The 113,675-nt window shown below is 41.7% G+C and overlaps 1 protein-coding gene and 1 long non-coding RNA gene across 3 annotated transcripts; one reads left to right on the forward strand and one right to left on the reverse strand.

Annotated features, from left to right (window-relative positions):
- Positions 1 to 347: 347 nt before the first annotated feature.
- On the reverse strand, positions 348 to 1,199 carry LOC129736160 (uncharacterized). Its single transcript, XR_008732398.1, has 2 exons — positions 991 to 1,199; positions 348 to 689 (listed from the first exon to the last, which is right to left on the reverse strand). It is a non-coding gene; the product is annotated as an uncharacterized LOC129736160 (long non-coding RNA).
- Positions 1,200 to 1,294: 95 nt separating this feature from the next.
- Positions 1,295 to 108,231, forward strand: PPP6R2 (protein phosphatase 6 regulatory subunit 2). 2 transcript variants are annotated; one of them, XM_055711561.1, is made up of 25 exons: positions 1,295 to 1,497; positions 7,446 to 7,523; positions 31,262 to 31,394; positions 49,110 to 49,355; positions 56,759 to 56,945; positions 57,704 to 57,841; positions 68,385 to 68,450; positions 69,803 to 69,915; positions 74,402 to 74,515; positions 75,745 to 75,871; positions 76,399 to 76,551; positions 77,230 to 77,433; positions 78,097 to 78,161; positions 82,050 to 82,165; positions 83,764 to 83,849; positions 84,174 to 84,254; positions 86,200 to 86,297; positions 88,857 to 88,914; positions 90,067 to 90,194; positions 91,128 to 91,303; positions 93,330 to 93,492; positions 93,907 to 93,995; positions 95,163 to 95,370; positions 106,085 to 106,240; positions 108,063 to 108,231. In XM_055711561.1, exons 4-25 carry the CDS (start codon positions 49,129 to 49,131, stop codon positions 108,112 to 108,114), a joined length of 2,805 nt encoding a protein of 934 aa, XP_055567536.1. In that variant the 5' UTR covers positions 1,295 to 1,497; positions 7,446 to 7,523; positions 31,262 to 31,394; positions 49,110 to 49,128; the 3' UTR covers positions 108,115 to 108,231. The 2 variants fall into 2 exon arrangements, with proteins under 2 accessions (XP_055567536.1, XP_055567534.1); XM_055711559.1 differs by lacking the exon at positions 7,446 to 7,523.
- The last annotated feature ends 5,444 nt before the right edge of the window (positions 108,232 to 113,675 follow it).

A 113,675-nucleotide genomic window follows, 5' to 3' on the forward strand; every position in this document is an offset into this window, starting at 1 on the left:
AACTTGTGAGGCAGTGCTAATTTTTTTCCTTATAAATGGCCAACAAAGTATAAATTACCATACTGGTAATTTATTAAAAATTATGTTTTTTAATAAATTATAATAAAATATTATAATTTTAAATAAAAATATAATAAAATTTTATACATTTATAAATTAAAAATTTTATAAATTACCGTACTGGTAGTTCATATAAAAAAATACCATGCTGTACAAGCTCTTGGAGCCCTTGCCTTCAAGCCCTTACGGTGAAAATACAGGCATAAATTAGAAATGTTGCCCATTGAGTCATGGGTGAATTTTTTGGTGGTGTTTCTGTGGCAAAAACCCCAAACCCCATAAACAGGTCAGTATAAAAAGAGTTTATTTTTTCGCATGCCTTGCAGGCAAGCCCCACTCTTTCCCTGTTATCATTTCCATCCACAGGGCACGTTTGCCACAGTGGCTGTGCCAGCAGGTAGATCCATCTGTAGGGCCTGAAGCGGGGGGGCACCCGTTAAATTTTAACCCCATGTATGAATATTTGCAGGGTCAGAGCCTAAGTAAGACCAGCGAAGGTGAGGAGATGAAGCTGGAAGTCTCATGGCTGGAATTCAGTTCACATGAAGGGGAGAGCTGGATGGGTTCCCGTCGGGTTCCTGTACGGCGCTGGCACTTGGGCGGCAGTTTATCCACGTAGGAAGACAAATCTGGGCAAGGCAACAATGAAATGTACTTCACGCAGCAGGCCAGCATGACTAAGAGGTGTCTTTCTCCCCGGTTCTGTTTTATTCCATCCTTTGGCTCGTCCCTTTTTCCTCCTTCTCTTTTTCCCCGACAGGCTCCCTCCTCCTTCTCCTCACCCATCGCCTTCTCCCCGGCGGTGCCGCACCGAGTAACCCCGATGTGGGACCCCCCGGGCCGGTGGCAGTGCCCCCCTTCGCCCGCCCTCCCCCCTCCCTTCTCCCCCCGGGGCCCCGCCGGTGCTGGCTGGGCAACACGGGGCCTTACCCCGCCCGCCGCTCCTGCCTCCCTTTCCTTGCGGGCCGCGGCCACGGAAAGGCTCCCGCTGTCCCCGCCGGCCCCGGAGTCCTGCCCTCTCCCGGTCTGGCCCTATGCCGCCCCCGCCCCCCCGCCATGCCGTGAGCCGCCTGCCCGCCCCACACCGACACCCGTCCCTCCGCCCGCAAGGCTCTGTCCCGGGCCATGACCCGGCCCGGGGACCGGCCCCGCCCCGCCCCCGGTGCGCGACCCCGCCCCCTCGCCCCCACACGGCCCCGCCCCCCGCTCTCCACCCCCCCCCCTCCCGCAGCTCTGGGCAGCAGCGGGGCCGCCGCCATTTTGGAGGCAGCCGGAGTGCCTGCAGCTTGCAGCCTCGCCGCCCGCTGTCAGCGCAGCCCCGGCCGCCGCGCCCCGCCTCGGCCGCGGCCCATGCCCGCCGGGCCGCCGGCCCTCGCAGCCAGGCAGCGAGCCAACGGCCTCGCCGCGGGGCGGAGGGCAGGCCCGGACCCCCAGCAGGTGAGACCCGCGGCTGGGCCCGCCGCCCGCGTCGCCGCCCGAGCTGTCACCGCCGCCCGCCCTCCCGCCGCCACCTGCCGCCGCGCCGGGGCCGGGGCCGGCCGTGCCGAGGGCTGCGCCCCGCCGCGGGCCGCTTCCGCCTTCCAGCACCGGGGCCGGGGCGCTGGGCCCGGCGGGCCGCGGAGGCGGTGTGCGGCCTGCCGCCCTGCCAGCCCCGCTGTCCCCGCCGCCTTCGTCCCCCGCCGCCGCCTCGGCCCCCTCGGCCGCAGCGACACCCCCTCCCACCCCTCAGAGCGCCGGGCGGAATCGGTCACCGGTCCCGTAGCGCTGCCTGGGCTGCGGGGCCGCCCCCCACTGTCCCCGGTTTGTTTTCCCCTGTTGGCGGGGGCTGGTTTTAAATAGCTCGTAGCCCCGCCGGTGCCGGCTGTGCCGCCCCCCCAGCAGCTCCGGTCACAGAGGTCTGTTTTCCAGTCCTTGCGCTCGGCTGTGCCCGGGTCCCACCGTGTCGTTTCTTGCGGTATCTGGGTTAAATCGGACTTTCTGTGTGTGTCAAGAGTTTGCTTTGGGTATCTTTTTTTTTGGGGGGGGGGGGGGGGGTCACGGGGACGTCGACCTGGTGGGAACAGGTAATGGGAACGTGGGGATTCGGGTGTTCGTGACTCATGCCTGGCCAGGGGGTAATTGCTGAAGCTGTTGGGAGAGGTGGTGGTGGCAAGGTCAGAGGTGGGGGTCAGGTGCCTGGGGGGACCTGCTGGCTTCGGGGCTGCAGGGCCTGGAGCCTGGGCGAGGGACCCTGTCAGCTTGGCTTGTGCAATATGTAAAAATAAATGTCCCTGTCCTGACAGAAACTGGGGTAGGAGTTGTAGCAGCAAACAGAATCACTACAACACATAATTTTACAGAAAGATGCTTTCTTGAAGAGGCTGACAAGGGCTCCCTTCTTAATTCGAAGGCCTTGTTTTGCACAAGTTAAAAAACCCAACAAACTAGGAAGTGAAAAAGAGAAACTGAGAGAACTTGGAGAGGCCTCATATATTTCTTGTATCTTGGTCTCTCCCACTTAGTATTTTGAAAACTAAAGCTTGTTTTTATGATACACTTATTTTCTCTCTCAAGAAACAAAGGAGAAGGTTGTCATTCCAGTCCTGTCCAGAGCTACACTTTTGAAGCCAAGCACGTAATCAATTACTAGCAGATTTTTTGTTACAAAGCACTGTTTTAAGAATGATGGGAGAATGAACATTTATGATTTCTCTTATTACTCTGATACTTAAAAGCAAACAGTCTGCAAAAATGCTTCAGTGGTAAAAAAAAATCTGGTGGATGGTAGTATAGCAATTTCCATAGCAACCAATAGTGATATCATGGTAAGCAAAGTTAAATTTTGGAATGTGCAATAGGAACACACAATGATCTGTACTGGTTTGAGTGATAGCAATAAACGCTTGCTCAGGAGAAGACGACTGACTATCGGATAAGAACAGAATGGTTTGAAAGTGAAGGCCTACTTTGTTTTTCATGTGTTCAGTATGCAGACATTTCTTGTGACTTTTGTACTTCGTATTATGTTGCAAATCCAGGGACCTAGGACAACGTCCTGTCTAGAAATAGTGAAAAATTTGTAACGCTGCAGCAGCTTTCTGGGAAGAGCTTGGTCTGGAGCAGAACGGTATCAGACAGGTGGTGCAGAAAACTGCATTGAGGTTTTGGGAGGTACCTGCAAACCTCCAGACTTGTGAGAGAGTGGCTGATGTCAAGCATCTGTTCTGGGGCTGGCAGGGAGCACTGAAGCGTTCTTCTGAATCTGGAATTCAGTAAAGGCTTGGTTGTGTTGCAGGAGGAACAGGTTGAATTTCTAAGTTGGTAGTTAAGAAATTGGAGGCTGTCAGAAAAGAAAACTATTGTTAAGAGCTTATGTTTTGGGTTTTTAGATTTTTTTTCTTAGTAAGTGAGTATCCTTGGTCCATGGGCTTAAAATTATTTTAGAAAACTCCAGGCTGCTGTCACAAGTGGTGTAGCCTGTTTTGCAGTGCTTCCCAATGAGGGATGGCTACAGCCCTTGTGGACCCCTTCTGCAGATGGGCCAACAGTGCTTCTGTGTGGGGCTCCTGCCCCCCCCCCCCCGCCTCACAGTTTGCTGGTTGGACTGGGAGTCAGCTGGAGTGAATTAAATTCGCACTGTTCCCAAATAGCGAGATCCTGAGTTAGAAGGAGGAATTGTTTAGTTACGCTTCCCCTCCTCTTTGGTAGGGAGATATCCCCAGGTGTAGCTGATCATGTTTTTCCATGCTCTGTGGAAGGAACACTTCATTTGTGTTCTCCCCTGAGTTTTATTGGCTATCAGCTAAGGTGTCAAAGGGAAACCAAAACTGTTCTTCCCTGAGATACAGTAGGATGTCAGTGGTATGGAAGAATTTCAGGAAGGAAAGGTGTTATGTTTAAGGAGAGTTCAGGGCTGGGGAACAGAAATGAGCTTTCTTAACTCTGTGTTCCTGCTAATAAGGTGTGTAGAAGTGTAAGTGTAAGAGCTGTAGATTATATGTTAGGGAAAATGACTTCATGTACATAATCAAGTAGTATGTTTTCTTAACACAGTGGCTTGGAGTCTAAAGTGTTAGTGCCTGAAGGGCAGTAGCTAGAACAGTGTAATAAGCTCAGCCATAAAAATGGGCGAACTGGAATGCCAAGAAATAGAAGAGTATCTTGTTATAGTAAATATTTCTGAAACAATAGTAGAGTGACAAGAATAACTGGGAAACTTGGGTGTAAATGACACAGGAGAAACAGATGAGGTCAGCGAGTTGAGAGCTAAGTAGGAACTGAGTGGGTGACAGAACTTTTGAGAACTTTATAGGGAGGAGTACTTGTGGGAGGTCTTGTTTTGCTGGATGCAAAATCACTGAAAAACTAGTTGAGGAGAGCAGAGTTAATAGACTGTATTAATGAATGATGTCAGCTCTCCATCTGAGCAGTCAAATATGGAGCCACAGTTGAGAGCAGCAGTCTTTCACTCTTAGCCCTATTTATAGGGTAACACAGTTCTGTTCTTAATTACGTTTTATGGGCTGGGGAATCGGTTTGACTGTTTGTTACCTCCTTTTCACGGAAAATCTACAGATGTCAGTGGGTTTATGTAAGGATCAGGGAAAGAATGTGGCCTCTGTGTGACCAATAGTAGCAACAAAGGAACTGAAGTGTCTTCTTTGATTCAATATTATTAGAAGCAAAAGTATGTTGTCTTTTCTGTCCGCTGCTATGTTTTTAGGGTGCTTGTTTCTTTAATTGCACTTCTCTCTTTCCCTCTGGGCATCTGTATTCCTCCCACCATCCTCCCCTCCCCCTGTGATGGACTTCTCTGCTCCTGGTTTTAATCTACTAAACAGTCAGCAGTGCAATAACCAATATTGACATTATTATTACATGCCTTGGCTATTTTTACCTGCCTGTTAACTCTGGTATGGGGGGAAGCTCGGGCAAATAAATATTAGTTATCTTGGGAAATGAAGCTTTCATAGCTAAGGTTTAAAATCTCAGATTAAAAAAGCTCAGGTTTTGGTGGAATTTGAATGCAACACACGTGGCATACATGGCGTTTGGATCAGGTCTGCAAATGGGAAGTTTGACATTACTGGCTAAATTAACAGTGACGTTCTATCTTTTTGCTTATTAATGCCATTTAGTCCTAGATAAAGCTGAGACAGTGCAAGTAGTTACAATAATAAATGGCTACATAGCAATGCCTAAAGCCTAACTAAAATTGTCATCTTTGGCAGGGTTTGCTTCAAACCAAGCTCCATGTGGCACTGAGCTTCAGAAAGAGGGTTGTCAGCAAAATTAGGATGAGCCAGCTTAGGAGAACATAATGTCAAAAGAAGGAAGTTAAAATCATTAGCCTGAGCATGGAAGCTCTGCAGCTGTTGAGCTGTAACTGCTGACTGTTACTAATTTTCCCCTCTCAATTTCTCTTTATGTCTACCTGGTTTCTTGTTCTGGGCCTGAGCTGTAAGCTCTCTGGGGAATGGCCGTGCCTCAGGCGTGTGTGGTGCTTTAAGGACACAATCTTATCTGGACAGAAGGGGAAACCGGAAGGCATAGGAAAATAACATTATGGTTAAATGGCAAAGTTCAAGAAGTTATTTGAGCCAAATGGGCAGAGTAAGTTTCCTTGCCTAGGCAAAATAAGAAAGTTCCACCACCTTTTGTTTTGGTAGGTGGCACAGTAGGCAATCTGCATGGTTTGCAAAGAAAACTTTCCAAACATATTGATTGTGTGAATTCAAGGTTTGTGTTCAGTTGGCAATGTCTGCTGTTCTTTCCGGTATGCCTATGCTAGTTGTCTCTATTTATTTTATTTTATTTTATTTTATTTTATTTCAGTTCTGCAGTTTGCTGATATTCAGAGCATTGTGGCCTGCAGTGACACTGGTATCTCTTAAGTCACTTTGATTCTGATTTTGCTGGGTAGAATTAGGAGCAATAGCAGGAAAAAAAAAAAAGAAGCAATAGCAAAAAACTGGCATTGCTTACTGGGAGAAGGACAAAAAAGTGTGAAGACTACAGTAGTGGAGATGGGCTTTCTTGCTGCAGCCTACAGGAAGGAAGAAGGAAATAGAACACAGGATACTTCAGTTTCAGTTTTGTCTTTGATTTCTCTACAGTAGACTTAATTATGTTAGCTGAGAAAATGCATGATGGGTATTCCTTGACATTTTGTGATAAGCGACTTAGATTCTCTTCTGCATAGCAATTTCTTCCTTTCTTTTCATTCCTTATAGTCATGCAAAACCTATAGATTGTTTTCAGCTTCTCACTTTCATGTGCGGTGGGGTGGGATGAGAAAGGTTGTGTTTCTTTAGATGTTTACTTTTCATTTTCTTTGTTCAAAAGATCCTCTGGTATACCATTTAATGTAATTCTTTTATGTTAAGACAGATTAATTTTTTTTTTAGAAGGATAATTGAGACTATAAGCTAACAGGTTGCAAATTGTATTCTGTCTGCCTGAGCCAGAGGACTAAGGGCGCAGTTCCACAGCGACATCAATGGGCCCGAGTCCAGGTTGCCATGTGTTGGCATTAATATTTGTGTGGTATGGCACCTCAGAAAGCTGAGTGGGCTGAGTGCTGACCCTTCTTGGAGGGAGCAGTTTTCAGCTGGATCAGCTTCCTCAACCAGCTTGATGTGTAGTTGCATAAACAACACTGACACAAGGGAGGATTGAGGAATGCATGACCCAGGAAGGATAAGAGTAGAAAGAGCAGGTCTCTTGCTGTCTGGATTTAAATAGGGTGTGGTTCAGTTTAACTAATCTTAAATTTGTTGTGCAACATTTTCCTGGTTTGTCCCTTTGTGTTAGTGCTGGTTCTGTACTTGCAGGGAGGCAGTCTGGCAGAAGACTACCTTCCCTTCCCCTGTTTGTTTTTTGCTGGTTTATTTTTCTGAACAGATGAGCACTGCTGTTGGAACATCTGCTGGGCAGTTTAAATATGAAGGGGTTGGGAGTAGTGGGACTGCAGCAGTGTTAACAACAACAAAAAAAAAGTGTTAACAAAAGCTGTGATTCCATGTTGGAATAAATCAAGCTAAGCTTAGTAAATAGAATATCCAGGTCATCCTCAGTCACAGAACCTCAGTTCCTGAGCCAGAGTACCCGATTAACAGTCAACAGATGCTCAATCAGCACTCTATTTAACAAATTAGAAAATACTTAATGATGGATTACAACTTAGTTCTGTTGCATGTTATCCTTATTTTTTTTAATTTGATATGGGAGATTGTTTTTCTTAGTGCTCAGTGGTTTTCTACTACTTTTGCATTCTCCCAGTCCTTTACTATATCACTTTTTAGCATTACATTGCTCGTGGTATATCCAACATTTTATTTGATCTTATCTTTTTAAATGTCTTCCATGACTTTCTAAGCCTACCCCCCCCCAACGTTGTGTTTCAGACTCTGCCTTCACTTTCAAGGGGCTGGAGACCTCTCACCGAAGTTTGCACATCTATGATGTAAATGCCTGCTTCTGAGGTAACCATTTAGGATTCCTTTTTTTAGTCAATGGAGAGAAACATGCTTACTTGCTTTTGATGCAGAAGTCCAAAATAGAGCTGAGTTTTGCTGTAGAAGTGCTCGTTTCTCTTCTACTGCAAAGGGAGTCTGGGTGACTAATTCAGGTTAGTCATCCATAGTATAAATATCTACATGTTAGGTGAGACAGATCCTGCTGCAGAATACTCAACTTGATAGGCAAAGATTCTGATGGGGACCTTAGTGAGGTTGCCTTCACACCCTCGATGGATTGTGAGGTGAATGAGACATTAGATACGTTTTGCGGTGTGCAGTGCCCATAGCTCTGCTTGATGAATCTCCTTCCTCTTTCATAGCTGACTGATAAGTTTGAGGTTGAAAGCAGTGTCTATAAATGATCCAGAATCATATGGTTATCTATTTAAAATCAATAGAATAAAACAAACTTAAGTTTTTGTCATGTATGTGACCAGCACAGTTGATTTTCCAGATTCTCTTTGAGATGTACGGATGCTACCCAGTGGAGTAGCTGGCTATGTAGTGTTTTCTGCCTAGCTGGGGTCATGAATAAGCAGAAAGTTCCATGGTGCAGAAGACAGGATTTCTCCATATCTCTTCAGTACTTAGTATGAAGAGGACTCTAAGCTGAAAAGAAGTTTTTCACTGTTTTAGTAAATGTAAAATACTGAGTTTTCCCCTTGTACTCTCTCTAAAGACTATTTAATTATGACCAGTCTTAGAGACTGCTATATGTCCTGAGTTTTGTGAAGACTCAAGGATGAAGTAGCAGAGTAGTTTACAAAAATATGAAGGGGCTTGAGGATGCCAAATTTTGCAGACAGGCATGTAATGTTTTAGGGATGGGATGCCAGGAACAAATGCATGTTTGATTTCATTGATGTTACACTGTACCCACTGTTTCCTCTTACAAAATAGGCAGCTAATTTCATTACTTCTGTTTTTCCTGTTACTTCTGTCATCTTTGTTCTTACTAACTGTAGTCCCTATAAAATAACTGTTACAAGTAATTAGTGTTCATATCTGTGGTGCTTTCAGTGTGGCAGCCTTCATCCAGTGTATCCGTGGCCTTTCCAGTCCTGTCTTTCCCCTCCATTTTAAATAACAGCACTGCTAAGGAATGTTGTGTCTTGCAGAAAAAAACCTCACAGCTTCATCTTCACTTTTCACGAGTGAAATTTTTTGCTCAATTGAAGTGAGCTTGTAAGTGCTGTTTTATAAAATACCTGGAAGAAAATGTTGGAATGAAGTGGTGCAGTTCCCAAGAACAAAACTTTTATTTTTAGTCCTAGAAGAGAACAGCAAGTAGAAATATTAGTGTATACTTGTGGTTTGGATATATGCTTGAGTTTTTACAAGGAACTGTGAAGTGAAACAGGATCACCTAGTAGACATTTGCCATGTGAGGAAAATACTGTTGCGTAATTGTGGTTTGTTGGTAGAGGTGGTTGCCTGTGCCCTGGTCATGAATATATTATTTCGGGAAAAGCAGAAACTTTACCAAATCACTGACAACCAAACAACAGACCTAGTGTTTGGAGAAGCAGGAAGATCTCAAAGGCAGTTGATAAAAAGAAACAATCTTCCACTGACCTATGCCTTTAAGCTTTAATATGAAAGGCAGTTCTTGCTGGAAGGGAGTCACTACAATTTGTTGGCCGGTTTAGACTCTGGCTGCCTAATGGGGAAGAGATGGGGGAAGACCGGACAGTGTTGATGAAAGGTCTGTGAAAATTCATCTCAGTGTGTGAAGTAATAAGCCAAAATAGCATTGGAAGTGTAATTATTGGAATGGATGCTATGCCTGAAAATGCAAAATATTATGTGTGTTACTGTTAAAGACAATTTTGAGGTATGTGATTAAAGAAAATAGCAGGGCAGAGAAGATAAAAACCATACTGGGTAATGTGCTATATTTTAATAAAGCAAGGGGAAGTCTGATATTATGTGTGGAGTTCTAAATGTATTTCTTGTTCACAGTTTTTGGTGTGTATGTAACTTGTCAAGCTTGATGTCAGGGATATTGATTAGGCCAAGGGTTACTGTGTTTTATGTGTTAAATAAGAGGGGAGAACATTTGTTTATGTGTAATGATGAACACTACTTTGATACACTGTGAAGTATACTCATGGGATTGAGAGAAGACCCTCCTCATGCTCCTGTAGCCCCACGTTGTCTTTCCTGTACCTCATTCCGAGGCAGCAGATGCTGCCTGCTGTCGGGGACTGAATGCCACAAACTGTTTCTCTACAGTGGTATTTCATAATTGAAGCCCTAGGAAGCTTCCCTTTCCCTTACCACTTCTTTGCTCTTACTTGGACTGATGCAGAAGTGGAGGGAAATTTAGCTTAGGCTCCTGACGTTATGCCTGCACCATGTGGCTGAATGCGATGCAGAGAGATCTATGGACGAGTTGTAGAGGTGGGAGTCCTGTTGCCTCGCCTCTGGCTCAGTGCAGCACCGATGTGCCTTCCCTGTTTTTGAAACTTGAGCTGGTATCTCTGTACAGCATTGTATGGCACATGTAAATGTACTGGCTTGCTAAATTGGGAGGGACATCTCTTAGTATGGTGCTTTATCTTGCTCTTCAGATATAGAAACAACAAGAGCATTATTTAAAATGTCACTATGGCATTTTCCAGCTGAGGAAAAAACCTCAACATATCACACCTCCAGAATTTGTAGAAAGCAAAAGGAACTCTTGTCTTTAGAAAGGACCAGTAGTCTTCTGTATTCTTCATAGTGGTCAGGTTGTAAATTAACTGGAAGATATTTCACTTGAGCAGGGTTGCTGGTGAGACCCACTGAGATGCTGGGTGCTCTGTGAATATTACAATGGCAAGTGCTTTCGGCACTGGAGAGGATGCTTGGCTTTGCAACAACGGGGCAGACATTTCTGCTGCTTATAGTGTGATTTGCTTAAAACTCAATTTCCAACTTGGGAATTATTATTCAAATAGATTTGGAGTGTTATATGCAAATTAATATTTTGCCATGACTCCTTGTAACAATATTTAGTTGCAACACCAAGCAAGCTTGAACAAAAAGTTTTATGGTAGTCAGAGATGATCACTAAGATGATACTTTATTCCTGTAGCGATCATAATTTGCATTCTCTGAGGTATTTATAGAGATGAGGAGTACCTACTGATGATCTTTTGTGCAAGATTGATGGTAATTTATTTTCCCAAAGTTTATAACGATCCCTAGAAGTCTTTATTAATCTTGGAAAAATAAATGTCATTCTTTTCAGTCACGTGAAATCTTCACCTTTTTCTTTTACAGATTTAGTGCTTTTTATTAGTGTTTTGGATTATGATTAAGGCCATTTAGTTACAGTGTGAATGACTTCTTAGAATGTGTGATTAAAGCCATAATTTGACATGCATTTAAGCTGGCACTACTGCTGAAAATCTATCCGCTTCTTGCTGCTGCTCATACCCATTCATCCCTTTTCTGCCCTCCCTCCTGGCTGGCACAAGCATTTGTGCAGCAATGTTGTGAAGCATTTTGCGGGAGTGATCCAGTTGAAATTTTCCATCCAGTATTAACAGAAAAAAGGAAAACTTTTTTTTTTTTTTAGCAGTGCAGGTTTAAATATATGGCAAACTGTGGCCTAAAATCATGATCACGTGATTCTGGTTTGTGATTTGAAGAGCAACCTGAGCTTTAATATTTATTTGTCCGGGTAAAGCCCATTGAACTCTGAAGGGTGAGTCTGAGACTTCCAAATGATTGTTTTCCTTTTAAGATGTTTTATGACGAGTGAAGCTTAGCCTATAAATACAATTCAGGTGGTGCTGTGCAGGGGAAACAGGTTGGTGGTCCGTTGTCATACATAAGATTATTTTTTTTTCTTTTCTTCTGAAGTGTCTTAGTATTCATTTTAACTGTAGAACTACTTAAACTTTGTGTGGACTGTGTCTATATGATGTCCTGGAAGATGAAGGAAATTGAAAATATATGTTGTTTAATATCCTGTTGTAAGGCTCTGGTTTGTTACGGTTTTGGCAAAGCGATACTATGCCTTGTTTGCATGTAGCTTGCTTGGTAGCACAGGGCAATGTCAGAATATTCTGGTAAAAACTGCAGCATGCAAAAGGCTGAACTGTTTTTACGTAGATAAAGGCACATGCGTTTTTGAAGCTTTGAATTTGTATAAAGGACCATTAAAGGAATGTAAGCAGTTGTTTTTCTTGCTCATTTGAGGACATCGTGATACCGATAAAATAGATGTATCTGAAATGTACAGCTCTTGATCTCCTTGTAAAGCACAACAGGAAATGTTAGTTTGCAAATGCTTCTGCTTTGCTATCTAATAGTCTGAGCGGAATGATGTTTCTTTTGTAGTAATGCCTTATTCTGTGTGTGCGGCAACAAATAAAATACCTAGGGTCTGTAGATCAATGTGGTAAATGACTTCAACAAACTGGGTTTTCTGAAAAAAGGTGCTGTGTGCCCCAGTAAACGCCAGCATCTTACTTCTGAGATGCTAATCTAATTAATAATAATTATTTCTGAAGGTTTTAACTGTGGTGATCCAGGAAAAAATATAATATGTTGCTTAAACAACATGTAGTAAACAGTCTCAGTGGCATCAAAGTCTTGTTTACTAATGTAAGCAGTGCAAGGGAATGAGGAGTGGAGTGTCTGAGGAGTCCTGCAAGAGATGTAAATCAACACTTAAAAAAACCCCATGATTTTGTTTTGCTTGTTTAATAATGATTGCGTGTTAGCTTTTTAATATTCAAATCAAGTTGCAAATCTTACACTTAAAGGTTGATCTTTAAAGTGAAGCACAGAAATCCCCCTGGGGTTCCTTGAAGATGCTGCTGCCCTGCTTTCATGGGGGAGACAATGTAAATGGAGAGTAGTAGCTGAAAATATTTGACTAGTCATCTTGTTAAATTATTAGTGATTGAGTGAAGTGCAGGGTAAAAATCGGGATACCTATGCCCTTATAGATAATGTGAAGCTGCTAGGCTGTGGAGTTTATTTCTTTGGTGTGTGCTTAGTTCCATACGCTTTTGATTTACCTAGAAAAAACCCCACCTTTTGTGTGCACTTATGTTCACAGTGCATTTGGTATATTTTTCTGTCTAGCTTTTTCCTGCATTTTTTGAAGCACTGCAGTTCCTTCCTTGGCTGGGTGTGTTGAATTTAATTAAAAATGTAACATTTAAATAAAGAAGTCGTGCAACTTTTGTCCTTAGCATGGGGTAGGGCATCAATTAGAAGGCTGTTTAACTAGATACTAGATGAGGATAAAGTTGATCATCAAAACAAAGTACTTCTTGATATCATCTCTTTATTAGGAAACTTCAGAAGCATAGAATAATTAGAAGTAGCTCTTAATTTTGTGTGCATATTTGTACAACAGACAGGCCTTCATAATTTTTTGCCTACAGCAGTTTTTTATTAAAAGAAAAAACCCAACACAACCCTTACTGTGCTGGTAGACCAGACTTTGCAGTACTTGTGATTTACTGTTTTGTCCAAGGAATGTAAACGTAGATGTCTCTTTCATTTGTCAGTTAGATGTTAAGAAAAAAAAAGAAGAAATTCATATTGCTAGTTCAGAAGAGAAAAACAAAAGGAGGCTCTTGGCTAACTGGTGAAATACTATTTTGGTTAAGAATAAATTTAACTGAGAATTATATCTAAGTGTTTTCCAGTCACCAGCTTGGACTAAGCAATCTCTCAGGAAGCTGAAACGCATCTTTATTATATGGTAACATTTGAAGTTTAACAGAATCCTTTGTTTAGTGTTTCCATCTTCTTCCCAATGTGTTTGCTGTGACTGTGCACCAATGGGAGTGCCCCTTGTAGTACACGTGCCCTCCAAGGTCATATACAGTTTCTGAAGCGTGGTTTGGGGCAGAGATTTTCCCCTGCTGTTTTCTGATGCTGCGGCTGGGCAAGAGAGTCACAAGGCAAACCCTGAACAACGTGGCAGGAGAGTGCAGTGCCAGAATGCTGCAAAGACAACTGTTAAGGGAAAAGAAGCTGCAGGTACCATGGCAATAGGAGTGTGTTAAGAGCTGGCTGGACTGCCCGCAGGGTGGGTGTATGCAGCAGGTATGGCACAGGTGTCCATGTTGGGAAGTGTAACTGTTGCTGAGTATACAGTGCTGGATTCAGTAGTACTGAAACACTAAAATCCAGATACTGAATCTTTCCTGAAAATGCCATTAATAAAGTGTATTTTGGCCTTTGCTTAATTGGTACCACAGGGTTGGGATACCAGGTTGCTGTAGTGTGAAAAATTTTAGTTGGGAGATTTGACTCTTCTCATTGTTCAGGAGGCATTTGCTTGTGTTTGGCAGGATGATTGCCTGTTTTTTCCTTTTTGAAGTAGCTGAAGCTTGGAAGGCAGAAGCAGATGCCTGCGCTGGAGCTCAGGGGTGCACTGCACTCACTAGAGGAAGCTATTTCCACTCCAGAATACCTTGACAGGCCATTCTGCCATTCAGACAAAGCTTTGCTGGCCTTCTGCTCTGAAAGTGGCCTACAGGCAAAATACTATTTTGTTTTTTGTTTTTGTTTTTTTAAAATATATTTTTCCCCTCCCAGAGATGCTTCCTTCACCTGTACAAAACAGAAGCTTCTGACTGACTGTTCACCTCTGAAGGTTATGAGACTTTGAGGGGGTAGAAGGAAGATGAAGTATTGAAATACTGATAAACTAAGTCCATGTTTTTTTTCACTAAGACTGAAACATGCTATAAGATACTTAAAACCTGTGAAAACTAGTATTTAGGTTACCCCAATATGAAGATAAAAGCTAACTACAAAGCTAACTGAGTACAATAGAGACAATTTATAATTTTGTATGCTTAGTTGTAGGAGGGAATAAAGGCTGTAATTCATTTCTGTGTTTTATGTTCTTGAGACTTTGATGTGTACATGTGCAGTCAGAGCTTGGCAGAAGTTGCCAAGATCATAAGAGTTTTATGTCCAGTGGGATGTGCGTGCTAACTGGTGTGTGTGTGGACAGTTGCTGGAGCCATCATTGACTCTGAGGACTCTAGTCTGTCCTGCTTTGCCTTTTATTCAGAGTTTATAAAAAAGGTTTGGGCAAATGACCGAGGGAAGGGAACAAAGGGAATAGTGATGAATCAGAATATATTTATATAAAATTGTGATGTTAAAATAGTTGTTTTGTTCATGCCCTGCAACTTTTAAAGGTGTCCTGAAACTGCAGCGATGCCTCTTGCAGAGTTCTGTAGAGAGCCCTTTATAGACAGTGTCCCTTGGCTTTATTTTCACTAAGCCTATAGCTGGTTGTTTCCAGTGAAGATGAGCACATTGCATGGTCTTCGTTTGGGAACAGAGAAGGTTGGTTTGGACTCATTCAGGCTGCTGTGTTAAGGACAGCCGGTCAGCTCACCTTAGTTGCTCATCTTACTGCAGCTACTGCTTGTAAAATTGCATTCTTACACCTAAAAGGCCTACTTCAGTTTGCTATGTGAACTGTTATTTATTTCACAGGCTGTGACCCAAACCTTGGATTCTGTTTTTTTCATGGCTTTGTGCTTTGTCTTTTGTTGTAGAAGCTACAGTTTGTGTGGCACAGTTTCTGTTGGAGCAGGTTTGCCTAAATGTTTGATCTTGGGAGATTAAGGCTCTTTATACCTATAGAAGACAGATTTGTGTCTTTTACTCTTATGCTTTGGACTTCATTGCTTGCAACAGATCGTACTTAAAATAATGCCTATCCATGTTAGCATTACTCATGAAAGCATGTGGAGCATGTCAGATAACGCTCCATAACATCTATTTTTGTTGTTGGGTTGATGTGACACTTTCATGCTTGATGAGGGACTGACGTAAAGCCTGCCAAGACTTGGCTTTCAAAGGGTGTCTGCAAGTAGGTTTCTAGAGAGAAGAACATTCTTTCAGGTGAGAGGCTCCTCTGTAATAAGTTTGAATTTTCTGTTACCATCAAAGATAGCATGACTACCAAGGGCAGGCATGATACCAATTTGAATTTAGAGCAGTGCATAGTGATGGAGTCTTAAGTCTTTCCAAATTATAGATTAGGTGGGCTAGAAAGAAGTATGTTGGTGAAGAGGCGTTCTGTATTTCCTGCCTTTAACTTTCTATTTTTTCTTTTGCCTTCTTGTGGCTCTGTGGATGGCTACTTCACAAGAGAAGTGTAGCTGGTAGGAAGGGGATATGTGACTGCCTGAAAGGGATTTATTTGTTCTCCGTGTAGTGGTGGGCTTCAGCAGCTCCAGTGCTTATTAGATACGGCAGGAAATCCCCAGTCCTGCTTTAGTTGTCTGGAGAACCTCAGACCGCTCAGGTATAATTTCATAATAATCTAGAAAAATCACTTCTTGAGCTGTAGTATTTATTTATGTAGCAAGCTTTTTTTTTTTCCTCCGTTGGGGTTTTTCACCGTTATTCATGCCTTGTGTGAATGTGAGAGGAATTGATAGAGGTCTTTGATTTAATCTTGGCTGTGTTATAAGATGAACAAGGAAATTTTTTATCAACATTGTTTCATCTTGGGAACAAGCACTGAGAGTGTATTCCTAAAGAGTCTGAATTAGGATTCTAAAGAGGTTGAGAGCAAGCTCTAGAAAAAAAATGAGTAGCTTGTGGTTCTCTTCCCCTGACAGACTGCAATGTAGATTCTGAGCATTTTGAACCCAAAGAAGAGTAGATGGCTGTAAGTCATCTATTACCTGTATTGTGGGTGTAATTCAGCAGCATGGTGCCGCATCCAGGCTCTGCTGGAATGGGGCTTGTCATCCTGTACCATCTCCACCTATGTTAGGTTGCTGATAGTGATGGGTTCATGGAGCTGGAAGGTGAGGCCAGGATGGTGATGGGACAGGAGGTATGGGTCATGGTGAACTGCAGCGGTAGGTAGAGGCAACAGGTGACAGCCAAGAACCTCATACTGGGGACAGGCAATTGCAGTAGGGTGTGAAGGGATGGCAGCCTGGGGTGCGGCTGTGCAAAGCAGCTGTATAGCATCGATGCTTCAGTACCAAAAAGTTGGAAGTAGTGTGATGCAGAATACTGTAACACAGGTAGTCTGTGTAGTGGAAGCAGCTGCAGGTCTTTTGACAGGTCACAGCAGTGAAATCCTCAAGAAACCGAAGTGGTGTGTGCAACAGCAGAAGAAAAGGAACTGCTGAGTGCTGTTAGTGCACAGGGCCTTAGCAGGTGGAGAGAACTTGAGGTATTGAAATACATTCAGAAGATGCTAACATCAGATGCATGCTCTCTGCAGTGTAGGTTAAAACATCATCAAGACTTCTATGAGTTTGTCCAGGCTAAAATCCCTTCAAACACAACAGCTGGTGATAGATAGGAACTGGAGAAAGAGTTATTTCAAAGATACTGTTTGTGCCTGGAGTACATTCTTCAGTTGTCCTGAATGGATTCAGTAACAACTTGTTCCTTGTTTCTGCTCTTAAATGCATAATACTGTTCTGGTCACCTCCAATGCAGAGCTGCAGTTGTGAAGTGCCTGCATCCTCAAAAGCTTGATTCTTCCCTCTTTGAATGATGCATGCTTACTTCTCCCTTGATAAAAAACAGCACATCTTCTGGAAGGATGAAAGGAAATGCATCTGGGATGTGCTGTGTGACGCACAGCTGTGAGGAGTGCTTAACAGACCTGCAGTGCCAACAGAGGGACCTCAACAGATGGGAGAAATGGGCCAGCAGCAGTCTCATGAAGTTCAGCCAAGGGAAATAATGCAAGCCCTGCCCCTGGGGAGGGATAATCCCATGTGCTGCCAGTACATCCTGGGGTGAGCAGCTGCAAAGCAGCTCTGCACTGAATGGCCTTCGGATCTTGGTGGCCCCAAGGCTGGCCAGGAGCCCGCAACATTCCCTTGCTGTAAAAGTGACCAGCAGCCCTCTGGGGTGCATTGTGGAGAGTGTTGCCAGTGTGTCAGTATAGGTGATCCTTCCCATCTGTTCAGCGCTGGTGGGGTCACATCTGGAGTTCTGGGACCTGTGCTGGGTTCCCCAGGACAAGACACATGGACATAGTGGAGAATGTCCAGCAGAGAGCCACAACGTTGATTAAGTAATTGGAGCATTCTCCACTTGAGGAGAGGCTGGGAGAGCTGGGGTTGTTCATCCTGGGGAAGAGATGGCTCAGGGGGGATCTCATCAGTGTGTGTAGATCCCTTGTGGGGGGAGTGAAGATGATGCAGCCAGGCTGTCCTCAGTTGTACCCAGAGAGGACAAGAGGCAGCAGGCACAAATTGAAATAATGGCAGAATGCCTGAACATAAGAAAACATGTTTTTACTGCGACAGTGGCTGAATCCAGGCTGCCCAGAGATGTGGTGGGGTCTCCGTCTTTAGAGATGTTGAAAACCTGCCTGGATGCTGTCCTGGGCAGCCAGTACCATCTGACCCCACTTTGAAAAGCAGCAGGTTGGACTGGATGATCTCTGGAAGTACACTTCTATCTCCTCTGTTCTGTGGCTGTCACTGTTACAGGAAACTGCTGGCTTGTGTCCTCATCAAGGTAAAAGCTGCCAAGCTGTAAAGGGTGCTGTGCATAACTGCTCTTAATTTGCGTGAAGCTGCCATGCCTTTGTGTTGTGGAGTCTCTTGAGCTTTACTGTACAGAGCAGCAATCGCTTCAGGATTATTGCATGCCCTGAGACCGCTGTTGGGTTGTAGCCCTCAACAGGGACAAGCCGTTGCCTTTGTTTGCATTGTGTTTTGGCATAAGAGTCCACGATGCTTCTGGACGCACGTGTGTTGTCTCCTATCGCAGTGCGAGCCCTGGCACCTGCTGAGGATGGTCTGTGAACTTGTCGGTGCAGCTGTCGCAAGCCCAGGGTTACGCAAGTGTCAGCATCCAGTTCTGTGGGATGTACCACAGTGCATAAAACAATACAGTTGCTCTTTACATACATCTGTTTGTTCAAAAACAGTCTGAATCGTTCTTGCGGTATGTCCCCAGTGAGTACATGCCAGATCAGAGTCAGTACTGCAGAGAGTGGTTGATGGTATTTTTTTCTTTGTATTTCCTGGCTTTTGCAGAGTTAGCATTAGCTGTGCTGTCATTTGCCAATTAACTCTGTATCAATTTCAGGTTTGGATGAGGCTTAATGGACTGGTTCCATGGTAGTCCATATGCTTGCTGATTTTCTTTTAAGCTACCTCGGGTGGGAAATACTCTTCACAGAAAAAAGGAATTGAGTTTTCTATCTGAATGTGCCCCAACTGTCAGAGGGAAAGTGAAGAAAATGAGGATGTAGAAAATGGGAATAAGGAGGACAGGCCCTTCACCCAGAAGCATCTTCTAATCAGTGTGCCATTTGGTTTGGTGGTGGATGCTTTTGCATCTACAAATAGCAGTAGTGGTGCCTGGCCTCTCTGGGTCAGCCCAGTCCTATGAGGTGGTGGAGGATGTTTTGCAATGTTGGGCAAGGTCTGAGTTTGGCACTTTTCTCAGCCTTCCTGAGGCTGTGCAGAGTGTGGGGTAGCCCTGGCTCTCCAGGGGCTCAGGTGTGGAAACGTGCTCAGTGGCTGCTGCAGGCTGGCATAGAGGCTTTGAAATTATTTTCTGAGATCTCAATAAAATTTCTAAATAGAACTTGCTTCCAGCAGGAGAACATGGTTTAAGATACTGCTGGAAGCAAGTGGAAAAAAGCCTTGAAGAAGGCTGTGAATGCTTAAGGAAACATGTCAGATTTCTGCACAAACTCAGTGTGCAGAACTGGGGGAACACAGTGAAACTTCACCTTCCACTTGCCAGCCGTAGTTCAGTTTCAGTTGCAAGCAAATTGGGAACAACCTCGCTATCCCTGTTCCTGCCTGTCCTTTTCCTCCTTAACCTGAAATACCTATTTGGATAATATGAAGACTTTCTTTAGGAAGGGAGACTTCTGGTCACCAGACAGCTTTTCTTCTGCAGAGGTGTTATGTGGTATGTGGGTGACGTTTGTGAAGTGATCTTTTTAAATTGAGAAATGTGTTTTGTTTTGTTTGTTAAAATGGTAATAAAAGAATGGCAGAAGTGAGACCAAGCATCTTTATAGTTGGTAAATTTACTTATTGCTGATTCCTTCTGGCACGTTAGGCTTATGTGAAAGACTGCCCAGGAGATCTGTAGCCTTTTCATTGGTGCAAAACATGCTACTTTTGGAGCTCGCCAGACACATTTCTTCTGGCTGGTTAGCCAGTAACTCTTAGTAGGTACCAAACAACTTAGTAGTGCTCCTTTACACTTTTTTGTTTTTGTCTACGCACACCCACCCACCCACCCCAGCTTCCCAAAAACCTGAGGCCTAGGAGTGTGCTCCTTAGCAGCAGGCTGCCAAAGCCTTCTTGGAGAATTTGGAACCAGACACTTTTTTCCGTTTAGTCTGAAAAGTTGTTTCTCTGGTAGTACAAAAAGAAATGTTCTCAGAGCTCTTGTTATGCAAGTTGAATTTCAGAGAAAATGGCATGCAAATAGTCATCAGTATAATTGGGAAGCTCCTTTCTAAAAAATCATTAAGTTGGTGTTAAGTGGTAGTACACATCAGGAGCCTTGCTTGCAATATGACTAATTCCAGAAAGAGCATTGCTTTTGCCACATGCACAGCTGACATACCTTAGAAGTAAGATTTCTGGAAAGAGCATGTTTCTCTTTTCCCCTGTTTGCAACATTATTTCTGTGCATATTCTTTATGGATTTTTGTTATTTTGGTACCTTGCATGTATCTTACACAGGATCATCTGTTCAGGTGGCATCCTAAAATGCTTATATAGAAGTAAGAAAGACATTCTTCCATTTTTCTGTTCAGTTCTTAGCAATAAAAGCAAGCAAGAACAGGGATGATATTCTAGAGGTGTAAACAGTGTGGCATGTTTTTTTACTCTGAGTTTTTGACTTTCTTTTGCAGGAATGCCATTCACCACAGTTCATTAGAGTAGTAACTTGAAGCACTTTTCAAGACAGTGCTCGTCGTTTCATGAGGTGTCCAGTGAGGCTTATCTCCTTTCATTTGCAGGTTTGGTCACTAAATTACTATGCGCTGGACCCTGTAAATGCACTTCTGGGAAAGAGTGAAGAATCTTGAAAACTGGTGATATGCTTGGGGTTCCCGGGTGTAGCTGTATTGCTAGCATGTTGAACGGATGTCAGATCTGGTGTAAGGAGGTGGAGGTTGTGTGTTTTTGTAAGCCCAGCCGTGAGTCTTTTAAGACTGGGGAAGTTAAGTTGAGCAGTCTTCATAGTTCAGTTGTTTGGTGGTTGTTTATGAATTCAGTGCTGAGTTATGATGTTCAGATTGCATTGTCTGTGGGTATGTATAGAAAAATGACGTGACTGTAGTTTGTTGTCCATGCATTTGATTAGGCTTGGTGTCCTGTTAGACTTCTGTAGGAGTTTGTGCCTTTTTGGCACAGTCTTTTGAGAATGCTTGGTGATGTCCTGGGCACTAAATTCATAAGAGCAGCTCCCAGCCTGAGGTGTTTACTGCCTTGCTGGATTTTTCCTGCCTCCTTGGCACCTTAAGCTGGCACGCCAAGGGCTTAGGTGAGCAGTGGTGCTCACAAGGGAAGAGATGGTGTAGTGTGAATTCAGAGATTGGCTTCAGCTGTTGTAGAGCTGTAATTCAGAAAGCTTGTTTTAGTTGGGGCAAGTACTGGATACAGGATTAAATTATTTCTCATGTGCCTTTTTCCTCTCACTGTGACAAATGTAAGGCGTTGCATGTGCTATTGAACGAATAAATGGGAACCACTGACAGCCCTGTTTTTATTTTTGCAAATGATGGGATGGGTGAAAATAGAGGACAAGAGACCCTGACCTCTCCTGGCAGCAAGGCCTGAAGTGTGGGAGAAGCATGAGAAATTATGACAAAAAGAAAATGGTGGAATGTACAGAAGCTTCAGTATTTCCAGGTTCTGACGGAGTTATTATAGACTGCCTCGTGTGCCATGTTTTCACTGAAGTTGACTCTTTTTGTGCCTTGAGTAAGGAGAATGGTAAGTTTTAGGTAGTGTTTTTATACATTTATGTGTCTTCTAGAAATACATGTCAGCCTTGGGCTCCATGTGATACTTCTATTTTTTTTCTAGCGAGGGATTTTGTAGTTGCTGACAGTTTTCATTCTGTCCCCACATCCCCTACACATAGCCTGTGCATGGGTTGTTTTGTCACAATGTACCTGAAAAGTTTAACGAGGTTGTTTTTTAGCATTGCAGAATTTGAGCAAATGTTAGTATTCTAATTCACTGAGGATTTTGTATATTAAAAATAAAAAATACAATTCTGACTAGAATGAGTTTAATCTGCTTACTTTTCTTTACCACCTATAATGCTGGCACAGTGGTAGTGACTGTACTTAACTGTGGATGGAGGTTTGTTGTAATTTTACCTGAACTTTCTTTGGTCTCTCCGAGCAGCAGCAATGCTGAGTGCAAGGGGGAGGAGGCTGGTGGTTTAGCAGGAGCAGCAGTGAATGGGCTATGGTTTTCTAGAACAAGAACTTGGATAAACAAGGATGATTCTCAAGAGTGTCTTGTGCCTATTTTGATATAAACTGGGTCCAGGGTGATGGCTTTCTGTCTCCCTTCTCCAGTAGTCACAGGAGGAAGACTTTCAGGTGTGTCTGCAGACTTTGTGATGTATGACTTGAGACATTTATAGTGTGCTCTGCATTTTGGAGGGTGTTTAGCTAACTCTTCTGGAACGTTGGGCCCTTTTTAGGCAATTTAAGTTGTGCAGTCAAAAAATCTTAATAACCCGAATTATCAAATTTCTGTGGAAGATCTTGGTGATAAAAATAGTGAAAATGTAAATTCTTGTGAGGTAACAGCATGGTGTTATGTATTAAACTGGCAACTTTCCTCAGCTTGTTTAGTTACTGAGTGGCTTGACAGATTCTTAAAATGGATTATAGCTGATTTAAAGTATCAGCTTGGGAGTGTGAAAGAGCAGTATGCTGCATTGGCAGGGGAAGAAAAATTGGTTGAAATGACACTGTCCCCTGCCTTGTGAATCACTGGGCTTCAGTGTGACACTTCTGTTATTAATGCTAGGTAAGAAACGGTAGGATGCTTTTTGGGAGCCTTCCATACCTCTGCAAGTGATTTATTGTAGACTTCAGCTTCTTTCCAGCCAGCACATTTGACAATAAAACACTGTCCTTGATTTCTTCCTCTGCCACAGCTCTGGTGTCTTCTGGCAGTTTGGCATTTTATTGCCATAAATAACTGCACTAGATAATCTTCAGTTTACTTTTAGTTATCTGGTTATGCCTGACCTTGTGAATGGGGCCTTCTGCAGTCTTTATTGTTTAACTCAAAAAACCATAATGACTTCATGTTCATCCTGAGTTGTACTTAACAGTTTTGAAGAGATTTTGTGCAGGTTCTGTCACGGTAACATGCTGGTTTTGTGGGTGGGTCAGCTTCTGTGAAAGACATCTGCAGTGCTTGGCCAAAGGTTTAAAATAGTAACTGATCTCGGTTACTTCTATAATTACCAGTATCATTTTGTGTATCTCATGATTTGCATATCATTTTGCAAATGTCCAGATGGAGAAGGAAATAAATATGCAGGCACTCTGAACTTGAATTTATAATGGCTGTTTTTTAAACTGATATTTGCTGTTAAGTGTGTGTGTAAAGTCTGATAAATGAATTGCAGAGGCTGGGAGCAGTTATCGGTAGAGGGGAGCAGGCTGTCTGCTCCTGCAGTTAGGACAGAAAATTAATTCCAGGGAGAGTGGAAAAAGGCAAATATTCTGTAGTCTCTTTGAATGAGAGGGTATATACCCACACTAATTATTTAAAGGAGTTCTTCTGTTCTTATATGAAAAATACAATATTAAAATGTAATCTGAGATTGAACTCGTTACTGACCCTTTAAATGGTATTTCGTACCCTTTATGTGACTGAATGACTGTGATAAAGTAGCTGAGATTGGACTCTAGACAGTACTGTTTCTGCAGAAATACTGTTGATACTGAAAATTATCTTAAAGCTTAAGGGGCTGATCAAACCTAAGATTACTATTCTGCTCTCTGTGGGAAGTATTAAAACCAAACCAGATCTTTGCATGAGAGACCAAGTAGTAACTCAAACAGTAACGAAGAGTTTGAGAGACATGTGGAAATACAGGCCCCTTGGATCTTACGCTGTAAGTTTGTAGCCTGTGAAAATGCAGGAAGATGCAACTGGCCTTGTTTCATCTTGTTCCAAAACAGCCATCATTTACTTCAAATTCAGCAAGGACAGCATTTAGTCTTTAGTGAGAGGTGAAGCTTTGTTGCAGAATGTACATCACTTAAAAAGGATGGTAGCTCAGTTTGGTTTTGTCCATGAATAAAATTTTGTTTCTTTGGTGTTGGCTTTTTTAAAATTTCAGCAATTTATATAAAACTTTTAAGTGCTCTGAAAATGTGCAGGGAGCCAAACTCTCTTCTGAAAATGATGTAAAGTGACAATGGAAGTTGGAAGAAGATTTTTAGTAGGGCCTGTAGGGATAGAATGAGAGGGAATGGCTGTAAACTAAAAGAGGGCTGATTTAGATTAGATATTAGGAAGAAATTCTTTACTGTGGGGGTGTGGTGAGGCACTGGAAGAGGTTGCCCAGAGAAGCTGTGGCTGCTCCGTCCCTGGAAGTGTTCCAGGCCAGGTTGGATGGGGCTTGGAGCAACCTGGTCTAGTGGAAGGTGTCCCTGTCCCTGGCAGGGGGTTGGAACTAGATGGTCTTTAAATGTGCCTTCCAATCCAACCCATTTCATGATTCTGTGATTCCCTGTAACTTTGTTTACAGCATAGTTTCTGAAAAAATACCTGTTTGTAATGTTGAGTGTATACTAATAAATGTCAGAAGCATCCATGAACTGCGCAGTGGTCCCTCTAAGCTGTTGTATTTATTTGCTGTTATAACTAGTGACTATGGGAATATTTAACTTCCCATATTATGGTTGAGTTTCAGAAGAGTTGATGAATGGATTTTTATTTATTTTATTTTTTTTGTGGGAAATGAAGACGTGGAAAAGACCAAACATCATCTAAGTGATCTTGGGGCTGCATGTAGGTTAGCAGCAGAATGCAGGATTTTGTGCATTACAATTGGTCAAGAATATCTGGAGTAACAGTCTCGGTCATTTGATGTTTGGCTTAACTTTGCAGTTTTAGCTGAGGATTAGTGTGGCACCCGTGCTCAGCAGCACACTTTCTGGGAGTCTTTTCCTTAGTGCCTATGAATTAATTTCCAAATAAGATATCAATACTAGGTGCGAGGCCGCAGCTTTGTCAAGCTGTCTTGATGCCCAAGTGCCTGTGGAGCAATGCAGATGCTAAAGCTGACAGCAACTTGTTGAAGACCCAAGGATAAATTATTGTGTTTTGTGGAGGGTGAACTCTTGACTGCTTTCTAGAAGACATACGAAGTATTCTGATTTTTCAACCATCTTTTGGAATAATAAATAAGCTTTTTTATTATTCTCTTTGGTAGTTTTACAGCTGTTACACCTTTTTATACCTGAATTCCTGGCAGTGTTGTCTTGAGAGCAGTAGGGTTAGGAAAAAGTTGGTGATCTCAAAAAAGCCCAACTTCAGAAATTTGATGCAAGTGTTGATTGTATAAAACCCCATGAATGGGCATAGGACTGTCTTAAATAGTTCTTACATTTGTCACTTGTTGCACCAGAGGGGAAAAGATGGAAGGGATGACTGCTTCATGCTGGGCTTTTACTTTTCCTTTGCATTATGATAATTTTTTGTGTGACAGCTCTTAAAGTAGGTAGGAAGTGGCTGAATGAATTCCAAAATATAATGCAAGCGGTGATAAAATTGGCTGGAGAATTGTTGGTGGCTGATACTGTTTTTAAGTAAGCTATGTGTTCCTTTGTTGAACTCTCTAATTGCCATGGAGATACCCTGTAGACATGTTTTTTTCACTCTGTTTGGATAACTAAAACACTAACTTTACTAATAAAGTCTTAAGGGACATTATAGCTTATATAAAAGGTTGAATTTAGTTTATCTATCTTGGTATTTCTGATCAATCATATGAAAGTAACTAAAGCAGTGGGAAGACTTTAAACTTCTTCAAAAATAGCTACTTTTTATATAGTATTAACAAAACCATGCATCCTTTTTTTCATATGCTTATATTGTGCTGCTGGCTACTGTGAGGTGCTGCTGGTACATAAGGGGAAGGCAGGAGTCTTGCTTCTCTCTTGCTGTGCCCAAGCCATCAGAAGAGCTAGCCATAGATGCTCTTTTGTAAGAGTTAAATATACCTTTTGATTATTTTTATCTAGGAATTCTCATTCTCCTCAGTATTTTCCTCTCCAGATATATTTTCCAGATAAACAACCCTCCTCTGCTAGTATTTAATAGAAATGTTTATGTGGATTCATTGCAGGGAAGCCTCTGGAAGAGGTATTCCAGCCTCTGGGTGCCTTGGTGTGGTTTGGTCACCTCTTCCTGTGTCCCCCCAAAGAGGACTAGCCTAAGGAGAGCTCTCTGCTTACCGACAGCTTCCTTACGTGTGCTCTGTTTTTAATGTCTTGATTTTTTTAAGCAGAGGAGCACTGCAAGAAGCATCCAAGCTCTCCTGGTGCCCATGGTGCTGTCTTGCTTGGATTCAGGCTGACTTCTGGAGGCTCGCAGGGTTGAGTCTGAATCGACCTTCTCCAGCAGAGATGTCAGGAGGCAGTCCTTTCTGTGTAGTGCCTATTCTGTCTTTTGGTTTTCCATTGTTATATGTGTTACCTTGGCACATGCTACCCAAAGTAATAGAAGGGTACATATAATAGATTGTGCAGATCCTTCAGCAAGTATTTTTTTTAGGTGGAAATTTCCTGAAGAGGGCTCAGGAGGTAGTTGAGAAGCTGAGAAATTTTTAACAGTTTTTCATGACTTGCTAAAATGTAAATGCTGTTTCAAAGGTATCGGAGAGGTTTATATAGTGGATTTTAGGCTGCTTGTTAATGAGCTTTTCTTAGTTATCTGAGTGGATTCCATAAAAAGGCTGTGGAATATCTCTTGAAACCCCGCTGTCTTAAGGACCACAAGGAGAAGCAGTGATAGGGAAGATAGGCTCTACTCACAGGATGTTTGAAGAAAAACGTATGGAAAAGCTGCAGTACACTTCAGTTTCATAGTGGCTTGGAACTAAACTGTATATGAACTGATCTTTCACTCTTGATTGATACTTTAATTTGTTAATATGTTTGGAAGCGTGTCTTTCTATATGAAAGACACAGCTATTTTTAGTTATTTTGGATATTTGGAAACAAATGCTGTCTAATGAAAGGAGCTGTAAATCAGCAGTCTCTTGAATTCCTTTAGATTTTGCTCATACTAGACTTTGGGCAAGTTACGTGGGCATTTTGCCAGTGTTCTTTCATAAAGTGAAAGTGGTTCAATTTTTTTCTGCCTTGTTGGTTCCAACAACTGTTCGAAAGGTTTGGCTGGCGTGTGACTGCTTTGAAGCTGGAAATCATTAAGAAATGCTAAACAGTAGATTTATCAGCCTCTCATTCTTTGTATAACAACTTCACCGGTTGCTTGCATACCTAAGAGTAATCTGTTTTTTCAGGGATATGTGATTACAAGACAGGTAATGATGACAAAGTAATGACACCATGTGGTGCCATGAAATGCTGGGCTCATCAGGGTGATGGTACTGTGCAGGTAAGTATTAGTCAGTGGTGCTGAGCCCTTGGAGGCTCTTCACACAGTGCCGTGCCTTTTCAGTGCCACAATGTGAAAGTAGGCTCTGTGCTGTGCCTGGGGATGAGGATGCAGGGGAGCCCAGGGGTTACTAGCACATGTCAGGCTGGATCTGTTTATGTCCGGTCTTGGGTAGTGATGTGTAGCACATATGAAAAACTTCTCTTGGTGGAATTGAAAGCTAAATTAAAAGAACAAGACAACTTCTTCCAACCCCAAACCCCACCATGAATTGAAATATTCCCCACTTGACCCTCTCCCCCTAAGCAGCTACTCAACAGCAGCAACTGAGCAGCTGGCTTGTTCTGTACATTATGAGGACTTCAGTTTGTTCTTTCACAGGGTTTCCATCTGCATCTTTGAGCAGATGAGTCCAAAACTTCATTACCCGTTTAAAGCAGAGATCTATAGAACTTTACAAAACTCTTTAGCTTTTATGGCATGGCAGTGAATTCTTTTGATTAGATTGTCATTCACAATAATCAGTTTCCTATTGATTGTTTTTAGGCATGTTGCCTTACCAGTGAGAAGTTTGCAGTGAAAGTAATTTGGAATGTGTGTGCTGGAGGCCTGGAGAACAGGAGCAGGTCTAGCACAGTGGCATCTACAACCATTTGATTTCCAAAGAATCAAAAATGTGCTGTTGGAGTAAGGAAGGTAGTCAGCTTGAATTTAGCCTGATTCAGAGCTGTATCTCCCCAAATGGAAAAGCTGTGTCCTACTGTTGGATTACAGTGGCATTAACCCATGTTTGAGTGTTTCTGTGAAGTGATGTGGTTTTCCCAAATATGAGAGCTCCTGTGACACCAGTAAGACTTGGGCTGGTTCTGCTTTTCTGAGGCCACACGTGCTCAGTTGTTTTATTGTGGAGCCTAAGAATGCTTCTGTCTCCATACAGAAGCATTTTTAAAAGAATGTGCTACTAGCTGTCCATTCACCTCGCTAAGGCAGTATCTGTACTGTAGGGAGTCGTGGCATACTCTGTTTTGAGTATATTCTAGAATTCATAGCCTAAGTTAGGTTACATTTCCACTGAAGTATGTGAGTATAGGGAGTGTGTTTGATCTACTGGATTTATTTCTCTGCCCTATTTTTGGAACTCACTGGACATACCAGTAGTTGTTTTGAAGTGGATAATTTCTTCTATAAGAATTGAGACACTTTGTGTTTGACACCATAGAAACCTGTGTGTGGTTTGACCTAAACTTATATGGGTATACTATTTTTGAACAAATTTTTGAACATGTATGTGTATGTAGCTGGCTGACGTGCGATGAGTTGAGCAAAAAATTTAAAATCGGTAGGAGAGAAGGTAAAAAATATAAACCAACTATTGTGCTTTCTTTCAAATTGGTTGTCGGATAAAATAAAGTACATGTCTTGGAAGAGAATAAGGCTGGAATCTCAGCAGTGTGTGTTCAGAATGTAAGAAAGTAATTAAGCACATTATCCAAATCTTTCAGCTGTGTTGAAATGTAGTAGACCCCCTTGTCCTACTGCTTTTACCTGGAAATCTATTAATTATTTCAATTCAAAAAAATAATTGAAGAAATTGAAGAAAAGTAGAGGTAAATGTAGCATAAAAACTAAAGATGACAGATCTGTGAGGTTGATGTCAGTCACTTGAAATGTTAGAGATTAAATCCTTCCTCTTGTTTCAAGTTAGTAAGGCAGTGTCACGTGGGCTTGCTCCTACTGTTCTGTAGTCTGGGAAGGGCATTTCAGTAAGGTTGACTTGATTGTGTCCTTAAGAAACACCGCTGTGAAGTGCACTTTTGGTAAGAACGAGATGGGTACTTGCTCCTGTTCTGTGTGGGTCTTGTGTGTGGACTTTGTGTTAAAGCGTGGAGGGAGCAAAGGATGCTGTATGTGGATTGGCTTGCTGTTCTGCTGACCACCTACACATAGATTATGTAAACTTGTGAACACGTGCCTGACTTTTGGGCTCAGTAAATCCAACAGGACTGCTTGTGTTGGGATTTAAGCACAAGTAACAGATTTGGGGCTGAAGTAACACTGTGTACCTTGTGGAGCTGTGCAGTGAAGTATGGTTTAGCGTGACCACAAGTGCAACAAACAAAAAAGTGTCAGAATGGTGCAGATGTTCTGAATTTCCATAATAAAGTAGTTTCTAAATAGTGATTGCACTCTACCAGACTTAAATTAATTACTCAGAACTTGTCTTCTCACCCTTTGCTTTTAAGGAGAAATATAGCAGATATTCACAACTACAAATTAATCCCTCAAATAGTTTGACTTTTTTTGTAGAATCAAAAAGCGTAGCTTTTTCTCAAGCTCTATTAAGAGTGTTCTTGCTGTGTTCTAAATACATCTGAGTTGTACAGTCACTTTTTTGGAAAACAATTCAGTCTGTTTTCAGAGCAGTACTTTAGTTGTTGAGCCTCAGGTTAGGATTTTAAATCTATGCTTTATGTTTAATAATGTTTAAAAGACTTTGTAGGAGAAGTGCTGGGGAAAAAAGAAAGCATCAAATTTACATACCTTAAATATGCACAATAAAATAGTGAACACTGTTCATTCAAATTGATTACTTTGGTTTTGGGTGAATATTGTACATGCGGTTAAAGAATTACTGTTAAGAAGATGAGAAAATACATTGCTCTTTCTGCTAGTGCTTGTCTATGTTATGCTGTCATGCCTTCTCTGGGTTCTGATGTTGAGGTTTGCAAGACTGTTTGGACATGTAGGGTATTTGCCCTAATAATTCACCCTGATAATAGTGATTTAATATGAACTATTCACTCTAGTAATAGGGTGATTTTCCCCCTCTACTCCACTCTGGTGAGACCCCACCTGCAGTGCTGAATCCAACTCTGGGGCCTCCAGCATAAGGACGTGGACCTGTTGGAGTGAGTCCACAGGAGGCCAGAGATTGATCAGGGGGCTGGAGCACCTCTCCTAGGCAGACAGGCTGGTAGAGCTGGGGCTGTTCAGCCTGGAGGAGAGAAGGCTCCGGGGAGACCTTGCAGCGGCCTTCCAGTACCTAAAGGGGCTGACAGGAAAGCTGCAGAGGGACTTTTTACAGGGGCCTGTAGTGATAGGACAAGGGGGAATGGCTTTAAGCTGAAAGAGGGCAGGTTTAGATTAGATCTAAGGAAGAAATTCTTTACTGTGAGGGTGGTGAGGCACTGGCACAGGCGGCCCAGAGAAGCTGTGGCTGCCCCATCCCTGGAAGTGTTCCAGGCCAGGCTGGACTGGGCTGTGAGCAACCTGGTCTAGTGGAAGGTGTCCCTGCCCCTGGCAGGGGGTTGGAACTACATGGTCCTTTCCAACCCACTCCATTATACAATTCTGTAATGTGAGTGTACTCTTTTTATTGTGATAGTGTGGGAATGTTATAATTCGATGTAGGGACTGACTGCTGTCATTTTCTATTTGGTGACAACACCCCCCACCCCACCCCCCCCAGTACAAAAGGAATACTTGGGTTTGGAGAGAGGCTTGGTCAGTTGTGGGGAGGAGCTCGGCAGGCTAAGCCAAGATTAGTTCTCTTGCCTGCTTCCTTTCTGTGAATCACCTTCTGAAACCACTATGAACTCTCTTCTGGAGGCGAGTGCCTGGCTGTCTCTGTAGAGGTGATGGGGGCCCCAGACTGAATGTGAAATACTTGTATTGTTGCTGCAATTATTCTTGGAACAAGTGAAAATGACCGTTAGGTTTCCTTGACAACCTATAAGTTTCTTTTGAAGTGATGTCAAGAAAACAAGCATGTTCTTGAATGAGGTACAAGTCTCACAGCTGAGTGGAGGGCTCTGAAGCAAAGGGGCTGTTAACCCCTGCTAGTCACAGCTTGGAATGAAGGTTTGTGTTTGCCCCATGCTGCAGAAGCTGGGGGTAACTGAAAAGAGTATGTCTGACATGGTTGTGGTGATGGCTTCTCAAAGAGCGTTAGTCACCTGCGGTCTTCTGCAAATTTTTCTTCTGGCTGAAAGGTTGTGTGGAAGTTCCCTTAGGGGGGAAAAAAAAGTATCTTTGGCCCTCAGTTACCTTTGGTTAATAGTAACTTTAAAAAATATTTTTCAGGATAGGAAGCTTGAGAAGGAATTCACACTGGATGAAAATAATTTTCTGAAGCTGGGTATATTCCAGGAACTGTAACCCAAATGTTTCTCTGTCCGTGGGGAAGATTTCACATTTGAAATAACTTCTACTGAAGGTAGGTGCATCTGCCTTTCCTTATTAAGCTCAGTAATGGCACCATGCTTTATAATGCTGTATTATGTATTCTGGTGTTTGCTGGTGAGTTTGTTCTTGATATTTAATATCTGGAGTTGTTTGAGAGGGAACTGTAGTGTCACTGGAATGGTACTGCTGATGAGATCGAGGTTATGTACAGTCAGGAATCTCAGTTCTTCTGCTGGTATTGAGTCTGCAGTCTAGTCATGGTATGTTGGTCAAATTACTCCCTAAACCAGGTTTAACTGGTAAGTGCTTCTCAAAACTTGAGCTCTAATTTCATGTGCATAATTGATGGAAAGAAGATGGGAATATTTTTTTTTCCTAGTGGCTATCTATACTTTCGGGAACTGCTTGTTGCTGTTCCCCAGAATTAACAATATGGAAATGACATGTATTATGTTTTGTCATTGGAGTAGTGAAAGTGAACAGGCCATGATTACTCACAGGTTTTTGTGAGGTGAGAAATTGGAAGCATCCAAGAAAATCATCAAGCAGGCAGTTTAAAGCACACAAGAGGAATTGCCCTTTCATGCAGCAGGTAATTACATTGGGGATTCACTGCCTTAGGATTTTTTGGAGATGGACTGCTTGCCTGGGGAAGCACTGCAATCCTTTGTGGTGCCAGCAGTGGAGCTGGCTGACATGGTCATTTTCCTGTTGGTAATTCAGTTAGGAAAAGCTTTCTTAATGCTATAAAGGCAAGAGGTTTTACATAAAGAAAGGCTTCCTGGGGAAATAGGTTATGAATTAAAGGCATTCTGAAAACTCCTAAAAGAAAGAGGAGACCCTAAGTTTTGTTGCAGGAAAGTGTAGGATTTAGGTGAGCTGTAAATAAAGATGCTACTGCTGATGGAATTGGTTATATTTATGTTGCATGTCTGACTTGATGGCTTGAAACTGGTGAAAATTGAGGGTCAATTCAGACTAGACATAAGGAAGAAATATTTTACTCTGAGGGTGGTGAAACACTGGCACAGTTTGTCCGGAGAGGGTGGTGGATGTCCCATCCCTGGAAACATTCAAGGTCAGGCTGGACAGGGCTTTGAGCAACCTGGTCTAGTTGAAGATGCCCCTGTTCACTGCAGGGGGGTTGGACTAGGTGGCCTTTAAAGTCTCTTCCAACCCAAACCATTTTATGGCTATGAAAATAGATGAAAGCTATCTAGGAACTAGAGCATGTGGATGGTACCCAGACATTCAGTCATCTATGCCAGGGAAGTATATAGAAACAAAAAACCAAGCAGCTGGAATTAAGTGTAGCCCAGTGTGGCAAATTACAGTCATGCTTGAGGTCTGGCTGGCTCAGGAGCCTCCAATACCTGCTGCTGCTAACGATGTACTTGGGAGAAGTTTAGAACAGTATAAATGTAGGATTGACTCTGCCACTTTCTGACAGTCACCCAAGTTAATGACTCTTGAGAAACAGCAGTAGCTGTAAAACATTTGAGGGTCTTTTATTAACCTGGTTTTTATGAACTGGCGTAGGCAGCTGAGTTTTGGAGCTCAGTTGAGCTTTTGGACTCCATAACCATCCACAGGGTTTCTTTTTCCCATGCAGAACGTACTTAGTGTCTCATTCTGCCCGCTGGCTACTCAGTAACTTTGTGAGGTCCTGGTTCTTGGGTTTATAGGAGGCTGTAAACAACAGTCTATTCACCTTCTTAATACCATTCATACCTTTCTCTGTATCTATTGTTTTTTTGAGCTGTAGTCATGTATCAAGTAAAATTTTATGCATCTTTCATTAGAAGCTGCACTGTTTCATGTTCTGCTCGATCTTTAAGAGAAGCTAATCAAACCAGCTGTACTTGTTTGAGTTCTTCTGTCTCCTCTTGAGAGAAGCAAACCAGACCAGCACTCCAGGTGCAAACACACAATAGGCAGATGATGTCATGCCTTCTGTTTACTTGCTTATTCTTTCTTGTAATAACTTTTGATGTTAATTTTACCTCTTTGACTGCTGCTCTCTATTGAGGTCCTTGAAACAGTGGTTCCAAGATAATTTCCAAATGGTTGTAACAAACAGGAGCCGTCTTATTTGTATGTTAAAATGTCACGCTTCTTGAAAAAGATTGCTGTGCATCACAGAGGAGGGCTGGTTGGTTGCTTTGTCCTCACTGTGGCACTTGGGTCAGGTGAAGCCCTCTAGAAAGAGGGGAGATGGCTCCTTCTGGGATTGTCTGAGCATACTTGGGGGAATAAGTTCCCAGAATGTAGGGGGATGGGCCACGCAACAGAGTGTGAGTGTGTGAAAGTTCAGCAGGAAAGAACTTATGGTGCAGGAGAATGTGGGATACATCTTGGGTGAGCAAGTGGCAGGTGGACAGCCTGGCTTCAGAACTGGTGGAGAATGAGAGACTTCCTGAGGATCCAGGGGACACTGCAGATATTGACTGGTCCCAGAAAGCTCCTGGGTTAGACTGAACTAACTGCAGAGGAAAGGATTCACAAGCTCTGGAACATAGTGGATGGGACAAATTGCTTATCCCTTGCTTGTCCTCTTTTCAAAAAGACAGATTCACCTGAAGTGATGCAGTTGCTGCTCAAATACCTGTTGGTGATGTTTATAAACCCTACAAGTATTTATTTTCCTAGCGTGTCCATAATAAAGATTTGGGCACTTCCAGCTGAAAGTGCTGGATGGCCACGGGTCCCTGACCAGAGTAATGTTAATTGAATTAGTGGTTGTTGTTTAGTCGTGGGTTTTCGCCCATGATTAGTACTTTTGTCAGCACTGAGTTAAATCTGCCATTTCATTGTCTGGCTTTTTATTAACATGAAATAATTCTGCAGCTGTTTATCACAGCTTTGGTGGGTTTAAGTTAAATAATCTTTCTGTTGCCATTAAATGTTGCAACCTTGCTATTCTTTCTATTAATCTTGAGATTACTTAGAAATACATTGAGCAGACCTGTTTCTTGTGGGACCCTACTTGCTGTCTTTTTCTTTTTTTTAACTTGCTTTTGATTTATTTCTTACGTTTTAACTAGCTGATTCCCAAAAGAGAGTGAGCTTTTCTTTCAAGTTGTTTGGAGAAGCTTGTGCAAAATACTCCTGTGGGAATTCAGATGAATGATCATCGATTGTACTGTCCTTGTCCTTTTCTATGTTTTCATTGTGGGTTTTTAAAATTGTGTAACAGTTTGCTTAAAAAGCTAGTTTTAGGCTTCAAGTTCACCAGGTTAAGTAAAGTGATACTTTATTCCCTGCACGTAGTTGTTCAGTAGCTGTGTTTTAAAGGTGCAGAGCTCTTGGGTTAATGCCACCTAGTCCTGGTGATGTTACCATCTGACTTGCAGGTGTGTTCTATAACTATCTCAGATACTGCAATTTGAGAGAATTATCTAGATATTTTTTTCTTCTGCTCTGTGTAGCAAAGCTTAAAAATATTTATGTCTATAGAGGAAATAAAGGAGATCCTGTATTAAAACTTAGTGAAAAAATCATGCTCATGTAATAATAATTAAAATTCATATCAGGAATCCATGCCTGTCAAAACTAAAGAGACAGACTTAATTAAGTGGAACCTAGGAAGACTTTTCAGCTGTAGTGTAGCTGATGAAGTTATGTTTGTCCTTTGTATTTTTATAACAGAAAGTATGTTACAGGAAAGTCAGAAATACTAAAAAATACTTACTTTTTGGAAACAAGTAGGATAATGTACTTCTCTCAGCATTTCCATGTGTTTCCACTTAGTAACTAAGTGGAAAATGTTAAATGTTTAACTTTGTCAGGAGTGGGCTTAAATAGGCTTACATTTAAAAAAAAATATCAGTAAATCTTGGTAATTTCCTCCCAGTTTCCAGAAGGATTTGCCTGTGATGATTGCTGGCCTTCCATGTTCATTTTTACTGGTCTTGGAGTGCTGAGAGCATTCTAAAAGGTTGGAAAATGCTGTGGACTTCTTGTATGTGTGCCCATATTCAGTAAAGCTCAGGGTAGCCTTTGGAAACTACAGAACTGACTACAGTAATACTCCTAGGCAAAATAACACAAATGTAAAATTCAGATAATAGAGTAAGACAAAAATTCACCCAGAGTTTTAGGGGAAGTAGTAGATGCAGTGTTTTTTGGTAGTGGTTGTTTTGGGTTTTTTTGTTGGTGGCAGTCAAAGAAGCACTGCAAGATGCTGTAAGTTTTGTGATGTGTAGAACTACTACTAGACTTTCAGTCAGTGAATTTCAATCACCTATTATTTTTGCAGACGCCTTTGGACCTTTCCTAGAAAAAGGGGAGGCTATTGTACCAAACTTAATGGCACTTGGATGAAGGCTATAAAAAGACACCCTTTACCTGCCCCCAACAGAATTGTTAAATCCAGGCCACAAACTGAAAATCACTGATAAGTGGAAGGATGAGATGAAGTGAGACCAAAGGGGTGAAACAGTCATTACAAGCCTTGCAGAGGAGAAAAGAGAATTCTGGGGTTCTGCTTGTATAAGGAGTAAGACAAAAAATAGCAATTAGAAACATGCATAGTAAGGCGAAATAATTTTTTAAATTTATGTTGTTAATCATCTATCCCAGATGCAGTGTGCAGTCAGGGGTTGCCTTGTGTGGTGTTCTGCTTCTTGATTGAAGCCTCTGCATACCTTCTAAATATTAAAAAATTCCTGCAGTGTCTTGTTGGCAAATAGCAGGTGTTTGAGTGACAGTTTAATTCTACATGTATCAAATTTAGAAATGTTCTCTGTAAAGCAGTTAATCTTAAGAAATGGCAGCATATCATTACAGAAAACTTGTTTCCTTAAATCATTATGGTTTTTCCTTTCATAACATACTCCAAAGTTCCTCATATTATTTCTGAACTCTGAAGGGCTTTGAGATGTCCACCTGAAAAAGCAGAAGATCTTTCTTGTTTACTGTTGACATAGATGACCTAAATTAAAGTACTAAGACCTGAGATGTAGCAGGCAACAGGGGAAAAGGTATTTTTCATACCTGTGTGTTTGGGCCTCATCTGGATTAAAACCTGAATGTACCAGTGCTTTAGTGCAGTAGTACAAGTACCTAATATATACAGTTAATTCATTTTAATAATAAAATGGAAAGATTGTAATATTTAACTTTTTCAGAAAAATGTAGGAAATATTTCATTTACCTGTTCTTGTACAGAATTACAAGACTAGCGAGCTTTGCCTCCTCAGAGTTGTGTATATTACATTTCTTGCACACAAAAGAGGAGGAGGTGGAGGAAGGGATTGATCTGGATAAACTGAAGAGAGCAAATGTTGCTGTGACAAAATCTGTCCTTCCCCAGCTCACACAGGTGAGCACTGTTAGAGACTAGGTTTTAAGATTAGTTTAAAAAAAGTTGCAACAACTAATTTACTTCCTGTTTAAAAATCCAAGACAAGAAACACCTTCTTGTTCTCCATCTGCTTAGTAGCCTAGGTTGGGGTTTTTTGGTTTTTGTTTTTTTTTTCTTTAACACTACCCAGAACAAGGGTGGTCGCTCTTCCCTGTGTCTGGAAAGCACCTGCCTTTCTTAAAAGTTGTTCACTGTCATAAATGAAAAAAATCCAATCTTCTATATAAAAATGTTATGAACCTGATGTGTTTCTTACGGTGAATAGTAATATGAAATTTGTCCTTTTGTTTTCTTTTTAATGATGCAATTTGCCAGAGCTTGCTGCTGGTGGCAGCCTTCAGTGAAATGGCTTGTTCCTTCAATGTGATCAAGCACACCCAGCTTTCTAAAAGCCTTATTTTTGCAACTCCAAGCAAGAACAGAAGAAAGCTAGCAAATTGGAGGACTAAATTGTGAATTTTATTTTGACACTAAAGGTGATTGTCATAGGACAGCAAGGCACGTGATGAGTTGTAAAGCTCTTTCTCCCTACTGCTTGTTTTGCTGTCTGTAGTTTGTTCCTGCCAAGACCAAGTTATCAGTCCCTCCTCTTTTGCTCAGTAGCTGTCTTGCAATAAAAGTTTTCTAGCATTCTGTGGTATTACAGTGTTAAAGGTGCAGAGGGCAGTGAAAGTGCTATTTATGCATAAAGATTTAAAATATACCTAGATTATTTTGAGTGTAAATCAAAATGTGATCTTGAGGAAGCTGTTTGGTGAACTTGTTGCCCAGGTAAAGCTACCTGTCAACTGTGCTGATGTGATTGAATTAACTGCTTGAAAATAAGCAACTTGGATCTTCTATTTTACATCTATAAAAAACCCGAATTAAAAGTTAAGTGTGAACAACAGTGACTCTTTGATGTAATTTGGAGACAATTGGAAGGTGTTAAAGGTCAGTACCACTAATTGCTTCAGAGCTGATGAAAGCACTTGGGGGAATTAGGGCTTCAAGTCCCTTATAGACTGGTATGAACAGCATGTCTGGCTAGTTGGGAGGCAGAATTGCTTGATGGCCTTCTATCAGCTCCTTCAGCATTACCCTGATCTGTATTGCTGTGAAGATGTCTCATCCCCACAGAGTGAGCAATCCATATAAAACCCAGTTGGGCTGGCAAGCCTGTGGAGCAGTCCAGGCTCCTGCTGCAATGGGGAGATCTCTAGTCTCTAGCTGCTGTGTTTGCTAGATGTAAGCAGGTTGTGGTGTTTCTTGCTGTGTTTTCCACTGTTGAAGAAAACTTGCAGACTGGACAAATGTCATTATAGCAGTTATAATGAGTACATTTAATCCCCCCCCCCCAATATAGGAGCTAGAAACAACTGTAAAAGAAAAGTAGCAGGAGTTATCTTGAGCAGCAAGAATGTGAACCTTGACCCTAACATGTTTATCCTCATGTTCTCATACTCCGATTTAGCTCTTTTTTTTACTTGTTAAGGAAGGAAAGTGAAACTTGAGAAGCTGTGTAACAGGGATTGTTTTCAATATCAACGTGGCTGTGAGCAGCCTCTTGGTATCTCAGACAAATTCTGCCATGGCTACAAATAAAGGCAGGCCGGTGGTAGAGGATAACAGCTTGATGAAGAAATACCCAGTAATGGAAAGCTTATTTTAAGCTGTTCACGGCTGTTAATCTTTATAACATGCTTGTGCAACTCAGGACTTCCCCAGTTTTACAAAATTGGAAATTAAATGTAGGGAGAATAAGGGAATCATGGTAGATGGCAGGAACAATCTTTTTGTGGTATGAGGTTAGGTGAGAGAATGACAGCTAAATAGTTGAATATGGTTAGTATAATGAAAAAATACAAATCCATTTTGAATGATAAATATTTAGTTATGATCCAAAAAGCACTTAGGTCTCCATTCCCTTCCTTGAGTTCATCCAAAGAACTTGCCCATCATCTTCAAGAAAAAGTTGTCACTTTTACCGAATGCTCCTTTTGGTTTGCATTCTTTTGCTTTAGGTAAGTTTTATAAAGGTACTATTTTAGTGTGGAGATCAGATTAAAACAAGACTGAAGCTTAACTTGTAACTTCTTATGTATAGAAAAAGCTATAATATAGCTTTTTCTTTCACATTTCTTGAAACTTACCTTACAGAGCAACTTTCTCTTAATTAATCTGCTATATGCAGCTTGAAGTTTTTAACTTATCCTGCTCCTTAAGAAATACATAAGGATTGTATATGTTAAACAATTTTAACCTAAAGCAGTGATTTTAATGTAATCACTGTAGTCAGGTAAGACTGTTTACTACACTCTAGCTGTGTGATGAATATTGTCTTTATACTTTGTTCTGCTTTTAATAGTTTTTCAGAATTGTCCGGTGTTGCTTGAACAGTTTGTTTGCCATGCCATGTCTGTGAGAGATGGTATGGAGAAAGTGAATGTGAGGCAGTTGTGTTTTATAACTCAGCATGGGTGGGAGGAAGAATGATACGTATTCATAGGCATATTCATAGGCATATTCATAGGATGTATTTGCTGATAATTACCAAGCATGAGATTTCAGGTGTGATGTAAAATTATCTGTGTAGAGATGATGACAGAAGGTTGAGGCAGTTTCCCCTGAAAAAGATCATTCTTGCCTTGCTTTCCAGCGTTCAGGTCCTGTACTTCTGGGAGGGGGCTGTTCTCATTGAAGATTGGCATAGTGGATTGCTTCCTGCATTGATAAGGCACCTCAGTGCTATTTTAGGTGTTCTTTGAGGTGCTGCTTTGCTGTTTCTGAGAGGATCCAAGGTATGAAGAAATCCTGACCAAAGAAGATAATGTATTTCAAGAAAATTGTAAAAGCCTCTTCATTTCCAGAAAGGAGAGGTAGTCATTGGCCAGAAGCTGATGTTGGAAGCTGAGGCTTGGCCTCTGTTTAGCTGCTTGCCTACTGAGTTAATAAAAGCTCCCCTTTCCTTCTCAGCCCTATATTGAGGTAGGAAAACGAAAAATGCATCAGTGTGCCTGGAAACCAAAGCCCCACTTTCTGAACTGATGCAAAGAAGTGGTTGTTTCAAAGTAGTGTAAACAAACACTTTGCAAAATGATAGTTGGGGAATTCTTGACAGTACGTAAAGATGCTTTCAACACTGAAGATGCATTCTTGAAGCAGTGTTAAAGGTTACATTAAAAGTCTGCCCCAAACTTTTATATAATGACAACTTGTGGGGGAAAAAATGGGCATTCTTCATTTGAGAAACTTTTCCCTCTTGCATAGCTTCAGAATGGAAAGCTCTTTCAAAATACAAACTTCTGTACTTCAATTAATGTCAGAATAGGCTCTTTCATCATCGAGATCTAAGGAAAAGCAGTTTGTTGAAATACAGCAGTTAGAAGGATTTTGTTCCTAATAAAAATACTTAGAAAGTCCAATTCCTATCATCCCTTTAGCACTCTGTGTTAGGTAGCTGCTTCTAACACTCCTGTATTTGGCCTTGTTACTTACTGTTGTGTCCCTGAAACTCTCAGCACATTGGAGTTTCATTTTAGTATACTCTAATGTTTTTCTTGACATAAATAACTGTAAATACATGTAAGAAGGTTTATGAAGGGCAGTAGTATCTGCTAATTGACCGTAAATGATTTGGTATATGTTGATATAGCAGACTTAGAAACCTTAGAGAAATGTTTCTCCATACTGCTTTGTGATGTCTCGTAGTGTTCAGTCTGTTGTCTCCTGACTTCTCTGGGTTTTATGGAAAGTATCAGTCAATCATTGCTTGAGATCTGAAGCCCAGTGTCGTCTTCACTTAGGGATGAAGGTCAAATAGTTTAGCAGTTACAGTTAGAGAGGGATAGAAGTAGGAGGACAGGATGGTGACAGAGATTCAGTATCTGTTGACGAAGCAGTTACTGTGTTTCTGTTTTGTCAACTATTACTTGTGCCAGGAAGGTGTATGGGAGGTTAGTGATTATCAGGGAAAGGCAGCAGGAGAAATGACGCAACTGTATGAATATACTATATCGATTTTTTGATCAGAAATGTCAATAACAGATCTCGTTAGAATCTGCTAGAGCTGTACAGCAAGCCTTGCCTTGAGTGGGGACCTAATTAAAAGTGAATACATTTTGAGTCCTCTTAGCAGACTTAATGCTTCTTAGTTGTTTTGTATCTGAAGACCTGAAACTATCCATGAGATGACACCACATCAGTAAGGTATAAGGCCAAAAAAGCAAAAAAAGTGTGTTTTCTTTGGAGAAGAGAGACATTTATCAGCTTTTCTACAGATGTACATTTTAAAGTAAGTGCACTTGGCTAAACTGGTCTTTCAGATCTGAGCACCACAACGCACTCTAAGATACTGCAGAAGCATGGGAAGAAAGCTCAAAGCTGCTGGAGGGATGGCTAGTTGTGCTTACCTCCTCTGTAGGGCTCCCTCCCCTTTGCTGCTGTACACATGTAGGTGGCTTGGATGTAGTAGCTTGTTGGATGTTGAACATGGTCATGATACTCTTATTGGTAGGTTTTTGGGGATACCAAGAGGCCATTGACGGCCTACTATTCTGAGGACTGGCACCTCCTCAACAAGAATGAAGAACTGAATGCAGAAAGCAGTTTACACTTAAAGAACAAAAAGACCAAGCTGAGCTCTGTAAGAAGATTCAGCAATTCTGCAAGAGGAAACCATGCAGACTGCAAGATTATTCAGCATAGACAGGATGTTTCTTCTCCTCCTCTGACCAGCATGTAGTGCCTTAGTTACTGGGGAAGAGGCACGGGTCCTGGAGAGGGCCTCTTCTGTTTCTGTCCTCATTCAGTTATAGCTGCGCACCATCAGCTTTGATAAGGACCAAGCTGCTTGTGGTGGACAGAGTATGCTTCACTTCCTAACCTTTTATTACCTACACGGGTCTGTTCAATGCTACTATTTGCAAAGCTTTTGCACTAGGGAGTAAAATGTGCCTTTCTGCTTCTGCGAGCCCTCCCATTCATGCTGTGTGAAAAGGCCTGAGAGAGCACTGCTTTGTTAGGTTATTCAGAAGTTGCATTAAGCACCCCCACCAGAGCCTAAAACTAGAGATCAGAACTCTGTTTAAAGCTTAATATTGGGAAATGGTTAAAGCTGGCAGTTAGCATCCATTTCTCTGTGCTCTCTTGTCCTGGAAATCTGCAAATTTTTTATTTTTTGCCATCAGATGCCTAAGATGCCCCTGACTCGATTTCCTGGGTTTGTTTTTTTATTGGGGCGTACAATGCCATAAATTGCTAGAGAAAATAGGATACTCTTTCATATTCCTGTGTCTTCCTCCCATTTCTTCTTCTGTACAGTTACCTTGTATTCCTTGACTTTATTAGTGATTGCTAGTGTTTAATATTTTAGTATTTAGAAGTTCCTCAAGTTTAATTAGGTGTCTTGAAGACAGCATAAACAGGAAACAGCACTGAATCTTTGTAAGTCATGTATTGCAAGAAGAAATTGTATTTACCGTTTATTGGGTGCATAATACTCAGCAAGTCTCTAGCTGGTTTTGGTCTTTCTCAGCTCATTTCCTGTTATTCAGGGGAGACATGGAGAAGGCTGAGGTACTCAAGTTTTTTTTCTGCCTCAGTTTGCAATGGTAATCACTCCTCCTGCATCTCTCAAGCCCCTGAACCTCAAGGCAGTCCCTCCCATCACAAGTGAAGATCAGGTTCAAGGTGACCCGAGGAAGCTGAACATACACAAGTTTGTGGGACCTGGTGCAGTTCATCCCTGGGTCTTCAGGGAATTGGCTGATGTAGTTGCCAAGCCACTTTCAATCATACTTGAAAAGTGGTGTCAGTCAGGTGAAGTCCCCAGTGACTAGAAAAAGGGAGACATCACACTCATTTTTAAAAGGGGTAAAAAGGAACTGCCAACCAGTCAGCCTCACCTCCGTGCCTGATAAGATGACCAAATGGATCCTCCTGGAAGACATTGAAACATATGGAAGACAGGGAGGTGATTTGAGACAGCCAACATAACTTCACCAAGGTCAAATTGTGTCTAACTAATCTAGTAGCCTTCTATAATGAAGTGACTGCATCAGTGGACAAGGGAAGAGCTACAGATGTCGTCTACCTAGACTTCTGTAAGGCCTTTGTTATGGTCCCTGACAACATTCTGGCCAGCTAATTGAAGAGATGCAGGTTGTGGATGGACTGTTAGATGGGTAAGAAGTTGACTGGATGGTCATGTCCAGAGAGTTACAGTCAGTGGCTCAGTGTCCAAGTGGAAACCTGTAACAAGCGGTGTCCCTCAGGGGTCCATACTGGGACTGATAATATTTAATATCTTCATCACTGACAGTGGGATTGAGTACACCCTCAGCACGTTTGCAGATGACATTAAGCAGAGTTAATGGAGTTGATTTGCTAAAGGAAAGGGATGTCATTGAGAGGGACCTTTACAGGCTTCAGGAGTGGTCCCATGTGAACATCATGAAGTTCAGCAAGGCCAGGTGCAAGGTCCTGCACCTGGGTTGGGGCAACCCCAGTATCATTACAGAGTGGGGGATGAATGGATTGAGAGCAGAAGTGTAGAGGGGGACTGGGGAGTACTGGCGGATGAAAAATTGGACGGGAGTCAGCAGTGTACTCTGGCAGCCCAGAAAACCAACTATACCCTGGGCTGCATCAAAAGTAGTGTGGCCAGCAGGCTGAGGGAGGTGATACTCCCCCTCTGGTGATGAGACCCCACCTGCAGTACTACATCCAGCTCTGTGGTCCCCATTACAAGACAGACATGGGCCTGTTAGAGCAAGTCCAGAGGAGGCCACAAAGGTGATCAGAGGACTGGAGCATCTCTCCTAGGAAGACAGGCTTCTAGGAGAAGTTGGGGTTCTTCAGCCTGAAGAGAAGGCTCCAGGAAGACCTCATTGTGGCCTTTCGATATATAAAGGGGGCTTTTATGAGCCTCTTATGCCTCTTATGAGAGAGGCTTTTTACCAGGGCCTGTAGTGACAAGACGAGGGGCAGTGGTTTTAAACTGAAAGAGGGCAGGTCTATGTTGTACGTAGGAAATTCTTTACTGTGAGGGTGGTGAGGCACTGGCACAGGCTGCCCAGAGAAGCTGTGGCTGCCCCATCCCTGGAAGCATTCAAAGCTAGGCTGTATGGGGCTTGGAGCAACCTGGTCTAGTGGAAGGTGCCCCTGGAGTTTAGACCAGATGATCTTTAAAAGTCCTTTCCAACCCAAACCATTCTGTGACTATGAATTTGTTAGTGCTAGGAGCTGCTTATTCAGGCTTTGTTGTACTTCTCAGCTGCCACAGGCACTGTAGTTCAGACCCCATACATGCATACTGTTTCTCTTGTGTCTGACTTCTGGCCTTCCAGGACCGTTCATCTGGCTCCTGTAGGTTGTGACTCATTCTGTTGGTTCGTTAGGTGGGGTAAGTGTCTCTGTGGGGTTTTTGTGTATGGTACTTTTCTACTTTCAAGCTTGTGGAGATGTTAGGTGGATTACAAAACCTCACTTGGTTGCCTGGACACTTGCTTTGTCCTAACTGTTGGTTTCAATATGCCCTGAACAATCATTTCCAGATCTTACTTGCTGCAATTTACTGAGTAGCCTGTAAGAGCACTGTAGCTAAAAGAGATTTTTTTGACTGGAGTGAGGGTGAAGAAGAGTCTCATGTTGTTGCATGTGCTTTGGGCAGCATGATGGGAGAGGCCCTACTGCAGGGTGGCATCCCCTTCCCAGCTGTACCCAGTCCCAGCATGCTGGGAATTGCATCAGTGTCTTCCAGAAGCCCAGCTCTGCCAGCGAGGACTGGGAGAGGCTGAAACTCCTCAGCAATTCTTCTCAACCTTTGTTTTAAGAAGGTTGGAAAGAGGATCTGCCTGCTCTGTGCTGAGAGAAGAGCTGTCTTGCTTTCCTAAGGACCAGTTTATCAGTGTCTCCTATAGATTAGACTATAGGTTTTCCTATAGATGTATTAAAAGTTTGGAAAAACTATAGAATTGACAGATTTATAGTGGGTTTAAATTTGAAGAGTGAGATTTACGTGTGTATTCCACATATATGTATGGAATATATATGTATTTGGGTTAACTGTGCACCCAAACATTCTTAATTTAAGACCTTTTATGCCAGCTTTTCACTCAGTGAATTTGTAACTAAGCATAGTTAGTTAAAAATATCTGAAGAACAGTTTGTAATGAACACACTATACAGCCAAACAGCATTACTGTCACAGCAGTGTCATGTAGGTTGAACATTCAGATGTCTGTTCCCAACTCGGAAATTCAGTTTCTTGAGTGCATTTTCAGTAGCTGAATGGACAGATGCAGAAGCTCTTGCTTGTGGCTGTAATGTAATTTAAAAGTTAACCTTTTAAATTTATTTTAATATATTGTTGATTTAAACAGCTCAAATTAGAAAATGCTTTTCTCTCTGCCACCTCTCCCGCTATTTTTTGAGGGGAGAAACTAGTTCTCAAAAGATTGGAATCAACCTAAACTTAAGTGAATGGCAGTTTGGAAGATTGTTAGGAAATGGCAGTGGATAGGCATGGTGGAGATCTGGGTAAGCTTTTGTTTTGGACAGCTTACCTGCACTTTTGCCCTCAGAAACTGAGCTTGGACTGTCACAAATAAACCCTATAGCCTTGATATTCATAGGTAGCTTTACAAGAAACATGATGCTCAAGGTTTGGCTAGAAGTGGCTGATGCCTTATGTTTAAAAGGAACTTGATAAGTATAAAGGGGTCTTCTGGACGTGATGTTTGATCAGGATCTCAGTTCTGTTTCTGCTGGGATTGGGACCATGTACTTCTCCATAATGTGTATGTGAGCTCTGTCTCAACGTGCTGGAAGTCCAAAGCCAGCAAGTATGTGGGGTGTACAGGAAGACTGCAGGAAGACAAAGGTGTAAGGAGACTGTACTTTGGATGGCCTGATAGTTCATAGTTTAAATGTTCCCTTCATTATCTAGTATTGCAACACCACCACATTCAAACAGGGCTTCATCCCATCAGCAGCTCTGTGTCACAAGAGGCAAACATGCAATGGTTTTCTTGATTTCTGCTAAATCTCTGTGATAGAGACATTAAAAGAAAGAATTATGTTGACATGGAAAAAAGCTCTCTGAAATTGAAGTTATCTGTGACAAATTTTGAAGCACTGAGTGGAGCTCTAATTTGTTACCAAATATCTTGTGTAACGGAGCTATTCCAAGAAAAAATAGCCTGAATTTCATAAGGTAATCCTTCTTTTAGAGATCCTTAGACACTTACATGCGCAAGTGAAGAATCCTTGAACTGAGGTAGGACAGAAAATGCATGTCAATAATTTAATTGGTAAAAATGAAAAATCAGTGTTCCTTTTAATATGTTTCATTTGGTAGTTCCTATAAGCTCTTCAGTTGGTGGTTCAGTATGAAAGCTGCGCTGCAATGTTGTAATTAAAAAATTTGGGTCTTCAGCCTTTTAAATTGCCCTGCTGTGGTAACTAGAAAGCTGTGTCTCGCTTCTTCAGTAAACCTTCCTGGAGGAAAAACTGTTGTTTTCTGTTTGTTTTTTTAAAAGGATAATTTCAAAATTCTGTCTTGGATATAGTTATGTAAGCAGTGGAACCGGCAAAAGATCAGGCGTGGTAACGTTTTTGGTTGCTGGAAAAAGCAAAATGAATGGTTGGAGCAAGTGTTCCTGCTGCTGCGGAAATAGCAATGTGGGTTAGGTTAAAAAAAGCACTGTGATCCTGTTGTATAAAATCACATGCTTATATACAGATAATCTGGGAATGTAGCACACTGACATCTCTCATCCAGTGTACTTCATTTTGTCAAATGTGTTTTAGCTTAATGATATTATTGCAGAGAATGTTTATCTTGCTTGAGCTGTGCTTATTGCCTTTGTCAATGGGCAATAACAGTTACTCTCATTATCTTTCACATTGATGATTGTTTATTTCTTGAAACAGTCTTTGATCCCTAAAGCCTGCAACATGGTGCCATTTCTTTGTGGTCCCTCATTGCACTTGATCTTCTGTGTAACATACAGACCTGGGAGTCGACCATCTCTTCCTGCACAGGGCTCCTTCCTCTTTTCCTTTTGTTAGACCTCTGTATGTGTAGCAGAGCCGTGGGGTTTCAGTGAGGATGAGACAGTGTCTGGGGAAGAACTTAGTTTGAAACACTGTATGGGAGCCAGAAATGAAAGGCAGTACACAGATTCTCAGATAGTTAAATGACTCTAGCTGCTTTTTGAAGTACAAACATCTCCTGATGAGGAAGTGAAGCTATCTTGTACTCTCTGAAGATACTGCAAGTGTTACAGGGGAAGAATGAAGATTACTCCTTATTTGCTCCCTGTAGGGAACAGTAAAAGATGCAACGTTGAGAAATAAAACCAAGAGCAGTAATTTAAATTGTGCCAAACTAATCTGAGCTCTTTCTTTGGCAACAGATACTCTAGATAAAAGAAATTCAGTAAATCTTGTTTCTCTGTGGAGATCATTAAGATACTTAGCACAAAAGCTGGAACAGGATTGTGAAAGGTTGTGGCTTGTTGAGGAATTGTGGTGAATTAGCTGATCCTGAGGTGAGATAGATGTTAAAGGGCAAAATTGCAAGAGAAAATCTACTAAGCAAGAGGAAGACCACTGGAAGAGTTTCTTAGGGGTAGTCTGAACACTCTCTTGTCTTGATATAATTGATAGCTATTCTAAAAGCTGAAGTGTATTAGGGAAGCTAACTGGAAAATAATTACTAGAGCTCACATACAGAAAAGTCAAGCTAACAAAGAGGTAAGAAAGCATTAGGGGTAGGAGTAGGGATGAAAATGAGTAATACCAAGTGCAATGCTTTATATTTAGCAAAAACTGAAGGAGAATATTCTTCCTAACCTATATGGCAGTAGTAAAACCTCATCTGAAATGCAGTGTATTATTCTGGGGACACGCTGAAGACTCCTGCAAACTGCAGCAGATACAGAGAGGGGACATAGGATGATCTGAACCACTGTGAGCAGGGTTGGGGGAACGCTGCTCAGGCAGAGGGTCCCTGAGGCACTCTCAGGGAGACTTGGAGGGGACAAAAAATGCAGCTGGGGCAGGGTTTGATCTCTGCTTGTGGAAAGTAACTCACTGTGTGTCTGTGGGACTAGGCTCCAGCTCAGGTTGGTCTTTGTCATTTTTTGTTAAATGCAGTGTCTTTCTTTTAGCACTTCTGCAAATAACTGTTTGAAAATCTTTTGTATTTACTTGGGATTATGTAAAATGTCCACATGAAACTTCCTGTGAGGGAAGGGGATGGCAAGGAGGGTTTCCGTTTGGCAAGTATTTACAAGGACTTGAGATCCAGAACGTGTAGGAAAAGAAGGCTGTTCCTTCTATTTCTGGATTTATAGTAGCGTTTTGGCATTTCTGTTATTGGTAAACACCTGTAAGTCCCAATCCCAAGATGCAGTAAAATGTGCAGACCTACGCTGGTTGAAAGGTGGCTGCGGGGAGATGAAGTACTGTCTGTTTTAGGATGGTCAAGAATAGAATTTAGGCATTATTTTACAGACCAGATTTTAGCTGCCCAGCCGTACACCCTTTAGATAGTATAAATTACTAGTCTCTAAACCATACTTTTTTTTCCCCCAGTAAGGTGATAGTTCAGAATTTTGGAGCTTCCTACAAATGCAGTCCTGATACAGATGCTCTGTATGTTCCTGACAGCATGGAGGTTAATGGTCCTGCTGACACCCTGCTCTGGAGTTGCAGGGCTTACAGTTGCAGATCACACACACACACCCCTGCTCCCCCTCAAAAGACCACTTGCAGTTTTATACTTCTATGACGTCTATAAGATTAATAGTATTCTAGGATTTCATAAGGTTTATATTTGTTAGCAGTTCAACTCTAGGTTTGCTGATGTTATTGCGCATAGTGCTCAGTAGTGTTTTTTTAATACTTTCCAATTATGGTCTATATTTATCTCTAGCTGTTATATATACATTGGAGGCATTTCTTCCACTTAAACAAATCGATTGTTGCAATTATGGCTGATGAGCATGACTCTGAAATACAAGTAATGCAAAAAAATCCCAAACCCTTTAATGCAAATTTTTACAGTGCAGTAGCGTGGTTTCCCTGTCTGTGACCAGCCTTGACTCTAATCCAGCAAAGCATTTCTGTGTATGCACATCATCTTTGATTTTCATTTCAAGCTACTTGCAGTTAAAGTTAATTCATGCATATATTGTGTCCATTGTTGATATCGTACAGCTGTAAGCAAAGTAGTACTAGTTTTCTGGTGCAAAAAGTTGTTAATTTTGCTCATAGAATTTAACTGATTTTTACAAGCTGTCCAGCAGCTATGTTAAGGTATTCTGCTCAGAATTATAAAGCAGGAATAAATAGCGAAGATGGAATATTAACTCGTATTCTTTTGCATTATAGCTAGTTGTGTCCCATCAACATGTTCTGGAAGTTTGATTTGAACACAACATCACATGTGGACAAGCTGCTGGATAAAGAAGATGTGACACTTCACGAGCTGATGGATGAAGATGACATCTTACAGGAGTGTAAGGCTCAGAACCGCAAGCTGCTGGACTTCCTTTGCCAGCAGCACTGCATGGAGGAGCTGGTCAACCTCATCACGCATGAGCCCCCTGTGGATATGGATGAGAAGGTCCGCTTCAAGTAGGTATTAGTTTTCTGTCCTATATGAATAAAACTGAATGAGAGACCTTGATGTTGGAAAAACACTGGTGCAAGATGGGTATAACCTTTTCAGTTCTGGGAGAAGAGCTTTTGAGTACTATAAAATATTTCACAGCATTTTGTTAATTGTAGTGAATTTTCAGAAGTTTCTTTGTTTTAATGGTTTAACATTGAGTTTATCAAAAAACCAAATCTCTTGCTGTTTGTTCAAAACTTCGCAAGTAAAATAATTGGTATCTCAAAAGTACCTTTAGTATGTTTTTATCAAAATGGCAAGCAAAGAGCATTCTGCTCCAAGTTAGAAATTTCTGAACTTGAGAGTGGTTTTCAGTAGTCAAGCCCACAAAAGAAAGTGAGCTGTACAGTGAATAAAAGATGTAATATTTTCAATGTGCTGCATATGCAAAACCTGTGGATTTCAGTGATCATATAGTTAGGGAGAGGGCCTAACTCTGTAAAGAGCCTATTTCTTATGGTGGTGAACTCGTCACATGTGTTTGGTTCTCACAGCAGGTTGTGTTTATACATTTTTCATTAAATGTATACTTGAAAATATTTACATTTTGGATTTGGGAAGTTTGTTTTTCTTAAGTTTATGTAAAAACAAGAGGCTTCTCTTTGTATAAATAAATAAATAGAAACAGACAAGTTTGTCACTGTGGGAATGGTTTGGTGCTGGTTATTGCTGCTGTTGCTTGAAATCCACAGAAGAAGTTGATTTATTGTTTAGGTTTATTACTAGGTGAGATAGTGGATCAGCTCTGTTAGGTGACACTTTCATGGTGAGTGAATGCCATGAATTATGTTATATAGAATATTATATGGCTGCATTTGTAAGGCTTCTGCTGCGAAAGGTGAATTACTAGAAGGAACCAGAAGTGTTAGCTTTATCCTCTTGTCCTACAGATGCAAATTTTGTACAGATACTCTTAAACCAGGGATGTGGTGCACAACAGCCTTTCGACTTTTTGCATTTCCTGTATCAGATTCACGTGTTACAGCAGAATAACTGGCTTTTCATGGGCCGGCTGGCTCTGTGCTTCCTGCAGCCCTTTGTTCGTATTGTTTGCACAGCTAATCAGAGATGAACTCAAACCCCGAAGGTCTGATTGAAGAGATGGGTGATGCTTTCCCTTGTGCTAAGAGTTAAAGAGCAGAGGAAATGCTGAACAACATTAAACTTGCAGTCCTTTGCTGGAATCTGGGTGTACGTTGTTCAGGAGAGAGTGAGGAATTCCAGAACCATGCCAGTACTAGTTCATACATTGCCCACGTCACTGCAGAATACCCTACTACTTCAGTTAACCACACTGTATTTTTAAGTCCTGTTCTTTTGAGATTATTTTTTTTTTTTTGGTGGCTGCTATCAGAAGGTGGTTTATGTCTCTGATCCTATGTGCTGAAGGGTGGAAGTGAAAACCTTTTCCTATTGCAAACCAAACAGATTAAGGGAAGGTGGGGACAAACACAGATATCTGAAGAAGAAAACCCTTAATGCAAACCAGAATGAAGAGGGAAGCTCAGTAGGAGAGCGTTTACTCCCAGGCATCCTTGAATTTCTGGGCAGGATTATATGCCTTTTCATCAGCTTTTGAAGGTAGCATATGATTAGGCAGCTTGAGGCCCGGGGTTGATTGAGGACAACACATGGACAAAAGTAGACAGTGGTGGGGAGAGGCCAACCTCCAGTGTTGCTGTCCCCCTATGCTGGCAAGGTAAAAGAAAATCTTGTGTTGGCAAGGCTTTAAGTTAGCAGTCTTGTTCACCAATCTCTTCATCAGATGATGGCATTGTATCTTCTTCCTCTTCCAAGGGCAGCCCATAAGGTGCTTGCTTGAAAAGCCAGTTTAGTGTGGTGGGAAGTGTGGTTCTGCACTATGGACAGATAAGAGAGTCTTTGATGGCAACAAGAACTGCATAGTGACCTGCTTGCCAGGATAAGCAGAGCTGATCCTTATGAAGTTGGTTTTTTTGGAAATACTACCAGTACCATAGATAGACTGGGCAGAGAAGCATTTTCAAAGTGTGGTGAGGTACTGGAGAGGGAAAGAGGGTTTCAGCTTATTAGAAACTGGGGACACTTTTGGAATAAATAAAGGCTAAGCAGGAAGAATGGACTCTGTCTAAATCTAAATGGAATCCAATTTTTGGCTCTTAAGAAAAGATTATGAAAGTTTCTAAACTGGAATGGGGAGAAACTTTATAGGTTCAGAAGGAGGTGCAGCTCAGAATGATGTGTGCTGTGGAAATGGAATCATCAAAATGCTTTATTTTTGAAATGTCACTAGGATGGAAGTTCATAAAGTTCAGAAGGGAAACTGCAAAGAGGAAAACTCAACAGTGAATCCCCATCTGAGCTTAGCGTGTGAAACTAAGCAACCAGATGAAGACCTGTGGCAACCAAAGAAGTGTATAAACTGTTTGAAATGTAATGTCTATTTCTAATGAATTTGTTGACATACTGGGGTGTCTCATAAACCTGTTGAGAACATGCAGTAATGAGAGTACAGCTTGTAGGAAAGGCAGAGTAGATTCTGCTGGTGTAAGAGTGGGCTTTAGGGAATAGAGGGCTGGGTGTCGAGTGAGGTAAGTTAGCTGCAGCGTGGAAGCCTTACGGGCTGGGATACTGTGCCTAAATAGAAAGGGTGGTTATATCTGACAGTGTGAAACTTGGAGACCGTAAAGGCTGCAAGAGCAGAACGTGCTTTAACAATGAGAGGGTTCATTTATCCCCCTGTTGACAGGATATATATCACAGGGAGGCACGGTGCATGAATTTTTAGGAATTGTGAATGCCTTTTGCATGGAGCAATGAGCCAGAAAAAGGAGAAATAAATCTTCATATACCCTTGTGGGCTCTAAGAAATGTAACTGTTGTAAAATCACTTTGTAATAGTAACCATAGTGTACTCAGATTTAATGTCCTCATAGGAACAAAAAAGACGTAAACAGCATTGTCATGGGCTTGGGGTTTGTTTTTCTAACTCTTAGGAGTGGAGCTACATAAATATGAGGAGGCTAGTTAGGAAGTAAATGATACTGTGTAAGGGTAAAAAGCTCGCAGCTGGCCTCGAAACATCTTGGTGGCTCATGGTAAATGCAGAGCTTATATTTCAAAGATGTAAAAAAAAAAAATCCTAATGTAGAAAACTGAGTTGGTTAAAAACAAATAACTCACTGAAGGTAAAAGTGCATCCTCACGAAAAGGAAGCTGTATCCAGATATGGAAAAGGGTATAGTGGTGAGTTAATCCGTGAGACTGCATGAAGGGGTTTTTGGGAAGCAGTTCACTAAAGGCAAAACCACTACTACTCTAAACCTAAAAATAAGGAAGCCTTTCTGAGAATGTGTGGGGCAGATGGGTGATCCAAGTGTAAAGGAACATAGGACCATAGCAGAAAATAAAACTACATTGTCTGTGTGCATGCTCATTTCTGAGACTTCTTGGGAGATTCCCAAGTGGTGTCTTCCTTTACAAGGGAATAGTCTTGAGGAACTGTCTTAAATTGGAGCATCTGTGAAACAGAATCAGTAGAATATTTTTTAGGAGTGGCTGGTATTCACCTTAGTGATTTGAAGGAATAGGGAGTTTCTGACCTGGTCAACCTTTAAACAGTTGTCCAGAAATGGCAAATAGGGCACCAGTTCTTAAGAAGGGCCTCTGGGCCCATAAATCTGGCTTCTGCATTGTGCACATGGAAGAATTTATGGTATAGCATTATGATTCATAGACACCTTTCTAAATGCAGGCACTCAGCCATCACACAGTACTGCTTTTGTTCAGGAGCTGAGTTTGATGGAGTCGGTGAAACACATGGATTATGGTGATATGTGGCATAAGCACAGTCCAAAAAGATAAGGTCCCTTATCAAAGACTGTTGAAAACAAGCTGTCATGGGATAACAGAGAAGGGTTCTGTCATCAATTAGTAACTCCTTAAAGAAAAACACAGATGAGGGAAAAAGGCTAGTTCCAGCTTTCTGGTTTTGCACTGCTGATCCTTGTGCTGTTTGATATATTCATGCATGAAATAAGAGGGGAGAAGAATTCTAAACATCAAAAGTTGATAAGACTACCTTTAACTAATTTTGCATTAACTTAGTTAAAAGGTATAAAAGTTTCATGATATTATATGACCAAGCAGTAATAAAGCAAATGCAGTCAGTGCTGATTGTGCCATGATTAATGGCCCAAATTACGTGTGCACTTTGATGGGCTTCAAATTAGCTTTCACATCTTGGAGAAGGCTTTGGAGTCCTCCTGGGTAGTATGCTGAATATATTCGATAAACGGTGAACGCAAGTGTGTATTCATGACCCAGGGCACAAAGCTCTACATGAAGCAATTCAGTGTATGTACTGGAGAAGTTATTGTTGTCCTGTAGCACTTGTCTTCACCCTTTATGTGCTACCAGAGCAAGAAGTATTTTCCTTGTTAAGAACCAAATGGAACTGTGATGAGTAAAGTAAGGCTTTAAATTGAGAAGGTTGAGGTATGGAATTTCTTCCAAAATAAAAATTCTTACTCAGTGAACTTAAGAAAACCGAACCCATAACAGTTATTAGGGTAAAGGTGGGCACAGAGTGATGCACTTGAAAGCACGATAACTGAAAGGGAGCTCCAGTTGAACTGTGAATTGAAAAGAGCAGAGGGCCAGCACAGCACCCCGCCAGTTAAGCCATGTGTACAGCACTGGGATGGAAGTCACATATGCACAGCTCCTGGGTACAGCTAATGCAAACCCATGGGAAGAACAGGCAAGCGGTCAGTCAGCTGAAGAGCAAGCTGCAGGTCTCCTCACAGAATAGGTGCAAATGTCAAGAATGGCCATGTGGGATCAGATGAAAAGGTCTTCCTTTTCTGGTACCTGGTCCCTGACAACGGTCCTAGCAATGCTTTTATACAGTGGCGTGCTCAAATGTGCTGTACTTGAAATATGAGCAGATCGTCAAGTCACACAATGACACAGTGGTTTTCCTGTCTGTTCCTTTTCTGTGATTTCCAGCGATCCATGTGTTTGTTTTGTCACTCCAAGAACTGAGCTGATATTTCTAAAGACCTACAATGATTCTACAATTTCTTCCCTGATAGGTGGTCACCTGCTTAGGAAACGTTGCCAGGTATATGAAACATGCTGTGTCTGGGAAGGTGGGAGATCAAAGCTCAGAGCACAGGGTCCCGTTTTGAGTTTGGAAGGTGCTGTTAAGATTTGTTCCTGACTTTCTGTTAATGAGGGTCAGAGCAGAAATTTTAAGTAATTTTGACTAAGAACAAAAAAACCCAGATAAATGCTCAATCTGGGCTCTGTTACACACTCCCAGGTCTTACTGCAAAGGTGGTAAAGGTGTGAGAGGCACCCAGTCATTTCCACAGCTCTTTTCTGTGTGGGTTTTTTTTCCTTTGAGATTGAGGCTAGGGAAAAAAAATATCTATGCATTGAAAGATTGTTTCAGCTTCACTGTTCTGCAAAAGTGAAGGTATTCCCTTTGTGTTGTAGGAACAGTGGTATTATTGCAGGAGTGTTTTATATTGATCTAGGAGTTGGCTTGTGTCTGAAGTTACGAAAAGTGGTAGATCTTGCATAATTTTTAAAAGTGGGAAATTTGTTGTGTGTGTGTCTTGTGGAATGGCACAGTTTTTATTTAGAAAGTGAATGTACTGATTAAAGAATGAAAGTGCATTTGCAGCAAGAGTATTCTGTAGTTTTTTTAATGTTACTAATTTAGTTGGCTGCTACTAAAATACATAATAAAGTTTCTTTTTGCTTTTGTGGAAGGAAAAAGAAAACTGGCTCTGCTTACAGAGAGAAAGTGCTCAAACTTTAAAGGACCAGTTTTATTTTTAATCTGTATCACTTGATAATAAATGAAAACTGCTTTAGGAAACACGGATAAGAACCAGCACTCAGTGGGAAGTTTGGTGTTCAGAATTGCTGCTTTGTGCTTAGTACCGCTGAACCACTTGAGCACACCCTGTCAGACTCTTTAAACAATTAGTGGGGTAAGAGTAAGTCATGGTTTAAAAATAAATTCCAGCTGCCTTTTGACTCCAGAATCATATATATCATTGAAACTGTGAAAATAGCGTTAAAGTTAGTGCTGGGTTGAATTTCGCAGCACTAATGAACTGCTGTTTCTAATTACAGTAACCTCTCTGTGATGGTGAGTAGGTCTTTTTTGAAGGAATTCTCTGAAGCCCTTTTTATAGATGGACAGTAGGTAGAAGATGAAATTAAGACCCTAATCTAACAATGAAATGCTGAAATGAGTTGGGTTTTTTTTGTTTGGTTGGTTTTTGGTTTTGTTTTTAAATAAAAATAGCTGGATGAATTTTGATGTGGCGTATGTGCAAGACAGCCTCCCATCCCCTGCTTAATCCCTTCATTGCATGAGTAATGGAGAGACTGAATCAGTGAAATGTTTGCAAGACAGTGGCATGTAGCTGTACCCTACAGCTGGCTTTTAATGTTGAAATTCAACACTAAGAAACTTTGGTCTTCTAGCAAAACTCCTCAAAAAGCATGGTGGGTTTTTTTTTTTTGTATTGACTTTAGATTATTGCTTTGTATGTGTGCACTTTGATATTCAAGACTTTGTCTAATTATCAATGTAATATTAATTATAAACACATTGGTATCTTTTCTGATCATACCTGTGACCTGGAAGAGTAAGAAACAATGTCAGGGAAAAAAAATTCATTAGCTGTCAAACATAACTTCATATTTTGATTTAAGTGAGCAAAATTCTCTAAAGCAGGCACAGTAATGTTTTCTGAAGAACAAGTTAATTTTATAGAGGATAAGAGATGTTACTGAAAAATTGAAACTCAAAAGGTTGGTTATGAATTGCTCACTTGTATATAGTGTATGCTCATTTGTTAGGAGTTTTGTGTTAGATCTAATGTTCTGTCTCTAAATTCTAGGCCTTGATTTAAAAACAAACAAATTAATTTTTAATTCGACTCCAGTAGTGGAAAGAATAATTTCTCAGAAACATTACAGAAACCTGCTAAAATATGCATTCTTCAAATCAACCTCAAATTTTTGGCTTGATGTTAGTTGTGCAAATGCAGTATTGTTAAAAGATTTAAAGAGATTTTAAGTGTATTGAAACTGATTAAACATCACTTTTAAAAATCAGAACTAGCTACAATTGGAAGGCAGTTGAGATGCATAATTCAGTGTCCAAAAAAACCATGCGATGTGTTCAGGAAACAGTGTTTCCTTAAAATGCGTCATTAATGTAGATGACCCCTGTTCCTCGTGTGTTCATTCCCCGCCCCTCCAGCAGTGGTGATCCTCCTACTGTTTATAACTTTAATAAGGGAAGATTTTCTTGAGAGTTTTCATTTCACCTTTAGTTGCTCTGGTTCTGTCCTTCCAGATATCCAAACACAGCCTGCGAACTGCTGACCTCAGATGTGCCACAGATCAATGACAAGCTAGGAGGGGATGAAACTCTGCTGAATATCCTCTATGACTTCTTGGATCATGAGCCTCCTTTGAACCCTTTGCTTGCCAGTTTCTTCAGTAAGACTATTGGGAATCTCATTGCAAGAAAAACAGAACAGGTAGTGGTTAGATTTGTCCTGATACATAAGCACCAATTAATTTGCTAACATTGTTTGTGTTGTGTGGCAGTATCATTGCTATCCTTGTGATCTCATTGTATTTTTAGAGTTGAAAAATAATTTGCTATACTCTTTATGGTTAGAGTAAAAATGTAGTCTCTGAAAAGTTCTTTGGATTTCTCAGGTGAGGGAGTTGTTGGCTTGTATAGACACCTTTGCATAGTTTTGGTTTCAGATCTACAGTAACTGGGATATTCCTGTGCCATAGCTAAAGCTTTTTTTTTCTGTTCTAAGGCATGTTTGATGCACCCTTTGATCATGGCACAGAATCATCTCGTTGCGTAAACAATGCCTCAGTCTCATGCCTGTAAATGGGGTGCGGGAAACATGAGCTGAGCAGTGTTTTAGGAATACATGCATTCCAATTCAAAATTGATTTTTTAAATGAAGGCTTTCAAGAGAGCCTTAGTGGAATGGAAAATTCTCCAGCTTCACCAGCTTCTTGACACTCCTATTTCTGTGGGCTTGGGTTTCTTTGTGTCATAGAGGAAAGAAAAAAATAGTTTAAAAGATTTGATTTAGTATTGTCTTGAAATGAGAATGTTATTCTCTTCTTTTGCTCTCTGGAGCATTTCTCAACCTCGTAGCCATTTTGCATCAAGATTGGTTGTTTGAGACAAGAAGGTGAAGTACAGGAAGTTCAGTGTGCCTTGCCTGTATGTTGTACTAGCAACTGATGATGACACTTTTATTTTTAGGTGATTGCATTTTTAAGGAAAAAAGACAAATTTATTAGCCTGGTGCTAAAGCATATAGATACATCAGCAATGATGGACCTCCTGCTTCGTCTAATCAGCTGTGTGGAGCCCGCAACTCTACGACAGGAAGTACTGAATGTGAGAATCTACTGCATTTTTTTTCTTTACAGGATTGGGAATAAGGGGGTTTGTTTGTTTGTGTCTTAAAGGAATAGAATTCTTTGTCATTTATTATGAGAGCAGATCCACTCTTCTGAAAAATATTTTTCTTAGTACTAGAGTCTGCACGTTGGTTACTTTGGGTACTTCAGCCTGTTTGTGGCTTGCACAGCAGAAGAAACTTGCTTCAGTCCCTGGCAGTAAGGGATTTTCTACTCATTTTTCCATGTAGCAACCATTATTTACTCTAGCTGTTTTTGCTGTAGAGCTTTGACAAAGGAAATTTGTAATCTTTCCCAGTGTTCAGGATTTTAGACTGATCTTTTGGGACAGTAATTTGTTTTAATTCCTTGCCATGTTCAAGGGTGTATGTGATTGTTGTAGATGATATCTTGTGCCTCCTCCTTCCCATTCCTCTTTAATATGAGGCCTTATAAAATATCTTACTGAGATGCTTAGTTGCTTTACAGGTAGTACAAGTTTTTCTCCCTTCGCAGCCCAGTCTGGGTGAGGCTGTCTCATCCCCTCTTTAATGGGCAGATGTGCAGGACTGGAGGAAAATAAATCCTACTTTTAACTCTCTCTCAGTAAACTGGAAGAGCACTGTGCCATATGGAAAACTGTACTTGAGTCACTGAAGCCCACACCAGCACTTAGATGTTTGGCAAGCTTTGCTGCCTAAGTCTTCTCTGTCCAGAGAATTGACCACACCGTAGCTTAGCAGGTAAATGTTCTTCACAGTAACTCATGATAGATGATTACCCTTGCTCAATTCCTCCTCAGCCTTACGGTACATCATGCAGTACACATGATGTTACAGAGAAGGAAAAAAATAAAGGCACAGATCAGTCCTTACAGACTTGTATGGGCATTCATCTGTGAAAGGAAGATTTCAGTTTTTGACAGGAAAGTCAGCAATTCAATTGGTTAGACATCAGATAGTAATACCAAGAAAGGAGGTGGGAAGTAAAAAAAGCCTTCAAGAGATGGACTGACATAGGATGATGGTGATGGGGGATTCACTGCAAGAGAAAGCAGCTTTGCAGAATAGGTCCAACCACATTCCAGCTCATGATGGCCTCATGCCCTGAGGGGTGAGGGCAGGGATTGCTCCCCTTTGTTCAGCACTGGCAAGACCTGTCAGGGTCATAGAATTGTTTGGCTTCGAAGCAACCTTAAAGATCATCTATTTCCAGCCCCCCTGCCAGGGGCAGGGACACCTTCCACTAGACCAGGTTGCTCACAGCCCAGTCCAGCCTGGCCTGGAACACTTCCAGGGATGGGGCAGCCACAGCTTCTCTGGGCAGCTTGTGCCAGTGCCTCACCACCCTCACAGTAAAGAATTTCTTCCTTAGATCTAATCTAAACCTGCCCTCTTTCAGCTTAAAGCCATTCCCCCTTGTCCTATCACTACAGGCCCCTGTAAAAAGTCCCTCTGCAGCTTTCCTGTCAGCCCCTTTAGGTACTGGAAGGCCGCTCTAAGGTCTCCCCAGAGCCTTCTCTCCTCCAGGCTGAACAGCCGCACTTCTCTCAGCCTGTCTGCCCAGGAGAGATGCTCCAGTCCCCTGGTCAGTCTCTGTGGCCTCCTGTAGGCTCACTCCAGCAGGTCCATGTCCTTACGTTGGAGGCCCTGGACCTGGACGTAGTATTGTAGGTGGGGTCTCACCAGAGTAAAAGGGGTGAATTGCATCCCTCGAACTGCTAGTCATGCTTCTTTTGGTTTACCCCAGACTACAGTTGACTTCGTGGGCTGCAGAGACACATCGCTGGGTCATGTTAAGCTTCTTGTCAAGCAGCACCCCCATGTCTTTCTCCTCAGGGCTGCTTTCAATCCATTCTCCACCCAGCCTGTGTTTGTGCTTGGGATTGCCCCAGTCCGGGTGCAAGACCTTGCACTTGGCCTTGTTGAACGTCATGAGGGTTGCACGGGCCCACCTCTCAAGCCTGTCAAGGTCCCTCTGGACAGCATCCCTTCCCTCCAGTGTGTTGACTGCGTGACACAGCTTGGTGCTATGTAAGATCTATCCTCTTTCAGCCTCAAACCATCACCCCTGTCGCTACAGGCCCCACTAAAAAGTCTGTCCCCATCTTTCTTATAAGTCCCCTTTAGGTACTGGAAAGCTGCTGTAAGGTCTGCCCAGAGCCTTCTCTTCTCCAGGCTGAACAGCCCACCTCTTTCAGGAGGCCTAATACTACATTGGGGTCTCCAGGTTATGTTTCAGCTACTTTCCGAGTACAATGTGGATGTCATCTGAACAACAAAATGCCTTCTGCATTGTGTTTGTGTGACTTAGCAGAAGCTGATAACTTTACTGTCTAAGTAAAGTTTGAGAAGAACTATTTTTCACTGGAAAGTGCTGCTGTCAAGGGTACATCACTTAGGGGTGTGAAAAGAACTCTTTTCCACTTGACATTACTATGCTGGCAGAATCCTTCTGTGAACTTCATTTGGTTCATTATAAGGTTCTTGATGTTTGGGAAGGTAGTGTTTTACAGTGTCAGATTATGAAGATGATACCTTAAGTGTTAAGTTAAAATTCTGTTCTGCATAGCAAGTCCCACAGCACCTCTCCTTAGAGTTCTGAAGTCCACATTGTTGCTTTGACTCATTAAATCAGACACTACCTGATAACTGTGCAAGAGTCTAATTCCTGGCCTTTGATGGCATGGATGTGATAGCTGGATGGTGCTGGTGGCTCTGTTCTCTGCTTTTTTTTTCTACTACACCTTCTAAAGTGTGTGATTAAGCTTCCTTGTATACCCCTTGCTCAGATGATGTTAGCCACGGTGGACGTTCTCACTGTCCTAGTGCATTTGACTCCCAGTGCTGAGTGAAGCTGGGGCAGCGATTCCATGAGTGCTGTAAGTTGGCATTGCCATAGAAGGAGGCATTCCTGCTTTCACCTTACTGCTTGTTTTGCCCATCCAGCTCCTCTTGAATCATTGCCAGCTGAAGTGTTCATGTGGTTCTAAGGTGACATGGACTAGGGAATTGATCCAACTGAAAACATCTCTCCTTTTATTTGTGTATTTTGCCAGGATTGTTTTTGGCCAGCTCAGTTCCTTGATTTGGTTTGGTGGTTTAATTTTTTTTTTTTTTTTTTTTTTGCATAGACTTGTGCAATGATAAGGGAGGAGAAAGGAGCACAAGATAAGTGGATGAGTATGAGCAGAAAGAAGGTGGCAGTGCCATTTTGTACGTTCTTTAAACTGTTTGCAGAACAACAGTTCATGGTGGTTTTCCTCTTTCTCTTCCTTGATCTGTAATTGAGGGCATACAGTTAACACAAAAATAGGATAATGCTTTATCCATTTCCTTCTCTTCACGCATGACAGAGGAATGCTTTGTTCGTGTAGCTCAGATTTTGTTGTTTTGGAGAGCTGTGCCATCAGGAAAAAACCTTGCTAGCACAGGCTGTTCATACTTCTGTCCCAAGTTAGACAGAAGCACCACTGTACAAGGGAGCCTCTAGATTCAGTAGCCCATAGGTTGGTGTGATGGAAGTGAAATAATCTGTTTTCTGCATTGCATCTTTACAGCCCTGTCTCCTCTCTGTTTCTGGACTCTCACAACTGAAAATACTAGAAGAATCTTAATCAGAAACCTCTAAGGAGGCCCTTCCAGCAGGCTTGTCTTTCAGGCAGCTGCATTTTGATATCCTTGGACAAATATGACATTGTGCAGATGGATGACAGTGTATTCTCTTAGATCGATGTCATTTGATCCTGAAATGTCTCTGTGAATTTGTGAAAGGAATAACATTGTCTTTAAATAATTTACTTGTGCAACGAGAAAGTTCACATGTGGGTTGCTTCTTGAAGCATTTTTAATATCAGGACAGATAAGTGGCATCAAAGAAATCTGTCCTCTGCCTGCATTTTATTAGTATAAAATCTTACCTAAAAAAATGCTGAGAGCCACGACCGCTGTGAGAAGACTTCATGTCTGATTTTGCTGGCATGTAGTAGGTATTAATGTGAATATCTCTTCTGCACTTCATCTTTTCATGCTTGTCTTAGTGAAAAAAGGTACAGCTTCTGTTGTATAATCTTAATGGAGGAGAATTAGGCTGGCTTCCTTATTCTGGACTGGAGGAGAGAACCTGCTGTGGCTCAGCTGTAGCACAGTGAGTCACTGGGATCTCACCACAAAACCCCACCTTGGGGTTGCAGAGTGGGTTACACCATTCCACATGCCTGACACAGTTTCCTTGGTAATTGGGAGAATGTGATCCCTGTTACTCTGAAGACAAATTCTGCTTGTCCTGGCTGGATCCATGTCTTCTCCCTGCATGTGAAGAGTGCCCAGGCATGGACCGTGGCTTCTGCAGAAACCCCTCGCAAGCTTAATACCTCTGTAGGTGAACTGATCTTCCAGTTTTCACCACTTGTAGCCAGGGTATCACGTACCCTTTTTGTCAGGGTCTTAACATGGATACTGTTCATAGCACAGAAAAAAGACCTACTGCACATTGTCCTGCTTTTTTTCTGTTGCTTTCACAGTTAAAAACCTGCAAGAATAAAAAGGGTATATTCTTCATGCTGTTTTTACCCTAAAGAAACAGTAGCTCCCAGGGCTTGGTTAGACTAACACCTGTATCTTTCTCTTGTACAAAAATTGTCCTACTGCAAGATCAGTCCTCAGCTGAGGAAAGATTAGTATCAATACTTCAGTGAAGTGACTGTTGATGTTGTGGTCCTTGAAAGATTAGACAACTTGGTCTGTTGATGGCTGCAGAATCCCTTGGTTGACTACAGTCTTAAATAGTAAAGCACAAACTTTCTTTCACTGTGGCCAATTAGGAATATCCAAGCCAGAGTCAAACTGTTACTAGGTATATTTTCAGCAGGTTTTAGAAGACTTAAGTTGGAATACCTAATATAACAGACTTTCTTAAGCATTGACTTCGCAAGACCTCGAAGACTTATTCATAGCATAGTGCAGGTTGGAAGGTCCCTGAGAAGGTCCAGTTGCCTCTGCAGAGCAGGTCCCATTAAGTAGATTGCTCAAGGCCTTATCCAGGTTTTTCAGTATCTCCAGAACTGAAGACCTGTCTGGGCCCTCTTCCAGTGTTTGATCACTCTCAAGTGGAGATTTTTTTCCTAACACCCAATTGGAGTTTCCCTTCTTGCACCTTGTGCCTCCCGTCACAGCATCTCCCGAGAGCAGCCTGGCTGCATCATTTGTCCCCACCCCACTCTGCAGTCAGAGACCACAATAGCGTCTCCCCTTCACCTTCTCCCCAGGCTGAGCAAAACCCATTCTCGGTCTTTTGTCTGGCCTCATGTGCTCCAGCCCCAACCATCTCCAGGCCGCCATGGGACCTGTGTGCTATGGCAATGTCTGTCCTGTGCTGGTGAGCCCCAGCCTGATCCAGTATCTTGATGGGTCTTGCTGGTGCTGAATGAAGGGGAGCAGTCTCTGCTTTCATACTGCTGGCTGCCCTCAGGCTGTCAGGGGCATGACGCTGACTCCTGGTGTGACAGGTCCACTAAGGACCCTCTTGGCCTTTTCTGCAAGCTGTTTCTGGGTCATTGACTCCCATCTCATTTTTCCATCCCCTGTGTAGGACTTTGCATTTTGCTTTTTTGAACTTCTGAGGTTCTTCCCAGGCAGTTTCCCAGAGTCACAGAATGGTTGGTGTTGGAGGGTGCCTCTGGAGATCACCTAGTCCAGCCCCCTGCTAAAGCAGGTTCTCCCGGAGCAGGCTGCACAGAGTTGTGTCCAGGCAGGTTTTGAATGTCCCCAGAGAAGGAGACCCCACAGCCTCGCTGGGCAGCCTGTTCCCCTGCTCTTGTCACCCTCACAGTAAAGATATTTTTCCTCATATTCAGGTGGAGCTCCCTGTGGTGCAGTTTGTGCCCGTTGCCCCTTGTCGTGTCGCTGGGCACCCCTGAAAAGAGCCTGGCCCCGTCCTCTTGGCACTCGTCCTTAAGATGTTTGTAGACATTTATAAGATCCCCTCTCAGTCTTCTCTTCCCCAAGCGAAACATGCCCAGCTTTCTCAGGCTTTCCTCAGAAGGGAGATGCTTCAGTCCCCTCCTCATCTTGGTAGCCTCTGCTGGCCGCTCTCTAGATGTTCCCTGTGTCAGTTTCTCCAGCTTGTCTAGGTTCCTCCCCTCCTGCATATTAGCTGCGCCCCCTCGCAATGTGGTAGTCAAGTAGGTGTGGGAGAAGGTCTGCGTGGGTGAGCAGGACACTGCTGCCTGAGCTCAGGCATGCGCAGACAGCACTGACGTGATGGAGCATCCAAGAGAGGCAGTGAGAGGCTGCCCGAGCAGGCAGGGATGTTGCTAGGAAAGCCGAGGCTCAGCCAGTATTGATCCTGTCAAAGGCTGTGATGGGCAGCACAGGGAGTGATCCAGGGCTTCACCTAACAGGGCCTTGTAGCTAACTTGCGTGTGCCCGAGATGCCCCTTGGCAGTGGTATTAGTGTACATGTGGCATCAGGAGGAAAGATTGGTCATCCAAGGGCTGGATGAGCCTTGGCACTCTCCCCATGCACCAGGGGAGTCTGAGCTGCTGGCAAGCAGCATGGTTGTTGAAAGAGTAAATCTGGCTGGTGAGCGGGTTCTTTACTCCCTACCTAAGAGAGTCTCCAGCCATGCTCATCTCCCGCTTCCCCTTCTGTTGGTGAATTGCACGCTTAGGTGGCTCTGATGACTCCTTTGAGGAAACCTGTTCCTTCTTGCCTGTTACTGCCAAGCCGTTATGCCTTTTCTGTAAGTGCACATTTCCTGGTGGTGCAAGAGCTTTTTCATGTTGCCAGCTTCCAGCCACTCATGACTCGGAGAGTCTCCATCCTCTAATTCCTGTGTAGTCTCTGGCTGTTGGTGGTGAGACACTGGCACAGGCGGCCCAGAGAAGCTGTGGCTGCCCCATCCCTGGAAGTGTTCAAGGCCAGGCTGGATGGGGCTTGGAGCAACCTGGTCTAGTGGAAGGTGTCCCTGCCCCGGGCAGGGGGGGTGGAACTACATGGTCTTTAAGGGCCCTTCCAACCCAAACTATTCTGTTCCTCCTTCCATGCAAAATTAGGGTCCGGAAACCCTGACTCTTTCCATGGTCTCTACAAAAAAACCCTGTTGAAATTCTTTTCATGTAGTAATATGAACAATAATATATAACAACATAATACTACATTTTCTTTGTACCTCCAGCCATAACTCCTGTCACGTGGCAGCACAGTGCTTAGATGAGAGTGCATCTGCTGTGGGTGAGGGACATTATCTCCACCAAGGAAAAGCACAAGGTGCTCCCTGCTGCCTGGGACCTGGTTGACCATGCCCTCCCTCTCTCAGTTCTATATGGGTTGAGGCCTCCCATGTGTCAATGTAGTTGCCTCAGGTGGTGGTGGGGACTGTGCCCTCTTGCATGTCACCACTGTGGTCGTGCTGATTTGCAGTTCCATGCAGCCTCGACCAGCACCTCCATGCCCCCTTCCATGCCTGTGGCCTCATTAACTGCCAGGTCCCAGTTTGCCTGGACCAGTTTGCCATGTCCCACTTGTTCTGTGGTGCCTGAGCGTACATGATATAGGTGTTCCCCAGCAGTAAGCAATTGGGCAGAAACCCAGTGCTCCATAATCAGGTGGCAGCAAACAGCAGCCTGGTCTGTTTGCAGACAAATCAGTTGTCTCCTGCTTGCTTGCCCTGTGTCTTGCAGTCTTCCTTTTCCTGTAGAATAATTCAAGTTGCACACATATACAAGTTTTCTGTCCATAAATTCCTTACAAGTGTGTCATTCATCAGTAAGAGTAAATACACTACTGGGTTGCATGTGGTCAGAATAGTTTTCCTACACTATCACTCCACATTTGGGTGTTGACTGCCATTCCTGATGCTGAGCAGGAAAAACACAAGGAAGCATGTTGATCTCTGTTAGTTTTGCGTTTCATGTGTGACTCTTAAGGGAGATGCTGAATGTAACACTGTTGTGCTTCAGTCTAGGTAGGTAAGCCCTGCAAGTGTCACAGCTTTTGTTTGAGGAGTCCATTAAAGAGTATTCCTTTCCTTATGAATGTCTTCAGTCCATCTCTTAAACAGCAGCCTCAAGACAGAGGAATTGTTGCCTTCCAGTTTTACTAGGTGGTGCTTAATTCACCAAAGTTTGGTATTGCTCTTCTAATCTTAACACGTTATTTCAGTTGGGATTTTTTTTGCTTTTGAATTTCATTTTCTGTGTTCCTTAGTTCCCAGGAACAGTAATTCCTTTGCTCAGATGACTGCTCCTGCTTCCCTCCCCAGTACCTCTCTCTGTGGCCATCCAACTCCCCCTGGAGCCCATTCTTATGGCAGTCCAGGCAAAAAGAGCAAACCTTCTTATCATCCTTGCTTACCGTGTGACTCCCAGTTTTCATTAACAAGGCCCATAGGCTCAACTGATTTGGGACTTGAGGGAGGATGCTGATACAGAATAAAGTTGCAACTACAGTGGAGAGCTGGGATTTAAGTTGCTATGCTCTGCAAGGGGAAGTGAATACATTTAATGCAGCGGTGTTTATTAGTTTTCTTCTGGGCTGTGGAAGTTGTAAGGGTAGAAGAAACTTTGGTAGGTAAAAAATCCTCTGCTGATACAGATTGACAGGTAGGTTCTGCACGAAGCAATAAACAGGCTGAAACACACTGTACCATATCTATGCAGCTTACTATTTGAAGAATGGAAAGTTGCAGGTAAAAATGGGTATAAGTGTTTGGGATCTTTTTAATGAAGTTGTGCAGTGTGTTAATACTGTGGGAATACCTGGAGATTGCAGTCGAAATCTGGGCTCGTAATCATGGTGCTGTGCAAACACGGGGTGTAGAATTGATGATGAAAAATGAAAGATGCCAACATAACAGAGGAGAGATGGGTAATTTTATCGTTATAGAGAATGCCAGTAGGCATAATGCATTTGAGAAGCTGTTTTTTAGAAGATACAAGTGAGGAGAACTTCATTGATTTTGATGAAGCCGTTTTGGTAAATTGCTAGTTGACAGCTACCTGAGCTGTCATCAGAAGACTTGAGTCTCAGGATTTGAGAGAAGGGTTTCAGTAGTCATATCCAAGCACAGGGAGATGAGAAAAGATGCTTGTAGACTAAATCAGCGAAGAGGTAATGGACAGTTGTTTTGTTAGTGGAATAGAGATGGCAAGATGTATTAAGACACATCAGGGATAAACTCTACTGTGATGGTCCTGAGAAGAAGGTTTAGGAGTTTAATTTTGATGCTGGAAAACTAAAAACCAGTGGAAGAATCTGAAAAGATAGGTTGGTAGAGAGACTGGTGAGGAAGAATATCTTAGGAATCCAGTTTTTTGAACTGGATAAACTGGATATCGCGAAGAAGAAAGTACAGATACTAAATCTGAAAATAGGGTCTTGAATTAAATACTTGGTTTTGCAGCTGTATGCTGGGTAGATTTTTGGGCAGTGTTAGTATTTTTGCAATAATAAGATGCACCAGAAAGGAGACTTAAGTCAGACATTTCAGACTTAGTAGGAAAACAGCAGTATTATTTATGCGAAAAGTCACTAAAAATGGTGGTTTGGAATTTTTCTTTTAAGTCACTCATAGTTCATAACTCAACATGGCATTGGAGAGGAGAGGATGAGATCGGTAGGAAGGTTATTAGAGCAAAGCTGGTAACAAGTCAATGTAAGGATTATAGTTGAAGTCACGTGAATAGAAAACATAAAAATCAGCATTCAAGGAGAGAAGATAGGCATAGAGCCATCTTAAACAGAAATGGAAGGCAGGAGACTGTTCATTTTCTCCATGACTCATCTGGAGAGTGATGGAAGATTATATCATTGCAGAAACCTCCAAAGTCTGTCTGTCTTTTAATTAATGTTTGGTCAGTTATTTCAAAAGCAACTGTGAATGCATTAGTTTGACTGAGTAGTTTGATTTATGTTAGACATCTAGCTGTTTGCCTGGAATGGAAACTGTAGAAATTTAAGTGAAAATGATTGGGTGGAAATGAGAATTTGAGCTTGCATATGAAGCTGGGAAGGGAAAAACTGGAATGTGTCATTTGCAGATGGTGTACTTGGTTTGCATGCAGTCAGGAAAGGGAGATGAAGTGATAGCTTGTGCTAAGAAAAGGAAGTAGTCTGAATCTGGCGTAGAGCAAGAACGTGAGACACAATAGCATTGTTGTGTCATCTCAAAGTCTGAGAAATTATTTAGTGTAAACAGTAGTAAGGCTGTAAGAATAGGAAATGGTAGGAGAAGAACATGTCGATAATTACACTAATGCTGCTTCAGATGAGTGTTCATGACTGATCTGTTCCGTGTTTTCCAAGGGTATTTAAGCTTTTAGTTCCATGGGCAAGGTAGTACATACTGATGCAAATTAAAATGCATCTCTGTCTGTGCTTAGGGGAGTTTGTATACTGCTTGTGGCTTTGATTATGAAATAGAAGGAAAGGGCTTTCCCTTCTTGAAAAGCCTGTGTTACACAAGACTTATCAAAGATCCTCTGGTTTTGAATTCTGTGATCTCAAACAGGGATTTTCTTTCCCTCTTCCTTTCCTTCCAGTGGCTTAATGAAGCAAAGATTATTCAGAGACTTGTGGAACTGATCCATTCAAGCCAGGATGAGGACGTGAGTATGACAAGACTAAGTTTTGTCTTTGTGGGTGGTGCGTCTTATAAGTTCCAGAAGACTCTTCTGTCTCTTCGATAATGCCCAGGTGACTTACAGAGAGAGAAGACGAGAGACGATCTGTATGAATAGACATCCTGTCCGTCCTCTGGTTGCTCTATAGCAAAATGTTTTGTTGTACTTTTAGTCTTGACTTACTCTATTACTAATTTCTTAGTTCATTCTGCTGCTGCATCAGTTCATCTCAGTGTCTACAGTCAGTGGCAACTTGGTTTTAAGTAGGAACCTGCTGTTTGAAACAGGCTGTTAAAAAACATCTAAATTAACCAGTTCACTGAAATTTTCAATTCTTTTTAGACCATAAGCAAGGAGGTATTCAGTTGTAAAATCTACAATACACAGTTCTCTGAGCCCATGGAAGAGAAATGCTGAGTATTACAGAGTGCTTTTTCCCCCCTTTTTTTTTCTTTCAATAATGTTCACAAAATGTCCAAGCCAGGAGCTCTAGGTCTGGATTTTAGTTTCCTACATTATCATTTCACATTTGGGTGTTGACTGCTGTCCCTGATGCTGAGCAGGAAAAACACAAGGAAGTGTGTTGGTCTCTAGCTGGCCTGCTTTGACTTAAATGGGGATGGTGGCACTTGTCCACAGCTTCCTGCAAGTGCCAGCAGCAAAGTGAACTGAATGGCACAGGATTCTTATGGTGTAGTGTTAGTACCAACACTATGATTCCTTCGTCTCATCACAGCAAAAATTACCCCTTCTGGGAGAAAAAGTTGGAAGTAACATGCTGATTTGTATGCCTTCAGCCATGCTATCTTATTGGTGAATGCTTAATTACAGCATAAGATCTTATACGTATAGTAGCTACAGAGAGTCTTTGATTGATAGCCAGAATGAGATGATTAATTTATCAAAATACTACTTTAAAGCCTTTAAATACATAATAAAGAAGTTGTACAGGGTATTATCAAGCTATTTATTTTTCTTCATGCAGGAAACCTCTGTGTAGTGAGAAGTAAGAATGAAATACTTATATTTGAGATTTGCAAGTTAACACACTTGGTTGGGAAGATGTAAAAAAAGAATCCTCACTTCCTGAAAACTTTTAACTGCATTTAACTATTAAGTTCAGAAAGACCTCCTCTTTGATTTTAAAATCTGTTAATGCTTCTAGTAACTCATGTTGTATTTAACAGACAAATAATGTAGAACATGGAGGCACTTGTTTTAAAAAATTACGATTGTCAGTTTCTTGCATTCCCAGCTATGTTAAATTGTCTCTGATTGCCAGAATGAGCCAAGTAGAGATGTCAGTACTGAAATGTATTCTCTAACATTGTTTACAGAGGCAATCAAATGCTTCCCAGACCCTGTGTGATATCATAAGATTGAGCAGAGACCAGAGCAATCAGCTCCAGGATATACCTGAGCCTGATCCACTTCTCACAGCACTGGAATCGTAAGTACTTGTCAGAGAACTGTTGATAAACTACTTTCTACTAGAATTGTCACTTGCTGATAGCTCTCTAGAGACACAAACTATGCATGTGAAACCTTTGCTTAACTCTTGACATTTGTGCCAACCATTTAATACTGCTTTTAAACTGTAGCATCACTTAACTGCCTCTGTGGAGATCTCTGAGTTTTGTAGCTCTGTATGAAGGCAAATCAGGGTTAGCAATCCCCAAAGCTCACAAGCTGATTCGAGATGAGGCAATACTAGTGAATGTGTTAAAACACTCATAGTGAATTTGGAGGAAGGTGAACTGCGGTGGCAATAGTTAAGGGAAATCCCACAAAGACAAATCTTAAAATTCCTGTATGGACGGTGTTCTTGGAGGTTTAAATTGGGTATTGGGAAAAATTTCTGCACCAAAAGGGTGGTGAAGCACTGCAGCAGGCTGCCCAGGGAGGTGGTGGAGTCACCATCCCGTGGGGGTATTTAAAAAACATGTGGATGTGGCTCTTGGGGGGGACATGGTTTAGTGGTGGACTTGGCAGTGCTGTGTTGACAGTTTGACTTGATCAAAGGTCTTTTCCAATCCAGATGATTCTGATTCAGTCATACTTGGCTAATCAGTAGCTCTTGTTGCAACTTGTGCAAGTGTTGCACCATATAGACAGGTTTCAGATCATCAAGTTGCTGTTCTTCAAAATGGGGAAGCAAATGCTGTGATAACCGAAGGAATTCATAGTAGCTTGTATGTCATTGTGCACTTTTTGTAAGGGGCACTATCAACTGTCTTCCAACCTTTGCCGAGGTCTGCTTACATACCCTGAGTGTTCTCTGGCATGCTGGTTTGGGCTCCTGAGTCAAATATCAGTTGTAGACTCCATAATTTATGTGAACCTTGGGTTGCCTGCACTTCTGCAGAGATCAGGTGGTGCTGAGATACAGCCCGACAGCCCTCACCAAAGATTGTCTGTATGCCTGTTACTGAGACTGAATTATTAATCTGCCTGGTTTTATTCTCCAAATCTGGTTGAACCCTGAAAGAAGTAAGCCTGCACACTTTAAATGCCTCCCTAGTCTTCCCTATTTGAATGATACTCAAAATATCATTCCATTTCCTTGTGGTGTTAGGGCTAGATGGTGACAATTTAGATCTCTCTCTGTGTACTGTCCCTGTGGATCTCTGAAATACACTAAAGTTAGTGTCAGCTACTACTTTTGCCTCAAAACACTGTCACCTGTGACCTTCACAAGCTCTAACCACATGTCAGAAACATTGTGCAGTGCTTTCATTAGAGATGGCATGGCACAACGCAGGTACCTAATTGTTTCTGCACTCTGGTGATAAACTTTGCAGACACAATTTGTAAATAGAGATACTACTGTCTTTTATTAGGCCTGGTAGTTTGGCTGGAAAAAGTAGGAAAGCTGTTCTGGTTTGTGTTTTGTCATGTTTGTAGGTGATCTTGTGTAACTTACTTGAAGGTAATCACTAAATAATTGTGGGGAGGGGAATCTAGTGATTTCTATCATTTGGAAACTGTTGGGGTGTGCTAGGCTCTTCTAAAGGTGTAATCTAGTGATAAATGGCACTAGTGTACAGTTGGCAAAAGAAGCATTTGTAGTTTTTCAGGTTTTCTAAGTTACTTTTGGTAGAAGGTATTCCCTTGAAAAAAGGATGCAAGGATGCTTGTGATCCCAGCTAACAGTGCCCAGCACTTCTCAGAACCTTTGATTGTCCAGACAACTTGCAGTGAAACTCAGAAGAAGTTTTTCATTTAAGTTTGGTGGTTGTTTTTTTAAATACAGAGCTAACTTCTTCAGTATTACTGGGGGAATATATTGGTGAGAAACCTTCAGAGTATTTTTGTTAGGAGTAGTTTCCCAAATAGTGTTAGGTATGAGTTGTGTACCATAAAATGTTGATTTTTTTGTTTACTCTATTCCCTTAGCATTATTTCTTTGTTCTTTGTGATGTAGTTTTGAATTATTTATCTTAGCATGCTTGCCACTTCCTGTATTTGCTTCAAACCTAAAAACGTTACTGGAGATTCAGTGTGAGATTGAAACCAAATAAGGTTCTTTTAGGCCTGAAGGTGCCGTTTTGACAGAAAAGAAACAAGAGTTTGCATTGAATAGTGTAGCCTCTATAGCTAGGGCTTAAAATTCCTCTTTTACATGTTTTTGTTGAGCCAGAGCTTTCTTAACTTATGTGACATTGCTACTGTTTTCTCCTTATTCTGAGCTGTCAGTTCATACATGAATATTGGGGCTTCTGTTGGGACAGGAGCAGATGTGTGTGGGTAAAAACAGGACATGAATCATGCTGCACAGGAGCACTGGAAAGCCACAGTCCCTGCAGATGTGCAAAAGATCTTCCATGGGCTTGACATGTAACTGCCCCTGCAAGGCAACGCTCTTCCTTAAATACTTCCTTTCCTTTGCTGTGCCTGCAGAAATGAGGCAGATCTGGCCTTTTGTCCCATGGCCTGCCGTAATACTGTCTTGTTAAATAGCACAATGCTGGATTGTCAGTGTAGATTGCAACCCTGATTGCAGAGCCTTCAGCATCTTATCAGGTCTGTATTGGTTTTGTAATTGGTGTTAATGTTTGGAGGTTAGCCTGTCTCCAGTTGGGTCATTTCACCTGGGAAGCCCAGGACCTTTAATGAGGCTTGTAGTTCTGTGGAGAACATGGTACTTTCAGACTTTCTGGGTAATTTTAGACTTTGCTGGTAGTTTTCGACTTTCTTGGTAGTTTCAGAGAGGGATGTGGAACCCTGCTGTGTGTGGAGCAGAAGATTGCTGCCTGTGGTCGTCTTTCATGAGAGCCTTTGTGACACCAGTGGTGGGATTTAAGCAAGCTTCCTTGATTACACAAAGCTGGAGTTTGAAGTTTGTCTCACACTTTACTCAGGTGGTCTTTAGTATTCTTCCCCCTCTCTCTTTGCGCTCCCTGTCAGTCACATTCATCTTCCTGGTGTTCTCTGGGTATGCATTTTGCGTGTTTTAAAGCACCACATGTAACTTCCAGGAGATAAATAAAAATGTCTTTGCACTTTGAAAAGACACGTCTAAAAGTCATTATACCACTGCACCATTTAGAAGGAAAAAATACTTGGAGCAAAAGTGATTTTTTGCACAACTTACCTTTCTGCTGAAGGTCACCTATCTCGCTGCTTTTCTTGGCCAATTTTTCTGAGCGTTACTGGTAACCTTTTTTGATCTTCGGGTAACTTTTATTGTTTGTGAATCATGAATTAATGATGAGATAATAGAGCAAGAAGGAGCTGTGAGCAGAGTTATGGAATAGATTCCAAATCTAGATTTTTCAGTAACGGCTGGCTGTATGCAATAAAAGTGAATTTGGTTAATTACAGTAAACTCTTACTTCTTTTTCCTGACTCTGCCTCTTGTGCTTGTGCTGATGGAGTGTATTTAGATGCTACTTATTAAAATAATTTTCTTATGCATTATGCATGTATTTTTACATTTTTACCTCATTTTATTTATACAAATGTAAATGAGACATTTTGAATGTTAGAAAATAGTAAAAATGAGGCTGTGAACTTGAGTAACACTGTTTTTAGCTGGACATGTGACTTAGCCAGTCAAGAATGGCACTTGCTGAGTACTGGATTTTGGAGAGCTGTCATTAACATCTGCAGAATTAGCATGGGAAAGGGTCTGAATACAGAGGTGGAAGCAGTCAAGTAACTGTAGATGAGTAACAGTGCCAGCCCGAACAGAGAGAAAAGTGGGCTGTTACCTTTGTGCTAATTATTCTTCAATTCTAAGGCCATTTCAGAGTAATTTGTGATGCTAGAAAGGACCAGTATCATTATTCATTCTGACTCAGCAGTCTTCAAGACTTTGCTTGGTGATCCCTCCACCTGGCCCCAAATCTGTCAGTATTTAGAAGGCATCTTATCTTGGTTTAAGGGCTCAGAGATGGTGAATTGATTAAAATATTTCAAGGGGATAATAGTGAAGACTACTGAAAAGGTGCATATGATTTACAGTTTGCATTTGTTGGTCTCCGTTTCCAGGTCCTGGATCTTACAATGCCACTGGCAGACTGTAAGGGTCAACTTCTACTTCTTGTTGTCTCTGTCTTCTGGATTGTGATGGATAATTTTAGACTGTCCGCTGATAGCTTCATATTGTCTTTAGTAAATTAAATTGAGTTTACACTTGGGTTGTCTTCCAGTTTATAACTTAGATGTATATCCTATTGATAAAGGAGAATGACAATTGGTTTGGAGTCCAGTTATAATTGGGTCTTGTCTTAGTGACAAGTAAGCAAGTTCAGAAACCTGGTGTAGAGCCATTCTTGTCCTATGAGACTTCAGAGGGGTTGTATTTATTCTTTCTCAAAGAAAACTTGCAGCCTTTTTCTTCAGAAGACCCAGAAGTGGATATTTTGTGATTAAAGCAACTGCCAAATTACTTCTAATTCGTATGCTGCTAATGTGTGTGTGTTGATCAACAGGCAGGAATGTGTGGAGCAGCTCCTGAAGAATATGTTTGATGGAGAACAGACTGAAAATTGCATAGTGAATGGAACACAAGTTCTTCTAACGTTGCTGGAAACAAGGCGCTCTGGGTAAGTTAGCACTTACTTCTCTAGCAAGAACAATTTTAGGAATTCCAATCTAGTATTACTTAAGCAAAAAAGGAGATTTTTTTTTTTGGCCTAGTGTGATGTGCTGTCTAGAAACAAGTGCAACAAAAGCTGTTTGGTTTCTTTGATGCAGTAGCTGTACCTCATGGCAGTTGTACCAGTTGGCAACTGGGCCTTTTTGTGGGCTCTTTAGTTTTCTTGCATGTGTGTAGCAGTCTTGTCTGTAACATCAGAGATCTTAAAGCAGAATGTGTGCAGAGTAGGGGAGGGAGTGGTATGTCATGCATAAACTGTGTGATGATGTGTATATATATATGGTTGTATAGTTTTGGGTTTTTTTTAAATTATATCACCCTTTTATTTCTTACGGAGATGGAGGAGAGAAAAGGCAAAAGAGTTCTGGGAAGGGAGACATTGAAAATCTCTTTTTTTTATAAAGGAGGAGAAAAGAGTGAAGGAAATAATGGAGGGTTAGGAAAGATGAAAGAGAAGGACAGATGGCGTCACTGGGCAAACAAGTTGCTAGTCAGAAAGTCATATGCGGAGTTAAAACTGAAAAGCTTAAATACTAATTCTACCATGTCTTGTGCCCAGGATCTCTGAAGGTTTGTGAGTTGGAGGCTTAGGCGTTCCTATCTAGCCCATTCCCTGCCTTGCTGGAATTACATCTCATGACTGAAATGAAAGCATTTCTTTTATTCCAATGTGAGACTCTGCTGTTGGAAAGGGCTAGTAATAGTTGTTGTAATTTACTGCTTGCTGATAAAGAGGTATGGTTATGAGCACAGCTGCATGCCTGCTCAGGGTTTTCATTGGTTAGTGTATTTATATACATCTTTTTCAACACTTGTGGAAGGTTTACGGTTTTTAACGAATGTTTATAGTAACTCTTGCTTATGTAATTTACTTTTCAAATGTTTGGGAAGTTTTAAAAATGATGAAGCACTTCAGTAATTCGTCTCTCAGCTCTGCAGACAGCTTATTGTCTGTCTTCCCACTCATCTCATTCACAGTTTTGATTGTGTGACTAGCATATCATAAATGATACATTAATAGAAATGTAGTTATGTAAATATATTCAGTAGCCAGAAATTATTATTTTTCATATTCATAGTTATTTTTCAAGAGAAAATGACCAACATGGACAGTGTGACTGGAGACCATTCTAAGATTTTGTCAAATCTCAACTGTTGTGCTTTTCTTCTTTACAGAGTGGAAGGACTGATGGACTCATACACTCAGGGATTTGAAAGGTCTTACACTGTCAATAGCAGCATCTTACATGGTATTGAACCAAGGCTAAAGGATTTCCACCAGCTGCTGCTCAGCCCTCCCAAGGTAGGGCATCCCAGCATCTCTCAGGAGCAAATGGCTCCTGAAGTGTGTTTCAAGGTTTCCCTTTCTTTATACAAAGGCTTCCTGGATATTTTCTGAAAGCACCCTATGCTGGAACAGGCAGATTACTTCTGAAGAAGAACTCATGCTTAAAGTTTATAATTCAGGTGCTTAGGGACTAGGCAGTAGGAATTTTGAAAAACATTGTATTCGAGTAGAAGTAGGGAAGAGGACTTCTGTAGAAGAAGAGAGAAGAAATAGAGATACGTTGGGACTGGTGTAAAGATGGTTAAGGGGTGAAGAGAAAGGAGCTTTCAGTTAGTGGATATTTTGATGTTAATCTTCAGTTTTGGAAGTAGAAGTCTCACCATGATTGCATGACACTGTCCTCTGTATGGGAAAATGGTTTTGGTTTACCTGAAGAGAGTATTTATGAAATGAACTCGTTATGTTTAGTCAAATCGTTGTGCATATATGCTTGAGGAAATGTTGATCTTTGCTGAGGTACTCATTATCCATTTCTCTGATAGAAAACAGCAATCCTAACTACAATTGGTGTCTTGGAGGAGCCACTGGGGAATGCTCGTCTTCATGGATCTCGTTTAATAGCTGCTCTGCTTCACACAAACACTCCCAGTATTAATCAGGAACTATGCAGACTCAGTACCATGAATTTATTACTTGTAAGTGCGACACTGTGACTAAGGAGAGGGGGAATAACTTTACACTGGAAACAATTTTACTTTCCCTTTCATCTGTTCAGTGCAAGGTAGTTTGCTTCATGTGTGCTGGTGTCAATTGTTTTTCTAATCTACTGAAAGGAGGAACATCCGTCCTCAGAATAGTATTTGTAATACAAATACAGTTGCTTAGTATTTTGAACTGAACCTTTTGCTTCAAATTTACTGTTACAATAATTAGTAGTTGTATCAGCTCTCATAATACGGAGAGCTGATCTTTTTGTCTAGCTGTGAACAGGGACATGTTCTGAAAACTGCTGATAGAACCTGGACAATCTTTCAGAAAATTATTTTCATACATAGAAATTTAGTTAATATTTTTCTTACGATGAAGTCAACCACAGAATAGATAACTTTTTTTTTCAGCATGTCTGTGCTGTGAGACCTAGCTGTGTAGGAGAGTATTTCCTATGTGCTCAGTTTGTTGGAAAGTATGCATTACAGCAGAGCAAACAGAGCACATTCCAACCATAAGTGGATGCTAAGGTGTACAAGTAAAACTGTTTTAGTGGAATTGCTGATTATACAGCTAATTGGGCAGTGTTCAAATATCATTTGATTGTTAAGAACGGAAAGATGTATCTAGAGTGAATTCTTTTGTTTCTCTTTTTTTTTCCCCAGGACTTATTTTTTAAATACACATGGAATAACTTTTTGCATTTCCAAGTGGAATTGTCCATAGCAGCTATCCTCTCGCACTCTGTGCAAGAGGGAAAAACTACTACTAATGACCTAGAAAGCAAAGAAGAGGTGCTGAATGGAAATGTGGCCACAGAGAACTTAAAGACTCCAGAAAACAATACCGAGAATATCATGGTTACTCATGTAAGTCTGGTCGTGTCACCTGAGAATTTTAGACTGATTGATTCAGTCTGCATATGCATTAACAAGGAAATGGTATGACGAACTGTTCAAGAAGATGGAGTTTATTTAAAAGTGTCTAGCTATAACTTGATTCTGTCAGTTCTGGATGGAAGTGTACTTGCTTTTGTGCATTTGTTGTTAGCATCCAATTACAAAATAAACATACCACCCATCTCATTTAATGGGCTTGTTGAATCTATTTTTATTTAATTTTTTTAGTAAAGATGTATATAAACTTTGGACAAAAAAAAATAGCAACTACAACTAGCTGACTATGTTTTAGCTTCTGCATGGTGGCCCTAACGATGAAAATTTTTTGTTGTGTTTGTAACATGACAATGTTCTTCATTGCTGCTTATGTGAAGCCCAAAAGCAGGCTGAAGATGTGTGTAGGTATTGCTGTTTTCCCTGGATCCTCTGAGGAAAAATTTGAGAAGGAAGAAACTTGAGCTCTTGGGAAAGATAAGTGCTGAACTTTAAGTTCTTGTTCAGTAGGAGTGAAGGAATGAACAAAAGTAACTACAGTTCAATACAGACTTTGTAAGGCATGAGTCTTACTTTGGCAAACTTTTGAAATGTTCTTCCTATCTCTTTTTTTTCTTCTTTGTTTTTTTTTCCCTCTAGCTGTTCCAGAAATGCTGCCTAGTGCAAAGGATATTGGATGCCTGGGAAGCCAATGACAAAATACAGTAAGGGATTTCGGGTTCAGAAGGTCTTTGTTCTAAGGCTGCAGATTTAGAATGTTGCCTTGAAATATTCTTTCAATTATTTGGATAATTTACAATTTAATGGTGTAAAAAATGATTTGGATTATGATTTGGAATTAGTATTATTTGCATGTTAAAAACCAAATTTACTAAATAGGCATATGATTTGAAAGCATGATTTTTTCAAAGTGTCTATAATGTATCAGCCCAAACGCACAATGTGCCTCTTTCTTGCTTTCTCAGGAAATTACATGGCATAGAACTTTTTTCTTTCTTTCTTTTTTTTTTTTTAAATGCATAATTATATTCTCCCTAGAGTGAGCAGCTATGTGGAAACTGAGACGGGCAAGCATTTTTGCCCCAGATTTGCCCCACATTTAATATTCTAACTTTATAAACTACTTGGATTTCATGCTGATTGCAGCAATCATAAGAACAAGTTAATTTTAAAAACCCTAAAACACACTGAAGTGAAGTGAAAACACTATCTAGACTTCTGTTTCTTTGTCCATCTAAATGCTTTGGTCCTCTCCCATTATTTTGATCTCTTTATGGCTTCAGAGTGCCTTGTAGTCCTGCTGTAATTGTTTTAGGCTTACTGTCAGGCCATAATTGCTGGGTTGAGTTTTGGTTTGACTTTTTTTAAAATTTGGATTTGTTGGGTTTTTAGGGGTTTTCCCTCTTGCAGCCCCTAGGGCTGTTGATAAAAAATTTCACTGATAGTTTAATTACACAACTATCATTGTGCACAGTCTTGTAGGTAACAAAAATATCTGTGGCTGCTGCTTAAAAGTTTCCTAATTAAATTAGACAGGAACTAGAGCTCATACATATTTTATGCCAAATAGTTCCAGTCACCATATTGGAAAGAATTTTAATGGCAAGAAAAAAATACTGCGTTAACGAGAGGTATCTCAGATGGTGTGCTTTAAGGAGTTTGATTTATATGAGGTTTATTGTACCACTCAGTGAGGAGATGGAGTCAAGCACTGGGAGCCCCAGGGTCAGCAATTCCAAATTAAGAGCTTGGGAATTATTTCTTAAAAATCATCAGCAGGAATGGTGGTAATATATTTTCCTGTTGGAACATGGAATTTCTCCCTGGGTTCTCTTAGTTTTAGTTGTTCCATATGTTCTTGATGAAGGACTTTGTAACTATTAGAATTTAACTTCTAGGTAACCCACATAATTCTTTTACTGCAATCCATTTGATCTGCCTGCATAATTAGAATTGAAAATAAAGTAAGCCCGGTCATCAATGTGAGCTTATAGGAAACGTCAGTTTCCTGAAGCACATCTTTGCCTGCCTACTGATGTAAGTGTAGTAACCACCAATTGTGGCATGGTTGATAAAAGTATTTGAAAGTGTTGAAATAAAAGTTAATTTTGCATGTTTGCTGTCTTCATTCTAGCAGTGTGTAGGGTCTGCTCAACCAAGAAAACATGTTGTATAGGTACTTCCACAGGACCAGACAGATACAGCATTGCTGTATGCTGCTCTTGTCACCATAGGCTTTAAATTTTTGAGAAAGCTGAGCTTTGCAAGTTTGCTGAAAAACATACATTTTTATAGAGAGCAGTAGGGCACTGCCATGTCCCTTGGCCCCATCCACCCAGGGGTTTTGTCCTCCAGAGCTCTTGTGCAGGTCTGTACAGGGCCCTTGTGGATGCTGGTGTAACCCCTTGGGTGTGCCTGCATGGTCCTGGGGGTCTGGGGGTACCCCAGCTGCAGGCGGGCTCTAACCTGAGGCTGGGGGTGCTGGAGGTGGCCTCAGGCTTGCAGCAGGACTGCTGCAGCCGAGGTGCTCAGCAGTGTTTTGGGTACGGGCTGGAGCTGTCTGTCTTGTTGGGTTGGGGTTGCGAAAGGAATTGCCATGAACCTGTGTGCAGAAGGTTGTAGCACGGCATTGGAAACTCGTTTCCAGGTGTTCAGTTTGAGTAGTTCTCAACCCTGAATTTTGGGGTTAGTGCTTTCCTTATTTTAGGATGTCTGCTATGAAGACAGGCTGAGGGAGCTGGGAGTGTTCAGCCTGGAGAAGAGAAGGCTCAGGGAGACCTTAGAGCGGCCTTCCAGTACCTAAAGGGGCTTGTAGGAAAAATGGGGACAGATGTTTTAATAGGGCCTGTGGCAATAGGATAAGAGGATATGGTTTTAAGCTGAAAGAGGGCAGGTTTAGATTAGATCTAAGGAAGAAATTCTTTACTGTGAGGGTGGCGAGGCGCTGGCACAGGTTTCCCAGAGGAGCTGTGGCTGCTCCATCCCTGGAAGTGTTCAGGGCCAGGTTGGATGGGGCTGTGAGCAACCTGGTCTAGTGGAAGGTGTCCCTGTCTGTGGAAGGGGTTTGGGACTAGATGGTCTTTAAGCTCCTTTCCAACCCAAACCATTTTGTGATTCTCTGTATGTACAGATACAGTTTGTATTGGCTTTGTACTCTGGTTTTTGGTGCAGGAACATGTGGAGGGATGAGGGTTTGTTTTCTAAACCATCTAGTCCCCTCACCTGCAAATGTTCAGCTCCAGCATTAGGAGAAAGCCCGAGATAATTTCACAATAAACTTTTTAGAGATTCAGGAGATGATTACACTTTTCAAGGGGTGTGTAGGACATGCAAAAAAAAAAAAAAAGCTTAAAATGTAGCTGTAAGTGCATGTGATCAGGAGAGCTGATACTGTCTGATGGCTTTGCTGTATTTGACCTGTCAGCTTAGACTGCTGCACACAGATGCCCCCGAGCAAGGGTAGAGAAGAATTTACATGAGCACAGCATGCCATCTCAAAATTAGCTCTGATGTACTTAGTGTCTTCCTCTCTCCCAAGGAAAAATGAAAGTCTTTATTATGCATGGACTCTGTTAGCATCTAGGAAAGAAACCTTTGTTTTACAGCTGGAGGCTTAGTGACCTGAGGTGGAAACTTACTGTTAGTAAGGGGGTTATTTTTGTTCAGTTTGATTCCGACCCACCAATTTGATTTGTGGTGGCTTGAGTTAACCTTGGGTGCTCCTTGGGCTACATCAAGAAATAATAATTTCAGAATTTGACTTGAGGATTTGGGAGTTTCGTCTGGGTTTCTTTTCAGCACCTGCCAGTTTAAAGGCAGAAATGCTGTTTCTAAACATGGTACTGTGAAATTTCTTGCCAGGAATCTGCCACTGGGTTTAGGTTTTTGTTCTCAAATCTCATCAGTCCTTCTTTGGATACTGTAGAAAGCACAATTAGTTCAGGCTTTTCATCCCACAATTTTTAGATTGCTGCTTTGCTATTTAGTGAAGGAGAACCAATGAAGATTCAAAGAAAAGTGACTTAGGAACTGCCTGGACTTAATGGTGGCTTCTTACACTTTTTTTGTAAGGGGGAAATCTAATGGTTGTAGATTACTGTCTTTTGTTCTCTTGAATTCATCTGCTTAATACTTCAATTGCAAGTGAAACTCTCTAAAGCTTTCTCAGTAGTAGTGATGTAAATTCTTACTGCTGTGAGTTTTCTTTAGTGAAAATTATAATCAGATTATTTATTTCTGCAGCGGTCTTTCAGTGTACCCGATTAGCTTCCTCATTGTAACTGGCTTAAATTTTATCACGTGTATTCTGAACTGGATGAGTGATCTCTTCCATCTCAATACATGAGAAAATGCAGAAAGGTTCAGTTCTGGCTAAACTCCTCCTGTGCCTTGCCTGCATGAGCAGAGGGTGTTCCTGCTGAGTCTCTGCTGCATCTTCTATACTAACCCTGCTTGGTGTAATGTGTACATATGTCAGACTGTTGCAACAGTGGGGAACTCTTAGCATGGCTAGGTTATGAAGGCGGTTATGACTGTGACCCTGGGATTCCTGCTGCCTGGTTATGTTGCTACTGACTGTTTTCTCTTTTCAGGGCAGAAGGTGGAATGAGGCGAGGCAATATGGGCCACCTCACCCGGATAGCCAATGCTGTAGTACAGAATATGGAGAAGGGCCCCATGCAGACTCAAATTAGTGAGTTCATTAAAGGTACATGCTCCTTTCTCTAGTCCTTCTTTTTTTTCTTGATTAAATAATACTTTCAGGCCTTTTGGAAAGACTTTTATTGCATGTATTTTGTGAGGGTCCCTGTTTCCCGTAACTTAGAAATAATGTCTAGGCCAAATTTGGTTGCTCTTTGTTTTCATACAATCATATTGAGATGGAACTTTGTTTTTGCAGCCATATACTGAAGGTATCCTTTTAGAGCTAAAGAATGCTTCTTTTCTTCCGGATTTATGTATATGTTTATAATGCTTATTTACAGCATTCTAGGGTGGTGTTCCTCTGCTTCCTTATTATTGTATCTGTCTGAGAGGATGGGAGACACAAGAATAAATGATGACGGAGACCCTCCATCTCCACTTTGTTGGAGATATTCACATTGCCAGGCTTTGTCCATCATATCTTCATTGGATTTATTTTGAGAACTAATTCTAGCTGACATTTTTGTGTGAGAGGAAATAAGATTTTCCATCTGCATCTATTAAGGGAAATAATGAACGCAAATGTGACTTGAGTTTCCACTTTTGGCATATAACAAACATATCAAATGGTAATATAGTAACTCGGTGTGTTGTCATATCCACATGAAATTTGAGAAGTTATAAATATTTTAGTAAAGACTGCAAGTTTCACAAGTCCTGGTTATTTCTCTCTCTTGTTTTACTGTACTGGGTCTGGCTGGGATGAAGATAACTTTATTCATAGCAACCATGCGGTGCTGTGTTTCAGAGCAGTGACTAAAATGGTGTTGACAACACAGCAATGTTTTAGCTCTTGCTGAGCAGTGCTTGCACAGCACCAGCACCAAGGCTTTGTTATCCACTCTGCCCCCCCGCAGCAAGTAGACTGGGGGGGGTGGACAAGAGGCTGGGAGGGGACACAGCCAGAAGCCAGACAGCTGACCTGGACTGATTGAAGGGCTATTCCATGCCATATACTCAGCAGTAGGAACTGGAGGAAAAGTCTTTCTGAGGTAGCTCCTGCTCAGAAACTAGCTGGGCATCAGTCTGCTATTGGGAGATGGTGAGTGAGTGCCTTTGCATCACTTGGTTTGGGTTTTTTCCCCTCTTTTCTCCATTTATTAAACTTTATCTTAGCCCATGAGTATTTCTTGCTTTTGGTCTTCCAGTTCTCTCCCCCATCCTTCTGTGGGGAAGACTGAGTGAGCAGCTGGGCGGGTGCTTAGTTGCTGGCTGGGGTCAACCCACCACAATCACCATGAAAGAAAAGGAAGGGAAAAATGTAGAACTCAAGTCACATGTTTACAGTTTTCAGAAAGTTGTAGTAGAAATTTTGCATCTTTAGGCCACTGTAATTCCACAAGTGAGTTAAGTCCAGCAATATCTTACTGGTTGGCCTGATAAAAGATGTTCCTTTCTCTGCAGAATTTACCATTTTTAGAAAATCATGAGTAAAATTTAATTCACTTTGCAGAATGTTTACATAATGGATGCATTACTTGGTTCATGTGCAGGTTTATGTGTCTGCTCAAAAACTTGTAGGTAACCAGTGGGACTAAATGACTGGCTTTGATCCCTTCTTATTGAGATGTGGTAATCTTTATGGTGATCTTTTTATTACAGAGCTACCTGAAGACTGCAGAGGGAGATGGGAGAGTTTTGTAGAAGAGACGCTGACAGAAACAAACAGGAGGAATACAGTGGATTTGGTGAGAACAGTGATATGGTGCATATTTCAGATAGACGTACTATTTTCTGGACTTAAATTTTAAAAAGTCATATGCTGGGTTTTTTCTTCTTTTGCTTGTTTTTACGAAGAAAGTGTACAAGGGTAGAGCGTTTGTAGAAAACATACTCCATAATAGTTTTTCAGGTAGCACAACTCTGATAAATGTTGGAAAACTGGTGCATGTTTGTGTGTTATTCACTGGGACAGTTTCTGCCTTCTGAGGAGTCTGGTTTTTGTTTGTGTGGAACAAAGGTATTTGAGCTTTCTCTGCTTTGTTGTGCTTATTGTTTTGTCCTTTTTTCAGGTGAGCACTCACCATCTGCACTCTTCCAGTGAGGATGAAGACATTGAGAGTGCTTTTCCCAATGAACTCTCTCTCCAGCAGGTGAGCTGACAGCATGCTTTTCACTATTCCTGGGAAGCTTGCTTCTCTGATTTGCTCTTAATCCTTCCTAGTATAGAGCAGCTTTCTAGATTCTACTCTCAGTCAGTGTGTGTTCAGCTTTTTTGTGTTTTTCCAGTATAGTTACTTACATGGTCTAGACTCCAATTTGGAATAAATTTGGCTCAGACTGCATTCAAGTCCCAGATACATGATGTGCCTCACATTTCTGTGAGGCACTGCATATTTCTTGCTCTTTTCCTGATTCTCTTCACACTGGGTGGTCCTGATGTTGTAGACCAGTTGCAGCAACTTGCTGTAGTTCCCAGCCAACCAGGTAGTGTGCATCACCTACCTGCAGTAGAATGGGAGCTGACAGAGGGGTTCTACTTCCTCTTGGGCTATGCAGACTGTTAAAAACTGAAGGAGCCATACTAAAATGTTAGCAGTAAGTGGGAGCAGTAAGCAGTAGCCTTGACTTAGGAGGAAACAGAGGTAATTAAAGGTTCGCTTGCATTTAGCAAAGATCTCGGGATCCTCAAAATCTGAGGTATTCTGCTAAAGGTCCATCAAATTATGGAAGCTGCTTTTCAGGATGAAGCATTTGGACAAGATTCTCCAACCTTTCTTGATACTAAGAACATAAAGAGCACTAGTAGAACATATTTAGTAGGAAGCTACCTATGTGGAATAAAAAGACAATCTTGATCTGAAATCTAATTAAGGGAAAAATGAGCTGAAAGTAGTTTATAGTTACTCTGTTGTCCAGATACTCTGGCTGCTCTTGACGTTACAAATACCTTTCTTTTCGTCAAATGAGACTTAGAAAGTACATTAAAAAGGAAAAATGCATTGCCTTTGTAAAAAAACCAAAAAAACCAAAAAAAAACCCCAAAAAAACCAACCACAACTTTTTTTTTCTTTTACTCTGATAACTGTCACTAGAAATACTGACAGGAGCCCTCAGGACTCCTCAGACAGGAACACAGGTCCTTCGTATTGCCTCCAGCGAGTTCACAACAAAAGTGCAGCTGCAGAGATGCGTGTTTGAATTACTTAGCTGTAACTGGAGTGGGCTACCTACCAGTATTCAGAATTATCCTCCAAATAGGAGAAATTATCTGAAGGGTTGGGGGGGAGCAATACGTAAGAGCAAGTGTGAGATTCTATTTAGAGACAGAAGCAATCCTTTTCATAAATAGAGAATGAGGCATGGATGAGTAGGCAAGAATGTCGCCAAAAGCATATCTGTGCAATTATCCTGGGGCACTAGCTGAAAAATAGAAGACCCAAGCTGCTGTGGGAAACCCAACATAATATGTGGGAGTGTTGTCTCAAAGACCTGGGGAATAATTTTTCCATTCTCCTTGGTAAATGTCCACTTGGAGGTAGTGAACTTCAGAAGTGATTTGTATTAGCAAAAGGTAATCTAAAGGATAGTAGTGAGAATGATCAGAGGTGTAGAACGTTAACACAGGAAGAAAAATTGAAAGAATTGGTCCACTTTGTCAAGAGAAGACAAGGTCATATGAAGACATATGCCTCATCCTACAAGGAAGAGGATTTTCGAGGAATTGAAGAGTACCACCTTGGTGTCCATGGTGGGCTTAATTTGCAGCAAGGTGAATTTCATATTGCATTGGGGATAATAAATGAAAAGGACCAATACAATGTTCTAATAGAATAATGAAGCCAGCCAATGGTTTCCTAGAAAAATGTCATTAACTCTCTTTGGAAGAAGTTAAGAGCAGATCAGAGAAGCATCTGTCCAGGGCTTGCAGAAATCTGTTTGATCCTGCTTTGAGAATGGGGGATGGTGTAGGTGATTTCTCAGAATTTGTCAGTTTTGTATGATACCAGTGTTTTTCTAGAACATGTGTTTTCAGCCAGCTTAATTGAGTATCTTTGAATATCTTAATGATAGCTCTTTTGGGGTTCTGTTGCTCAGGCCTTCTCAGAGTACCAGATCCAGCAGATGACAGCTAACTTCGTGGATCAGTTTGGCTTTAATGATGAGGAGTTTGCAGACCAGGATGATAATATCAAGTAAGTTTATAAAACTTCAAAAGCCTTATATTTAGCATGTAAGCCTCTTTGCATATAATCTTCTTCTGGTTCAGGTTTTAAAATGAACCGCACTGTATACCTCCTTCAGTTTGAAACAAACAAAAGACTGATCAGTGGCTTGAAAAACAGCTGACCTTTTTTTCCTTTCATAGGAGTCCACCCTTGATCTCCAAAGACCGTTTTAGAACTAAGGAGAAGTACTTCTTCATTTTGAAGAGAAACATTAAATAAAACATGCAACTATTATCTGTCCATATTCTAGAATAAATTTAATTGCACAGAAAGCAAAGCATTACAGCAAACGCTAGGCAATTACAGAAATATTTTCCAGTGGCATTAAGTCTTTATTGAAATTAGGAGTAGAAGAGAATAGCGTTCTGATGAAGTCCACAGGAAAATTTAGCCATTATCTCCCTTAAAAAAAGGAAGCATAGATAAGGCAGGAGCAAATAACAGTTCAAAGAAGGCAGATGTAGGTGGATTTAATGATACGTGACTTGCTGAATTCAGTGCTGGAATTTGTGCTGCTTTTACAGAATAACTACTGTAATCTAATTAAAACTGCAGGTCATTGTCTCACCTTGAAAATTGTACCTAAGGACATTACTGGGACTGTAATTATCCTGCTTATCCATAATGGTTCAGAAATTGTAACCATTTAGTATAGTTACTGGTGGAAAAGTGCTCCAGGAGGATAACCCAGTGTGTTTCCTGCTCATCAGTTTTGCCCATTTGCCGTCATCTCATTGCAATGTTCATCTCAATCAAAGGAATTATTTGTCATCCAAGGTGACAGGGAGAGTATGTGACTGCCATACCCGCTGTGCATACTGTCCTACGGCTGACACTCATAGGCCAGCAAATGTTGAGTCTGTTCTCTGAAGAACTGCAGGATCCTGGTGTCTTGGAATCCTGACAGAAACTGGAATCTTTTAGCCCAGAAAGCTCAGGGTATGCCACATGGCTCTGACTCTTTGGCTGCTCCAGATTTGATTTTTTGAGGATTCTTTTTCTGGTTCTGCTCAGACCATATTTTTAGCAACCCTTGGCTTCCATGAAATACCTTAAATGAAATTATGATGTGGAAATAGTTCCGCTGCTTTAGAGTTGCTTTCAAGCATGAATCAGAGTAGAGAGTCACAAGATTCTTAGGGTCTTAGGAACTCCATTAAGGTGTTTGCCAAATAGTTGGGAACTGTATTCTAATATGGAGAAAGATTTTGGAGTCCACCTTTCTGAGCATTGTAGATGTCAGAACTTCAATAAGGCCCAGAAGTTCCAGACTAGAATGAGAGTTTAAATGAACGTGGATTACTCTAGTTCTACTCATTTTTAAAAAATAAAATACAGTTTTAACCTCTGTGAGACAGCAGCAAATCTTGAACTTGTTTGTCTGCGTGGAAGGGAAGAGTTAACTTACATGAGGAGCTTCTGATGGTAGCTAATGCCATTTTTAAAGTGAACATGAAACTGAATGAAATCTGTAACTGGGATGTTATCCCTCTATTTGTGATTAGAAAAGGAGAAGAATACACTACAAAGCGGTTCTGACACTGAACTTTCTGAGAGTGGTACTTGTCATCTCTTTTCCAGCTCTTGAAAACTGTTGCAGATACTAATTTGAATATTTGAAGGAATACTAATAATGATTCAATGTCCTGGTTATTTGCGCGACAGTATTTTTTGCTAACTAAACAGGCATCTTTAAAAAGAAAATAACACTGTCCAAACTTAGAGATGAGTAGATACGGTCTGTTGCCCCGAACTGCCAGTCGGTTTGAGTTTTTTGGCCTGTAGCACCCTCTGCTGTTCTTCCAATAGCTGCTCTTAGGTCTGCATCAGAAATTGGGTTATTTACTAATTTTTGCAGCATACATGTCTTAGTAATGCATTGGGGTTGTTGAGCGCCGCTAGTATGCTAAGATTCCCTGAAGTTACTGTAATTATGTTAAAACAGGTGGGTGCAGTCCCTTCTGGATAATTCCGGGTGTATGCCTACCGTGCAGAGTTTAGTCCTGTCTCTGGGTCTTGTCTCATGCTGAGGAACCCAGTGGAATTCCTGGGCGAACGCAGGACTGGAATTCCAGAGCAGCTGGGTGCAGCTCCTTCTCTTTTTAGTTAATTATGAGGTTTGGGGTTTTTTTCTATAAGATTTGGATCAGCTGGAGAGACCTGGTGAAAAAATTAAGATAGTCTTTATGTTCCATAGGTACCATGAGAGTTGCAAAATAACAGCCAGACATTGCTGTGGTTGCCATGAAGCCCCAAAATACCCTATCAACGTGATAATGACAAAATTTTTTCAATTGAGTATTGAATCAGACCTAAGAATGAAGATCTGAAATATTCTTTCATCTCAAAGAGAGGAGACCATTGTGCGTAATACAGAAGTGAATATTCAGGAAACAAACACAGAAGGCATTTAGTGGTCGTATGAAGTGTCTCTGTGGTTAGCTATCCTCCAGTCTTGTGCTGGGGATGCAGAAGTGCTTTGTTACTCCATGCCATCACTAAAGTTTCTTTCCCTTCTTTTTGCAGTGCTCCCTTTGACAGAATCGCAGAGATAAACTTCAATATAGATGCAGATGATGACAGTGTAAGTGGGTTTTTTGGTATGAAACAAATATTTGGGATTAAATAATTATTTATTTAATAGAGCAGATCTGCCAAGGTTATGCTTGAATCAGCTGTTGTTGTTTTGAAAGAAGAAGATTTGGTATGTTATTTTGGTCAAGGAGAAGGTGTCCTCATGACTGAGTTCATTTAAGGAGCTCAGGGTGTTACATGTACCCTCAGAGAATCTCCCTACAGTTTACAGCTTTGGTGAGGATGTTCAGTAATAGTACTCTTTACATTGAAGGAATCTTCACCCCCCCCAGCAGTGTCAATCTGTTTTCCTTATTTTCACTCTGATCATCTTCCCGTAGCCAGACTAGGAAAAAATGCAAATAGAGAGCACTGGGTTTCTTAGGGGTCTAAATACTGCCATGCTGTGCCTTGCCTTTTCTGTTTTATTGACTTAAAATCAGTACTCACTGAAGAAGCTGGACAGTGGCTAAAAGAGGTGATGCCAGGCTCATTCTCCTGACCAAAGCTTGGTTTTGTCAATACTAAGACTTAGGTTTCCTTAGTCTTAAAATACTTCCTTTTTCACTTAAACAGTACTACAGAGAGTTTTTCTTCTCTCTTCTGGTGCTCTGTACAGTGCTTTGTTGATAAAGAAAACTTGTTTTCTTTTTGAATTTGCCAGCTAAGTCTACAGCCACCAATAGCTATTTATATGCTTTGCTTAACTTGCTTTTTTCCTGAGTAGGCAGTTTTTGTGTGTGACGGAATTCTAATGCAGTTCCAAGATGGTCAGTTTGTGAATGTATTCCTAAGGGAATTACTTCCAGACCTCTTCTACAGTGACTTTATATTCCTGCCACTGTGAGGGATACAGAGGGGAACAGCTATGAAGCAGCGTGCAGGAGTTCCTGCTGTTCTGGAAGCAGTGCTGGCTGAGATACTGTTGTGTTCCTTTCTTGATCTATCAGCGGGCTGCTTCTGAGCATTCTGTGCTATCGTAACTCTTCCACAGCTGAGTGTTGCTTGTTGCACAACCTGGGATGTAAAATGAAATAAATGCAAACACCTTCATAGTATTAGTTGTGTACAAATGCTGTTCTATGAACTTCCTATTGCTGAAGTTCTTGTTCTTGTTTCCAAAGAATGAATGGAACTTGATTTCTTCTTAATATTATTTTAGCCTAATGCTTCCCTCTTTGAAGCCTGCTGCAATGAGCGGATCCAACAATTTGATGATAATGAGGAGGAAGAAGACATCTGGGAAGAGAAGGAGATAACCTATGCAACGCAAGTTAAATCAAGAACACGGTAAGGTGAAAACAAAAGATCAAAATCTTTTTTTTTTTCCTTCCTAAATGCTATGAAACTGTACATTTCAGTTAAGCACATGCTTATTTGTCATTTATGTGCTTTGAGGCTTTTTTCTAAAGTCTGAGTACTTTCCATGTCACACTTCTGCAAAAAGAGATGGGGGTTTGTTTTGAATGTGAAGCAAAGATCCAGTTGGAGGAAATGCAGTAATGATTGAAACACCTAGTTACTGAGTATATTATCAAAGTTAATTAAAAAAAAATCCTTAGTTTGAAACATTTAGGACTTATTCTCCTTGTATTTGGAGAAAAGGAGGTTGAAAGAATTGTAAGACTGAGGGTAATAGACAGTATATTCTTTTTCAAGATGTAAAAAAAAAAAATGTTTTGCACAAGCATGAGTGACCTCCTGTGGTGCATATCTGACATTGCAAATAATTTACAAATTTTCATCTCGTTGATATAGTCAGTTATTAAATAAAGTTATTTCTGTAATTCCAAGTCTGAAAATATGATGAAATGAGACAGGGAAATTGCCAGGACCTTAACATTTATTTGCCTAGCATCAGTAAACTGATTGTCTTGCTCATACACAGAATTGACACCACACTAGTATTCCCCTTGTTTACGACTGTTTTGTCTGCTCATATCACTCTCCAGTCCTGAATATGTCACTGCACATATTCCACATTGCAACTCTGCAGATGCATTCTGACAAGTGAAGCACTTAAGGACCTTAGTGTAAATCTCTAGAGGAATGCCTGCTATTACCTGTCTGAGCTTTGCATCTTTTTGGGAAATAAGCCCTGTAAAAGGCATTCAGACTTGGTCAGCTCACAGTTTGTGCTTTCTGCCTGGGGCAGGGAGCAAGCAGATGAGGAATGAACTGGCTGCCCTATGGGTTTTTCTAATTCCGAGTTCTGCAATTTAGATTTGGAGCGTCTCAGACCTCAGAGAGTTCGTCAAAAAGTGATCTTGAGAACGGAGATCATGATGGCAGTGTAGACTCTGAAGAAGAGGAGGAAACAGAACAGCAGCCACCTCTTTCCTCAGCAAACAACAACAAGAACAGTGTTTCTGAGCAGAAGGACTCTGACTCCTCTGAAGGTAAAGAGTTTCAAACAGCACCATCCCATTTGAACTGAGATCTGTAACATCTTTGCAGAACAGCAGTTTGCAAATTGCCAGGTTTCTATGGCTATTCTTTAATTCCACCTGTGCAGCAGATGAGAAGTGTGAATCTAATTATTTGCCTCTGAAATACTAGTGAGCTTGAGTCCTGCCCAGCTGCTTCAGAATAGCAGTGTGATGCTTCAGTTATGCTAAGCCAACCACACAGGTACAAGTACAGTAATAATACTAGCTTTTGGTACAAATTAGCGGAGGATTATGGCATTAACTCCGTACATTATACTACAAGAGTTTTATGCAGACCCTTGCCAAGCATCTCCACACACCATGCATCTGCATTCTCTGCCTAACTGCCTTTCTGGTTTTCATGTGTGTGTTGCAAAACCATTCTTACACTGCCTTGAAGGAAGGCTGTAGAGGGACAAGGTTTTCCCAGACCACAGTGCAAACAATGTTAACATAAATTCATGTTGTCAGTAGAACAGATTCGGTCAACTAAAATACAGGGACCAAAATGTTTTCCCAAACATTTGTTTTTCATATGGTGCAAGCATTTTCAGTTTTAAAACGTTTGTTTTTCTCGGTGATGTCGTTGTATTGTAACTATGAGCGTAATGCATATTTATTCCAGTAATAGCTCTGTACACCCATTTGGTGGTGTCAGATATTTTCAAGTCTTGCCAGGAAGAACCAGTATAAATGACACAAATGGCAACCTGTGGATAGTGTACATTAGTTTAGTTACCCTTTGGGTCTGGCGGATCCCCGTAGCAGCCCTCCTAGTGTGCTTCTACTGGTAGCTAGAAAGGTGTTGATAAGACACCAGCATTTTGACTACTGCTGAGCAGTGCTTGCACAGCATCAAGGGTGCCTCTCCAATCTTCCTCCCACCCTCACCAGTAGGCTGGAGGTGAGCAAGATCTTGAGAGGGGGACATGGCCGAGACAGCTGACCCAAACTGACCAGTGGGATATTCCATACCATACATCTGTTCAGATGTAAAAGCAAAGAGAAAGGAGAAGTAAGGGGAGGACATTTGTTACTTATGACATCTGTCTTCTGGAGCAACTGCTACATGTACTGAAGCCCTGTTTCCCAGGAAATGGCCAAACATCACCTGTGGATGGGAAGTAGAAAATAACATCTTTTGTTTTCCTTCGCTTCTGCACATGTGACTTTTGCTATTACTTTGTTTAATTGCCTTTATCTTGACCCACAAGTATTTTTTCCCATCTTATTTTCTTCCCCCCATTCCGTTGAGGAGGGGAGTGATAGAGTGGCTTGGGGAGCATCTGGTGTTCAGCCAAGGTCAACCCATCACATCCTTCTAGAGACATTACTTCAAATTTTGGTTCAATTTTTGAGTGAGTGTAGACTTGGTGGATCTCTACTACTCTCACTTTTGTTGGATGCAAATCAGTTGGCACAACAGATCTCTGCAACTCATTCCCTTTCTTGAGAAAAGGTAATTAAAATGGTTTTGCAGAATTTGTGATTTGTAGGAATAGAAATACATTCTAATGAATAAGGCTGGAACTGTAAAAAAAAAAAACAAACCCAAACTGTGATCTTAGGTTTGCTCAACATCACTTCTGTGATAGTAAACATTTTAATCCATGTATCAATTCCTCACTTGTAATTGCCACAATTAAACAGTTAGTGATTGAAGTTGTTGAAAGCCATGCCTCCTAGTTTTTGACAGGAAACTAAAGTGCTTAAGAGTTCAGCTGAAAATCACTGGCTGGAAGAATGAAGACATTCATAATATCATTTTATTTAATTGATGCTTCTCTCTTGTGGATAGTACGTTCATACTTACCAGAAGAGGGATTGTCAAGATGGTTGTTTATAATGTGTGAGACAGGCAGCTTTCTGTAGGTTTCGAAGGAGTGCCGTTGGATGGTCTTTCCTTTTTTGTCTCTGGGATCACTTCAGAATATTCGGGGGATTGCCAAAGATTCTGAAAACTTGTGGGAACTCCAGTCTGTTGCTCTGTCTCCAGGGTCTGGATGGACAGCTGTGTTTGAGCCCGTGAACTCGAAGCCCCCCACACCCTGTGTTGCCATGGATGTTGGATCAAGTGTATGGGATTCAGCAGCCCCAGAGAACACTGCACCAGAGGAGAAAGGATGGGCAAAGTTTACAGACTTCCAGCCGTTCTGTTGGTAAGAGGGGCACACGTTTTTTTCCTGTTTCTTTATAACTTCTGGATGAAGGAATACTTGAAAGATGGTTTGGAGTATATTGACTGTAACTTTTTCTTCTTCCCTTTCCCTTCCCCTTGTGTTTTAATACTTTTGTGTTTTAATACTGTCCAAGTGTTTGGATCAGGGCTTCATACTTCCCTTTGCCTTCCAGTGCTTCTAAATGGTGTTAGCATTCATGTCTTATGATACAATAAGTGACTCATGTCACTGCTGCTACACTGTGAGTATAAAATAAGTAAATAAGTTTTTTAGAAGTTAAAAATACTTATGTAAAGAAAGAGTTAGGCCCTAGTGATTTCTTCTGTTGGGGATATTTAGAAGCAGAACCAAGGTATCTGTACTTCATTCTTAAGACTTTTTCCCCTACTTTAGCTCAGAATCAGGTCCACGATGCAGTTCTCCTGTCGACACAGAAAGCAATGATTCAGATGGAAACCCAAAGCAGAGTCAAGACAAGAACTGTAAGTGAGAATGTTACAAGACAAAGCAGATGTATTATTTAAGCTGTTTGAAATTCTGTGTAGTGTGCCATGCCTACAAGGGAGAACTTCCCTCCAGTGTCATCTGCCTTATCTTACTTGAAAGCTCTCTTTCATACAGAAATCAATCTATTAAAATATTAACTCCGAAATCCTGAGCGTTTATTGGGATAATATTTAGCAAGAAAAGGATGAAATTTAAGTTAATAAGAGTTGATGTCACAGAGATGATTAATTTATAAACTGTTTGAAAGCCCTGTTTTAACTGTATGCTTGATTATAAAATTACTTGCTAAAAATTAAAAGGCTAGGATAAGTTATAGTATCAGTAATTGTGCCGAGCCAGTTGGTAACTTCAGTCTGATTTTTTTCCCTTATCCTTTCCGAGCAAGGAAAAATAAAATTTAACAAAGGACTTGGTTCCGTTGAAATTAAACTTTTGTCTGTGGTAACAACCAAAAGGTGGATAATACTGAAAGGGACAGTATGGTACCTTTATCTGCTACATACATTTTCTGGGATACTCTCCCAGCAGAGCTGGAGATTCAGCTCAGTAGAGTTCAGACCAGCTGTGATGACCTTTTTATGTATGTGCATCGTTTCAGTCTACCCAGGTAGAGGTCTTCAGTCAGGCACTGGGCGTTACATCAAGTCATGTGAGCAGATGCCAGCTTTGGCAAGAAAAACACTTTCTGAGACGGCAACACTTCTTTGCCACTTTTGTGAGAGGCTTTCCTTCCATGTGGAATTGAAGCCAATGAACACTTCAAAAAGTATAGCTGCGTACATTATACCATAAGTTCCCAGAGCTCGGGTCACAGTCAGCAGGGACCCCAGGAACTGTCTTAATCATCCCTTCAGAGTTGGTACCATTCAACAAGTGAAGAAAATAGTCTCCTCTGCAGTTTCTATTAAATACAGACATGAGATGGCAGGTGGAGAACGCTCATTTGTGGGGTTGGCCTTGTTTTTTCTTATTTGCAACAATAATACTGCATGTGGTGGGATCTGCACAGAAATCATCATCTCAAAATTTGCCATAGCTGTGAACACTCTGTTTTACACCACCCTGCTTACTGGAGGTTGTACCTGGGGAGTTGTTCCTGTGGTTTTGTTCATTTTGCAATGCAAATTATTTACTTTTCTCAGTCAGCGCTGCCTCTCCCTGTGTTTGGAACGTCTGTGTCACAAGGAAAGCTCCACTGGTGGCCTCAGACAGCAGCTCCTCTGGAGGTTCTGACAGTGACGAGGAGGAGGATAAAGCTGATATCGTCACAGAAACCATCAGCACAGGCTCGGGCCAGGAAACCATCAAGCTGACTATGGATGCTAAAAATGAGAAGGCTGTTTTCACCAGGTGCGAAAGGAATCTCCTTGGGCTGGGGTCCTGCTCTGCCCTGGTTTTAGCCCCCGTGTCGCTGGGGTTGATGTATTACTTTCCCCCTTCAGACAGCACTGTCCCAAATGTCCCGTGTGAGGATGTCTTACAGCTTTCTCGTCACAGTGGTTTTGTTTTAAGAAAATACTTACAACGGGTTTATTTTAAGAAATGTGCATGGCTTGTTTTGGTCACTCGGCCATCTCACAGAAGCATGGCCCGGCTGGCTGGCTGGCTGCACAGTAGATCCAGGCTCAGGTCAGGGATGCCAGGTACGACAGCACGCAAGAGTAAAGCAAAGCCTCACATGATGGCAGTGCAAGGTCTGACATGAAATCAGTGTGTGGTCTTGCAGGGGGAAGATTTAAATGAGTCAAGCTGTCATTTTGCCCTTATTGTCAAAGTAGTAAGTTACAGACAATAAATGATAAAAAATGCAAAATGCCAGAAAAAGATACAGCAGATCTCAGGTTGGTTAGCTTTTGGGCAGCAGTGTGGTTGGAATTGCATGTGTTTGAATCTAGCCTACTCCAATCATTTGAGATAGGAAGTTGGTTTTCAAAACATTTAAGCATCTAGTTCACTGTGGTGCATCCAGGAATATTACCTAATTCTAAAATATTTGGGTTTTTTCCTCATATTCCTTACAAGTTTGTAGGGTGCGATTTAACAACTTGGAGTACCTGTGTTTTATGCATCTAGTTCAGGAACAGGTATTTTACTTTTTAGAATACACGATGTTTGTTGTTTGTGGGTTTTTTTTGAAAGTCAGTGTGAGCTGCTTGCATGTGTACACACTCCAGCAAATAGCTACTAGGAGTTAAAAAGCAGTGGCTCAGGAAACAAGTGGGATTACAGAGCTAAGTGAAATGATGGGAGGCAGTTAACCGAAGGTACGCTTGGTTAGGCAACTCTGAATTAGTTTTTAGTAATGTGGCTGGTTTTTATATTTGATGTCTACCTCGGATGGTCTTTACTCTTCATACTTGGAATGAGCGAGATGCCTGAGATTTCTTTGCTTGCAGTGATTGCATCTGAAGAGCTGTTTTGATAAATGGAGTTAGTTTGTATGTGTAGGGATGGCATGGCCAAGCAGACTGGCTTCACAGAAAATGAAAGATGAGGAAAATGCAAACACTGCTTGCTGTACTAAAAGCAGCATCTCCTTTTCCACTTTTCAGTGCATTTGAATTATATCTAATTAAATCCATTGGCATGTGTATCTAAAACAAACTGTGCTCCAGATGTTTTTCCTCTCTGAATGCATGGTGTGAGCAGAGTATACACACGTGACTGTCTGGATTCACAGTAGCGGTGTAAATCTTATTTGGCATGTTCTTACATTTTCCATTTATTTGCTAGTAGGTAGGAATTTTTTTTTTTCCCCTGATTTGGCTGGTTAGATGTTGTGGGCTATCCTGTGGTTTCAGGCAGTGTAATTTTGAATGTGTTTTTCTCTCAAAGTAAGTGTATTTATCTTGAGCACTTTCAATGTGGACCAGACTTCGAGAACCTGCTTGGTTTTGCATGACTGCAGTTCTACAAGACTAATTCCATTTTGGCAAAGAAAGTAAATACTTGAATAACCACAGTCTCCACTTAAAAGGTGTCTGTAGCTTTCCACAACTATAATGGCAGCCAAAAATCGAAATAGAAGCTGTAGGAAGACAGAAACCTGTTTACATAGATTGTGATTTCAGCTGCTTCAGATCTGTTTAGTGTCCAGGCTTCTCACAGTATATAGATTGCAGTCTTGACCAGTGACAGTAATGGAAACTTCTGGTATCCTCAGCTCTTCCAAACCAATCTGCCTTCTGTTAGAACAGATGCAGTTAAACTCTGACTGCCAGTAGTGAACATAGTAATTTTTTTCCATGTTCCTTAATGATTCCAAGGAAGTGAAATATGCTGAAAGTTTTAAGAATATTTTGGATTGACTGTGGTTCTTGATCACTTTCTACAAGCACTTCCCCGCCGGTCTTCCTTCTCCTTTTTTCCCCCCTCCCTGCAATACTGACATCTACAGTGGAGATCTTTAATACCTGGAGCTACACAAGGACTCTATAGATTATACAATCACTAGGGTCATGAAAGAACCAGATGTTACAGTAAATGCTTCCAGATGTTGCAGTAAATGCCTCTAAATACCCTCCATGATCATCTCAACTGCTGATGCTTCTCTGCCTGCCCAGACCACCCCAAAATTTAAACTCTGGAAAGTTAATGATTTGTCCTTGCATGGCTTAGCAGAGTATTCTTCATGGCAGTTTGCTTAAACTACTGCTATGAATATTGGCTACCTTAAACAGCAAACAAAATAAGGTGTTTCAGATGTATTTAGCTAACTTCCTTTCCCATATCTGATTCTATATGGTAGTTTCTTGTAAAATAATGAGTAGCTTTGCAGAAATTCTCCTACTAAAGATCTTCCAGTATTGCCAAATCTCGCTCTGTGATAACTTCAGAATGTGTGTGTTAGACTTGGGAAAGATGTTTTTTACAGTGTATTAAATCATCTGCTTTTTTTGTATATTGATCTGAATTTTGTGTGGAAAATGCTGTGTTCAGTGATTGTACTCTTTGAAATAGCTTTTAGATGTTCCTGCATATTCTCCTGGCAGGAACACCGCTTGAGGACACAGTTGCAAAGTTAACACTTTTGTCTGTTTTTTCAGCAATCTTTACTGTTTTCTTTTTCTTCCTTTCTTTGCTTTCTTTCTATCTCTGTCTCTCTTGCTGCCTTTCTCTCTTGCTGTGGGTATCTCTCAGAGTATTTAGACCTGCAGTCAGAGGGTATGTATGACGGTGATCTTCTCAGGGTTCCAAACATCCACCTGACAAGTAGTTTCTCCCATTAGTTACTTCATACTGGGCTGGAAAAAAGCACTGTTGGACCCATTGGACTGGGGAAGCTCATCTTTTTCACAATCAGTTAAAACAGATCCTAGAAATTATATTTCCAAAATGTGCGTTTGAGGTTGTGTATAGTCCTTTGCGAAAGTATGCGCACAGTCAACATAGCCATTGATGAACTGTTAAAAAGCAAATAGTGTTTAGTGGTTTCATGCATCCTGTCCTTGAGCTTCTGCCATTCCACCTGTTTGTGAGCTCTTTCTGCAAATAGGATTTTTTTATTATTTTAAATGGAAGGTTCATGCTCTGGTCAAGATGACTGTAGGAAAGCCTTGCTGACTGCAGTTTGCTAGTGCACACGCTGCTAGAATTGCTGCCTGAATTAGGTGGGGTAATGGTCAAGACTCTTGAGACTTTCTCACAACAGCACTAAGAAATACCCTACTTGTATGCCATAAAATAATGGTTGGTATGTTTTCCAAAGGGTCTTTGGTTGGGGGTGGGTGGGTTGGTTTTGTTTTGGGGTTGGTGGTTGTTTTGGTTTTTTTACAAAATACTTATTTTTTTCCCCAGCTTTTTCTTTGTTTTAAATTGTGGGGTTTTACTAATTATTTTCTAGAATGAGTTTCCCCAGTCACAGTATGAGCTTGCAAGACTTGGCTGTAATTTCTGGATGAGATCAGAGACAAAGAGAAATTCACTGTAATAAGCATGTCTCATAACTGTTGCATTTGAAGGAGGACTATGTTACAGCAAATGCATAAACTTTCAGATCTAGAAAGAGCAGTTACCTGATGAACACAAATACCATCCTGACTTCTCAGGGCAGGAGGTTCAAGAAACGCAGCTTAGCATGTGCCTGCAGCCTCCGGAGACTAAGGGCTTTCAGAATTGTAAGCTGTGTGGTATTTTAAAATAGTTCTAACTGTAAGATGTACTGACTTAACTTACTATTTTAATAATTGACAATGCCATTTTAACAAACTTTGGAAAGTCTTCTGCCTCTTCCATAAGCAGGAGAGTACGCATTGCATTTATCTCGCAGTACGTGCTATCAGGCTGTATTTTTTTGCCAGGAAAATGTAGTAATATTCAAGCTGTTAATGAGTGATCCGAGAGGTGTAGTCCATGCCAGTATTGACTGGCCAAGTATTCTCGAAGCTGTTCAGAGCAAGTGCAAGCTGTGAAGGTCTCAGAAATTTCTGCAAGGCTTTGCTGAAGTTGTAGAGGCAATCAATGAATGAGAGAGGTGAAATGTGAGGGCTCTGAAGCAGTGTGAGCCTGGTCAGCTCCACGCTGCTCATGTTTATCAGTCTGTAGGTAGCAGAATAAACAGTATGAGACTTGCATTCAATGGAGAAAGCAGAATAATGGATGCAAAAGTGTATACTTTTTGTGGGAAATTACTTGCACTTCCATGTCTGTATGCTTCACTTTTAATTGTATGATAGTAACCGAACCTAAGCTTTTGCATTTCTTCTTTCTGATTTTCAAAAGATATCTGAAGTATTTTGAAGCTGAATTGTTCTAATAAGGTTTCTGAGCAGCTTCTTAAAAGATGAGCTGCTCTCAAAAAAAATAATCCAGCTTTTGCTGTGTATGGTGATAGTGGACATGGAACGTTGTAACTTTGGATTTCTTTTTCAGTTTATTAACTTCACCTGAAATGCTTTTTTCCTTTATTTTTTTTTAAAATGTATTTAATGGTTAAATAGGTTTACTGTCCCCCTCTCCTTAGTGCCTCCTCACCTGACTAGCTTGGATAAGCAACTGAAAAAGAAAGTTTAGAGGGGAGGCTGGAATCCATCTGAGCAATAGTGCTTGCTGTCTGTTAAAAAATGAATTTCTTCTGTGGCTGTGTGATACCAACTCTCATCTAGTACATTTGTCACTTCTGGAGGCAGACGCTGTGGGTGCTGCAGCGGTTTCCTTAGAACTGAGGTGAAAACGAGACAGTGCTAGCAATTTCTTCATTTTGCAGAGATTTCTGCAATTTCTGTGTTACAGTGTTAAACCACTGTAAAAGTCTCCTCTTGTTTCTGATCATACACTGTTCCAGGGTGAAAGCACTTAACTGGCATTCTAACAGCAGTGACAACCCTAAATTGCTGAAATAGCTCAGAAATAGCAGCTGGCAGTGGTTTGTCCCATTGCTCTGGGCATGGGGGCTGGGGGGGCAGGGGCTCCACACTGCACGGGGGTCCCAGGGGCCAGGCTGGCGCTTGTGCAGGGCGGCTGTTGGCATTGGCCATCACTGAGCAAGGGGTTTCAGTGCAGGCAGCTGCTTGCACTCAGAAGAGAAAGTAATCCTCCAGTTTCCCCAGCTGAATGGAGTGACGTTGTCACAGTGGATGTTTTGAGCTCTCCCATTTTGGGATATGTTTTTTCTTTTCTGTGCCTGCCGACTGTTTGTCTTGCATGACGTCATGTTCGGATTCACCGTTGCATGTGACGAGCATGGAACATCAGCACAAGAAATGGTTCTCTTGCTTCTGTCTCCTTTCTCTGCCTAACTGCAGGGAGTCAAACAGATGATGAGGGGAAATGAGCATGCTGTGGGAAATGGGGCACGGAGCATGACACCACTGTTTTTGTAAAATTTGGCTGCATATCCATGTACATTTATTCAGAAAGAAACATAGAAGTGACAAATCTGAGGTCCCATTTCACCAGAAAACCCTTCCAATCTAAGGTGAACACTTAGTGCAGTAATTGGCATAGATGGGATCTTCTAAGCTGACCTAATTGTTGGCCTTTTTAATGCAGGTTGTTTGTAAATTTGGAAGCCGTGTTGTGGCTTGGTCTAATAAACAGCCAACACGTGATTTTCCAGCGTGTTGAGAAGTATGTATGTAGCATGGCTGCCCTTGCATCTCTTGCTTTGTCTTTTGGTTGGTTGTTGCAGAGCCTGGTGTTTAAGAACTTGCATGTGGGCTCAGCATGAGACGTGTTTAGGTTTCGCTTTTCATACATGTCTTGCTTCTTTGTTAATAGTACCGCTGTCTTTCCTAGTGTGTCTTCATCATGTTTTATTGTCTATGATACTAATTGTTTACCAAAGAGACTAGAGGATATCTAAAGTGTATCCCAGGAGCCACAGTAGTGAGCTTCAGAGGTGGGTAGAATTGAACTCCAAGGCTGTTTCACTCAGTATCAAATCCTTCTTTCCCAAAATACCTAAAGCTCTTTGATCATTTGGGACTACAGCCTGAATTCTTTATAGACCTTTTGGCAATGAGATGTAGATCAGCATTGCACTTACAGTCCGGAAGAGCCACATTAGGTACTGTAGCACGTGGATTTCCATCTGGCGCTGCAAGTCAGCTTGGCTTATTTGAACCAGCAGCAAAGCTGTTACAGCTTAACTTCTCTTGCTAGATCCAAGAGGCTCTCAGTAAACAGACCAGTGGAAAGACAGGGTGAGAGTGTGGTGTGTTTGGCAGCAGTGCTGTCGAAATGAGTGTTAAACAGAAGTTTGTGTGGTGAAACCGGGCAAGAGAGGTGTTCAGAAAAATTGCAGCATTGAAGTATTTGCCTCTATAAAGCTGGTGGAAATCTACAGGAAGAGCTGAATTGTTATCAAAAATCGAGATCCTGATGTTTTCATCTTCATAAATAGAACAGCATATCACTTTATTTTAACTGGGTATCAGTTTTGATTTAGAATGGTTTTATGACAGCTTCAGTTATGATGAAGTGTGAACTGTGTCGAGTCCTGTTTTTTCTAAGAAGAAATTGCGCTTAAAGGAACACAGTTGTGTTGTCAGCTTTAGGAGGCTTTGCATTTGCAGGATTTGGGCATTAGAGCAAAAAAGAATGAACAACCATTTTGTAGCACCTAAGGTCTGGAATGAGGATATATAATGCTTCTTGTTTACATGTATTATATTACATGTAGTAAAAGCTGAGAACTCTGTGCTATCTTTGTAGTGGATTTTTCTCTTAAGAAGTTTATGGAGTCAAAATATATGCATTGAGAGTGCTGCAGGTTTGCAGTAGTTTGTGAAAAGCAAATCTCTCCAAAACATTCACAAGTGCAGGATGACCAAGTCCCACACCCTGTGCGGGCTCATCCCAGTTGGGCTTCCAGCAGGAGGTGAAACCTTCCCCCATGGCAGCTAGAAGCCAAAGTTCATTTTCTGAAGTCCCTTGTCTAAAACAGTGTGTGTGCATTTAGGAAGGGTCACTGAAAGTCATCTTGAAACCAGATGTGATACTGTCACAGCTTTCCATCTCTTCTCGTTGTTGGTGTAAACAGAAGACGTGTTCACATTTCCCGGTGGTGAGGCAGTATACATGTACGTGTGCATCTATTTTGCACAGGCATCAGTGACTTTGACCAGAACTGTTTCAGTAACCTTCCTTGTCTAATACGTGTACACATCAGTTAACATAAAATAAAGCTTTGGAAGAAGCAGCATTTAAAATACTTCTTAGCTTAAAATTATTATTGTAATTTATTGCATAATTATTCTAAGTGAAATCAGAGTGCTTGGCAGTACACATCACCCAGAGGAGATGTGATTGTACCTGCCTCAAGGAATTTGCTGCTTTAGAAGACAAACCATAGATGATGTTTTAAGATATGAAATGCATCAGGATGAGTAAACGAGAATAACTGACTTGTTTCCCATTCACCATCTTTACGATCCCTTGCCATGCCTCAAAGCAGTCTGTGAAATGTCATTGGAGGTTATTCCTCAGTTCATCACCCTCAAGTGACTGTAACCAAACCCCAGCAAATTTCACATTCTGAAGGTGGCTGCTGCAGGAGGTATTCCTTGCCAGGGTCTGTAATAGCACACAGGTATTCACACCTCTGGAGATTCCCAGCCGATTCATTGCTCGCTTGCTTCACTTTGCAAGACCCTAGGCAATAGTCCACTGCTGCAACAAAGTTTCTTTAGACCCCAAGATGATCTCCTTAAAGCTCTTCTGCAGAAGCCCTGTTGTATGAAGGTCAAGACCCTCCTGCCCAGAATGCTTTGAGCTCAGCTGTGTTACATCTACAGTGAAGCAAACTTGGTCAGCTCTGTTAAGCTTGATGTTCACTGAGCACCCAGGTGAGGAAACCACCACCAGACTCTGTGCCGGGGCTGTCTGGAAGCACCCAACCAGTGGTTAGGAGGAGGCATCTCCCAACTTACTTTACGCAAACTATGTTTGAACCTTCTAGAGGTGAAGATGGCTGGGCCTGGTAATGCGGGTCATACCTTCTAGTCTTATTTTCTGACAAGACTGAAGAGTATGGACATTCAGCTTCTGCACTGGAGGTGGTTGGATAACTCAGCCAAGCATAGCAGTGCTGGCGAAAAGAGAGGAGTCTCTGTTACAAGTTACCTCCAGAGTAGTATTTACAAATTTGGTGGTTAAGTTGCAGAATTTGGCTACGATGTTGAACTTGATGAACATAAAGGAAACTTGTCTGGCCACTCATGTCGGAGAGCCCAGCGGGCATGACTGTAGGTGGCATTCACAAGTTGGTTGTGCTGAGTGCTTGTCCATTTTGAAAAAAAGACACAGTTTTGGACAGACTTATGCTTGCTGTTGGGAAAATTTGTACAAGTGGCTTTGAGTTGGAGCTTAACAATTCCTAATTTTTTCTGAAGTGGGAAGTATTAGAGATCTGTTTGCAGAGCTTAACTAAGGAGAGTCTACAGTAGATATAGAACTAGATGGTCTTTAAGGTCCCTTCCTACCCAAGCCATGCTATGATTCTGTGCTAACTCTTCTTCCTTAGCATGCCTTAACCAACCTCACAAGAGGACAGTTAGATTCTTTGCAGGTAATGTGCTCTCTGTGCCTGCTTTCAGCCCCGTCAGGGTTTGGAACATGTACCCAGGTTGTTCGGTGCTGGGGAAGTGGACCATTAGATGGACTGCACTGGCAGCAGAGTCATACCAGACTGGTGTTTAAGGGATGCAACTAGCTGCTAAAAATAAGCTGGTCAGAGGAATATAATGCAAAATATTTGTGGGTACTAGAGTTTATTTTAGGCTAGAATTAGACACTGTTAGTAACCCTCCTGCCTGTGCCATAGTATTCTGTGTTCCCCATGAACTCCCTGTTTTGTTTTTACCCAGTTAGTCTGGCCCGTAAGTGTCCTTCTGCAGAGGTTTGCCTGTCCAGCTTTGCTTTTCCATGAGCCTGTTGAAGAGAGAAATTTCCCTGCCCTGTTAGTGGTCAGAGAGCCTCAGGACTTCATAGCATCGGAATCCTTGTGTCATGGAAATTTTTGTGTTGAATTTAAGAAGTTTATCTTTGAGCAATTTAAATCTCATGAGCTCCAGCTTCTTGTGTGGAAAGTAATTTTCTAATGACATTTCTGGCAACTTGGCTCAGTCCTCTGCTGTCTCATCTATCCCCTGCAGTTTCTCTAAGGTATATTTTTGTACTTGCGGTATTTCTTTTTAAGAGCATGTTAGCCCTTTAGGAAGATAAATGTTTTGATCTCCTTATTCCTCATTTTTTATGTCTTTTTTTTTTCAAGAGCACACAGAAAAGTGGCTACAGAAATAGAACCTTGATCTCAAAATCTCTGTCACATGTCTTAATTACCAGACTGTGATTATATGTATGCATTATAAACTCCCCTGGCAGCTGGTGGCAGGCTTCCAGCTCAAGTCATCTACTGAGTTTTCCTTCCATTTTTGTAGGCTTGCTCTCTGAAAGAAGGAGAAGAAATCATTCTCAAAACTAGGACTGAGTTAAAACTGTGAGGAAGATCATTCACATGCAAACTTGTCTCTGCCTTGGAAGGCAAAAAATAGATACGTTTGCAGAAATCATTTCTCCAGTTAGAAATATGGGTCTTTTAAATACAAATGTAGATTTGGATGTTTTGTGCTAGCAGGTTTTTTTCCTTTTTCAGGAATTGAGCTTCTGTTTTGTTGTAGGGATACGTGATTGGAAATGTTATCCCTCAGGTGTGGTAATCTTGTCACCTGATGTGTTACTGAAAGCAAGTTAATTTAACTGTGTTTGGCTTCTGAAGATAACCACTCATGAACATCCAATCAGCTCTTTTTGTCTTCCTCGGGATTTTAGGTTCTGTACTTAAAGTCTTTCCTAGGTGCACATGGAAGTATGAGGTGCCACTCGGGAAAAAAGCCTGTAGAGCAGAGAGCAGCGTGGGTGCCTGTATTAGATCAGAAACACACTTGCTGAAATCAGCGGCTTAAGGAGCAGTGGGCTTGGAAATGTGCTTGGTGGTGTTGGGTAATGGAGGGCAATTCCAGGGGAGGTGAACTCCTGTAGGCTGCCTTTCCCACCAAAGGCTGCACTGGAGGATCTTCTGGGGTCCCATCCAGCCCAGGCTGTTCTGTGGTCCTGCGCCAGGGGTACTGCCAGTCTCCAGTTACTGCCAAGGCAAGCAGTCTGCTTTTGGGTTGTTGCTCCCAGTGGTACTGCTGACTTTCTGGACCCTCTTTAACTTGCAGAGTCTTGGCTGCACATACTTCACATTTGCATCCTTCTGGTGCTTGTTTTCTGTGTTTGTAGGAGAGCACACCAGCCGAGGTAGTGGCGGAGGGCTGTAGAACATCTGGTTTGCAGACAATGGGGATATGAGGGAACTCTTAGGCCAGATTTGCTGCAGGAAGTGGGAGTGCCTTTCTTGAGGAGCTGTTCTCATGCATATTTGATGTCTTGTTAATTTTTAGGAAACATAGCCTCCAGGACGTGTATGTTGCTTTTTAATTCGTTTATTTTCAGTCCCTATTTCTTTATGGGATTTTTGTGGCCTGTGCTAGGAGAGGAAGGGGAATATTGTATTTTCTCTGTCGGGATTTAAACCCCATTAATTGACATTTTAATGTGAACTTGAATTCTCCCCACACAGTGATGCAGACTGCATGGTTATTGATAAGCTGGCCATCACTGACATTGCAACAACAAAAGCATCCAAACCCCTGAACAACATGGCCCAGCACTCAGAGGAGCACCAGAACACCGCCGCTGTTGTCACAGCTGTCACAGAAACAGCCACAAAAGACAGGTGAGATGGTCAAAACCCTCCTTTACCAGCCTGTGACAGGGAATCTGTTTTTACCATGTCACTGAATGTGGTTATTCTACCAATAGTGAATAGTCCAAGTTACACAAGTAGTACATCTGGAGTGTCTTGAAGAGTGTTGCACTGCAGGTAGAGTAGAGCTATTACTGTGTTATATTGCACATGTCTTTCAGTTTCCCAAAAGTGCTGTCAAATCATCTCTTTTATTAAAACATCAGACTTCTCATTTCTTACTTATGCATAACAAATACTCAGATAGTATGTGTTTCTGTGTTCAGGTGAACGTACAGACAGTTACAGTAAAATGTTATGAGGAAATGTGGGAATGTGTTTTGATAACTGAAACTAGAAGTAATCTCAAGGAGAAATACTCATAGTTCTTTGCAAATGTGACAGTTTAAGTCTTTTTAAATTCAGAAAACAATCCTTCTGCATATCTAGTTCTGTTACCTCCATAGTTCTGCTCTGGCTCTAGAGAGGCATGTATCAATAACGAGGTGCTTCTGCTGTTTTGCTCAGACAACCTCTCTTGAGTGTCTCAATCCTTCTGGAGCACGTTTGCTATTAGATTGAGTCTCAGATGATGGTGCTTAGCTGAAGCCGGACATCTGGACCATCCTACAAAATTTCTTCTGTTAGGTACTTTTGGTGAGAGGAAGAAGTTCTAATGAGCACTTTGAGCTTCATGCCACCAGTCCACTCAACTGCACTATATAAACATCTGTCCTGGTTGTCAGCACTACTGCTTCTTGTATAGAATCATAGAAACATAGAACAGTTTGAGTTGGAAGGGACCTTAAAGACCATCTAGTTCCAACGCCACTGCTGTGGACGGGGACACCTTCCAGTAGACCAGGTTGCTCCAAGCCCCATCCAACGTGGCCTTGAATGCTTCCAGGGATGGGGCAGCCACAGCTTCTCCAGGCAACCTGTGCCAGTGCCTCACCAGCCTCACAGTAAAGAAATTCTTCCTAATATCTAGTCTAAATCTACCATCTTTCAGCTTAAAGCCATTCACCCTTGTCCTGTCATCACCTCTTGCTGTATTTCCCCAGTACAGCTACTGCCTAGCATTTGACCCCACAATTTACAACCAGTCTCACACAAACTCTAGTGCTAGTGCAACTTGTACTGAAGCAGAGTATCCCACCGGATCATTGTTCTCACCACCACACACCGGGTACTGTCAGGGCCCTGAATGCCTTGAGGCAAGAGAAGCTGCACTGGGACCCAAGGGTGACTGCGAACTCAGGGGCAGAAACCCTGCAGACAAGGTGCCCAGTCCCATGGGACCACATCCAGTGATAGTAATTCATGTCCTTGTCCTGGGACAAGCCACAGAGTCAAGTCAGCAGGTCTGCAGCAGCAGGGTGTAAAGCTGTGCGTATGACATAGCTCTGGCAAAGACCTAAACCCAGCGCCCAGGCTGGTGGTGGAGGGTGCCTGGAGGGGAAGAACCTAGATGAGCCTGATCAGGTCAGAGCCTTCTGGTGGACTTGGAACCCTGACAGTCATGTTCCAAACTTCTGCTTCAATAAAGTAATGAATGTTGTGTAATTAGCAGTCAAAGCAGACTTCTCAGTTTCTGTTTTGAATTTTAAATGTAGTATTCTGTAACAGAAATGGAGGAGGTTCTCATTAGGAAGATATTAACATTTTAGCAGGCAGGAGAAACAAAAATAGAGGAAGGATGGCTCAAGTATTACCAAAGAGAAAAGTTTCCAACCGGGTTGAAAGTAAGCTTTAGGAGTGCATATGTTCCAGTAGTTGTATTTCTCTAATACTGCTCTTTGGTTTTCTCTAGGAAAGAAGAAGTCTTGCCCTGTGCTGAAGCCACATTAAATGGCCCTGCTTGATGAAACAGATGCAATGGGACGTGTGTGATCCAGGCCAGGCTGCTACCTGGTGATGCAATTTGTCAATTTTTTTTTTCATTTTAATTTTATTTTTTAATAAATGCTGCATTGATGAGAGAGCTGGCATTCAGGACCAGACACACAGTTTCAACACCAACAATCTGTTCTGAAAGACACTTGCATTGTCTAAATGTAGCATTGATCAGTTAGTCATCACAGGAATGATGGGGTTCTTCCCAAGCAAGCCTTCTGCCTAATTTTAGTTCCTTGTCCCCTTCCCTCTCTCCCTTGTTTTTGTTTTGTATTTGGGGTTCAGTCCTATTTTCTTAGTGTTATTGCACACAGTATTCAGCTTCTCTTCAGAAAGGTAGCAGGTCTAACGCTGGGACTTGGACAGTGCACAAGAGTCCCGCAGTCGTGTGACCAAAGTTCCTGATGGAGCTGTCTTTGGGCAGCATTTGCACCGCTTTTGTATAGCAATAAAGCCTTATCAGAAACATTTCATAGGAGGAAAAGATGCAAACACTTTAAATGGGATGAAGCAGGGAGGGATTTTATTTTACATTTTTTTGGGGTGGGAGGGAAGTCATTGACATTGTCCCAAGCCAGAGGCCAAGTAGCTAACTTGCTGTAATGCTGAACTGTCTTGAGAAATGGGACGTCTCTGCATTCCAGTGAATTGCTCAGTGCTCTCTCCTCTGGAGACGTGACAGTTCACTGCAGGATCTTGGGTCGGTTAGCAATTGGTCTCCTCTGTCCGAGCCATCAAAACTCAACTTCCCGGATGTCATCCTCCGTTGGCTGGAGAGTATGCAAAGAAGGTAGCATGTTGTTTGCCAGCTAAGAGGATAATGATCCACTGGACTGCTGCCATGCAGGAGCGAGAGCAGATATGGCACAAACAGGTTATCAGGTGTTTGCTGGCTTTTTGGAGACTAATGTATTTTCAAATTATTATGGAAATCCTTTTCTGTTTGTTTTGTTCTGTTTTTAAAGTTTTTAATGGATGCAGGAACAGCAACACTTTTGCACTTTGTACCTAGTTGACAACATTGGAGAGTGACATGGCCCCAGCACAGGACTCCTGCTGTTACTCCCCAGGTAGTTGGTCATGGAGAAGTTTGGGGCAGGGGGACACACATACCGCTGCCTCGGGATGGTAGAGTAAAACAGTATGGAGAAATGGACTGCGTTCCAAACTGCCTGGGAGCAAGGTCAGTTGAAGGTGTGTACTTGACTCTGGAACACAGAATCTTCTGCGTAGGCTGAAGGACCTACTCGTGTAAAGACTGTACCAGTTTCAGACACAGGTCTGTACTGAGTGGTGCTGGCCTCTGCATTGAGCTTGTTCCCAGACTGGACTTGTGCACATAGATCATACGGGTGTAGATGTTGGGCCACTTGCAGAAGCAGGCTTGGGCTGGTAACAGCAGATTGCCACGACCAGTGCTCCAGTGCTTATTCTCTACCCCTGTAGTCTAGATACAGAGCTGGGCCTGCTTTTGTGTGTAAGCTGTATGCTGAAATCCACCTGTCAAATGTTAAATGCCGCTTATTTTATTAGTCCGAGACCTAAGCTGGAAAATCATTCACTTTGGAATAAAAGCATGAAGCTTGACACATAGGTAGCCAAATAGCTTATTTTCAGATATATTCTCACTTGTGCATAACGAGGGACTTTACCCTGTGAGTATGAAAAAGTACCTCACACAGATCTGTTGTTATGAGCAAAGGCATCCTAGCCGGACTTCAGTCTTTTTAAAAAATACTTTATTTTTAACTGTGATATGTATGTAGTGCATATGAAATTTTCTTAACTGTATTGAGAGGTGGGGGCGGGGGGGGGGGGGAGTGAGATGAACAAAATGTTTTCACTGTTAAGAGTCAGTCTGTTCTGCTGGATCAGTATCCGACGGTGACGTACCCGCAGCACGAGGTTATCCTTGTGTGCCCAAAGATAACGTATTTTAATTTTTGCTCTTAGGGAAAATCGAGGATTTGCTTTGCTGGAATACCAGGTATGGAGGTTGCAGTGCAGGAAGCAGGCTGAGATTACTGTTTGCATCATGGAAGTGTGTGTGCTAGGGTTGTGGGCCACTTGTATGCTGCTGACATAGCTGTGATTTCTCTCAGCTGCAGTTACTTGGTAAGCAGGTGCTTTCATGGCACAGTACTGTTGTTCTGGAAGTCTTCTCACTGCTTGTAATTTAAAATAAATAATTTAAAGTTACATTGTGCTGGGAGGAAAAAAAAAACCCTCACTTTCTGCTTTGGTTACCCTGCTTGCTGTTTGGAGATCAATCCCATTCTTAGCCAGGATTATCAGAAATGATTAGTGGTTTTGAGTTCCTAATTGGAGACACATTAAAGTCTTAATTTTCAGAGGATTGGTGCTAGAGTTTTTCTGAAAATCAGGTTCTCTTCGGGCATTCTTTAAACACACAAAAATGATACTATGAAAACTGAAAAATCATTTGTCTTAACACAGTATCAGTGCAGCTTATTCCAGCAGCTGGTTGAAGACCATGACTGGACTTCGGTCCCATTAAATACCAGGTGATGGCAATAGTTCTCTTCCAGTCTTCTCATTCACGGTTCCTTGACTGGTGCTTGCAGGTTCCACCGTGCTACAATTATGACCAAGTCCATTTAGGATCAAGATTAAGGGGAAATGTCTGTAGCAGGCACAATTTGATCATCCTTCTGGCTTGATACATTTTCAGCCACCTTGTGAAACAGATAAATGATCTTTGCTTTAGGTTACGTCATGGACAGGGGTCACTTTGCATCACCTCAAAGCTGTGCAGGCTGATGTTGCAAGAATACTGATTAGCTGTACCCACCTGATCTGTTCATGATGCTTTCGTTTGGAAAGCAGCAACCTCCACCTGAAAAGTGATACAGAACAGCTGGCAGCAATATGTCCTAAAATGTTTCAGAGAGATATGCAAGGTCATGTCTGTCTGTGCCTTCTGTTGCAGATTCTGAACTTGTCGTTCGTTAGCTTTTGACTTTTGAGTCCATAAATTTAAATGAAAGCTTTAATAATCTATTTAAACATATCCAGTAAGCAGATCTAAAACCACGTTGTAGTTACTGGGGGACTCATTATCTTAGTTTATTAATTGGATTACTTGTGTCCAGTTACTTTTGTGATAAGATGTTTTACTGGTAGTTAACTACATTGGTAGAAATGCACAAGCTCTCTTGCTTTTGTGACAGTGAATGATTCCTCCACGTTTGGGATTTAAGCTCTGAATTGTACCTCATCGCTCCCATAGGATTGTCCTTCACAAGCAGCCAACAAGCTGATCTAGAAAAAGTTCCTTATGCATGGTACGTTGGAGTTTGCAGTTCTGAGAGATCCAGGGTCAGATGATGGTTTCCTTGCCTGGCTGAAATGACTTTTATAGGTAAAGTGTGCATAAATGTCTTTCTCGTAAGTCTGAGCTTCCCATCTACCTGGAGTCACAGTGGATATGTAGAGAGGCTGGAGGGCCCTGCTGCCTGTAATCTGTGGCCTCCCTCGGTCCCCATTGCTGTCTGAGCTTCCTTCCTTGCCATCCCAGACTGCTGCCCGACGCTCTGCAGGGCAGCTGGGCTCTGTCACCGCTTCCCATTTTTGGGTGACTGTAAGGCAGAGCACGCAGTGACTTGATGGAGCCCTTTCCGCCGGTCAGGCTGTGCCTCGGGCGGTGCCAGCACTGTGTCTTCATGACAGTTGTTCACAGTGGCATCTCGGGGCACACTGGCTGCTGGAGAGCTGCGTTACCTTCTCGCCAAGTAAGCCATGTGCTCTAGGGAAGGCCTGCTACACTGGGCAGGGGGAGTGGGATTTGTCTACTGAAAATGGATTTATTTTAACCCAGCTGTACCCTTTAAAAAAACCCTCGGCTTGCTTAGGTACTTGGTCAGAAAGCAATGAAGACTAAACTGAAGTTATATTCAGCACTGTCCTTCCTCATTTATATGCAGTATTTTGAATCTGTCCATATCAATATGGTATGTATAATTTTAGGTTTGATTATGTATACTGATGAGTGTGTATATAGATATATATTTGCAATATGTATTATTCCATGTATATTTATACACACACAGTTGGATATTGTGAGAAACCTAGTGAAGCAGATGCTCAGAGCACAATGAGCCTAACTTTTGTATCTATGTACAGCTCCATGATCAATAGCAAGCCATCGACAGACATTTCGTTGTACAAGACCAAAACCAGTAAGGCATACCTTACCAGGGGGAAATGGCTGTGCTGGAACATTCTAGTTCAATGATTTTACCCAGCTGGGCATTGATGTGGTGGATTATAAGAGAGCAGCAGCTTGTCCGGTCATCCCGCTGTTGTTGCTGGCATCCCTGCTGCTGCAGAGCCATGCCCACGTGCTGTCACTCCGGCAGAGGAGGGGGCCTTTTCTGCACAATTAGCAGTTAAAAAGTGATCAGTCATTGGCTGACCCTAAATAATTCTTGAATCATAGCACATTTGTCTCTGGCTGGTTGGATTGTGGGAAAAATGCATTCCTTTGGATGATACGGCTGTTCAGGAGTCCTGCCATCATCTCATCAGATGACTGTTTCCAGATGTCCAAACTCCTGTGTTCAGTACCTGGGTATTAAACTGGGGTTGGAGCACAGCTGTAGGGCTTGCAATCAGAAAACCCCTATCCTGCAGAAAGATCAAGTGTAACTAGTTTGGAGCCGTGAAGATGCGATCTGATAGCAGATAAAAACTCAAGTGGTTTGGATTAATTTATTTTTGTTGCTTACTGGGGGAAATGTGGAGTTGGGTTTGTGAGTTTGAATTCCCTTGCTGTCCCAAAGAGGTGAGGCGCTCTCTAAAATTGTATCCGCTGGCTTCAAATTAAAGTTTAGGTGAGAGAGTCTTTTGAAGGAAAGCGATCAAGGAACATGACTGTAGTTTATTCCGCAGTTTCACCAGTCTTCTAACAAAATTTTCCCACACACGTAAATAATTTATTGCTTCTTCTCTTGAGTCATAGCAGTTATGGCAGACAAAATCGCAGTTATTCATCTGGATAGTACATCCTCAGCAAAGCCTGATAACAATTTCCTGAGCATCCTGACCAAGGCTTTGTTGCCCATATTGCTTTTTAGAGAGCTGCAGCTGGCAAGCAGAATGGAAAACCAGTGGGTACACAGATTTAAAGAAAAACAAAAAAAGAGGGAAGGAAACCCCACCACCACCCACAACAACAACAAATCCCACAGTGTTCCCCTTAGCATCTATTCAAAAGGCTCATCAGACATCCCAGTTTGCCATCAGAAAGGTTTTGGGTATGGTGTGGTATGCAAGGTGGGTGAAAGTTAAGGGACATTCCTAAATAACATACCTAATGGAAAAAATTTTAAAATGGCGTTATTGTTGTGTGCTAGCACCCAAAAGTAATTTTTCCAAAAATTAGCCGGTGAGCTGTAACTGGAATCATTATTTATCAGTGGCATAACTTAGAGCAAATCTCAGTGCCAGTCACTAAGATTTATACCACGCCATGTGCTCCTCAGTGTTTCAGTCCGCTTAATCCTTCCAG

This window comes from Falco cherrug, chromosome 5 (assembly GCF_023634085.1).
Source record: "Falco cherrug isolate bFalChe1 chromosome 5, bFalChe1.pri, whole genome shotgun sequence".
Classification (NCBI taxonomy): Eukaryota; Metazoa; Chordata; class Aves; order Falconiformes; family Falconidae; genus Falco; species Falco cherrug.

What these genes read in the sequence shown, in the direction of transcription:
- PPP6R2 (XM_055711561.1), top strand. Translation starts at nt 49,129, where the DNA reads ATGTTCTGGAAGTTTGATTTGAACACAACATCACATGTGGACAAGCTG. An exon ending in TGCTGCTCAGCCCTCCCAAG is followed by an intron (nt 75,872 to 76,398) that starts GTAGGGCATCCC and finishes TTTCTCTGATAG; the next exon opens with AAAACAGCAATCCTAACTAC. An exon ending in GGAGGAATACAGTGGATTTG is followed by an intron (nt 83,850 to 84,173) that starts GTGAGAACAGTG and finishes TCCTTTTTTCAG; the next exon opens with GTGAGCACTCACCATCTGCA.